This window comes from Salvelinus namaycush, chromosome 37 (assembly GCF_016432855.1).
Source record: "Salvelinus namaycush isolate Seneca chromosome 37, SaNama_1.0, whole genome shotgun sequence".
Lineage (NCBI taxonomy): Eukaryota > Metazoa > Chordata > Actinopteri > Salmoniformes > Salmonidae > Salvelinus > Salvelinus namaycush.
The window spans coordinates 26,478,001-26,609,215 of NC_052343.1; the positions used below are offsets into that span (position 1 = coordinate 26,478,001).

Sequence of the window (131,215 nt, forward strand, 5' to 3'; positions counted from 1 at the left end):
TGAGCTACCTCTCTGTCCTGAGCTACCTCTCTGTCCTGAGCTACCTCTCTGTCCTGAGCTACCTCTCTGTCCTGAGTTGTCTATATTTAGGAGGGGCCTTGGTGAAGGTTCATGGACCATGGTCGGGGGCGAGGGTCGCCACTCAAGGGACGCTAAGGAGGGGGACAAAGACAATGGTGGAGGGGTGTCCTCGTCCTGCGCCGGAGCCGCCACCGCGGACAGATGCCCACCCAGACCCTCCCCTTGAGTTTTAGGGGTGCGCCCGGAGTTCGCACCTTGATGGGGGGGGTTCTGTCACGTTCCTGACCTGTTTTCTGTTGTTTTTGTATGTGTTTAGTTGGTCAGGGCGTGAGTTGGGGTGGGCATTCTATGTTATGTGTTTCTATGTTTAGGTTCATTGGTAATTAGCCTTATATGGTTCTCAATCAGGGACAGGTGTTTGACGTTTCCTCTGATTGAGAACCATATAAAGGTAGGCTGTTCACACTGTTTGTTTGTGGGTGATTGTCTTCCGTTCCGTGTCTGTGTATGTCGCACCACACGGGACTGTTTCGTTTTCGTTCGTGTTTGTAGTCTGTTCCTGTTCGTGCGTTCTTCGTGTTATTATTGTAAGTTCGTAAGTTCAGGTCTGTCTACTTCGTTTATTGTTTTGTAGTTTGTTCAAGTGTTCATAGTGTTTCGTCTGGTTAAATAAATTCAATATGTCATCATACCTCGCTGCGTGTTGGTCCGATCCATGCTCCTCCTCGTCTGAGGAGGAGAACGACTTCGACAGCCGTTACAAAAGATTGCTTATAGAAGTCTGTCTAATGCTGATCTACCCTACTTTAGCCTTTTTAGTAAGTGGATGGATTGGTGTAGTATGCTGACTGGCTTTATCTTGGGCCTCAATGGGATAAGCTTGTCCAGGAGGATAACCTGGAGGGACACTACGGTATTGTGTTGCTTTAAAAAGTTGATAGGTAGCCTAGGAATGAACCAATAACCTGGCAGTGGCAACAGGTTTCTCTGTGGTTCCTCTTATATAAGACTAGTTAGGCCTGAAAAGGTGGCCCCAACATGAACATTTCCAGTCCAGCTAGTTTTACAGGTGCGAGAGAATGTGTTGTGGACGTATGAACTCTGAACAAAGGGAATTGACAGTGAAACTTCAATGTCTTTCGTCACCTGTTGAACACTGAGGATCAAGACAGTGAGGTTTTCAAAGACAGAAAAACATTTAAATAATAGTAAAGGTGTACCATAACTTTAATACAGATATGACGTCAGTCCTGTCCGAGCAGCTCCAGTGCCCAGTGTGTTTGTGCGTTTTCACCGACCCGGTGAGTCTACCGTGCGACCACACCTTCTGCCGCCCCTGCATCAGCGCTCACCTGTTGCAGAGCTTAGTGAAGAGCCAGAGCCGCTGCCCAGAGTGCCGCGGCCCTTTCAGCCAGAAGGATCTCCGGGCTCACCGTGTCTTGACCAATATGGCAGATGCGGCTCGAGAGGAGGAGGAGAGCGGCCTCGCAGCGAGGGGACCAGAGGCACCGCAGGGACGCACTGTAGCCTCAGAGCTGGTGTGTCCAGAGCATGACGAGAAGTTCAAGTTGTTCTGTGAGACAGACCAGAGGTTGGTGTGTGTGATCTGTAGAGATGGAGAAAAGCACCGGGGACACACGTTCACACCTGTGAAAGAGGCAGCAAAGATCAGTAAGGTGTGTAGGTCTATGGCAGCACAGTTCTTTTTAAACCTCATAATTGTACTTATACTGCCGTGTGAACGTCTTAAATGGTAAGAGATGTTTATTATATAACTTTGTTTGCCTGTAGGTTTCCAAGTCTATATATGTTTAATTTCCTCAATCTGTTTAAATGTTCTATACAACAGTAAGTAACTTGATAAAACTTGCAAAATCTCTATCTCTCTCTTAATTTCTCTTAATCTCTTTCTTAATCTCTCTCTTTCAATCTTGCTCTCTTTCTCTCTGTCATAAATATAATCTTTAAATCTGTAAACGCTGTTAAACCCATGCCAAAGTAGGCTACATGCCATGCATTCTCTCAGTCACAAGGAGTGTTGTGGTATGTATCTGTTCGAGAGCTCTGTTGGCTCTCTGGCCAGCATTCAATCAGATGTGCGTTGTAGACAAGGGCATTGTATACCGACAATGCACCTTTTAAAGTCAATTTCCCAGATGTTCACAGAGATCACGTTCACAATAAACGCTGCCGATGTCGCCTCAAGCGGAAAATTATCTTTAGATGTCAAAGGTGGTGCATTGTAGACTATTCTGCTCCTCAAACCAGGCTCTCTGTATGTGTGATAAATAGAAAGGCATAAGCGACATAAGCAGCCACTTAGGGCCCCCAGCCGCTAGTGGTACCCCCAACTAGGGATGTTAACCGTTAAAGCCGCCAAATACATTTGACCAGTCAAGCTTATCGGTCTATAGGTTCATTTGCATCATTTTGTGGAATTAAATTGGCTCATTTGTATTTTCGTTAGTCGTCATGCATTTTATTTATCACACATACAGAGAGCCTAGTTTGAGGAGTGGAATAGCCTACCACCTGTCAGACAGCATGAGAGTAGCTCCTCAAAAATGCCTGTAGGCTACTGGAGTGAAACCTGCTTTTGTCAGCCCCCCCAAAATAACAATTCTATATGTAATCATGTGTTAAAACTTGTGGCGATGATTAAAAAGTAGCCATTTCTATTTCTCAATCTCAACTCGTAAAGCGCGCCTCCCATTCACCATTTGGATGCATAGTCTATAGCCTGCCTACCGTTGACTATCAGCGCATCACCCACCACTTTGCAATGTGAGCTTGAGCCAGTAAAATAGTTTGAAACCTTTTTTTTATCCCTTTTTCTCCCCAATTGGTAGTTACAGTCTTGTCCCATTGCTGCAACTCCCGTACGGACACAGGAGAGGCGAAGATCGAGAGCAGTGCGTCCTCCGAAATACAACCCAGCCGAGCCGCTTCTTGACACAATGCCCGCTTAACCCAGAAGCCAGCCGCACCAATATGTCAGATGATACACTGTACACCTGGCAACCGTGTCAGCGTGCATTGCACCTGGCCCGCCACAGGAGTCGCTAGTGCACGATGGGACAAGGACATCCCTGCCGGCCAAACCCTCCCTTAACCGGGATGACACGGGCCGGCTGCAACAGAGCTTGGACTCGAACCCAGAATCTCTAGTAGCACAGCTAGCACTGCAACACAGTGCCTTAAACCACTGCACCACTCAGGAGGCCTAAAAATTGTTTGAAACCTAAACATTTGAGTAAATAATGAGGCATGTCTTACCTTGCTTCAAAGTATCCTTTGCGAAAATACATCCATAGAAACGTGGAGGCAATTATTTTATAAAGACTTCCTGATGCCATCAACCAGCCTTTCTCTCCTGTTCTATTGGTTTTCATATCAACTTTATTTTGTTGTCCAGAAGCCAAAGGCACAATCCTAGTCATATTAGCAACCCATCCTTGCAGTTGCTATTAGAGTTCCCCTCTTTCTAAGTTTCTAATGGAGATTTTCATTCGCTGTTTAGAACTGTGTTTTCCGCTAATTTCAATTTGTCAAATGTTTAAAAATGACGTTTAATTAGCTGCTTCATTACAGGAGTTGCATGTTCTATAATAGGCTATAGACTTTTTTTTTCATTATACCACCCTATTTCTCACCAATTTCATGAAATCCAATTGCAATCGAATTACGATCTTGTCTCAACTCCCCAACAGGCTCGGGAGAGGCGAAGGTCGAGTCATGCGTCCTCTGAAACATGACCCGCCAAGACGCTCTTCTTAACACCCGCTTGCTTAACCCGGAAGTCAGCTTCACCAATGTGTCAGAGGAAACACTGTTCAACTGACGACCGCAGTCAGCTTGCAGGTGCCCGGCCCGCCACAAGGAGTCGCTAGAGTGCAATGAGCCATGGAAAGCCCCCCTGGCCAAACCCTGGGATCGAACCCCAGGCTGTAGTGATGCCGCAACACTGCGATGCAGTGCCTAACATTCTGACCAGACCGCGCGCACGTGTGCGTCTGAGTGCACCATCGCACATGTTGATTTTGTCCCCCCACACCAGACGCTATCAGGACACACAGGTTGAAATATCAAAACAATTTGGGGACAGGTCAAAAAGAAATAAACATTTATAGCTTGCTGTTGCTAGCTCATTTGTTCTGGGATATAAACATTGGGTTGTTATTTTACCTGAAATGCACAAGGTCCTCTACTCCGACAATTAATCCACAGATAAAACGGTAAACCGAATTATTTTCTAGTAATCTCTTGTCACGCCCTGGGCATAGAGAGGGTTTTAGTCTCTATTTTGGTTAGGCCAGGGTGTGATTAGGGTGGGCATTCTATGTGTTATATTTCTGGCTGGGTCTTCCAGCATGACAACGACCCGAAACACACAGCCAGGGCAACTAAGGAGTGGCTCCGTAAGAAGCATCTCAAGGTCCTGGAGTGGCCTAGTCAGTCTCCAGACCTGAACCCAACGGAAAATCTTTGGAGGGAGCTGAAAGTCTGTATTGCCCAGCGACAGCCCCGAAACCTGAAGGGTCTGGAGAAGGTCTGTATGGAGGAGTGGGCCAAAATCCCTGCTGCAGTGTGTGCAAACCTGGTCAAGAACTACAGGAAACGTATGATCTCTGTAATTGCAAACAAAGGTTTCTGTACCAAATATTAAGTTCTGCTTTTCTGATGTATCAAATACTTATGTCATGCAATAAAATGCAAATTAATTACTTATACAATGTGATTTTCTGGATTTTTGTTTTAGATTCCGTCTCTCACAGTTGAAGTGTACCTATGATAAAAATTACAGACCTCTACATGCTTTTTAAGTAGGAAAACCTGCAAAATCGGCAGTGTTTCAAATACTTGTTCTCCCCACTGTATCTCTGATAGTATTTTCTGTTGGTCACGTCATTTTACTGGTTGGACATTTTCCTACCATTCGTTGACCGGTTAATGAGGGTCAGTTAGTCGGCAGAATACCGACCAGGCATGCAGGGCACGTGCCCAGGGGTCCTGACCTCCAGGGTGCCTCCATTGATATTGTTAGTCACTCTCACTCAGATATCATTAACATGGCATAAGTCACTGTAAAATGTGTAGAATTGCAGGAAATTAGCTTTAAAACGGCAAACATGTATCTCTGCCCCATTGCAAAAGGAGTAGATTACATGACATGTTTTATTTTTAAAAATTGCTTGCTTGGTAGGGGGGCATTTGATTGAATCCTGGTCTCTGTGTTGTTAGAACGTTCTGAGGGGAGCTCTGGGGTTCCTGGTGAAAGAGAACCGTGAAATGGAAGGACAACCAACAGCAGGCCTCTGAGATCATCAAGACCAAGGTGAGGGCATCTCTTTCTCTCTTACTCACACCTACACATAGTACAGAAAACATGCAACACTGCATAGAACATGTAAATTATCAACCCAACCACGCTGATAGATTTAATCTTGCCCGAAACTAACTGAATTGATCTGGCAACTGGAGGGCTGCTGGGTTCACATCCTCAAGACATTCCCTTACCGTTGTGCCTTTGGGCAAGGCCCTTAACACCACAACATACTCTCCATCCAGTGGCGTTGCACTGCAGCTTGACCCTGTGCTCGTCTCAACTGTATGTGTGATGCGTGCTGTCTTGGGGGGGGGGGGGGGGGGGGGGGGGTTGAGAACAGAGCAGAAGACACATTTCTGTTGGCTGTAACTAATGGAAAATAAAGTTGTATTGTATGTGTTATTGTATTGAATAATTTACTAATCTGTGAATGTGACTTTAGTAAAGCTTGAAGAAAGTGGTGTGTCATACAGTCAAACATTTCCATCCCATCACAGGAGGTCTAAAAGCCTGTCGGCTCACATCTCCTCCTGTTTCGAGGAGCTGCACCAGTTCCTGAGGAGGAGGGAGGAGGAGTTGAAGGAGGAGCAGGAGAGGGAAGAGAAGAAAACTGTGGCGGCCATGCTGAAGAATGATTGTGTGATAGAGAACAGGCTGGTGATTGGGAGGGAGATGGAAGTGACTCTGCAGTCTGGTCTGGAGATACCTGAGTCTGACCACTTTCTAGAGGTGAGAGGAGTCTCACAGAGTCTAGTTACTGGTTGTCTTGTGGTCTGCCTTTCATAATTAGTGATTTGATGCGTGTGTGTGTGTATGTGTGTTCACAGTGGTGGAGTGAAAGAGGCCTTCCTGTTATTGAGGGGATGAAGATGAAGGACACAGCCAAACCTAAGTGCAAAAACATTAAATATACACACATGAATACAATGACATGAGCAAATATACAGTACCAGTCAAAAGTTTGGACACACCCTACTCATTCAAGGGTTTTTCTTTATTTTTACTATTTTCTACATTATAGAATAATAGTGTAGACATGAAAACTATGTAATAACATATGGAATCATGTAGTAACCCAAAAAGTGTTAAACAAATCAAAATATATTTTATATTTGAGATTCTTCAAAGTAGCCATCCTTTGCCTTGATTACAGCTTTGCATACTCTTGCCATTCTCTCAACCAGCTTCATGAGGAATGCTTTTCCAACAGTCTTGAAGGAGTTCCCACATATGCTGAGCCCTTGTTGGCTGCTTTTCCTTCACTCTGTGGTCCAACTCATCCCAAACCATCCCAATTAGGTTGAGGTCGAGTGATTGTTTTGTTTAACACTTTTTTGGTCACTACATGATTCCATATGTGTTATTTCATAGTTTTGAAGTCTACACTATAATTCTACAATGTAGAAAATAGTCAAAATAAAGACAAACTTTTTGACAGGTACTGTATGTATAGGCCTTCTGAGAGATATGTTGTGTCTTTTAGACCAATATGGCCACCAGTGTCCCCACGATGAATTATTGCTTTGATAGGAAATGTTTGTTCCAGACAGTCTAACTCCAAAATTGTGAACTTTTTGTGGTGATTTCAACCCTGTCTGTTTCAGGTACAGGTCAAAGGTTAGAGGTCTGTCTGTGACCCCTGACTCTTTCAATCTCGGCCTCTACGAGACTCACTTGCCCTTCTGCATGTGGAAGGAGATGCTAAAGGTTGTCAAACCAGGTGAGAATGAGGACTGACTGGGGAAACCAGGTGAGAGTGAGGACTGACTGGGGAAACCAGGTGAGAGTGAGGACTGACTGGGGAAACCAGGTGAGAGTGAGGACTGACTGCGGAAACCAGCTGAGAGTTAGGACTGACTGGGGAAAACAGGTGAGAGTGAGGACTGACTGGGGAAACCAGGTGAGAGTGAGGACTGACTGGGGAAACCAGGTGAGAGTGAGGACTGACTGCGGAAACCAGGTGAGAGTGAGGACTGACTGGGGAAACCAGGTGAGAATGAGGACTGACTGGGGAAACCAGGTGAGAATGAGGACTGACTGGGGAAACCAGGTGAGAGTGAGGACTGACTGGGGAAACCAGGTGAGAGTGAGGACTGACTGCGGAAACCAGCTGAGAGTTAGGACTGACTGGGGAAACCAGGTGAGACTGAGGACAGACTGGGGAAACCAGGTGAAGGAGAGAACATGGGAAAGTGTGTGTCTCTAACTCCATCTCTCTCTCTGTCTGTTGAACTCTTCCCCTCAGTTCCTGTGCGCCTCACCCTTAGCAGCAGTGATGATTCCTATTTAAAGGTATCAGAGGGTGGGGCCAGTGTCAGGCACGCAGACCAGAAGGGCGGCTTCGGCTTCGGCTTCAAGTACTACCGTGACTACGCCGCCACCACCACCGTCGTCTCCACAGAAACCGTCCAAACAGGGCAGCACTACTGGGAAGTGGAGGTGGGGGGGAAGCTGGACTGGGGGGTGGGGCTGAAGGTGAAGGAAGATTCCGGAAAAGAGTCTGTCCTGTCTCCAGAGAGGGAGATAATGTTGCACCTGAAGCCTGAGAAGGGCCTGGTGTTCAGCCATGATGGTGTGGAGACGCCCCTGATGGCTGCTGGTGGTGACCCAGGTACTCAGGCTGAGGCCCAGGCCGGGCCTCGTAGGGTGGGGCTGTACCTAGACTGTGACAGGGAGAGGGTGTCCTTCTATGATGCAGACAGCATGGTTCTCCTCCACTCCTCATGGTGCAGCTTCATCTCCCCGTGTTCCTTATGCCTCTACCCCGGGCCGTACATGGAGGGCCGCAACACTAACCCACTGACTGTCTGTTCGTTCTGACCCAGCTTGCAACTGGTTGCAATGACGTCTTCATGACATCTTTCATTATGTCATGTCAGGTTTTATTTTATAACCTCATCATGAAAAATTGCTGTAGCTGATTGGCCCTTACAATTTCTATGGTGCATTACATTTCTTGTTGATGTTGGGTATTTGAGGAACTATTTACTAGAGTGATCAAATTATGAATTTTGACTTAATACTTTTCTTAAGGTATATTGTTGACGTTGAAAGCATATTCTGTTAAGACTTGGTTTGTAGTGTCCTTTTTGTAATATTACTATGGTGACGGCAGGGTTATGCTTTGTGGACATAATGTCACTGTACAATATCCAAGAAAAAGGTAATTCATATAAAATATTCCATTGAAAAAAATCAGCACAGTTGGTTGAGAAGGTTTGAATCGTAAACAATTTCACCAGTTGTTTGAAGTTGGTTTTTCAGTCTATTTTCAAATATAAACGTTCACTTAAAACATATTTTATTTAAATGTATACTGTACTAGGCGGAGTCGACTTCTTGCAAATCTAGACAGCCAGTACATCTCTGTTACCAAGCCAGGAACTTAATTGGTTCCTCTCAATGGTGTAGTCATGGCCCTGCCTGATACTAGAACCTTTGTGGGATAGGACTGTTCCTTTTCACTCCATCTGACCTGACCTCGAGCCAAATAACTCGCTCCTCCCTAAATCCACCACTGTCCTACCTTATCAGTGACTGAAACCATTAGGAGCCATGAGTTGTACTGACAGAATGTCAACTTTCTGCACTCCCCCTTGTCTCACTCAGTTAACTTTCCATACACCTAGTTCTTATCCACCCTCCATTGACCTCAACATATACATTCCTTATACATGTACAGTAATCAATTAGTTCTAGTCTGGTAACGTGAATAAGTATATTTCAAAATAGAATCCAACAGTCCCTCCTTTTTGAATAGTAACTCCATACTGTTCAACATGATATAAACTTTGAAATTACTTATCAATTAACAGAAAATAAAACGCGATTAACATTCTCAGTTGATTTGTATGTTTACACCTCCAAGATTTATGGCCTCTGACTTATAATCACACTATGCACACTCTTATTCCCCATCCTATTGTACAACTGATAATGACATTTCAGCTGGAGCTTTTGACTTTCTCCATTTCAGCTGGAGCTTTTGACTTTCTCCATTTCAGCTGGAGCTTTTGACTTTCTCCATTTCAGCTGGAGCTTTTGACTTTCTCCATTTCAGCTGGAGCTTTTGACTTTCTCTTCCTCCTTCGGATTCCTAAGAGAGTGATAGCAAAACACTTGAAAAGCAAAAGAAAACACAAAATATGACAAGTATTAGTAATGCGTTAAGCTATGCATAATCAAATATGGCAAAAGCCAAAGTTTGATAACATGACGATTCCCACTCTCCCTTATCCTGACTCTATACCTTTGGGATACTATTCTGCTGGGGTCGACAAAAATGAAGGCTCTAAACACATCCTCATGCTTGTATCCAGACTTCCCCTGTCAGGCTGTAGGTTACTAGGAAGTATTCCCACTTTGGTACTACTCCACACATCTCCCGGTCTTCTTATCAGTAGGCAGTATACATTCTTGCACCTTTCCTCAGTCTATTGTTAAATCTCCGGACTCACACACAAAGAGCTATTTGAGAATTATGGACCCATTCATACTCAAGTGAACATCATGATGCAAAACACAGAGAATACAATAATATAAACCAGTGAAGCTATCAGACAGTGTTATAGGGCAATAGTTCACAATCTATAGTATTATCTCTATCATATGACTCCTATCTCACCCTTATGGAAACGTTCTGTCTCAGAGACAGTCCCCCTATGTACTTTGCCTCCGGCCACAAATACATTTGCATATAGATCCTTCCATCTAACCCATAACACATGAATCACTACTGCTAGGCCACTTATATAGTTATAAACATACTAAAACATGCTCAAGTCAATTAGTCAGTTTCCTACAATACAAAATATAACATAAAAAAAAGAATATTCTCATTTTTTTTTTTTTTTTTTACCAAGTGGTACATTGTTTGAAGTTGAATCTAAACTTTCACTTATAACATATTTTATTTTAAATATTCACATACTGTACTTCTTCATTAATCAAGCCCATAAAGTCAATACAACAGAACAAGTGAATCATTTGGTATATCATGTTTAATGACAGGTTGTTTGAACAACATTTTGGGTTTCTTTGAACCCTCATACTTCAGATTTCATTACAGTTGTATAATGATGTTCCCCTCACATTGGGAAGAGCAGAAAGCCATTGAAGTTGGTGTGCTTATCGCTATTATCAGCATGGAGGCGCATGTAGACAAGTCCCCCTCATCCAGCTCTAGAGTCATTGCAATGGAAACATAATGATTATACCCATGATTATTGCGCTGATGTGAAAACATTATTCCCAGGTCATTCTTGAACAACTCTGCGCCCAGAAATGCTGTTGAACAGTCATCCATGCCAGAGAATCTGAAGTAGTAGACCCCTTTCACTGGTGCAGTGAAGACACCTGCATCAGAGGAAAAACAGAGAGAGATCAACACTATCAGTCTCTCATAGACACTGGAGCCGCCTGCTAGTGATGTTAGACTCAGTGTCTGTAGCTGTTCCCTATGGACATGTGTGTTCATACAGTTGAAGTCGGAAGTTTACATACACTTAGGTTGGAGTCATTAAAACTCGTTTTTCAACCACTCCACAAATTTCTTGTTAACAAACTATAGTTTTGGCAAGTCGGTTAGGACATCTACTTTGTGTAAAAAAAAAAAAAAATGTAACAGTATAACTTTACGGCGTCCCCTCGCCCTGACACGGGCGCGAACCAGGGACCCTCTGCACACATCAACAACAGTCACCCACGAAGCGTCGTTACCCATCGCTCCACAAAAGCCACGGCCCTTGCAGAGCAAGGTGCAACACTACTTCTAGGTTTCAGAGCAAGTGACGTAACTGATTGAAACGCTAGTAGCGCGTACCCGCTATCTAGCTAGCCATTTCACAGCCTACCTTCAAACTCAGTGCCTCTTTGCTTGACATCATGGGCAAATCAAAAGAAATCAGCCAAGACCTCAGGAAAAAAATAGTAGACCTCCACAAGTCTGGTTCATCCTTGGGAGCAATTTCCAAACGCCTGAAGGTACCACGTTCATCTGTACAAACAATAGTACGCAAGTATTAACACCATGGGAACCACACAGTTGTCATACCGCTCAGGAAGGAGACGCGTTCTGTCTCTTAGAGATGAACGTACTTTGGTGCGAAAAGTGCAAATCCATCCCAGAACAACAGCAAAGGACCTTGTGAAGATGCTGGAGGAAACAGGTACAAAAGTATCTATATCCACAGTAAAACGAGTCCTATATTGACATAACCTGAAAGGCCGCTCAGCAAGGAAGAAGCCACTGCTCCAAAACCGCCATAAAAAAGCCAGACTACAGTTTGCAACTGCACATGGGGACAAAGATCGTACTTTTTGGAGAAATGTCCTCTGGTCTGATGAAACAAAAATAGAACTGTTTGGCCATAATGACCATCGTTATGTCTGGAGGAAAAAGGGGGAGGCTTGCAAGCCGAAGAACACCATCCCAACCGTGAAGCACGGGGGTGGCAGCATCATGTTGTGGGGGTGCTTTGCTGCAGGAGGGACTGGTGCACTTCACAAAATAGATGGCGTCATGAGGAGGGAAATTATGTGGATATATTGAAGCAACATCTCAAGACATCAGTCAGGAAGTTAAAGCTTGGTCGCAAATGGGTCTTCCAAATGGACAATGACCCCAAGCATACAGTGGGCTCCAAAATTACTGGTACCCCTGACTGGCAATGCACAAACAATACTTAAAAAAATATTAACAATATAATTATAGAGATAAACCCAAAATACCAACATGTGAGAAATACTGTACTTTATTAATGTTCCAATGGAACCCACCAAAATCATTCAATTATTTAATACAAGGTTTCATAATTATTGGCACTCCTCATTAGTACTTAGTGCAACCACCTCTGGCAAGGATAACAGCATGGAGTCTTTTCCTGTAATGTTTGACAAGGTTAATGAACACATTTGGAGGGATTTTAGACCATTCCTCTATGCAGATCCTTTCAAGATCCTTCACATTCTTGGGTTTGCGCTTATCAACTGCCCTCTTCCACTCAGCCCACAGGTTTTCAATTGGATTGAGGTCCGGAAACTGAGATGGCCATGGCAGAACATTGATTTTGTTGTCACAGAACCATTTCTGTGTGGATCTTGAGGTATGTTTCGGGTCATTGTCTTGTTGGAAAGTCCACCTACGGCCAAGTCCCAGCCTTCTGGCAGAGGCAACCAGATTGTCAGCCAAAATTGCCTGATACTTGGGTAGAATTCATTATGCCATCAATCTTAACCAGTGCACCTGGACCTCTGGAATCAAAACAGCCCCAAAACATCACTGACCCCCCTTCATATTTCACCGTGGGTATGAGGTGCCTCTCCTTGTATGCATCTCTGTTTCACCGTGGGTATGAGGTGCCTCTCCTTGTATGCATCTCTGTTTTACCGTGAGTATGAGGTGCCTCTCCTTGTATGCATCTCTGTTTCACCGTGGGTATGAGGTACCTCTCCTTGTATGCATCTCTGTTTCACCGTGGGTATGAGGTACCTCTCCTTGTATGCATCTCTGTTTCACCGTGGGTATGAGGTGTCTCTCCTTGTATACATCTCTGTTTCGACGCCAAACATGCCGATGCTGTATCTGACCAAAACGTTCAATTTTGGTCTCATCTGACCAGAGCACCTTCTTCCAATCATAATTTAAATGACGTTTGGCAAACTCCAAGCGCTTGCGTCTGTGTCTTGGGGTCAGAAAGGGCTTTCTTCTGGCAACCCTTCCAAAGAGCCTGTGGATGTGGAGGTGGCATCTGATGATGCTTTTTGAAACCTGGTGACCCCAAGACGCCACCAAGGCCTGCAATTCTTTCACAGTGATTCTTGGGGATTTTGCTGCTTCTCTCACCATCCTCCTCCCTATCCTGGGGGGCAAAATGCATTTGCGTCCTCTACCCGTGAGGTTTTCGACTGTTACATATCTTTTGAATTTTCTAATAATGGCCCTGACAGTGCCCTAATTGCCCTGGCAATCGTTTGTGGATCTTCTTGTAGCCATTGCCAGATTTATGAAGGTCTATGACCATCTGTCTCTTTTGAACTGCTAGTTCTTTTGTTTTCTTCATGGTGTTGGATGACAAAGGGATATTGCATGTGTGTTACCTCATTTTTATACCCTAGTGAAACAGGACGTGATGTAATGGCTCAATATAGTTCCTTAAGACTTAGATAAACTTAAATAAGTGGAATTTAATTCGTGGTTTAATTTTGGTAGATGTTATTTACAATAATCTTTAAGGGTGCCATTAATTGTGAAACCTTGATTTGGAGGACATTGATTTTTAATTAAATCAATACATTATTTTGGTGGGTTCCATTGAAACATTAATAAAGTACAGTATTTCTCACATGTTGGTATTTTGAGTTTATCTCTATAATTATATTGTTTATATTTGTTAAGCATTGTTTGTGCATTGTCAGTCAGGGGTGCCAGTAATTTTGGACCCAACTGTACTTCCAAAGTTGTGGCAAAATGGCTTAAGGACAACAAAGTCAAGGTATTGGAGTGGCCATCAAAAAGCCCTGACCTCAGTCCTATAGAAAATGTGTGGGCAGAACTGAAAAAGCACGTGCGAGCAAGGAGGCCTACAAACCTGACTCAGTTACACCAGCTCTGTCAGGAGGAATGGGCCAAAATTCACCCAACTTATTGTGGGAAGCTTGTGGAAGGCTACCCGAAACGTTTGACCCAAGTTAACCTGTTTGGGCTGCAGGGGCAGTATTGAGTAGCCTGGATAAAAGGTGCCCATTTCAAACGGCCTGGTACTCAATTATTGCTCGTACAATATGCATATTATTATTACTATTGGATAGAAAACACTCTCTAGTTTCTAAAACCGTTTGAATTATATCTGTGAGTAAAACAGAACTCATTTTGCAGCAAACTTCCTGACAGGAAGTGGAAAATCTGAAATCGATGCTCTCTTCTAGGTCCTGCCTATAAATGGGCATGATACGTATTAGTATACATGCACGTCATACACCTTCCCCTGGATGTCAAGAGGCAGTGAGAGAAGAAATGGAGTGTTTATCTTGGTCTGAGATGGAATAAATCCTCTTGGAATGACGTGTCACCCATTTCCTGTTTTCAGGAAGGCGCAAGGAGGAACCGGGGATTGCCTTTTGAAAAGCTGTCGTTATAGGCGACTACTATCTCCGGCTTTGATTTTATTTGATACATGTGACAATATCATCGTAAAGTAAGTTTTTTCAATATAGTTTTATTAGATTTTTGAAATTTATTCGGGACGTTAGGCGTGTTGCGTTGTGTGCCTTTGTTCAGAAAGGAGAGCTTCGCGCCACTTGGCTAGTGCGCTTGCTAATTCAAGAGGGAAAAAGGACGTTCTAAATCCAAACAACGATTGTTCTTGACAAAGGACACCTTGTACAACATTCTGATGGAAGATCAGCAAAAGTAGGACCCATTTTATGATGCTATTTCATATATCTGTCGAACTGTGTACTATTAGTTTTGCGCCCAGGTTTTGGGCACTCGGTCGCCATAACGTAAGCCTTATGTCGTAATGAAGTTATTTTTAGAATTCTAACACGGCGATTGCATTAAGAACTAGCGTATCTATCATTTCCTATACAACATGTATTTTTTAGTTATGTTTATGAATAGCTATTTGGTCAGAATATGTGTGTCAGAAAAAGTGTCAGAAAAAAATCCGGACGTTGTGGGAAAAAGTAGCTACGTTAGCACAATGTATAACCACTGATTTCAGCTCTAAATATGCACATTTTCGAACAAAACATAAGTGTATCTATAACCTGATCTTATAGGACTGTCATCTGATGAAGCATATCAAGGTTAGTCAAAAATTATATATCTTTTACTGGTTTGTTACGATCGCTAACTTTTGCTGCTGGGAAATGGCTTGTGTTTCTTGCTATTGTGGTAAGCTAATATAACGCTATATTGTGTTTTCGCTGTAAAACACTTAATAAATCGGAAATATTGTCTGGAATCACAAGATGCCTGTCTTTCATTTGCTGTACACTATGTATTTTTCAGAAATGTTTTATGATGAGTATTTAGGTATTTGACGTTGGTGTCTGTAATTATTCTGTCTGCTTTCGGTGCAATTTCTGATTGTAGCTGCAATGTAAACTATGATTTATACCTGAAATATGCACATTTTTCGAACAAAACATAGATTTATTGAATAACATGTTATAAGACTGTCATCTGATGAAGTTGTTTGTTGGTTAGTTTGGTTGGTTCTTGGTTAGTTAGGTTGGCTTTGTGCATGCTACCTGTGCTGTGAAAAATGTCTGTCCTTTTTTGTATTTGGTGGTGAGCTAACATAAATATACGTGCTGTTTTCGCTGTAAAACATTTTAAAAATCGGACATGTTGGCTGGATTCACAAGATGTGTACCTTTCATTTGCTGTATTGGACTTGTTAATGTGTGAAAGTTAAATATTTCTAAAAAATATATTCTGAATTTCGCGCCCTGCACTTGAAGTGGCTGTTGTCATATTGTGGCCGGCCTCGGGCTTGCAGCCAGAAGAAGTTAACCTGGACATCCGCCTCATCCCTGTTCTGACCGAACATTTTAAAGTGTTTGCTATCGGCCTTAAGCCAGCACCTAAGGTTTCTTATTACATTCACGGTCCTTCAATTATCGACAACCCTAACCGTACCCCTATTTTTCATGGTCCTTCGAGCCGGATCCAGTAACTGCTACAGCCCAAGGATGCCAGTTAACAGAGAATATCCTCCACAAGATATCCACAAGACAATTACGGGGATGTCTACGAGTCAAGGCACAGACTACCACACACATCCACATACCACTCCTACAAGGGAGAGCAGCTAGAGGGTTTTCTTGAGCACTTGAGACGGGATATACTGCAGTCAAAGTGGCCTTTTTCCCCTTCAACAACTCATCACCGGTCCAAGTCACCACCCAGGCTGATCAGCAGAATAGAGGACAGAGCCTCAGCTTTTTCATTGGTTGCTAATTCACCGGGTTCCCACCTCAGGCTAACCTCGACCAGAGATCGCCAAGATCAGCGTCGAACCGCGGCCAGAGCGCCTCAGGATCAGCATTGAACCTTGACCAGAGATCACCGGGATCAGCGTCAACCTGAGCGTGGATCGCCAGGAACAACCGGAAAGATCTTACTGCATTTACACAGCCATGGTGACGAGATTGATGAGCTCATTGAAGCAGTACGGAAGATGGAAGGTTCCTACAGTCCATGCAACCACAGTCGCCAGTACTTACCTGATGAACACTGCCAGTCCTTCAACAGTTCTCTCCTCTTACAACTGAAATACATCTTAGAGGGGGAGAACAGGGACCTGTGCAACCAAGCTACCCAAGAAGTTGATGACATCATCTCAGAGATCGTCATGCAACAGATACTACACCAGAAGTGCCAGAATGAGGTTCTGTGGCGCCAGTGCGACCAGCTCATTGATTCCAGACGTCAGAAGATGCTCGAGACGCAAATGCCGTTCCACATCAGCTTCAACATTAGCCATGGTCTTGGTGTGGAGATCCAGCCGACAACAACTCCTGTACCTGGGGCTTCTCCTGTCGCCGATGGGGTGGCCTCGCCATCTGCAGTCCGGAGACCCTCATCGAGCTCTGCTGCTGCGGACCTATGGTCTTTAATTCTGAGAGCTTCGTCGAGACCTACGAACGAACCTCCACCATCTGCCGTGCTGAGACCATCATCGAGCTCTGCTGCTGTGGCCCAACCTCCTGATCCGGGGCCCTCACCTGGTCACTCTGCCTGGGGCCCGACCTGTCCAATGGCCACCGCCAGTTGCTGCTTCGTGACTCCAGCAGCCTAAGTATCCATTCCCAGGGTCCTCGTCGATCTCTGCTGCTGCAGCACTGCGGTCTCCAGTCCTGAGACCCTATTCGAGCTCTGCCGCTGTGGCCCTGCGGTCTCCAATATTCATCTTGCCAGGGGTCAATAGGACTCCTGCTCCTCACCTGGAAGTCTTACAGCCCTCACCATTGAGGTACTCCTTTTGCCTGTTCCTGGGCAGAGGGGGCAGCCGTCACCGGATCCACCACTGCATCTTGTTGGTTCCCCTCTTCCAGAACTGCTTCACAGCCTGCACTGGCTCCCACAGGATCATTCTCCCTGGTCTGGTAACTTCAAGCACCTTTGTGACGGGGAGGCCAGGTGCACCAAAAGACAGCCTTCTGTTGGACCAGTCACCCGTCTGGTCTACATTTCTGCTTCTCTGGATGACCACAAGTATTCACGTCATTCCTCTCAGTGACTGTCTGCCCTTGCTGCCCTTTTTTGTCGATTTCAAATCTGTACAACACATTTGGTGGCGGCTGTTAAAACGGCCAGCTTCAGTCAGCTGATTCTATCCATCCTTTATGGTTAGTTCTAGACGGGCAGCTTAGTCTCCTATTCAGAGGACCCCCACTTTTGTTAGTGTCTTATTGGTCAAGGTCATGCCAAATACTTATCACCACATCTCATTCAGCCTTGAATGTGTTGTCAACAAAATTTGTGGTGGGGGGTTGGGTGAGGTAGCCTGGTGGAACAAGTCAGATACATGTATACCGCTCCCCAATAACACAACTACCCTCCTCCCTGGTAACTTTTGACAATTTGACCCCTAATGCTACATGATTGATTTGAGCAAGTTCATTGTGTGTGTGAGAGAGAAAATGTCTCACTTATTTAAATGATGTCCATCACCCATACTTTGGAATCCAGGAGCTAGGTGAATTCCTCTGACATCTCAAGGTATGATGTGTAGGTGTTGGGGATCTCCGAAACACATCCGTAGGTGTGTGATTGGGGGCTTCTCACAAAGTCCTTCTTGGGCTCAACGAAGTGGACGTTAATGGCTGAAGACACAAGGACATCTGCATGACTCTAAGGAGGAGGGAAGTTCCTATAAGAAAGTAAGACAGAATCAGAACAAAGCAACACTAAATTACATTTGCATTTAACCTCCATAGAAGCAATATCAAACAAACACACGCTAGGAGGTGGGCTGCTTAATTATCATTGTTCAACATTGATCTTTCCTGTGAAAAATCAGAGAAATTGCTTTAGGCGATCGGTTGAGCAGTTGCATATGTACTTCTTTAAAAAGTCCATGATCATTTGTTCCCTCTTGATTAAGGTATTGTGTTTAACAGCTGCAGCAACTCTCTTGCTTGTTGGTGTGAGGCTCCCCAGCACCTCGTCCAGCCTGCCATGTTATCCAAGGACCATCACTTTTGCAACAATTTCCCACGAGTTCTTCATGTGCCTTGTCATGGGAATTTTTATTGTGGTCCCACTTGTGCACTTCCTCATTAATGTTTCCCAGTATCCACTTAAGGCATCCTTCAGCACTCCACCATGGTCCTCACCTTTCTCTGTGGTCCCGTTGGGTAGAACCATTTCTATCTAGTCTTGTACAGTAACACTCCCATCTTGAAAGGCAGCATTCAGGTCTTGGGACACATTTCCACTAAAATGTTGATTCTGGGTATTCTTGGTGGGGGTGGGATGGGCCTCTTGGAGTTGAAAATAACATCTCAATGTCAATTGGAAGCATATCATCAAGCAAAGCACTGTCTTCATCATCTATAAAAGCATATCCCACTTGAATTTCTTCGTCCATTGATACTGATGCACCCGGTATTTCATCACTCAAACCTGATATTTCATCCATTGGTTGTGAGTGGGTACCAAGAGGCTCCTTCCTGTCTGTTGCCTGCCTTGACACGTAGACATCTCATCTTCCTGGCCAGGTGAGTGGAGGGAGTGGTAAGCTTGAAGGCCGATGGGATTGTCCTCTGATTCCAGGCTTTCTTTGCGGCGGATGGTAATGTCCCCTGTGCTGATTTCCTCCAATTCTAGGCTTTCGTCGTCAGATGAGGAAACATTGACGATTCTGTTGTACTTAGTTGTGATATTCTTGTCTGTGGAGATAGAGGCAGCTGCCTTGAGAGTTTCATCTGCAGCATGATGCTGTTTTTGCTGGAAAGATATAGTCTTAACATTTTTACTTTTCTGAGGTCGTATTGTTTGACCAATGAAGTAGATGGGTCTAGCTCTTCCTCAGTAAAGTCTTGCATGGTGAATTCAAAATAATTGACATGTCTTAGTTTGCTTTTTCCATTTGAAAATTAAAGAGCCTTACTGACCTCCAACAGCTCTGCCATAGTAACAGTCTTTGGTGCCTTTAATTGTTTTGTCCCACCATCTTTTTTCTCTCTGACTTGGCAGAATGAGCCGACTCCAACTTGTTCCAGCCACCCAACTTGGAAAGAACGTTCTGTTTTCTTAGCGTTGGAGTTTCCACAAAGTTTTGAAGACTTCTCATTACTTTTCTTTCTGTGTTTTAATTTTTCCATAAGCTTCTCTGCAGCTTTGGACACACTGGATCCCTGGAGAGCGGCCACTTCTCTTTTGCCTTACGGCAATACGATCACCAAATCTGGGCACGTATTTTGCGAGTTCGGCATCTGTCATGCCCTGGACGGCACTGCAGTCAGTCTGAAAACAAAGGAGGAAAAGAGTTACAACTTTGAGCAAGTAATTCGATTGGATGGATGAATAAATTAGGATTGAATACATAGATATCTTAATTATAGCAAGAATTCTGAATTGAAACAATAACAAAGCGTCCAGCCCACCTGTTTTGGTAAAAAGCTGAGGAATAGGCCTGGAGAAATGTACCACTTTCAAATTCATACACAGCTATGGATGCAAGGACTGACCATCCATGACATCAAAATTAACGCTTCGAACACACCGACTGTGTTTTTGCGTTTTGATACACCAGAAGTACATTAATTTCCAATGGAATGCTGCGTTTGCCTTGCAACATAGTGTTGCAGAGGCAGTTGCAGTGCGTTCTGTGTGGTGCATACGTTCGATAAATCAAATTATATGCGTTGACTTGACAGAAAGTAGCAAAATGTGAATGTTGGATTTTTGTTGCACACATATCCAGTAACAAAATGTGGGATTACATAATAAAAACCGTTTAATTACATAATTTCTTTACATTTTTTATTCATTTATTTGCCAAGTATATTATTTATTCGATGACATCCACAAATTAATTGTGAGCCTATAATATAATTTCCTCCAAAATGCAGTTTTGGAGTGAAATGCAATAATAAATAGTCAAGATAGCAGAGTAGGCTCTTTCAACAATGAGACCAACGTTGAGGAAGGTGGTCTTGATCGCGCTGTTGGGTCGGGATCAGGCCCGCCGAAAGCGCAGGTCTGTGTGGGTCCAAAGATGGTTAAAGTCCCGAACGCATGCAGGGGAGATCCACCGTCTCATTCAAGAGCTTCGACTGTTTGGAGAGGAATTCCGAAGTTACTTTCGTCTGGACCGAAGCCAGTTCGATCACCTGCTCCAGATGGTTGGAGCCAGGATCGCCCGGATGGATACCAACAACCGGGAGTCCAACAGCCCAGTTGAACGCCTGGCGATTTACTGGAGGGTAAGCTACATTCTAGTACATTTAAAGCCTTTGATACCATAATTGATTGATATTTGATACATTGTTTTTATGTGCAACCTAGCTAGCATAAGGGCTCTCTAGTTAATAGTCCATATTAAAGAATGTTCATTAGGACTATAACTTTTCCCAAAGTTGGTTTATAATCCTTTTTTAATTATGCAATGTTACCAAATGAAAAGAAAGTTGAGGTGCCTTCTGCTCTGATGAAGGTAGGCTAGTCTTCTCCAGGACCCATTGTTGTTCAAGACAGTTACAGTCAATCATTACATTCTTATTGGACTCACATACACTCTGTGGGGTTTTGCAAAGCTTAGCGTGCTAAAATAACTATAAACTAGAAGGATTTTGCATTAATTAAAGTTTAAGCTACTGACTCATGTAAGCCTGACATTTGTCTTTGTTCTCAGGATTAACAGTTCTCATAGCCTAACCATGAGGCCACAGCCTGAAATATGTGTGTGTATGCAACAATGTACAAGAACTTAAGATATGAACAAAAATGTGAAATGTGTGTGTGTTGAGAAGGGCACTGCCCCGTGTGACCGAAACTGTGCTAATCTTAGAGAGGCACATGAGGGGTTTAGAAGAAGGGGGGTGAATCAGGAGAATGCTGACTGTGGTGTACAATAGACAATAACAGGAAATTATACACACGAAGATCATCTCTGCACCCGAAGACAAGTCGTCACATGCGCTAAGGGGCTGGACTAGCTTAAGCGCCAACACCAACGATAGGCCAGTGAGTTTAAACCATGCTGTGCCTCTATTCTAACAGGCCTGTACAGAATCAGGAACTACCTCTGTTGGAGTATAAAAGGGGAAGGGGGTAGGGTGTTGGCCGTCTTCTCTGTTTTCATCCTGCGTGATGTTACAGTGAACCCGTATATACGGAAACTGCATTTGCCATTTATTAACTCTTGAATTAAACAATTATTTTAACCAAGTTCAGGTGTGCTATTGTTCCTATCTCAGTTGAACCTTCGCAGCCTTAACAATTGGTGACCCCGGACGTGATCTGAGGGAACTTCGCTGGACAAGGCGCCAGCCTTTGGCCGAGACTGTCGCCAGACGGGGTCCTCTCACAAAAAGACCGGTCTACTAAAAAAGGTAAGCAGATGCCTATTGTCTAAACTAAAAGTCTGCACATTGGCGTTAACCAAATTTATTTTGTGAGAAAACCTAACTGGTGTAAGTTAATAAATTATCGAACAATATGTTCATTTAATTGAAGTAAGGTTAAAACAAACTACGTATTATTTAATGGCGAATGCATTTTCAGTTGGCCAACAGAATAACAATGGAATGACTGTATGTGTCTGAAGTGAAATTAAAAGCCTGATTGTGTGTATGTATGTGTATAAAGTCAGATTATGAAATGTCTGTTAGACTAGGGAAGTGAGTGAGGACAAACGGCAACATAACCACCGTGAATGGCGGAATATTGGACATAAGACAAGTTCCAATACGGAACGGCAATATGGGTTCACGGATTTTTATGGTTTTACATGGTGTGTTGGAAATAAGACAAGTTCGTCGACTAAGAGATTAAGTGGACGGCAATACAGTCCAGGGAAAGGCAGAAGTATTGGAGATAAGACAAGTCTAGGTGGTCCCTAGACGGCAATACACTGAGTAAGACAAGTTCCCTGTAACAAGTGAACGGCAGAATATTGGAGATAAGACAAGTTGGGTTTATATGCGCATATTACCGAACGGCAATATTTTGGAAATAAGACAAGTTCACTGATTGAATAAGACGTATTGGAAATAAGACAAGTCACACTGTATGAATGTGTTTTCTGTGTATGCAATGAGACAGGCCTATGTGAAATGAAGTGAGGACATATATATATAAATAACGTAACCAGACATACTTAAATAAAAATCAAGAACACATAATACAATTCACATAATACAATTCACTCTAATATAGAATTAACAATAGTCCACTAGATAGTAACAAATAAAAACAAGATTATAAAATACGGAATAAAAAGAGGCGACTATGGCCCAAATAGAAAAGGTGGTGAAGACATTAAAATCAACTCTGGAGGTAAATGGGGGGAAAGATGAAAAAGAATGGAAGAAGAAAGGAGAGAAACTATACCGAGAATGGATAGACGATGGGTCCATCATGGACCCATCCGGACTACCAACGGAGGGAGAACCCGGAAGAATGTTGGATGCCTTAAAGCGGAAAACAATGAAGACAGCGGCCGAGTGGAAACAAGGTGGGGAACCAACAAAAGGGGCAGTAAGGGATGCAATGGAGAAGGCGAAACTCAAAGAAAAAATTGGCCTAGCAATGCTAGACAAATTAAAGAAGATGTGTTATACCGCCCCAGCCGCGCCCACCAACACTCAGGGCCCGTTATACCCTGAACTACCTAAACCAAGTGCTCCCCCACCATACGAACCAGCCACCAGGATGGCCCCCCTACTGGATCTCACTGCGACAGTGAACTATCACAAAAGGCCAGATGACGAGGACACACAATGGGTCCCGATGAACCAAGGAAGAAGGGAGGAAATAGTTGTTCTCCTGGAGTCTGCTAAGGAACTCCAGAAGGGAGTGGCAGAATTGAGTAGGATACAGACATGTAATGACAATGGGAGAGACGGACGTGAACGCAGCATGGAGATAGTGAGTGGCCCCTGTAGTACATCCACGTGGACACTAGGGGGCAGTGAAGGACAGAAAACTTACCAGTTGACTACGGAGCAAAAGAATGAGGAACTGAAACTACGAGAGGAAAGGGAGCAGATAAAAGCTCTACAGGCCAGAATGGCAGCTGAAAAAGAGGAACTAGTGCGGCTACGGTACACACTGGGCAACTTAGACAGGGAACAAAAAAGAAGTGAGAAACATGACACGCCTAAGAAGGCCATGCCTTCCCCCCACGTTATTCAGGTGGGACATGAGAACCAGGCAGAGGAGGTGAGTGAGGGGGAAAGGAACAGGGATGTGTGTACCCGGCAGCCTAAATGTACAGGTGACGATTATGACATAAGACTAGTTAGAGCTTACCGAGGGATTCCTGCATATATATGTAGTGGGGAATGGTGTCCATATTGGGATTTTATGGTAACTAACACTGGGAAGTTCTGGGATTGGAGGAGGGGATATCCATATAGCATTGGGGATCCCACCAAGGTAGACAGGTTCTCCCTAACTTGGGGAGATTTTGGGAAACCTAGAAATCTGTGTAAAGGTGATGAAATCCTACTAACCATTAGATCAATTAGACTCTCTGATGCAGGCACTTACACCCTGGGGCTGGAGAGGACTGGGATGGATACATTGGGTACACTTACCATTGTGGTATCTACAAAACTTGCTCTCCAGACCCATACTTCTACGGGACAGACGAACTCCTCCACCGTGGTGTCCCCCACTCCGGCTGTTGCATCTCCTGAACAAAACCCGGTACAGGTAATTAATATAAAAGACATTTCGGATAGTGATCAATTGGCCACGGAGACAGGCTATGAAGGCAGAGATAACATGTGGTTGGCATACATGCGATACACGGCAAGATCACTGGGTAAACAGAACTGTGTTATATGTGGCTATGCCCGGCCTGTACTGGCCACCCACCCGTTTGCACTGTACTCAGGTGACGGATGGGAGTGTATACTAGAAAGATTCTATTCCGAAAACTCAACCTCTACCCTTTGTCAAACTCTAGCCCTAGTGTTCCCTACAGGTCCACCTAGGAAGGCCCCAATGGGTGTGAAGGCATATGGAGGTAATTACAGCTGCATATCTAATGTGGGGGATGGGGTAAACTATGGACACCTGCCCAGCAGTGACTGTGGGCAGACTCAGAGAACGAATGATACTTGGCCAGGGATGGGACTTAGACTCTGGGGGTGGCTGATGTGTGGTGGATCTGTGGGCCCAAAAGATTCTTGACCCCCACGTTAAAGGGAAATTGGAGTGGTACCTGCGCATTGGCTAGCATAATTGTTCCCCTGACCATTATTGAAGTCACAGCTGAGCAGTTAGTGGGGGGAAAAAGGACAACTATGCCTAAGATTCTGTCCAGACGAAGGCGCAATGCTCCATGGGATGAGGTTACTATACATACTAACATGCTAGGAGTACCGATTGGGGTGCCCCATGAATTCCAGGCTATTGGACGGAATGATGGGTTATGGCATTTATTACCCATCATAGGCCCTGCCATAGTGGATGCTAGACAAACGGCATGGATAAATTACATATATTATAACCAACAACGATTTGTCAATTATACCCGTATAGCTTTAACTGGATTGGCTGAACAATTAGAAGCCACCTCACAAACGGCAAGACAGAATAGATTGGCATTGGACATGCTATTGGCTAACCAGGGTGGGGTATGTAAGATGTTTGGGGAGCAGTGCTGTACCTTCATCCCAAATGACACTAGTCCAGATGGGAGTATTACCAAGGCTCTGACAGGATTGCAACAGCTCTCAGTGGAGATGAGGGGTCTCGCCGGTGTGGAGGAGGGCGGGCTGTTCTCGTGGTTTACTGGTCTGTTTGGTAAGTATACTGCCATGTTGGTTACTGGATTTCTGACCCTAGTAGTCGTGTTTCTTATGCTAATATGTTGCGCTGCTTGCATTTTACCTTGTGCCAAGAAATCCATTGCAGATGCGGCCAAGGCATCTGGCATGATGCCCCTGCTTGCAGCTAGCGGGGAGGATACTGAGGCCAACTACCGCGAACAGATGGGGTTAACTGAGGATTATTAAGGCTGCGAAGGTTCAACTGAGATAGGAACAATAGCACACCTGAACTTGGTTAAAATAATTGTTTAATTCAAGAGTTAATAAATGGCAAATGCAGTTTCCGTATATACGGGTTCACTGTAACATCACGCAGGATGAAAACAGAGAAGACGGCCAACACCCTACCCCCTTCCCCTTTTATACTCCAACAGAGGTAGTTCCTGATTCTGTACAGGCCTGTTAGAATAGAGGCACAGCATGGTTTAAACTCACTGGCCTATCGTTGGTGTTGGCGCTTAAGCTAGTCCAGCCCCTTAGCGCATGTGACGACTTGTCTTCGGGTGCAGAGATGATCTTCGTGTGTATAATTTCCTGTTATTGTCTATTGTACACCACAGTCAGCATTCTCCTGATTCACCCCCCTTCTTCTAAACCCCTCATGTGCCTTTCTAAGATTAGCACAGTTTCGGTCACACGGGGCAGTGCCCTTCTCAACACACACACATTTCACATTTTTGTTCATATCTTAAGTTCTTGTACATTGTTGCATACACACACATATTTCAGGCTGTGGCCTCATGGTTAGGCTATGAGAACTGTTAATCCTGAGAACAAAGACAAATGTCAGGCTTACATGAGTCAGTAGCTTAAACTTTAATTAATGCAAAATCCTTCTAGTTTATAGTTATTTTAGCACGCTAAGCTTTGCAAAACCCCACAACTCTTAGAGAAAAAGGTTCCAAAAGTGTCCTTCTGCTTTCCCCATAGGATAACAATTTTTGGTTCCAGGTATAACCCTTTGGGGAAAAGGTTATACATGGAACCCAATAGGGTTCTACTTGAAACCAAAAGGAGTACTACCTGGAACCAAAAAGGGACCTTCTATGGGGACAGCCGGAGAACCCTTTTAAGTAGATAGTACCATTCTTTCTAAGAGTAGAGTTGGCCTGGGCTACAGTTTATTGATATAATCATAGACTGAATTGTATTGTTTCAAGGCATTGTTAATGATGGTTGATGAGTATTACAATATAATTAGTAGAGCATAATAAACTGTAATGAGGTAGCTATATGAGTAGATAGAATATGTGGGTGGAATTCAAGTTACACACAATATTGATCATTATTTTGAATTATATTTCAGATTCTTGGAGACAGGGGACTCCTACAGGACCATAGGATTCAGCTTCCGAGTTGGACGGTCCACGGTGGCAGGCATTGTCCCCTCTGTGGCACAAGCCATTTGGGACTGTCTGGTTGGTGAATACATGCCTGTCCACAAGGAGGAAGACTGGAGGGCCATCGCTGCCGAGTTCCTGGAGAGGTGGAATTTCCCCAACTGTCTTGGCTCCATTGACGGGAAACATGTAGTAATCCAGGCTCCACCGTGCTCAGGATCGCAATTCTACAACTACAAGGGTACATATTCAGTTGTACTCTTGGCTGTAGTAGATGCCATCTACTGTTTCCGTGTTGTCGATGTTGGTGCTTACGGCAAGGGAAGTGATGGCAGGACCCTCCGGGACTCTGCCTTCGGCCAGGCACTTCAGGTTGGCACCCTGGAGATTCCACCACCTGTATCACTCCCTGGGGCTGAAGACCTAGGACCTGTTCCCCACGTCTTCGTCGGCGACGAGGCCTTCCCTTTAAGACCCAACCTCATGAGGCCCTACGCTGGACGCCAGCTGCCATTGCCAAAGCCTGTAAGGATCTTTAACAAACGACTGTCCAGGGCAAGGTTAGTTGTTGAATGCGCCTTTGGGATTCTGGCAGCCCGGTGGAGAATGTTTCGGAGAGTGCTTGGTCTCAATCCCTCAAATGTCGATGCCTGCGTGAAGGCCACATGTGTTCTCCACAACTACCTGCGGAGGTCATTCCAGGACCCGCTCCGGATGGAGATGGGCACGCCAAATGGTCAACTTCCTGATGTCACCAGGGCAGGTGCCAACAACGCCCCCAGACAGGTACTCCAGGTGAGGGAGAAGCTGACCACCTACTTCTCATTGCCAGCAGGTGAAGTCCCATGGCAGTATGCTGTGGAGTGAAACAGCTCTTTTAAGAGCCCCATAACACAAAGGTTATTTTAAGAACCATCCACCATTGTTCATAAAATTACATTTTTTCCCCAGATTACTTTATGTATCATTGTCTCTCTTCATTTGGAAGCTATATTTCAGATGGGGCCACAGTGTCTCCTGACCCCTCCTGTCTCAGCCTCCAGTATTTATGCTGCAGTAGTTTATGTGTCGGGGGGCTAGGGTCAGTATGTTATATCTGGAGTACTTCTCCTGTCTTATCCGGTGTCCTGTGTGAATTTAAGTATGCTCTCTCTAATTCTCTCTTTCTTTCTCTCTCTCGGAGGAACTGAGCCCTAGGACCATGCCTCAGGAATACCTGGCATGATGACTCCTTGCTGTCCCCAGTCCACCTGGCCGTGCTGCTGCTCCAGTTTCAACTGTTCTGCCTGCGGCTATGGAACCCTGACCTGTTCACCGGACGTGCTAGCTGTCCCAGACCTGCTGTTTTCAACTCTCTAGAGACAGCAGGAGTGGTAAAGATACTCTGAATGATCGGCTATGAAAAGCCAAATGACATTTACTCCTGAGGTGCTGACTTGCTACACCCTCGATAACTACTGTGATTATCATTATTTGACCATGCTGGTCATTTATGAACATTTGAACATCTTGGCCATGTTCTGTTATAATCTCCACCCGGCACAGCCAGAAGAGGACTGGCCACCCCTCATAGCCTGGTTCCTCTCTAGGTTTCTTCCTAGGTTTTGGCCTTTCTAGGGAGTTTTTCCTAGCCACCGTGCTTCTACACCTGCATTGCTTGCTGTTTGGGGTTTTAGGCTGGGTTTCTGTACAGCACTTTGAGATATCAGCTGATGTAAGAAGGGCTATATAAATAAATTTGATTGGATTTGATATTTAAGTGACATTTGGGAGTAAAGACCACACCTTAAACCCTTCCCTCTCCCATTAACGTCAGTATTATACACACCTGGCATGGTACATCAGGTGAGCAGGAGCAGTAATTAAGGTTATACGACACACAGTTAGTATGATAACAAAGGGAAAGGGTAACCTAGGGTCCATACAAATAGTAGTTTACCACCATGTTCACTGGCCTGACAAAATACAGGTGGGAAAAAAAACTAATTAGGAAGAGAATGTGTTTTTACTTTCATCTTGTCTGCAAAGGTGTAGGGAAGAAATAAGCAGATTAAGTCTAAATGAGATATTAATAAACAACTGAAACAACTATGAAAACATTATAATGTAATAAGTATTCAAGTACAGGAAAGAACATGATAGGTATGTGTGTTGTAATTTAAAAAAAAAATACAACTATTGAAAGGTGTGTGTGCGTGTAAAAAAAAAAAAATGAATGTGTAGCCTGTAATCTGTAAGAGAACAACAAGAGCATGTATTTTTGGCACAACTGCAGACCGATACAGGGACTACTCATAAAGCCTAGACGTAGTAGGGGAACTTCAGACATGGACATAAAGAGAGAGAGGGCAGGGCACAGGAGATCTGAGGTACAGAGAGGAGTGGAGGAGAGGTGTGTCTCTCTCTGAAAAAAGAAAATAATATGTAGCCATAACACAGCTAAACAAACAAATGGCCCCTGGACGTCATGGACCAGTCGATGGAACATAACTTCACAAAAAGTTTCAACACCCTGGTTTTCAAGTGGTTTTAAATGAAAGAAATATATTCACCTTCAGTCTCGTAAGAGACCAACAAGAGCATCTGTGAATTCTCTGGTGTATGAGTTTAAATTCGGTCAATTCAGAAATCTATGTAACACTAATAATGAATGCTATCCTAAGACTTTATAAACAAATGACTTTATGAATTGACTGAATTTAAACAGAACTGACGTGTGTGAAAAGAAAGGTACAATGAGGGAGGTCAAAACAACAACCAGACAACTCCTCTTCCTGTCCTTCCTCTCCTCTTCCTGTCCTTCCTGTCCTCTTCCTGTCCTTCCTCTCCTCTTCCTGTCCTTCCTCTCCTCTTCCTGTCCTTCCTCTCCTCTTCCTGTCCTTCCTCTCCTCTTCCTGTCCTTCCTCTCCTCTTCCTGCCCTTCCTGTCCTCTTCCTGTCCTTCCTGTCCTCTTCCTGTCCTTCCTCTCCTCTCCTCTTCCTGTCCTTCCTCTCCTCTTCCTGTCCTTCCTCTCCTCTTCCTGTCCTTCCTCTCCTCTTCCTGTCCTTCCTGTCCTCTTCCTGTCCTTCCTCTCCTCTTCCTGTCCTTCCTCTCCTCTTCCTGTCCTTCCTGTCCTCTTCCTGTCCTTCCTCTCCTCTTCCTGTCCTTCCTCTCCTCTTCCTGTCCTTCCTCTCCTCTTCCTGTCCTTCCTCTCCTCTTCCTGTCCTTCCTCTCCGCTTCCTGTCCTTCCTGTCCTTCCTCTCCTCTTCCTGTCCTTCCTTTCCTCTTCCTGTCCTTCCTCTCCGCTTCCTGTCCTTCCTGTCCTTCCTCTCCTCTTCCTGTCCTTCCTCTCCTCTCCCTGTCCTTCCTCTCCTCTCCCTGTCCTTCCTGTCTTTCCTGTCCTTCCTCTCCTCTTCCTGTCCTTCCTCTCCTCTCCCTGTCCTTCCTCTCCTCTTCCTGTCCTTCCTGTGAGCTGCTCGGCTAAATTGACTCCATCTCTGGAAGGGAAGAGAAAAACACATACAAGCTTAACATAATATGACACCATAAAAGGTGAGATTTATGTTAACTAAATACTGCTTGTATAGTGTAGTTAGAGGCATAAATATTGGAACAGTGCGGTAAAGTTGGTAATACTCGCTGTTTACTCATGGAATTTGTATTTCAGATCAAAAGATGAATATGACAGGCAAATATTTAGACAGCAAACTGTTGTTTTGGGATATTATCTAACCTAGAAACAACAGCTATACATTTGCCTCATATTAATACTTTGATCTGAAATACCAATTAGCCTACATGAGTATACTGTAAAAATGACCTACTTTACTTCACTGTCGCAACACTTATGACACTACCTGTGATGTGGAGAAAAAAAAAACGTACCATTGAACTCAGCTTTGAAAAGCAGCTGATACATTTTAACCTTGACTGCTGCTTTTCTTTGCTGAGGCAGCCTCTTCAGTGTTGGCACCAGGCTCATGGCAAAGAGGGTCTCTTCATCCTCCTTCCTGTGAGCATCAGGTTGGGCTGCATCCCTCTCGACGGCTTGGAGGAGCCTCTGCTGAAATGAATTGAGTGGATCTGGGGGCTGGTACCTCCGATGACGCCTGGTGTGACGTTGTTCCTCTTCGTTTCTCTCTATTTCTCTCCTCGTTTGTCTCCACGGCCACATCCTGTTCAACAAGGTCCTCAGTGGTCACTTCCGTGAGGTTCATAATAATCTCAGGTGGTCCTAGATCCAGAGGTGCTTCCTCCATTTCATCATCTTCCATGGCTGCACCGGTGGTGGTCATACTTGTGGATGATGTAGACGTTGTAGAGGGTCTCGCTGCACCGGTAGTGGTCATACTTGTGGATGATGTAGACGTTGTAGAGGGTCTCGCTGCACCGGTAGTGGTCATACTTGTGGATGATGTAGACGTTGTAGAGGGTCTCGCTGCACCGGTGGTGGTCATACTTGTGGATGATGTAGACGTTGTAGAGGGTCTCGCTGCACCGGTAGTGGTCATACTTGTGGATGATGTAGACGTTGTAGAGGGTCTCGCTGCACCGGTGGTGGTCATACTTGTGGATGATGTAGACGTTGTAGAGGGTCTCGCTGCACCGGTAGTGGTCATACTCGTGGATGATGTAGACGTTGTAGAGGGTCTCGCTGCACCGGTAGTGGTCATACTTGTGGATGATGTAGACGTTGTAGAGGGTCTCGCTGCACCGGTAGTGGTCATACTCGTGGATGATGTAGACGTTGTAGAGGGTCTCGCTGCACCGGTGGTGGTCATACTTGTGGATGATGTAGACGTTGTAGAGGGTCTCGCTGCACCGGTGGTGGTCATACTTGTGGATGATGTAGACGTTGTAGAGGGTCTCGCTGCACCGGTGGAGGTGATGGTCGCACTTGTAGATGACGTTGAGGGTCTTGATGCACCGGTGTTGACAACACTTGTGGATGACGTAGTAGAGCGTCTGGCTGTAAAATTGCCACTCGTTGCCATAGGCATAATAAATGTATCCAGAAAAGAAAGAATGTAGCAGAAGGCTACAAGGCTGCTGGCCTGAAGCTGCTGACCCAGACCTCTTATTCTCTTTCTCTGCCCTTCTCTCTCTCTGATACCTGTCCCTGAGTCCTCTCCACTTCCTCCTACAGTCTTCTTCTACATAGACATGAACATGATAAGCCAAACCATTATCTAGCATAACTATAGTTATTAGATAGATATCATGAACATGTCACCGTGGGAGTAAATGGTACATATAGGGACAGATATAAATTTGTACATCAGACCACAGGAGGAGAAGGCGACACATAGGCGCATAGGACAGCTGGACACACTAATGTTAGAGGGACACATAGTCTGCTGATCCTAATAAGGGCAAACATACCAAAGAGCACACCAAGCTAAACATAAGTACGAAGGCCAAAGACATAGGCCCATAGGATAGATGGACATATATTATTTTTAGGACAAGAAGGGGTCCTGCCACCATTATAACCTAACTGAAAGCAGATATGGGCGTTATTGGGCGTGAACAAGCAGGAAGCTTAAACTAAAAGATAATGGTGGCAGATGGACTGAGGGAAGGAACTTCATTTGCATGTGGGATGGACTCATTTGATGTATGTGTATAAGAACAGAGCCAGTGCTTATGGAAATTGGTCTTTTCCGCGGACTGACACAGCTTCTGATATTTTGTATTAAAAGCCTTTATTGAATTCACAAGTTCTTGTAAGTGTTATATTTGTAATACGATTTTCCACGACAGACTTGGCGAGCTTGCCAGGAGAGACAGGGACCACGGAGTGACGTTCCGGGCTGGTGATAGTTTCTTTGGACAATCTAGCAAACAAGGTGGCCACCCAACTATAAAAAGGTAAACCATAGTTGAAAGTTTGTATAAATTGCTTCAGAGATCCTGTCTCAGCGAGAAGGGCGTCACGTAGGTCTCTCTTTAAATTTCCTAAAAACCCAGTAAATGCTAAGAACTTTTGAATTCAATGAATTGCATGCATGTGTGATTTTGGGGGTTGTCAAAAGTAAACATATATGTGCATGTGTAGGGACTAAGTGAGTAGGGGCTGTGAACCTTGCGGGTGTCGGGCGATTAGCGGAGGGGGCTTGCACTCGTTCTGATCGGACCGTTCGAACGGACCCACGTGTTTGGGTTGGTTGAGGGGAGTTGTTCCGTCTGATTCTGCTTGGCCGGGCTCGACTGTCTCGGGATTTGTTTTGGGATGTGCGTAAACACAGCCCAATCAACCTGAGCGGGCGACTTGAGTCGAGTGTGTGTGATTCGGACTGCCCCTCTCACCAGACCATTCATTTGGGGACCTTGTGTGGCCTGACTGGTGCAGCTGTTTGCGCTCTCTGGCTGAGCTGCCTGGCCCGGTGTGGGGCTGCGGCTGTCTGCCCATACGGTCAAAATAAATAAGTAGTTAGAAAGTCCACGATACCGCCCTTTAAAAAAGAACATTTTAGAAAGGGGTCCGCTTGGGTGGCATAATTCACGGCTAAACGCTCCTGTTAAGAAGAGGGGGACTGAACGGGTGAATAAATAGGGAGCGGAAGAACGCTGACCCGATTTGGCTGGGTTCAACTGCAAAATAAATCCTGCGGATAAAACGCTCCGTCTAGCTAAACGGGGGTCTGTAAATCGGTAGGTCACGCCACGATATTGCTCTAATACGGAATAGAGGCCAGTATTGGGTGGGTGAAGAGGGTATGAAGACAGGCTGACCCGGTTATGCAGTAGTCTCGTCATACCGGAAAAAATCCTATAGAACAGATCTGGCTTATGTTGAGGAAGTGAATTAAGTTTAGTAGAAAGAACTATAGGTCGTTTTAGGTAAAACGAAGGGTATGCGTTAACAAATGAAGCCTGAATGAAAATGTCTCTGTATTGAGAAAATGTATCAGAGCAAGCTAGAATTGTGAAAGAGTGTGTGTGTGTGTGTTTGTGCCAACTGGTCAGGAGAGGAATGCGCAAGCCTCTCTGTGACAGATAACTGAGTGTAATTTGAGAAGGAGAGTGCATTTAACTTACTAAGAAGAGGAACGAAATCGCTAGACATTGGGCAAAAATAAGTTATAAATAAGGATAAAACATTGACGTGATAATTTGTTAAACGACCATTGTAAAAAATACAATAGGTGTTAAAAAGAGGTATTAAACAGGGCACAGATAGTATGTAACGGATGCGAAGTAGGAAAAATATACAGATAAATCAAAATTATACTACGTGGTTAAAATAAATATAGGCTGTCTAGAATAAAGTAACAAAACTGCATGAGAGACACAAATATAAGTCTAGAACACATATTAAAAATATCACGAGCCCTGTAACGAAATAGGAGGAAACAGCAGGCGACCAGGCACTCTGTAGCAGCAGAGGCTGTAATTTAAAAATAGCCTGAAGGACAGAAGAGGTGTAAAAGATACTGAGGCCAGGACAAGAGAGGAGAGCAGGAGAGGCTTGCCTCACTAACAGTAAATTAGGAATTAACCAATAAAGAAAGAAAGTAGAAATAAGAAAGAATAGGCAGTATAAATAAATAAATTAGAAAGAAAAGGTATTAGATAAAATCCTAAACATTAAGTCCAGCTTTTTAGCTGGAAAAACAGAATAAACAAGTGGATAAAATGAACAGAACACCAGTAGAGATCTTAGGGGCGAGACACCGCCTGAGCAAAAAATAAATAATAAAGACTTCTATAAAATAGGAGAAACGCACAAAAAAGCTAAACACCAAATGGCCAGCGGTGGGAACATTGGATGTCACTGTGTGTGAGGAAATGGAGACGCTGATAAAGAACTATACACCGAATGACAAGAAACAGAAAAGGAGGTATAAACGGGAAAGAGAGAATGAAATACTGAAGATGTTCAAAGAAGAAGGAACTGGCCTGTTACAAAGCATGAAGACAGCAAGAGAAATGCTGAAGAAAGATGACAAAGCACAGAAGGGGAAAGAAGAGTGGGTGGCTAACCCCCCACCTTATTCCGATGGGCAATTTCCAATGATAACTGGACACATAGAAATAAAAGGCGAAGTGGAAGTGAAGGAAGAAGAAGAAGAAGCTGGCACGCCTGAGGCAGCATGTGCATCCTCTCACTCAACGGACAGAGACAAGAAAAGGACTGTGAAAAACCCAAGAACAGAAGAAGGTTTCAATTGCTATGAAGGCCTGAGAAAACCCCTGGCTGAAATAGAAATGGCGAAGGATGGAAAGGAGTCATCAAAGCCATGTACAAAAGGAAGAAGGAAGGGAGCAAAAGAAGGAAGGGAAATATACCTTAGGAAAAGCTTGGGACTGTTAGCAGATCTCCAAGAAGAACGGAGTCTTTGTGAGTCAGAAGGACAAGAGGACGATAGCCACAGATACAATAGAATACAAACGGAAGATCAAATATCACGGCTACAGGAGGAATGTAAAGAACTGGGATTAGATATAGGAAGGAGTAGGGAGAGCGAACAGCGAGAGAATAGAGATCCAGTCTGGGATGCACAGGAAGACATGAGAAATGAGTCTGTAGAACACTATCTTAGAGCTCGCAGAAGGGGGTCAGAAAAGAAAGTTGGTTACTATACAGGGCAGTGTCAAATTCTGATAAAAGGCACCCAGGGACACTATACACCATGGGCTACACAGGACCTGGAGGGGTTGGTTGTCCGTCTACCAGATCTACATGAGGGGGCGGGAAAATGGAACGGAACCTTTGAAAAACATACAGTAGGGAAATTGCTGGCGGTGGGTGACATAAGGGCACTACTGGCCAGGGTAACGAGCATGCGTACTATGGGAGAGATGAGGCAGGACGGTGGCATCGATGGCACAGAAGGGGGAGTGATAAATGATGGACTACTGTTCAACAGACACAGACCAGCCATCTGGCGCGCTTTAAGAACAGCATATCCAACAAAATTGGATCCCAAAGGACTGAGAGGTGAAGCTATTGGGGACACAGAAAACCCAGCCACATACCTACATGGGCAGCTGAAAAGATGGAGGATGGAAACAGAACAAGATCCTGAGGGGAACGAATTAATGACAACTATGTTCCGGAGTTCAGTGATAGAAGCCATGCCCCAGCCAGTAAAGAGCAGGCTGGAGGATATGGTGGGACTTACTTCAAAACCTTACAAAGAATTCTGTGACTATGTGATCCAGATGGAACAAGGAAAGGATATTCAGAGGAGACTGACCCAGTTACAGTTGGACGAACTAACCAACAAAGGGAAGAAGAAAGTCCAGGCCGCAGTAACGACCCCTGTGCCAGAGATGGGAACAATGGCTGCTGTCTCCCCAGGAGAGCCACAGCTGCTCAGCCCCAGGCAGTCCCAAATGCCAACCGCACTGCCAGTAGTAAATGTGTACACACAGCCCCCGAATTGAAATGGTGGGAAAAAAACTACAGAAAAATGTACGGTCTGATCAGGGAAAAGGGACCAGGAACCCTCGAGGGCCACCTTGTACCTGTTGGGGATGTGATCAAACAGGACACAACAGACGAGACTGCCCTACACACCCATGGCAGGATCGGACTGAAGGAAATACAAATAGAAGACCACCACCAACAAACAACACCCAAGGGGCTGGCAACCACCTGGTACTGAAAATCAGAATGGTTGGAATCAAGATGATGGATGGCGGGGCAGCCCAAACCAGCCTTCGGGCCCTGTGAACCCATGGTCAGGGCCTAATCAAACATACTAGGGATGCCCAGAGAATCCTACGGGGGAGGGTCAGTTTCCAATAATAACAGCAGGGGCTGACCAAGAACATGCTGCAGGTTCAAATAGAGAAAAGAGGCACACCCATGATGATAGATACTGGAGCCACTTACACTTGTGTGAGTCCAAATTATGCCTCTCATCTCCCTATGTCTGGTAAATATGCCAAAACAATAGGATTCTCGGGAAATACGCAGTTAATTCCAATGACTGCTCCAGTTCGTCTGACGGCTGATGGCAAATCAGCCACAATTCCAATATTGGTATCAGATCAAACACCAATTCATTTATTAGGAAGGGATGCTCTATGTAAAATGGGCATACAAATTAAATGTTCTCCCGATGGAATAATAATAGAAAGAACAGGATTACAATTACCAGTGGTGACTGCAGAAGAGACAGCTAACGTATATTGGTTAGGAGGCATTGAGGCAGATGTAGATAGGACCGTAAGGAAGTGGGGTAAATTCATTCAGGCCCAAATACCTAAAGCAGTTAGAGCAAAATCTGAATATCACTGCACAATGCAATTTGATCCTCATCAGGACCCCTTGCTAGAACAACTCTGGGTTATGGGGGCAAATGGAAGGAAAGCACCAATAATGTCTCAGTATGTGATCATTGGAAAGCAGGGAGCCGCAATGGATGTGATGGATGGAGACGGATCTGAATTTGTGCAAAAATGGTTCAATGTCTCTGACTCTGTCCCTCACATTACATTGCTGGTAAATCAGGGATTTAGATCAAAAGATCTAGGACCGATGATGAAGAAAGCTGGGAAAAAGAGTTGGGATAAAACAGACAATCCATTAATATTCCATTCAAAAGATAAAGCATTTATCAAAATAGTAACCACTACAATGTTGATTGGTGATCCCAGGGAGGTAGAGGTCAGTGCAAGCCAACAGGTAATGTTAGGTGAGGTAATAGGACTGATTAGTCAGAGAAGAACTCAGAGAAGAAATGGAAAAGATCATACCACCAGAGGTATGGTCACAACATGATACAGACGTAGGGTTAGTGAAGTCAGCAAGTCCTGTTAGCATCAAAATAAAACCTGATGCTAAACCTCCTTGGAAAGCCCAGTATCCTACGAAGCCTGAGGCTGAAGAAGGGATAAGATTGACAATTGAAGGACTGATCAGGGCAGGTGTATTGATAGAGATGCCCAGTCGTTGCAATACACCCCTGCTACCTGTTCTTAAGGCCAATGGTAAAAAATGGAGACTGGTTCATGACTTAAGAGCTATAAATGACATTGCTCAGGATTGTCCCGCTGAAGTCCCAAACCCTCACACGCTGTTGACCAATGTTCCCCCTGATGCCAAATACTTTACCGTTATTGACCTATGTGGAGCGTTTTTTTAGTATACCTCTGGCGGAAGAATGTAGGCATTTGTTTGCATTTAGATACAGAGGCAAAACTCTGTCTTACACAAGAATTCCACAGGGATTTAAGCATAGCCCACATTTATTCAATCAAATACTGAGAGCTGATTTGTAAGAATTAATGCTTGATGGCACTCTGATCCAATATGTGGATGACCTGTTGATCTGTGCCTCAACAGTAGAACAGTGCCACTCTGACTCACTAAAAGTACTGCAGCGATTAGCAGAAGGAGGAAAAATGTCTGTCCTTTTTTGTATTTGGTGGTGAGCTAACATAAATATACGTGCTGTTTTCGCTGTAAAACATTAAAAAAATCGGACATGTTGGCTGGATTCACAAGATGTGTACCTTTCATTTGCTGTATTGGACTTGTTAATGTGTGAAAGTTAAATATTTCTAAAAAATATATTTTGAATTTCGCGCCCTGCACTTGAAGTGGCTGTTGTCATATTGTGGCCGGCCTCGGGCTTGCAGCCAGAAGAAGTTAACTAAGGACACCAATTGGAATGCGGACACTCCAGAAAGGGCTACTTATCAAGCAGCTGGAAGTTGGGTGGGAAAAGTATTTGTTCATGATGATTGTAAAAATCAAACTCTAGCACTACCATTAATTGCACCGTATGAAGAACAGACTATGGTAGTGGCAGATTTCTTCTGGGTATGTGGAAGGCAAAGATTAAGGGCAACATTACCAAAAGGATGGACAGGCCTTTGTGCAAGAGTTAGGTTAATTCAACAGATAAGTGGCACTGAATGGGATCCTAGTGATGCTAAGCAACAAAATACTAAAAACAGAGTAAAAAGAGAATATAAGTCTGACCCCAAGGTCTATTTGGATGCAATAGGCCAACCTAGAGGTGTTCCTAATGAGTACAAAGCAAGAGATGAGATTAAATCAGGATTTGAATCAATATTCCTGTGGATAACACCTAATAAAAACTTAGAGTGGATAAATGATTTACTATAATCAACAAAGATTCATTAATTATACTGACTCTGCATTTACAGCTTTAGGAGAACAGGTAGAGGCAACCAGTAAAATGACATGGCAGAATAGACAAGCTCTCAACTGGCTCTTAGCAGAAAAGGGGGGTGTTTGTGTAATGTTTGGAGATGAATGTTGCACCTTTATTCCCAATAATACTGCACCTAATGGATCTTTCTCTATTGCTATGGCAAAACTTAAAGGATTAAGAGCAGAAGTAAAGGCTAATGCTGGGTTTGATGCCCATGTTTGGGATTGGTTGGACCTGACTTTGGGAAAGTGGGGTGCTATGTTTGCTAGAATGGCTATCATGCTGGGAGGGGGCTTACTGGCACTGGGTATTGTGTTTTGTTGTTATTTGCCCTTGGTAAAATCTTTAGTGCTTCATACAACAGTCAAACAAATGTCGGTACAAAGAGTTAATCCTCCTGTGGTAATTAACCCTGTACCTGGAAACCCTGGCCATTATACCAATAAGTATGGAAAGCCTTGCAATGCTGTCGGAGGACCTCTTGACTGTCCCTTTGGTAATCCTAATTGTCTATATGGGGTGACTCCAGGGGGTGGTTATGCTTGCCATGGGTTTTGAAAAAATAAAATAATAAATATAATTATAAAAATAAAAAAATAAAAAAAAGGACTTGGTAAAAAAGGACGTATTCATCATGCTGTTCCTTTGTTCTGTGCTAAGTGTCAAAGAGCGGATTGTCGGATCTGTCAGGATGAGGACTGTGTTCCTATGTAACGATTTTTAATATATCTATAAAGCCAAATGCTTTGTGTTAGTTTATGTTTGTTTGTATCTTTTAGGTATATATATATATATAAATATATGTACATTTGTAACGGCTGTCGTCCTCCTCGTCTGAGGAGGATAAGTTAGAAGGATCGGAGGACCAATGCGCAGCGTGGTAATTGTTCATCTTACTTTAATAAAGGTGAACACTCAAAATACAAAACAACAAAAGTGACAACCGAAACAGTTCTATCTGGTGCAGACACACAAAGACTGAAAACAACCACCCACAAAACCCAACACAAAACAGGCTACCTAAATATGGTTCCCAATCAGAGACAACACAAAACACCTGCCTCTGATTGAGAACCATATCAGGCCAAACACAGAAATAGGAAAACATAGAAATACAAACATAGACTGCCCACCCCAACTCACGCCCTGACCATACTAAATAAAGACAAAACAAAGGAAATAAAGGTCAGAACGTGACAACATTTTTCTTTTAATTCAACTTAGTTTTGCCTTCTAAAAATAGGATCATTTAAAAACAGGTAACAGAGGGAATTCCGGTTACAAGTGTCTACGGACCATGCCCTTAATCGTCTAACAAAGGGTGTTATCTTTTGATATTACTTTGTTAGAGAGGTGTCTGCAAGGGAGGATCGTGTTGAAATGTTTGATTTTAGAATGATGTCGTGTTAATTTTTATTTTTTAAACTGCATGTAGGCTACTTATATTGGTATCATATTCATTGTGTTGTTTTCTTTATTTTACATAACTGGGATAACCTCAGGCAAGGCTACGTACTACATGCTCATTGCTTCTTCACAATATAATGATTGATTATAAGTGTTTTATTTTATACTAGCTAGATCTTTTACTCCTATTTTATGTCATTAGTTGGAGATTTTTGGTCTAGTTGGGTTTTGTAAGTATTTATATGTTTCCAATTGGATCTTTTACTCCTATTTTGTATTAATGATTTGGAGATGTTTGGTCCAGTTGACTTGTATGCTTTATTCACATTTGATAATTTTTTGTTGTCCATCTTTGGTATTACCCTTCACCATCTTGATGTCCTGTTAGTATAGTTTGTGGGACTAATTAGCCCCAGAGGAGGGATTTGTGGGAGTAAATGGTACATATAGGGACAGATATAAATTTGTACATCAGACCACAGGAGGAGAAGGCGACACATAGGCGCATAGGACAGCTGGACACACTAATGTTAGAGGGACACATAGTCTGCTGATCCTAATAAGGGCAAACATACCAAAGAGCACACCAAGCTAAACATAAGTACGAAGGCCAAAGACATAGGCCCATAGGATAGATGGACATATATTATTTTTAGGACAAGAAGGGGTCCTGCCACCATTATAACCTAACTGAAAGCAGATATGGGCGTTATTGGGCGTGAACAAGCAGGAAGCTTAAACTAAAAGATAATGGTGGCAGATGGACTGAGGGAAGGAACTTCATTTGCATGTGGGATGGACTCATTTGATGTATGTGTATAAGAACAGAGCCAGTGCTTATGGAAATTGGTCTTTTCCGCGGACTGACACGGCTTCTGATATTTTGTATTAAAAGCCTTTATTGAATTCACAAGTTCTTGTAAGTGTTATATTTGTAATACGATTTTCCACGACATCACCCACTAACATATACACACAGACACACACGGTTATCTGACCAAATTATCAGGGGTACAGTAGTATCTACCATTTCTATTACTATTTATCTGACATACACACTCACACTCTTTCAAACATGATTATTTGATAAAGTTATCAGGGGTAGTAACTAGCATAATTTATATGACTATTTTTTTCACACACACACACACACCTTATTGGCTAGGTTAGCAAGCTAGGTTAGCTAGCTAGCTAACGTTAACTAGCCACATCTAGCACAAGCTCACTACTAAACTGACCTGGCAATCCTACTATCGTGGACACTTGTCTCCAAGCAGCATTTTTTGTGTTTATGTCCCTGTAGCTGTCAGCAGTTGTGTCAAAAAGACACGGTTTTGAGGATACTGCGAAAATGATTCTCTCCTCCATGTGTCCAACCGCATGCGACCATCTGCAAAAGATACCTGCATCAGTATAGTTGCCTAGCCGCGCAAAATGTTATGCAGCAGTGATGCAATGACACAGTCGGTGTGTTCGAAGTGTTAAACCACCTGATATTCTGATGGGGTGCAACAGTTGAACTAAGCTCATGAGACATAAGTTAGATACTAAAAGAATCAATGGGTATATATATATATACCCATTGATTATTTTAGTATATATATATATATACACTGCTCAAAAAAATAAAGGGAACACTAAAATAACACATCCTAGATCTGAATGAATGAAATATTCTTATTAAATACTTTTTTCTTTACATAGTTGAATGTGCTGACAACAAAATCACACAAAAATTATCAATGGAAATCAAATTTATCAACCCATGGAGGTTTGGATTTGGAGTCACACTCAAAATTAAAGTGGAAAACCACACTACAGGCTGATCCAACTTTGATGTAATGTCCTTAAAACAAGTCAAAATGAGGCTCAGTAGTGTGTGTGGCCTCCACGTGCCTGTATGACCTCCCTACAACGCCTGGGCATGCTCCTGATGAGGTGGCGGATGGTCTCCTGAGGGATCTCCTCCCAGACCTGGACTAAAGCATCCGCCAACTCCTGGACAGTCTGTGGTGCAATGTGGCGTTGGTGGATGGAGCGAGACATGATGTCCCAGATGTGCTCAATTGGATTCAGGTCTGGGGAACGGGCGGGCCAGTCCATAGCATTAATGCCTTCCTCTTGCAGGAACTGCTGACACACTCCAGCCACATGAGGTCTAGCATTGTCTTGCATTAGGAGGAACCCAGGGCCAACCGCACCAGCATATGGTCTCACAAGGGCTCTGAGGATCTCATCTCGGTACCTAATGGCAGTCAGGCTACCTCTGGCGAGCACATGGAGGGCTGTGCGGCCCCCCAAAGAAATGCCACCCCACACCATGACTGACCCACCGCCAAACCGGTCATGCTGGAGGATGTTGCAGGCAGCAGAACGTTCTCCACGGCGTCTCCAGACTCTGTCACGTCTGTCACATGTGCTCAGTGTGAACCTGCTTTCATCTGTGAAGAGCACAGGGCGCCAGTGGCGAATTTGCCAATCTTGGTGTTCTCTGGCAAATGCCAAACGTCCTGCACGGTGTTGGGCTGTAAGCACAACCCCCACCTGTGGACGTCGGGCCCTCATACCACCCTCATGGAGTCTGTTTCTGACCGTTTGAGCAGACACATGCACATTTGTGGCCTGCTGGAGGTCATTTTGCAGGGCTCTGGCAGTGCTCCTCCTGCTCCTCCTTGCACAAAGGCGGAGGTAGCGGTCCTGCTGCTGGGTTGTTGCCCTCCTACGGCCTCCTCCACGTCTCCTGATGTACTGGCCTGTCTCCTGGTAGCGCCTCCATGCTCTGGACACTACGCTGACAGACACAGCAAACCTTCTTGCCACAGCTCGTATTGATGTGCCATCCTGGATGAGCTGCACTACCTGAGCCACTTGTGTGGGTTGTAGACTCTAGAGTACTAGAGTACCACTAGAGTGAAAGCACCGCCAGCATTCAAAAGTGACCAAAACATTAGCCAGGAAGCATAGGAACTGAGAAGTGGTCTGTGGTCACCACCTGCAGAACCACTCCTTTATTGGGGGTGTCTTGCTAATTGCCTATAATTTCCACCTGTTGTCTATTCCATTTGCACAACAGCATGTGACATTTATTGTCAATCAGTGTTGCTTCCTAAGTGGACAGTTTGATTTCACAGAAGTGTGACTGACTTGGAGTTACATTGTGTTGTTTAAGTGTTCCCTTTATTTTTTTGAGCAGTGTATATATTTCATTTATAAGTCCAAAGACGCATGCATGTGTGACAAACTGTGCCCAAACTATCCCACTGCCCACAAACGGCAGAATTATATATCTGTCTCGGCAGCGGCGCTGTCCTTTCAGCACCACAGAATTGATCTGCTATACCAGGGTTTCACAAATTTGGTCCTTGGGTGCACATTTTGTTTTTTGAATGTCGGCTGCTGTCTCAACTCTCCATGGCTAGAACTTGCAGCCTACTTCCTAATTTCGCCATTGTTTAGTTGAGTTTGCTTCTTTTATCATGCATGCGTCTTTAACGTCCTTATAAGTTGGCATCCTACCTTTTATTTGAATGCATTATAAGCCTATATTTATTTGTTGATTTATCTGTCATTGTTTGTATTTACCAAACAGCTGTTACGTGCGCCGATAGGCAGCCTTGCGGTAATATGACAGCCTTTAGTAACTTGAATATCAATTTTATTTTGTGAAGCTCTTTATGGTTAGATTTATGGACAACATTACTCTGTTGCACTTGATTTGTCAAGCTAGAATGTCGTTATGAAGAGACATTTTTCTTTGACGCTTTGAACTGCATTTATTAGTTAATTCGTTTGTTGATGGGCTATTATTTAATTACAACTTTTGGCAATAATAATAGCCTATGAATTCATTGCGTGTATTGTAATATATTATTGAGACAAGCTCATTTACTGCCTTTTTACTCCTTTCAGAATCATGGCTGATATGGCTGACTTTAGAGGTAACATGAGTCTACTCCAGACTTTGTGGATTTGTGTAGCTCTAAGAACGGCGTTCTCCTTAAGTAGACTTCATAACTTAATTACGCATTTTTGTTTACGATGCAAACTAAAGACACTATGTGCAAACTCAAACGTATGCCACATGTATATGAACGGCGCCATTTGCTGGGTAATTTCGATATGACACAATCAAATAGCACCGTGACATGACAATGGTTAATGTTATTGGAAAGTCTATTTTGCTCGATCCTCAACGTACTGTCAACTACATTATGTGTTTACTGATTTGTAAATAAAGAACACAACCATGCACAAAACGCAACTTCACAGTGAACAAGCAAGACATCTAGCTAGCATAGCAGAGTCAGTCAGTCTCACACACACAAACACACGGTCTGCTGCTTACACTGACACTTCTAGAAATTGGAAATCAATTACCTATTTTAATCGATTTCAGATGAGTATTCCATCAGAAGCCTGTTTCTTGCGAAGGGGTGCAGACAATTAATGGAAAAACGCAGATTCCGAGGATTATTAATATTGAGAAAATTAATTAAAACAAACCGAGGGAACGAATAAAACATCTGAGGAAACTGATTAAAAAAAACAGTGTTAATAAAAATAAAAAAATCTGAGGGAATGGATTAAACATTTTTACAAAATCCGAGTGAATTGATAAAAATCTGAGAGAATTGAGAAAAAACGAGGGGAATTGATTAGTCTGGCAGTTTTTTTTTACCGTGACCACTCAGGGGCTCCATATGTTTCCATCTCAACAGTAGTGATTTTGTTTTTATGCTGTTTGACTTTACTTACATAAAGACTGTGGATGGAAACGTGGTTAGTGACAACCCCATTTTTGTTGATGCTTTTTTCTTCCTGTTGAAGTGTGAAGTGAAAGTCAGTCATATAAGCCACTAGACGAAATTCTTTGGTTAAGAGCTCTAACATTACTCAGATTCATATTTAAACTACCAGCAAAAGCAATCTTGACAAAGATAGTCATTCTTTAACTGGCTTAGTCAATTCATTTGAATGGGTTGAGTAACCTAATACTATAGAAATAAAAGTCTAACAAGACAAAACTAGCCAAAATTGCAAATGTAGGCCCGTGTTCTGTTAGTTTGGCTATATATAGCTAGACTATGGGTTAGGGGAAGGGTTAGCTAAAAGGCTTACGGTAGGCTGGGCACATTACATTTTTAACAATGCTTTTTTTCTAATAAAAACTAGATCATTGCATCCGCCGTGGAACCCAGTTTCATAATATTACCATATTTCCCAGCTGCTTGCGTACTGTAGTTTTGAAGTAATCACACAAAAAAAGCAGGCCTTATTTTAGGGCATTTTTCACCCTGTCAGCTCCTATTAGTTATATTTAGCACCGTGGCACCAACTCGCCTTCCGACTGTTACAATGCCTGCTTTGCTGTTGTTGGCAATGAGACCTGCCCACGTTGCTGGTAGTTAAAATGTAAACAACAACAAATTAATCATTGAACTCTGAGGTCGTCCCATAGTTTTTTATAGGGAAATATAGGTATGTATGTCTATTTAAATATCACGCAATGTGTGTATATGTGTATATATCTATTTATATTTTTTCAATTGGACACCATTTTAATAATGAGAATCTCCTCTTTCTAATTATGTAAGGCTGGGCAGTATGACGAGACAGAGGCATTGATGCGAGTAACCAGTCTTGTTCAGTACATTGCAATACATCCGAGTATCTCAAGCACACCGGTAAAAACACTGGAGTTGCAGTAATTAACATTTACCAACAGATGGCATTAAATCAAATCAAACTTTATTTGTCACATGCGCCGAATAAAACAAGTGTAGACCTTACCGTGAAATGCTTACCAAATAAACGAAAGTAAAAAATTATTAAAAGTAACACAATAACATAACAATAACGAGGCTATATACTAGTGATGCATCGATATGACATTTTTGGCTGATACCGATATCCGATACTGATAACAGATATTTACAATTTTAGCGGTGGGTCACTCCAGTGGGTCACTGCATCTCAGTGCAAGAGGTGTCACTACAGTCCCTGGTTCGAATCCAGGCTGTATTACATCCGGCCGTGACTGGGAGTCACATAGTGCTGCGCACAATTGGCCCAGCGTCGTCCGGGCCGTCATTGTAAATAAGAATTTGTTCTTAACTGACTCGCCTAGTTAAATAAAGGTTACACACACACACCACACTGACCAAAACGTTATTTTGTTGGCATTTACGTATGTCCCCATTACCAGTAAAACATCATCTAAACCTATTTCTTTCACTTACTTGTTGTGCTGTTTCGTTGTTCATTTGTTCAGTCGTTTCATTCTCAACCAGGATTTCTATGGAATGCCGTTTGGGTCTTTGCGTGTCAAAAAAGAAATACGTCAAAACATCTGTTTCAGTAGCTATAGTTAGCTAGCAAACTATATTGCTAGGTGACATCATCTAAAATAACCCTAATTTATAAAACAGTTATTATTTGATTAATGGTGACCCATCTATGTGAAGATAGCCACAATAAGGATTAGCCACAATTGTGGACTTTGCGCCTTCAAAATAAAAGTGTGGCTTAATTATACTATTTGTATTCATTTGCATTACTGTCAATGACACACATATTTTGAAGGCAAACCGCAAATTCCACTATTGTGCCTAACCCTTATTGTGGCTAGCTTCACAACATATAACCCGGTGCGGTGGAGCCTCACTAGCCAGATGGCTGTTTATAACGTTAGCTTTGGGCAACAGCAACAGTTGCTGACTAGCTATTTATTTTCATGAACTGAAGTTCAATTTCAATAGGCGAACAACAAGTGGCAACCTAGCTAATACTTACAAGGATTCCAAAATCATTGCTAAGAATAATGAAAATGACTGCAGGTTCTACTGGTCAGTTTTCAGGCTGGTTGTATTGGTGCTAGCTAGGTACCAAGTTAAAGCTAGCTACCCCAGAAGTTGCGGTTGAACAAATTATGCTTTATTACCAACACGGTATTGTAAACACGTGGCCGTTTTTTGCTTGTTTGCAGAGTTTTTTTGCACCGCTTTGACAGTGCTACTGTATCTTTTTTGACACACAAAGACCCAAATGGCATAGTATTGTAATGAAACAGCAGGGGAGTAGGTCTCGAACCCTCAACCTTCTAGTCCGAAGTCCAGCACGCTATCAACTGTTCTCCAAAAGCATGCTCAAGCAGCAGAGTTGATATCCGCGCTTATAAACCCAGGGTCGTTACACTACCTCCTTTCAAATAGCGTGTCCTCGCGACTCAACGTATTATAGGAACGCGCTCACTGGCCAAGCACACGCACTGTCGTGGATGCAAGGTCTGATCACTTCTGACACCAATGTAATGAAACGGCAGGGAGCAGGTCTCGAACCCTCAAACTTCTAGTCCGAAGTCCAGCACGCTATCGACTGTGCCCCAAAAGCATGCTCAAGGGGCAGAGTCGATATCCGCGCTTATAAACCTAGGGTCATTACAGTATGTATGTCGTGAAGCTAATAGCAGTGACGATATTACTGTGTAACTCCGGTAGGGCAACATGTACGTCATATACGTTATATACAGTATATCACAAAAGTGAGTACACCCCTTACATTTTTGTAAATATTTGAGTATATAGCACAGTCAACTTAGTGTATGTAAACTTCTGACTCACTGGAATTGTGATACAGTGAATTATAAGTGAAATAATCTGTCTGTAAATAATTGTTGGAAAAATTGCTTGTGTCATGCACGAAGTAGATGTCCTGACCGACTTGCCAAAACTATAGTTTGTTAACAAGAAATTTGTGGAGTTGTTGAAAAACAAGCTTTAATGACTCCAACCTAAGTGTATGTAAACTTCCGTTTTCAGCTGTACATGTAGGTAGGGATGAAGTGACTATGCATAGATAATAAACAGCGAGTAGTAGCAGTGTCGTCCGGTGGCCATTTGATTAATTGTTCAGCAGTCTTATGGCTTGGGGGTAGAAGCTGTTAAGGAGACTTTTGGTCCTAGACTTAGCGCTCCGGTACCGCTTTCCGTGCGGTAGCAGAGAAAACAGTCTATGACTTGGGTGACTGGAATCTCTGACAATTTTATGGGCTTTCCTCTGACACTGCCTATTATATAGGTCCTGGATTGCAGGAAGCTTGGCCCCAGTGATGTACTGGTCTCCTGAGGGGGAAAAAGTTTTGTCGTGCCCTCTTCACGACTGTCTTGGTGTGTTTGGACCATGGTAGATCGTTGGTGATGTGGACACCAAGGAACTTGAAACTCTCGACCCGCTCCACTACAGCCCCTTTGATGTTAATGGGGGCCTGTTCGGCCTGCCTTTTCCTGTAGTCCACGATCAGCTCCTTTGTCTTGCTCACGTTGAGGGAGAGGTTGTTGTCCTGGCACCACTCTGCCAGTTCTCTGACCTCCTCCCTATAGGCTGTCTCATAGTTGTCGGTGATCAGGCCTACCACTGTTGTGTCGTCAGCAAACTTCATGATGGTGTTGGAGTCGTGTTTGGCCACGCAGTCATGGGTGAACAGGGAGTACAGGAGGGAACTAAGTACACACCCCTGAGGGGCCCCAGTGTTGAGGATCAGCGTGGCAGATGTGTTGTTGCCTACCCTTACAATCTGGGGGCGGCCCGTCAGGAAGTCCAAGATCCAGTTACAGAGGGAGGTGTTTAGTCCCAGGGTCCTTAGCTTAGTGATGAGCTTTGTGGGCACTATGGTGTTGAACGCTGAGCTGTAGTCAATGAACAGCATTCTCACATAGGTGTTCCTTTTGTCCAGGTGGGAAAGGGCAGTGTGGAGTGCGATTGAGATTGCGTCATCTGTGGATCTGTTGAGGCGGTATTTTGAATTGGAGTGGGTCTAGGGTATCCAGGAGGATGCTGTTGATGTGAGCCATGACCAGCCTTTCAAAGCACTTCATGGCTACCGACGTGAGTGCTACGGGGCGGTAATCATTGAGGCAGGTTACCATCGCTTCCTTGGTCACAGGGCTATGGTGGTTTGCTTGGAACATGTAGGTATTACATACTCAGGGAGAGGTTGAAAATGTCAGTGACGACACTTGCCAGTTGGTCCGCGCATGCTTTGAGTACACGTCCTGGTAATCCATCTGGCCCCGTGGCTTTGTGAAGTTGACCTGTTTAAAGGTCTTGCTCACATCGGCTCCCGAGAGCGTTATCACAGTCATCCAGAACAGCTGGTGCTCTCGTGCATGCTTCAGTGTTGCTTGCCTCGAAGTGAGCATAAAAGGCTCGTCTGGTAGGCTTGCGTCACTGGGCAGCTCGCGTCTGGGTTTCCCTTTGTAGTGCGTAATAGTTTTCAAGCCCTGCCACATCCGACGAGCGTCAACCGATGTAGTAGGATTCATTCTTAATCCTGTATTGACGTATTGCTTGTTTGATGGTTAGTTTGAGGGCATAACGAGATTTCTTATAGGCGTCCAGATTAGTATCCCGCTCCTTGAAAGCGGCAGCTCTAGCCTTTAGCTCAATGCGGATGTTGCCTGTAATCGATGGCTTCTGGTTGGGATATATACTGTGGGGACAACGTCGTCGATGCACTTATTGATGAAGCCGATGACGGAGGTGGTATACTCATCAATGCCATTGGATGAATCCCAGAACATATTCAAGTCTGTGCTAGCAAACAGTCCTGTAGCGTAGCATCCGCGTCATCTGACCACTTCTGTATTGAGCGAATCACTGGTACTTCCTGCTTTAGTTTTTGCTTGTATGCAGGAATCAGGAGGATAAAATGATGGTCAGGTTTGCCAAATGGAGGGCAGGGGAGAGCTTTGTATGCATCTCTGTATGTGGAGTAGAGTGGTCTAGAGTTTATTTTCTTCTGGTTGCACGTGACATGCTGGTAAAAATTTGGTTAAACTTATTTAAGTTTGCCTGCATTAAAGTCCCCGGCCACTAGGAGCGTCGCTTCTGGGTGAGCATTTTCTTGTTTGCTTATGGCTTCAAAGAGTTGGTTGAGTGCGGTCTTAGTGCCAGCATTGGTCTGTGGTGGTAAATAGACGACTACAAATAATGTAGATGAGAACTCTCTTGGTAGAGGTCGAGGTCGACCGATTATGATTTTTCAACGTCGATACCGCTACCGATTATTGGAGGACCAAAAAAAGCCGATACCGATTAATCGGCCGATTTAAAAAAAAAATGTAATAATGACAATTACAACAATACTGAATGAACACTTATTTTAACTTAATATAATACATCAATAAAATCAATTTAGCCTCAAATAAATAATGAAACATGTTCAATTTGGTTTAAATAATGCAAAAACAAAGTGTTGGAGAAGAAAGTAAAAGTGCAATATGTGCCATGTAAGAAAGCTAACGTTTAAGTTCCTTGCTCAGAACATGAGAACATATAAAAGCTGGTGGTTCCTTTTAACATGAGTCTTCAATATTCCCAGGTAAGAAGTTTTAGGTTGTAGTTATTATAGGAATTATAGGACTATTTCTCTCTATACCATTTGTATTTCATTAACCATTGACTATTGGATGTTCTTATAGGCACTTTAGTATTGCCAGTGTAACAGTATAGCTTCCATCCCTCTCCTCGCTCCTACCTGGGCTCGAACCAGGAACACAACGACAACAGCCACCCTCGAAGCAGCGTTACCCATGCAGAGCAAGGGGAATAACTACTTCAAGTCTCAGAGCGAGTGAAGTTTGAAACGCTATTAGCGCGCACCCCGCTAACTAGCTAGCCATTTCACATCGGTTACACCAGTCTAATCTCGGGAGTTGATAGGCTTGAAGCACAGCGAAGAGCTTCTGGCAAAACGCAGGAAAGTGCTGTTTGAATGAATGCTTACGAGCCTGCTGCTGCCTACCACCGCTCAGTCAGACTGCTCTATCAAATCATAGACTTAGTTATAACATAATAACACGCAGAAATACGAGCCTTAGGTCATTAATATGGTCGAATCCGGAAACGATCATCTCGAAAACAAGACGTTTATTCTTTCAGTGAAATACGGAACAGTTCAGTATTTTATCTAACGGGTGGCATCCCTAAGTCTAAATATTCCTGTTACATTGCACAACCTTCAATGTTATGTCATAATTACGTAGAATTCTGGCAAATTAGGCGGCCCAAACTGTTGCATATACACTGAATCTGCGTGCAATGAACGCAAGAGAAGTGACACAATTTCACCTGGTTAATATTGCCTGCTAACCTGGATTCCTTTTAGCTAAATATGCAGGTTTAAAAATATATAGTTCTGTGTATTGATTTTAAGAACGGCATTGATGTTTATGGTTAGGTACACATTGGAGCAACGATATGCACCGCATCGATTATATGCAACGCAGGACACGCTAGATAAACTAGTAATATCATCAACCATGTGTAGTTAACTAGTGATTATGATTGATTGATTGATTGTTTTTTATAAGATAAGTTTAATGCTAGCTAGCAACTTACCTTGGCTTCTACTGCATTCGCGTAACAGGCAGGCTCCTCGTGGAGTGCAATGTAATCAGGTGGTTAGAGCGTTGGACTAGTTAACTGTAAGGTTGCAAGATTGAATCCCCCGAGCTGCCAAGGTAAAAATCTGTCGTTCTGCCCCTGAACGAGGCAGTTAAACCACCGTTCCTAGTCCGTCATTGAAAATAAGAATGTGTTCTTAACTGACTTGCCTAGTTAAATAAAGATTAAATAAAGGTGTAAAAAAAAAAATCGGCCAAATCAGTGTCCAAAAATACAGATTTCCGATTGTTATGAAAACTTGAAATCAGCCCTAATTAATCGGCCATTCCGATTAATTCGTCGACCTCTAGTAGATAGTGTGTTCTACAGCTTATCATAAGGTACTCTACCTCAAGTGAGCAATACCTCAAGACTTCTTTAATATTAGACATTGCTCACCAGCTGTTATTGACAAAAAGACACACAACCCCACCCCTCGTCTTACCAGACGTAGCTTCTCTGTTCTGCCGGTGCATTGAATATCCCTCCAGCTCTATATTATCCGTGTTGTCGTTCAGCCACGACTCTTGAAACCTAAGATATTACAGTTCTTAATGTTCTTTTGGTAGGATAATCGTAATCATAGGTCATCAATTTTATTTTCCAATGATTGCATGTTAGCAAGTAGAATTGATGGCAGTAGGAGTTTATTCGCTCTCAAAAGGCAGCCCGATCTGCGTCCTCTTTTCCTCTGTATTTTCTTCACGCAAATTATGTGGATCTGGGCCTGTTCCCGGGAGAGCAGTATATCTTTCTCGTCGGACTCGTTTAAGGAAAAAGCTTCTTCCAGTTTGTGGTGAGTAATCCTAGTTCTGACGTCCAGAAGTTTTTTTCGGTCATAAGAGACAGTAGCAGCAACATTATGTACAAAATAAGTAAAAAAATAAGTTACAAACAACGCAAAAAAAAGAACAAAAGAGCACAATTGCTTACGGGCATGTAAAACGTCACTGTGTCATCTTACACCCATAACATATTCCCTTTTATAAAATAGGACAGGAGCTGTCAATTCACTAACAAAACAAACCTAGTAATAATTTCCAACATGAACAGTTTAGTTTTTTTTCAGGTATAAACTTAACAACACATTTTGATAGTCTCTTCACTTTTTTTGTATGTCTCTGTCTGTCAACAATCCCTAATGGGAAACCTGGTGGCGCTGGACCGGGTTGCTATCCATGCCTTCTGTTGGGGTTTTGCATCACTGCAGGATTGCTTTCCAGGCATCCTTGCCCTCTCGCAGAGCTTTTTTGCAGAGGTTCTTTGCGATTTTGACTGCCGACAGATGCCGACAGACTGCCGACTGCCGACAGATGCCCGCAGCGTGAAAAGACAGGGGGCTTGTCTGCGACGACTGCGTGTTCCCGCACAGGCGTGTCAGCTAACTGTCTAAGGGGAGTATTGATGGGCGAGGGAGCGGTCGCCCTGTGATTCCCTGGTTCTTCGCCCAGTGCCTCAGGCCCCACATGACTTGCTGGGGTTCCGTCCTTTGACATGCGCCCCCTATGACCATCAGGGTTCTGAGTAGGTGCTGGCTCAGCAATCCGAAGGTCAACCCTGTTATGACGGTACAGTGATCCATTCACTTCGACCAAGTAGGAGTGTGGTGAAACTTTTTGTACACAGAATCCGAGTCTCCAGAGGCCCGTCTGGTCCCCTGGTAGTGGCTTCATCCGCACTGTTTCACCCACCCTGAGCTCAGGTAAGTCTTTTGCTGATTTGTCATAGATTAACTTGGAGACCTGTCTTCTGTGACGTAGCTTCACCAGCACGTTTGTCACCACACAGGGCTCCAGGAGAGTGTTGGCTGCTGGCAGATCTGCTTTTAAGTGCCGTGCAATGAGGCGCTGGACCGGGTTGCTATCCATGCCTTCTGTTGGGGTTTTGCATCACTGCAGGATTGCTTTCCAGGCATCCTTGCCCTCTCGCAGAGCTTTTTTGCAGAGGTTCTTTGCGATTTCGACTGCCGACTCCGAATTCCCATTAGCTTTTGGGTGTATTGGCGATTAGGTGACGTGCTCAAATTCCCATTCTGCAGCAAATTTTCGGAACTCAAATCCGGAGAATTGGGGTTCATTATCTGAGATTATCCTATCTGGCTGGCCATAGCGGGCAAACTGAGCCTTGCAGCGTTTGATCGTTGCCTCTGCTGAGAGGTTGGGGAAGGAGGTCATTCTCCCAGAAGTCTGAGTAATGATCAACTACCAGCAGAAGTCTTTGCCACAGTGCTGGAAGAGATCTAGACTTACTATCTGCCAGGGGTGCATCGGTAGCTCATGGGAGATCATCGTATCTCTCTGTTGCTCAATGGCATATTCATTGCAGATTGTGCATTTATTGACATAGTCTTTGATTTCATTTAATTTCACTCTGCATTCTTGGCCAATACAGTGTGTCATGTGCTTGTCTGCAACAGGCCTCACCTCCAATGTGACTTGAGTGCACGTGAGCCAACATCTCAGGGCGCAGAGACCGGGGAATAATAATATTACTCCGTTTTGAACACTGAGTTCCTCTTTGACTGGCCAATATTCTCTGACGGCTAGAGCAGTTTCTTCCTTGCAGCCGGGCCAGCCCATCAGAATCACAGACCTCAATGCCTGGAGGTGCTCGTCCCTGTCTGTGTGCTGTCTGATTTGTATAAGGCACTGGTCCGTAACATTGAGGTAGTCAATCTGGTTGATGTGTTCAACATCCACTTGCTCTGTTTGTAAGCTGCACACTGCGTGTTGTTCATACATGGAGCATGTGTGTGTGTGTGTGTGTGTGTGTGTGTGTGTGTGTGTGTGTGTGTGTGTGTGTGTGTGTGTGTGTGTGTGTGTGTGTGTGTGTGTGTGTGTGTGTGTGTGTGTGTGTACCTGATGCAGTAGCCCTGCTGGGCATGTCACTCACATCTCCGGCCCTGAGGTTGTAGCTTTGTTGAGCGAGTAGCATGCTCTGCAGTTGTTTCAGGGCATTCAGGAGAGTCTTGCTGAATATAGCAATAAGGGGCTTGTGATCTGTCTCTGTGGTAATGTTGTCGCGTCCGTAGTGGTAGTGGTGGAAGCGTTGGCATGCAAACACAATGCTGAGGCACTCCTCTATCTGGGCATAGTTCTGCTCTGTTGGAGTGAGCGCCCTAGAGGCAAATGCCACAGGCTGGCCCTCCTACATGAGGCAACAGCCAAGTCCATACTGTCTCGAGTCACTCTGAATCGTGACAGGTTTTGACACATCTTAGCATTGCAGTACAGGTGTCTGGGTGACCAGTTGTTTTATTTCCCTCACTGCGTCATGTTTTGGGAGCCAATGCCAGATGGCGTCCTTGTCCATGGGCATCCTTAGTGGTGGTAGGAACTTGGCCAGGTAGGTGACGAATCCAACGAAGCGCTGCACTGCCTTCACATCGTGGGGGGGGGGGGGGGGGGGGGGGCATTTCCAAGACAGCCATCACTTTCTCAGGATCCGCCTTCAATCCGGTGGAGGACAAGATGTGCCCATGAAAGCGGACCTCTGGCACTTTGAGCTGAAGCTTTTTTATGCTTAGCCTTAGCTTGACCTGTCTGTATCTGTCCTTCAGGGTCAACAGCTTGGTGTCATGGTCACATTCTGCCTCCCCATAACTGTCCCCACAGCCCACAACGAGGATGTCATCTGCTATAGGTTCCACGCCACTGAGTCCCAACAACAGCTCGTGCTGTTTCCGCTGATACACCTCTGGAGCCACGGAGACCCCAAACAGAAGCTTCAACCACCTCTTCCTGCCCCAGGGTGTCCAAAAGGTAGTCATGTAGCTGCTGGGCTCGTCAAGCCTTTACTGCAGGAAGGCATCTCTGGCGTCCACGAGTGTGAAGACTCTGGCCTTCGGGAGCTTGTAAAGCACATCCTCCAACGTGGGCATAATGTAATGTGAACGTCGCAGAGTCCGGTTGAGGTGTTTTAAAATCAATGCATATCCGTAGCTTGTCTGGTTTCTTTACGACAACCATATTACTTATCCAGTCTTTAGGCTCGGTGACGGATGTGATGTGGCCATCTGCTTCATATTTGTCGAGCTGAGTTTTCGTAGCTGCTTTCATGGCCACTGGTATATTACGGTGTGCACACTGGACAGCCTGGATTGCTGCGTCCAACTCAAAGTAGACTTCGCCGGGAACTGACTCGACCGGTGCGTTGAAGACATCATGGTATTTTCTTAGGAGCGTCTCCTTGCTCAGGGGCCCAGCCTTGAATTGTCTATAATGTTAAGGTCTGCTGGGATGGTGAAGTTATTAAGCCCGAGGTGCTCGCATGTGGACCCTGACAGTAATGGCGGTTGACTAGCCTCAGCTATTTCAAACTCAAGGGTGTATTTCTGGCCACATAAAACACACTGTCACAAACAGGCCTAAAGAGGTCATGAACTGGCCTGAATAGTTTCAGCTTGGTGCTACTCTGTGTGAGTTTGTCTCTGGGCGCAAGCCTCCTTTTGTCTTTAAGGCTCATAACGTTACATGTGGCCCCCGAATCTAGCTGGCATTGCTGTGGTTTATTATTAAGTAGTGACAAACCACTTTTTTCCTTTGGCCCTCACTGCCCCTATGCACTCGCTAGCATATACATCCTCAGTGCTGTTGTTCCCTTCATCTTTACCCTCCTTTCTCTTGCTTTTCATGAGGACCCTCACGAAGTGATTAGCTGTACCATAGGATTTGCATATTTTCCCATAGGCTGGTCAGTGTTCTTTTCCCCATCCATGAGAAATGTCACTATTTGCATGTATTGGGGTTGTCTACTGCAGACTGGGCTGTAGTATTAGCATTAGCCGTGGCAAAGGGGAATTTCTTTACTGGCTGCCTGAATGTAGCATTGACATTGTCCATATGTTGCCTTTCTAGATCCATGGACCTCAGTAAGATATTAGTAAGCTCTGCTGCACGGCATGTCTCCACTGCCAAGTCCAGCATCAGGTCACGTTCTCTCAGCAAATGTCTGCGCGTGCCCTCATAAGCTATACCAAGCACTATCTTCTCTCTGATCAGTTCATCTCTTAAACAGCATGATCATTACACAGTGCTGGGGACAATAAAAGGCCACTCTAAAATGTGCAGTTTTGTCACACAACACAATGCCACAGATGTCTCAAGTTTTGAGGGAGCATGTTGCATGCTGACTGCAGGAATGTCATGGTAATTTCTCTACCATAACGTTGTTTTAGAGAATTTTGCAGTACGTCAAACCGGCTTCATAACCATAGACCACGTCTAACCACCCCAGCCCAGGAAATCCACATCCAGCTTCTTAACCTGCCGGATCGTCTGAGACAAGCCACCCGGACAGCTGATGAAACTGTGGGTTTGCACAACCAAATAATTTCTGCCCAAACTGTCAGAAACCGTCTCAGGGAAGCTCATCTACGTGCTCGTCGTCCTCATCAGGGTCTTGACCTGACTGCAGTTCGGTGTCATAACAGACTTTATTTTTATTTATTTTTTTATTTATTTTTTCACTTCAGTGGGCAAATGCTCACCACTGGCACACTGGAGACGTGTGCTCATCACGGATGAATCCCAGTTTCAACTGTACCAGGCAGATGGTGGACAGCGTGTATGGCGTCGTGTGGGTGAGCGGTTTGCCTATGTCAACGTTGTGAGCAGAGTGCCCCATGGTGGCGGTAGGGTTATGGTGTGGGCAGGCATAAGCTACGGACAACAAACACAATTGCATTTTATCAATGGCAATTTGAATGCACGGAGATACCGTGACGAGATACTGAGGCCCATTGTCGTGCCATTCATCCGTCACCTTCACCTCATGTTTTAGCATAATCATGCACAGCTCCATGCCGCAAGGATCTGTACAAAATCCTGGAAGCTAAAAAGGTCCCAGTTCTTACATGGCCTGCATACTCACCAGACATGTCACCCATTGAGTATGTTTGGGATGCTCTGGATCGACGTGTATGACATTGTCGTGTCTTTGGCATCATTAAACTGAAGACTTAGTTTTTATAAAAGATTCTCTGTAATTAGTATTACGCGATTAAACTGATTAATCATGTAACTGTAATTAACTAGGAAGTCTGGGCACCAAGGAAAATATTCAGATTACAAAGTTATAATTTTCCTAATATAACTTTTCAGATATTTTCATATCTGATCAATAGTCTTCTGATTAATGAATTCTTCTTTACCTCACGTTAGTCTCATTCCAAACGTCGTAAATTGTTGGTTATCTGCACAAACCCAGTCTTCACTATGAGTCATCCATACATCAATTGTCTTAAATAATTTATTTATTAACTAACTAAACAATCACAGAAGTGCACAAACAAACAAAGTAAATATGGTTACAAGAAATGATAGGGGAATGTGCCCTAGTGGGCTAAACTGGCATGGCGGCTTGTTAGACAAAAGGAGAGTGGGGGTCAGCTGAGAAGTCACTACAGAGTTGATAATTATAACAATTGAAATGCTAATCCTTTGCACATGAACGCTCACTCATTCGGGAACAATTGCAATCAATATATATATTTACACTCAGTGTGTCGTCGGGATCTCTGCTGAAAAGTTTGTTTCTGTTGGAGAGTTTGTCCGCCCTTTCTCTCTCTGTCGTGGTTAGAATGGATAGTTCAGAGTGACATTCATTTATGTCGTTATGGATAGATGTTTCGGCGGTTGTCGTTCTTCGCGTTCAATGATACCGAATTCCTAGCTGCAGACTAGTAATTAATATCAAAGACTTGTTCTTATTCTGTCGGTATCGATAGTCTAAGAGTTTAACCACGTGGGATGGTTAAAAGATTCAGCAATCGTCTCAACCCTTGGTCCTCTCTATCGAGATAAGCTGGTCTGCAACCTTTGTCCTCTCGTGATTGAGAGAAAACATGGTCTGTTTAGAAATTCTCAAGGTGGGGGTTTTATTCGGGAGTTGTAGAAAAGGGCCTGTCCCAGGTTGCCCGACCCTAACTGGGCTCATGGGCGGTCCTTTGATTTAGTTAAACTCAAAAGGGAATTGGAGTTTCCTTCATTAAACAGTCCAAAATCACATTACACAATTTTACAAACAGTATCATCCTCACTCATTCATCTTATACAACAATTAGATGTAAACCTCATATCTGAGGCTATTATATAAACAGTGTTATGGTAATGCGGCCGCACCGTCTCTCATGAGTTTTACAAACTTGTACCAAACGGACCAGTTCGTAGCTGGATTCTTCACTGATATTTTATACCTTCTCCGGAACATAAATGTTGTTCGGACCTCAAGTTCTGTGAGGTGGAAGAAATTCCTTTGTTCTCTATGAAACTTCACTCTGTCTCTATACTGTGGCCATGAGGAGATCATCTCCTCCTGAAATGTACGACCTCTCTGACCACAGCAGCCTAGTTGTAGGAGGCAGGGGGAGGGGGATGGGGCTTGCTGTACCCAAAGAGGGCAACGTCATGACAACAGCGTGTTCCAGTTCCCACCAATATTCAGCAACTTGGCACAGCCATTGAAGAGGAGTGAGACAACATTCAACAGGCCACAATCAACAGCCTGATCAACTCTATGTGAAGGAGATGTGTTGTGCTGCATGAGGCAAATAGTGGTCACACCAGATACTGACTTGTTTTCTTTTCCACGCCCCTAAGGTGTCTGTTACCAACATATGCATATATGTATTCCCAGTCATGTGAAATCCATAGATTTTGGCCTAATGAATTTATTTCAAATGAATGATTTCCTTATATGAAATGTAACTCAGAAGAATCTTTGAAATTGTTACATGCTGCGGTTATGTTTTTGTACAGTGTACTTTGAAAAGACTTAAACCAAATGGAAACTGTGTAGTAATGATAATGGACCTACATTCATACAGTTTCTTGACTCTGTCCAGCTCACTAATAATCACCTAAATGAGATCTAGACAGTAAGGGAGCATCGAGAATTCCCAGAATTATGAATAGAGGAATATTTTTTGCTAATTTTGACTTGAGGAATATGACCAATTTTCAGTGCGGCCCTCCGGACTGCGTTGAAGAACGAATGCGGCCCCCGAGGCAAAATTAGTTTGACACCCCAGATCTACATTGTAATAACCAAATAATATCTCTATGATACGTTTAAAAACAACCCTGAATTGGTAGTTGATATAACATTTTTCTACTATAACAATTTATCACACAGATAATGATTGTTGGCATTGCTTGCAAAAACACAGTTACACAATTATCAAGCATCTTGAAATTTTGGTAGCCAAGCTGCGGTCGTTATCTATCATTGCTTAGCTTTAAATCAATGATCAGCTCTGGTTAATTATTTTAACAGGGACCAGCAGGAGAAAGCAGAGTCACCTGTTCCCAGCTGTATGTCCATGAAGAGTGACCAGTCAATAGGAATTCCATTTAACTTCAGTGAGGGAGTCTTTCCTACTGAACAGAGGTGAGAAGTGGTGGGACTTCGACTTGTAGTCATTCACGTGCACAGCTAGGGGTCTACCTGTGCCTGAGCACCTGCCTTTTTGCCCTCCCACTCGCCAAGTGACCATTTAGGTGGTGGTATTTTTAGGGCCTTCCTCTGACACGCTTGGCCCCAGTGATGTACTGGGCCGTTCGCACTACCCTCTGTAGTGCCTTGCGGTCGGAGGCCGAGCAGTTGCCATACCAGGCAGTGATGCATCTAGTCAGGATGCTCTCGATGGTGCAGCTGTAGAACCTTTTGAGGATCTGAGGACCCATGCCAAATCTTTTCAGTCTTCTGAGGGGGAATAGGTTTTGTCGTGCCCGCTTCACGACTGGCATGTTGTGCTTGGACCATGTTAGTTGGTGATGTGGACACCAAGGAACTTGAGGCTCTCAACCTGCTCCACTACAGCCCCGTCGATGAGAATGGGGGTGTGCCCGATCCTGTTTTTCGTGTAGTCCACAATCATCTCCTTTGTCTTGATCACGTTGAGGGAGAGGTTGTTGTCTTGGCACCACACGGCCAGGTCTCTGACCTCCTCCCTATAGGCTGTCTAGTTGTTGTCGGTGATCAGGCCTACCACTGTTGTGTCATCGTCAAATGTAATGATGTTGTTGGATTCGTGCCTGGCCGTGCAGTCATGAGTGAACAGGGAGTACAGGAGGGGGCTGAGCACGCACCCCTGAGGGGCACCTGTGTTAAGGATCAGCGTGGCGGATGTGTTGTTACCTACCCTTACCACCTGGGGTAAGGTTACCTAATGACACAGTAAATATCCCGATAACATCCTGAGAGGATGTCATTAAGAGGTCAACAAGAGGTCAAACAAAGGACACAGAAAAACACATACATCACTTTTTGACAGCAACCGTCTACTATATTCTCTCGTATTGAATCATCAAAACATTTTTAATAATATTGATGTCACAAATGTATGCTTTTTACATTTCTTTATAAAAAAAATATGTATTTGTTACATTTGACTGTGTAAAACCAATACTACTTATTTCTATGAGAATGAGGTGGATATACAGTACTGTATAGCATTTAGCAAAAAAACATAATTATTTGCCTCTCTCAAATGAAACCATCAAGTGATAGATTTTAAACAATTACATGTCTGTCATTGAACAACCCCATGCCCTGATAAGAGAGTGAAAAAACACACCAATCTCTTGCATAATTTCTTTATTAAACAATAAAAGCTGATTTACCAACATTTCCTAAAATGGATATATAGCGTTTAGTAATAAAACTCTCAATCTCATCATGCTCACTCATTATGTTTCTACCTCTACCTGCATGTGGTGCTTAGCAGCAACCTGGGTCTAGCCCTGACATCTGGCCTGAGCTGAAGCGGCTGAGAGACATGGTGGTGAAACAGAGAGTGGAGCTGGGAAACATGGCGGCCAGAGTGACAGCTAATGAGAGCCACGTGGAGGATCACTGGAGAGTGAAAATACAGGTAATGCATTATTTGCAGTACTGAAAAGGATCTAGTTACTATAAATGGATTTGTATCAGATCAAAATCTCTACACATTTTCCTTATAATTCCGGTCCAAGCAGCAGAACTGTCAACCATGGGGGCCAGAGTGACAGCTAGTGAGAGAGAGGTGGAGGGGTTGAAGAGTGAGAAAACAGGTGATATTATTTTTAATTTCAGTGTATGTTTGCAGTGGATTGGATTGCACATGTTTTATTCAGTATGGATTAAAAAGCCTCTCCATGTTATTGCAGGTTTGGAGGCCAGACTGAGTGCCAGTGAGAGGCCAGGTGGAGGAGCTGAAAGGAGAGGTGGAGGAGCTGCAGAAAGAGGTGGTGAACCAGAGAGTGGAACTGAGTCACTAAGACTGAACTGCACTTCCACAAGAACAAGGTGGAGGAGCTGGAGAGAGAAAATGCAGGTAACCTGAGACATCTGTAATTGATGTTATTTGATTACTGTAATTAACAAGTAACTAAGTGGTGTTTTTTCATCAACAGTTTATTTGTATCTTTTTACATCATTCTAGGAATGGAGGCCAGAGTGACAGCCAGTGAGAGCCAGATGGAGGAGCTGAAGACAGAGAATGCACGTACTCTAGAGATAGGAAAATATCAAACTGGTCTCATAGACTAGATGCATCACAGTAAATGTACATCTGGGACACTCAAAGTAGTATATGTTACGTTTGGTATGGTTACATAATATAGAAGGTTTCTTAAGGAAAAAATTAAAGGAGGGTGGTTGGTTGGGGTGAATGGGTAGTTGTATAACTCAAACGTCTAACAACCGAAAGGTTTCGGTTTGAATCCCATCACGGACAATTTTAGCATTTTAGCTAATTAGCAACTTTGCTACTACTTACTACTTTGCAACTACTTTGCATGTTAGCCAAACCTTCCCCTAATCCTAACCTTAACCTTTTTAGCTAATCCTTCCCCTAACCTATCTCCTAACCTTAACCATAAACGTAACCCATAAACCTAAAATGCAAATTAATTACTTAAAAATCATACAATGTGATTTTCTGGATTTTTGTAAGACCTCTACATGCTTTGTAAGTAGGAAAACCTGCAAAATCGGCAGTGTATCAAATACTTGTTCTCCCCACTGTACGTACAGAATAATTCGAAGTGCTCTGAGACCACGTCGGAAAATATCTACAGAATTGTATTTTCATTATTCTCTATCAGATTGAACACTGTATATATTTCCTGTAATTCTAGTCCAAGCAGAACTGTCAGCCATGGGGGCCAGAGTGACAGCCAGTGAGACAGAGGTGGAGGATCTGAAGACAGATAATGCAGGTAATGGAGGCTGTTCAATTGATCCCACTGATTACAACAATTTGGATAATTTGTTTTTTATTCAGTATGGATCAAAAAGTATTTTCATATGATTTTGTCTTTAGAGGATAGAGTGACAGCCAGTTGAAGGAGCTGAATAGAAGATATATATTATATAGCATATTACATTATTACGGCACTCCTGTGTTCAGACAGACCAAAAGTAGCATTCCATGCTGGTTTAGAAAGAACGATGGGATCTTTTTCTGATATTGAAATAGCTCTGGACTGCACTAATGTCACCACAAATACAGCCCTGTTACAGGTACTGCTTACACACCTGTACATGCATTAACTCACATGTCCACATTGGGTAGCTACAGACATCCACCCAGATGTTCCTCTCACCTGTCATTAAACATGATGTAAAATGACTCACCTCTTCTCTTATTTTGATGTTTGTAGATTATAACAGTATAGAGTAGGCTACAGAAAACAACAAAATCAAGACCAGATTGATTGAACTTTATTAGTGTGTGCACTTTCCTTGTATATTCAGGTCATCTGAAGTACATACATGAAATGAATAAATACATGAACACAATAACAAACATGCATAAAAACAAACAAAGTGAGTCAGTATTGAATAGGTGCTAGGTTCATTAACATACAGTAAATATGCAATAAAACAGAAGCAGTCATTGAGCAATGGAAATGATTTGAAGTGAGGAGTGATAAGATCAGCATGTTAGGAGCAGGGAGTTTAGTCTCTGTCTGATATCGATCTCAGCTCAGATCATCTCAATGTCAGCCTCCCTGGCAGGGTTCTTCTTGTGGTACTCCGAGATGCGGCTCTCCATGACCGGACGGAAGTGGCGAACCAGACCCTAAACAAGGAAGAGAAGGGTGGAGTGACGGAGGAGGAGGAGGGAGAGGAGGTCAGGGTGTTACTTCAACAGTTTCTCCAACTCCAATAGTCTCACCTAGCTATCCTTTGATCCCAGTAGTCTTACATGTCTAACCTCTGACCCCAGTAGTCTCACCTGTTCCTAACTAACCTGAACCTAGTAGTCTCACTTGTTTCTATCTAACCTCTGACCCAAGTAGTCACAGGCCATGTAGCCCCGTCCCCCAGCAGTCTCACCTGTACAGGCCATGCAGCTCCGTCCCCCAGAGGTCTCACCTGTACAGGCCATGCAGCCCAATCCCCTAATAGTCTCACCTGTACAGGCCACGTGGCCCTGTCCCCCAGTAGTCTCACCTGTACAGGCCATGCAGCCCCATCCCCTAATAGTCTCACCTGTACAGGCCACGTGGCCCTGTCCCCCAGTAGTCTCACCTGTACAGGCCATGCAGCTCCGTCCCCCAGAGGTCTCACCTGTACAGGCCATGCAGCCCCGTCCCCCAGTAGTCTCACCTGTACAGGCCATGCAGCCCCATCCCCTAATAGTCTCACCTGTACAGGCCACGTGGCCCTGTCCCCCAGTAGTCTCACCTGTACAGGCCATGCAGCCCCATCCCCTAATAGTCTCACCTGTACAGGCCACGTGGCCCTGTCCCCCAGTAGTCTCACCTGTACAGGCCATGCAGCTCCGTCCCCCAGAGGTCTCACCTGTACAGGCCATGCAGCCCCGTCCCCCAGTAGTCTCACCTGTACAGGCCATGCAGCCCCATCCCCTAATAGTCTCACCTGTACAGGCCACGTGGCCCTGTCCCCCAGTAGTCTCACCTGTACAGGCCATGCAGCACCATCCCCCAGTAGTCTCACCTGTACAGGCCATGCAGCCCCGTCCCCCAGTAGTCTCACCTGTACAGGCCATGCAGCCACGTCCCCCAGTAGTCTCACCTGTACAGGCCATGCAGCTCCGTCCCCCAGCAGTCTCACCTGTACAGGCCATGCAGCTCCGTCCTCCAGTAGTCTCACCTGTACAGGCCATGCAGCCCCGTCCCCCAGTAGTCTCACCTGTACAGGCCATGCAGCTCCGTCCCCCAGAGGTCTCACCTGTACAGGCCATGCAGCCCCGTCCCCCAGTAGTCATACCTGTACAGGCCATGCAGCCTCATCCCCTAATAGTCTCACCGGTACAGGCCACGTGGCCCTGTCCCCCAGTAGTCTCACCTGTACAGGCCATGCAGCTCCGTCCCCCAGAGGTCTCACCTGTACAGGCCATGCAGCTCCGTCCCCCAGAGGTCTCACCTGTACAGGCCATGCAGCTCCGTCCCCCAGTAGTCTCACCTGTACAGGCCATGCAGCCTCGTCCCCCAGCAGTGTCACCTGTACAGGCCATGCAGCCTCGTCCCCCAGCAGTCTCACCTGTACAGGCCATGCAGCCTCGTCCCCCAGTAGTCTCACCTGTACAGGCCATGCAGCTCCGTCACCCAGCAGTCTCACCTGTACAGGCCATGCAGCCCCGTCCCCCAGTAGTCTCACCTGTACAGGCCATGCAGCCCCGTCCCCCAGTAGTCTCACCTGTACAGGCCATGCAGCCCCGTCCCCCAGTAGTCTCACCTGTACAGGCAACGTGGCCCCGTCCCCCAGCAGTCTCACCTGTACAGGCCATGCAGCTCCGTCCCCCAGTAGTCTCATCTGTACAGGCCATGCAGCCCCGTCCCCCAGTAGTCTCACCTGTACAGGCCATGCAGCCCCATCCCCCAGTAGTCTCACCTGTACAGGTCACGTGGCCCCGTCCCCCAGTAGTCTCACCTGTACAGGCAATGCGGCTCCGTCCCCTAGTAGTCTCACCTGTACAGGCCACGTGGCACTGTCCCCCAGTCTTCTCACCTGTACAGGCCACGTGGCCCTGTCCCCCAGTAGTCTCACCTGTACAGGCCATGCAGCCCCGTCCCCCAGTAGTCTCACCTGTACAGGCCATGCAGCTCCGTCCCCCAGTAGTCTCACCTGTACAGGCAACGTGGCCCCGTCCCCCAGTAGTCTCACCTGTACAGGCCATGCAGCTCCGTCCCCCAGTAGTCTCACCTGTACAGGCCATGCAGCCCCGTCCCCCAGTAGTCTCACCTGTACAGGCCATGCAGCCCCGTCCCCCAGTAGTCTCACCTGTACAGGCCATGCAGCCCCGTCCCCCAGTAGTCTCACCTGTACAGGCCATGCAGCTCCGTCCCCCAGTAGTCTCACCTGTACAGGCCATGCAGCTCCGTCCCCCAGTAGTCTCACCTGTACAGGCCATGCAGCCCCGTCCCCCAGTAGTCTCACCTGTACAGGCCATGCAGCTCCGTCCCCCAGTAGTCTCACCTGTACAGGCCATGCAGCTCCGTCCCCCAGTAGTCTCACCTGTACAGGCCATGCAGCCCCGTCCCCCAGTAGTCTCACCTGTACAGGCCATGCAGCTCCGTCCCCCAGTAGTCTCACCTGTACAGGCCATGCAGCCCCGTCCCCCAGTAGTCTCACCTGTACAGGCCATGCAGCTCCGTCCCCCAGTAGTCTCACCTGCACAGGCCATGCAGCCCCGTCCCCCAGTAGTCTCACCTGTACAGGCCATGCAGCCCCGTCCCCCAGTAGTCTCACCTGTACAGGCCATGCAGCTCCGTCCCCCAGTAGTCTCACCTGTACAGGCCATGCAGCTCCGTCCCCCAGAGGTCTCACCTGTACAGGCCATGCAGCCCAATCCCCTAATAGTCTCACCTGTACAGGCCACGTGGCCCTGTCCCCCAGTAGTCTCACCTGTACAGGCCATGCAGCCCCATCCCCTAATAGTCTCACCTGTACAGGCCACGTGGCCCTGTCCCCCAGTAGTCTCACCTGTACAGGCCATGCAGCTCCGTCCCCCAGAGGTCTCACCTGTACAGGCCATGCAGCCCCGTCCCCCAGTAGTCTCACCTGTACAGGCCATGCAGCCCCATCCCCTAATAGTCTCACCTGTACAGGCCACGTGGCCCTGTCCCCCAGTAGTCTCACCTGTACAGGCCATGCAGCCCCATCCCCTAATAGTCTCACCTGTACAGGCCACGTGGCCCTGTCCCCCAGTAGTCTCACCTGTACAGGCCATGCAGCACCATCCCCCAGTAGTCTCACCTGTACAGGCCATGCAGCCCCGTCCCCCAGTAGTCTCACCTGTACAGGCCATGCAGCCACGTCCCCCAGTAGTCTCACCTGTACAGGCCATGCAGCTCCGTCCCCCAGCAGTCTCACCTGTACAGGCCATGCAGCTCCGTCCTCCAGTAGTCTCACCTGTACAGGCCATGCAGCCCCGTCCCCCAGTAGTCTCACCTGTACAGGCCATGCAGCTCCGTCCCCCAGAGGTCTCACCTGTACAGGCCATGCAGCCCCGTCCCCCAGTAGTCATACCTGTACAGGCCATGCAGCCTCATCCCCTAATAGTCTCACCGGTACAGGCCACGTGGCCCTGTCCCCCAGTAGTCTCACCTGTACAGGCCATGCAGCTCCGTCCCCCAGAGGTCTCACCTGTACAGGCCATGCAGCTCCGTCCCCCAGAGGTCTCACCTGTACAGGCCATGCAGCTCCGTCCCCCAGTAGTCTCACCTGTACAGGCCATGCAGCCTCGTCCCCCAGCAGTGTCACCTGTACAGGCCATGCAGCCTCGTCCCCCAGCAGTCTCACCTGTACAGGCCATGCAGCCTCGTCCCCCAGTAGTCTCACCTGTACAGGCCATGCAGCTCCGTCACCCAGCAGTCTCACCTGTACAGGCCATGCAGCCCCGTCCCCCAGTAGTCTCACCTGTACAGGCCATGCAGCCCCGTCCCCCAGTAGTCTCACCTGTACAGGCCATGCAGCCCCGTCCCCCAGTAGTCTCACCTGTACAGGCAACGTGGCCCCGTCCCCCAGCAGTCTCACCTGTACAGGCCATGCAGCCCCGTCCCCCAGCAGTCCCACCTGTACAGGCAACGTGGCCTCGTCCCCCAGCAGTCTCACCTGTACAGGCCATGCAGCTCCGTCCCCCAGTAGTCTCATCTGTACAGGCCATGCAGCCCCGTCCCCCAGTAGTCTCACCTGTACAGGCCATGCAGCCCCATCCCCCAGTAGTCTCACCTGTACAGGTCACGTGGCCCCGTCCCCCAGTAGTCTCACCTGTACAGGCAATGCGGCTCCGTCCCCTAGTAGTCTCACCTGTACAGGCCACGTGGCACTGTCCCCCAGTCTTCTCACCTGTACAGGCCACGTGGCCCTGTCCCCCAGTAGTCTCACCTGTACAGGCCATGCAGCCCCGTCCCCCAGTAGTCTCACCTGTACAGGCCATGCAGCTCCGTCCCCCAGTAGTCTCACCTGTACAGGCAACGTGGCCCTGTCCCCCAGTAGTCTCACCTGTACAGGCCATGCAGCTCCGTCCCCCAGTAGTCTCACCTGTACAGGCCATGCAGCCCCGTCCCCCAGTAGTCTCACCTGTACAGGCCATGCAGCCCCGTCCCCCAGTAGTCTCACCTGTACAGGCCATGCAGCCCCGTCCCCCAGTAGTCTCACCTGTACAGGCCATGCAGCTCCGTCCCCCAGTAGTCTCACCTGTACAGGCCATGCAGCTCCGTCCCCCAGTAGTCTCACCTGTACAGGCCATGCAGCCCCGTCCCCCAGTAGTCTCACCTGTACAGGCCATGCAGCTCCGTCCCCCAGTAGTCTCACCTGTACAGGCCATGCAGCCCCGTCCCCCAGTAGTCTCACCTGTACAGGCCATGCAGCTCCGTCCCCCAGTAGTCTCACCTGTACAGGCCATGCAGCCCCGTCCCCCAGTAGTCTCACCTGTACAGGCCATGCAGCTCCGTCCCCCAGTAGTCTCACCTGCACAGGCCATGCAGCCCCGTCCCCCAGTAGTCTCACCTGTACAGGCCATGCAGCCCCGTCCCCCAGTAGTCTCACCTGTACAGGCCATGCAGCCCCGTCCCCCAGTAGTCTCACCTGTACAGGCCATGCAGCCCCGTCCCCCAGTAGTCTCACCTGTACAGGCCATGCAGCTCCGTCCCCCAGTAGTCTCACCTGTACAGGCAACGTGGCCCCGTCCCCCAGCAGTCTCACCTGTACAGGCAACGTGGCCTCGTCCCCCAGTAGTCTCACCTGTACAGGCCATGCAGCTCCGTCCCCCAGTAGTCTCACCTGTACAGGCCATGCAGCCCCGTCCCCCAGTAGTCTCACCTGTACAGGCAATGCGGCTCCGTCCCCCAGTAGTCTCACCTGTACAGGCCATGCAGCTCCGTCCCCCAGTAGTCTCACCTGTACAGGCAATGCGGCTCCGTCCCTCAGTAGTCTCACCTGTACAGGCCATGCAGCTCCGTCCCTCAGTAGTCTCACCTGTACAGGCCATGCAGCTCCGTCCCTCAGTAGTCTCACCTGTACAGGCCATGCAGCTCCGTCCCCCAGGGCACAGATGGTATGGCCCTCGATCTGTTTACTCAGCTCCCAGATCATATCAATCTCTGAGTTGGCCGCGTCGCCACGCACAAACCGCCACATCATCTTATCCATCCAGTCCACTCCTGGTGGGGGGCGCGAGGGTAGAACAAAATAGGGAGAGAGAGAGATGAGATCAACTTATCCACCCAGTCATTTTTGTGGCACTCAGATATCAGATTATCAGAAGTGGGATGGGGTTTTATGTTGGAGCAATAAGCTATGTCGGAGCAAAACCTGTGGACATTCAATTATCAAGACTGAATGTATAGTTCCTTACCTTCCCTGCAGGGGGTGCACTGGCCACAGCTCTCATGTTTATAGAACTCAACCAGACGGGCGATGGCTCTGATTACATCAGTCTGGAGGAATAGATGAAACTATTTGTTTAGTTTGATTTGTCTTAAATATAATGTTCATCAATATAAAGTAAATAGAGTGTGTGAGTGCGTTCTTACAGATTTGTCCATGACGATGACGGCGGCGGTGCCCAGAGCGGACTCTGCGCGGACGAGGTCATCAAAATCCATCATGACATCATCACACACAGAGCGAGGGATAATGGGTGTGGAGGAGCCTCCAGGGATCACTCCCAGTAGGTTGTCCCAGCCGCCCCTCACACCTCCTGAACCAATCAGAGACGAGGGGAGGGTCAGGCGCACAAATATCAGCAGCACCAATAATATACACACTCATACACAAACCCACTCTGGGATACACACACAGTAACACAAATACAGACAGTACTAGAAAACTTGTCACACTAACACTTGCACGAACACACACACCTGCGTGTCTGTCTATGAGTTCTCTGAGAGGAATGGACATCTCTTCCTCTACTGTGCACGGAGTGTTTACGTGACCAGAGATGTTGAACAGCTTTGTCCCAGCATTCCTCTCTCTCCCGAAGCTCGCAAACCACGCTCCACCTCGACGACAGATAGCAGGCGCCACGGCAACCGTCTCCACATTAGCAACTGTTGTTGGGCATCCGAACACCCCTGGAGACCCAAAGACAAGGTGGTACATTGAGAGAAAGTCAATAAGAAGAGCATTTATTTTCACAGTATAATCTACAGAAACTGTCAGAAATGCAATGTACACTTCCCTTACGGAAAAAAACACATGAACCAAGTTAATGTGATAACGTGACAACATGTAAAGCAACATGTGATAACATGAAACTACACATTTTCCACATGTGAAATCATGTGGTTTTTCCGTTAGGGTTTTGGTAGACTATATTATCATTATTTTGGAAGTTTCTTTTTTGGCGAGATTAAGGTCAATCCAAAGGTGGTAGGTAATTTCCTCACCTATGTCAGCGGGGAAGGGTGGTTTGAGTCTGGGTTTCCCCTGCTTGCCCTCCAGGGACTCGATGAGGGCCGTCTCCTCCCCACAGATGTAGGCTCCCGCCCCCCGCATCACAAACACATCAAAGTCGTACCCAGAGCCACACGCGTTCTTGCCTATCAACCCTGCTGCATACGCTTCGTTTATCGCCACCTGGTGGACAGGACAGGACATACTGTAAGTGTGTGTGTGCTCGTTTGTGGAGGAGACAGGAGAGGACAGGACTCCAACCAGTCTAAGCAGGTAGTCTGACCTGTGTATTTGAGGACTCGTTGTAGAACTCTGACCTGTGTATTGGAGGACTCGTTGTAGAACTCTGACCTGTGTATTGGAGGACTCGTTGTAGGACTCTGACCTGTGTATTGGAGGACTCGTTGTAGAACTCTGACCTGTGTATTGGAGGACTCGTTGTAGGACTCTGACCTGTGTGTTGGAGGACTCGTTGTAGAACTCTGACCTGTGTATTGGAGGACTTGTTGTAGGACTCTGACCTGTGTATTGGAAGACTCGTTGTAGGACTTTGACCTGTGTATTGGAGGACTCGTTGTAGGACTCTGACCTGTGTATTGGAGGACTCGTTGTAGAACTCTGACCTGTGTATTGGAGGACTCGTTGTAGAACTCTGACCTGTGTATTGGAGGACTCGTTGTAGAACTCTGACCTGTGTATTGGAGGACTCGTTGTAGGACTCTGACCTGTGTATTGGAGGACTCGTTGTAGGACTCTGACCTGTGTATTGGAGGACTCGTTGTAGAACTCTGACCTGTGTATTGGAGTACTCGTTGTAGGACTCTGACCTGTGTGTTGGAGGACTCGTTGTAGAACTCTGACCTGTGTATTGGAGGACTCGTTGTAGAACTCTGACCTGTGTATTGGAGGACTCGTTGTAGAACTCTGACCTGTGTATTGGAGGACTCGTTGTAGGACTCTGACCTGTGTGTTGGAGGACTCGTTGTAGAACTCTGACCTGTGTATTGGAGGACTCATGGTAGAACTCTGACCTGTGTATTGGAGGACTCGTTGTAGGACTTTGACCTGTGTATTGGAGGACTCGTTGTAGGACTCTGACCTGTGTATTGGAGGACTCGTTGTAGAACTCTGACCTGTGTATTGGAGGACTCGTTGTAGAACTCTGACCTGTGTATTGGAGGACTCGTTGTAGGACTCTGACCTGTGTATTGGAGGACTCGTTGTAGGACTCTGACCTGTGTATTGGAGGACTCGTTGTAGGACTCTGACCTGTGTATTGGAGGACTCGTTGTAGAACTCTGACCTGTGTATTGGATGACTCGTTGTAGAACTCTGACCTGTGTATTGGAGGACTCGTTGTAGGACTCTGACCTGTGTATTGGAGGACTCGTTGTAGGACTCTGACCTGTGTATTGGAGGACTCGTTGTAGGACTCTGACCTGTGTATTGGATGACTCGTTGTAGAACTCTCCTCTGATGTAGATGTAAGCGGCGTGGGCTCCCATGGCCCTCCCAGCCACCAGGCAGCCCTCCACCAGCTTGTGAGGGTCGTGACGCATGATCTCTCTGTCCTTACACGTCCCTGGCTCTCCTTCATCTGCATTCACTACCAGGTACTTAGGTCTGAGATACACAGATACTGTATGTTACACACCAGTGGAGGCTCCTCAGGGGAGGAAGGAGAGGACCATCGTCCTCAGTGAATTTCAGAAAACATTTAAAATGTTGTCCTTTTTAGATACAACTACACTAAATATATTCACCTTACCAAAGAATTGATTAAAACACAATGTTTTGCAATGAAGGTCTACTGTAGCCTCAACAGCACTCTGTATAGTAGAGCCAAAGGCATACCTGGATGACAGCTAGTTTCTGTCATCCTCTGGGCACATTGACTTCAATACAAAACCTAGGAGGCTCGTGGTTCTCACCCCCTTCCATAGACTTACACAGTAATTATGACAACTTCCGGAGGATGTCCTCCAACCTATAAGAGCTCTTGCAGCATGAACTGACATGTTGTCCACCCAATCAAAGGATCAGAGAATTCATCTAGTACTGAAAGCATAAACTACAGCTAGCTAGCACTGCAGTGCATAATATGTGGTGAGTAGTTGACTCAAAGAGAAAGACAATAGTTGAACAGTTTTGAACAAATTAATTTATTCAAAAGTGAATGAAAAGCAAGAGAGAGATAGCTATATATTTTTTTTTTCACTTTTGAGCTAGCCTACTCAAACACCTGGCTCAAACAGAGAGGGATGCTACGTTAGCTAGCTGGCTATGGCTATCCAACACTGGAACTCTTCCAAGTCAAGGTAAGCTTTTGGTTTGATTAATTTACTGCCACTGGGGCCCGCCGATGTAACTACTAAACTCCTTGCTGACTGTACACTGTATTGCATGATTGTAGCGGGTTTACTAACACATTAGTTCTAGTAGCTATATTGACTATTTTGTTATAATATGGTGCCAAACGATGTAGGTGGTGTGTAGCGGTTAGCGGTTATGATATGAAGGTCTGCAAAGCTGTCATCAAGGCAAAGGGTGGCTACTTTGAAGAATCTCAAATATAAAATATATTTTGATTTGTTGAACACTTTTTTGGTTACTACATGATTCCATATGTGTTATTTCATAGTTTTGATGTCTTCACTATTATTCTACAATGTAGAAAATAGTACAAATAAAGAAAAACCCTTGAATGAGTAGGTGTGTCCAAACTTTTGACTGGTACTGTATGTGGCTGCTATGAAAGTGAACTGTGTTTGTGTGTGAACTGTTGGACTAATGATTACACCCTAGATCAGCTAGATGCAGACAAGAGTGTACAAGGCGGTATTGAATGTATCAATGTCTGTCACCTTGATTACTCAAATTTCTCTCGACCTGTTCACCTAGCGTACGTTGTAAACCTTTTATTCATAGGCTAGGTTGTAGCAATCTCATGATGGGTACAGAGAAAATTTGAGTATCAAGTAGTAGCCTAAACCTATCGATGTTACATTGAGCTGGGTGAATGGAATATCAATGACAGTCATCCAATATGCTGTGATAGAAATAAGGCCATGCTCATAAAAAAATGGTACCAACCGCCACTGTTGCACACACACACACACACACACTCACTCACTCACTCACTCACTCACTCACTCACTCACTCACTCACTCACTCACTCACTCACTCACTCACTCACTCACTCACTCACTCACTCTCTTTCTTACCTGCCGTCGCTGGGTTTGTTCATGAAGCCCCACTTCATGCCGGTGGGGAAGCCAGCTCCTCCTCTCCCTCTCAGACCAGACACCTTGACCTCATTCAGGATCCAGTCTGTCCCCTTCAGGAGGATCTCTTTAGTCTTATACCAGTCCCCCCGACGCAGAGCACCCTTCAGACTGGGGACACAATGGGAAATATAGATCCCGTGTTAAATAGACCACTATCACCTAATAATTCCTATGTACCTGATGTATGTATTGTTTTCACATATCATGTATTCTCGGGTATGTTGAGGAAAGGGGACAAGGAGACAAGGACACTTTATGGATGGTGAAGAAGAGGGCAAGAGTACTGTATGTGCATAGATTTGATGGTATCCAGAGTGTGTATGTGCATAGATTTGATGGTATCCAGAGTGTGTATGTGCATAGATTTGATGGTATCCAGAGTGTGTATGTGCATAGATTTGATGGTATCCAGAGTGTGTATGTGCATAGATTTGATGGTATCCAGAGTGTGTATGTGCATAGATTTGATGGTATCCAGAGTGTGTATGTGCATAGATTTGATGGTATCCAGAGTGTGTATGTACACAGTGATATGTGCATAGATTTGATGGTATCCAGAGTGTGTATGTACACAGTGATGTTAAGTTTTGGATGTTACTACCTCCAGTCATGGCGGCCATACAAGTTTGTGAAAATCCGGTCTTGATCACTCAAGGGCCCAAATTTAGTCTTCTTTAGATTCTCCTAGCAACCCAGATAAACACACATACATATAATAATTTATGTAACGATAATAGGCTAGATGGAGGCCTAGGCAGCTGTAGCCTAGTCTCGAAAACAGAAATCGTTTAAACTACACTAGGTGAGAGAAGGCTACCTGTTGCTTTGCTGCGGTGCCGTAGCGCTGGGCCAGATGAGGCGAGACGCACTGCTGCGCCGCGGCCGAGTGCGCACCTGTGCTCCCTAGCATCCGGCGTAGCGTCAGCATCCTGGAACAGAGAACGAAGGGAACTTTGTTTTGGAGCAAACTAGCTAGTCCAGTTAGCCAGCTACAGAGTTATTGCCCTAGTGCTCATTTAACAATCTATACTTGAATAAAGTTGTATGTAAGATATCTTAAGCAGCATATGGCATCTTATTATATGTACAGTTAGCCAAACAAATAAAAAAAGCGCACTTGCTGTTGCTGGTCCAGATAAATTAGCCTAGTTGAGCTAATTTAGCTGCTATTTTGTGCTGCTAAGAATGTTCTAGCTAACTAATCTCCATTCACCTTCCTGCCATTAGATGACCAATGATGTTGATAACCTGAAAGGTTTCTCCTTTGGGTTGTTGCTTCTCTCCTTGACTTGTTCACTGCTGACTCAAAAATGACAAAACACTCACACGTTCAGTTTAGTTAGCAGTACAGTCGGTTGTTGGCCAGGCTAGCTAGTTGGTTTAGCGAACTCAACTAGTGCTGCTAATTGGATTATGACGTTCCGTCTGCCTGCGACAACCCAAAGCCACCGGTGTCGAGGCTGGTTGACATTCCTCCCTGCATCATTGGCAGAAGTGAATCTGGGTACAGTGTGTGAAAGACTGCAGCTGAGAAGTTAGGCCTACTCAGTGCATGCACTTTTGTTGTGAATAATAATCTACTATAATTTAATACTTTTTGTTGTGGGAAATCTATTGCATTGGGAATTTGAATTAGGTATTGGATGAATAAATGCACTAAATAAACGTTCAGAGACCAAATGACAGATCAAAGTTACAACTCATTATCTACAATGTAATACAGTAGGAAACAGGCTGTAGACTAATTAGGCCTACCTAATTAGGACTACATTAGGCCTACCTAGGCTACCATCTATGGATATGGAACCATGCACTAGTGTCAAACAAATAAATAACACAAACAGACAGGGATAGATATCTTTGTTTATTTATTTGTTTTCTTTACATTATCAAACAAATGATGGGAAAATGAATTCATATCTCTGACAGAAGGTCCACTAAAAACGGAAAGACAAAAATGTATCCCTGATAGTGGGGTCTCTATTCAAAACAGACCCCAGATCCCTTCACCAAAGCCAAATAGAACTACATAAAGTTCCATAGAAACACCACGCTTCACAGCTGGCATAATGTTTCCCTCTCATTCACTCACCAAGCTCTCTAAATGCTGGTAGCAACACCCCTCAGCACAAAAAACCTTTCAGCACAATGTGTGTGACTGGCTGGTTTCAATTGATGTACACTACATTGTACATGTTTTACCATACAAATGGATATCTACTATTTCTCGATTTGCTTTTATCCTATTTCCTCATAGTCATGTGGTACAAGGTGTTATATTGGAACCGTACTTTTGAGTGAAAGGTGTCACTACCTCTTCAGACACATGTATGAACATACATAGGCTACATATATACACAGCATATCTCCCCCACAAGTTTGCATAATTACTTAGTGCATTGCTCAAGATTTCCTGAGAATAGTTGCAGCACAAAAACAAAACAAAAGTCCAAGGCAGCTTCACCCCTTTACATAGCAATCTCTTATTATTATTATTATTACACTACGCAGTAGAAAGAATAGACTAATGTTATTATCAAGAATTGAAGGAACAATATATAGATATCTTCTCTTACAATCATAAACGATACTGAGTGACGCCATGGAATGGATAAGGAGGTGAAACAAAAAAACATAAAAGCTCAATATTTTAGTGCAAATAAATCAGAAACAAGGAAAGTTCTTCTACATAGCGTGGAATGGATAGCACACACAGGTCCAGTCTGCTAGAGCTACATAAGCTTCAGGCTAGAGTTACAGCCCTCGTAAATAGTTGTAAATAAAGAACATAACTCACTATCACCTAAAGAGTGACAGACTTTGAAGAAATAGTTGATTATCTGTAAGCAAAGTAGCTTTACTCCTGCAATGGGCCACCCAAGATGGCCGCTGGTCTCCTAGAGACAGGCCCCCTAAGGGCCTATCTGTGACTTATACACACAGCTTTGACAGATTACACAATAACATACAGTACATGTTGAATCAACAACACAGTTCTCTCCCTAAGTGCAGTTGATGCTTATCTCTTTAACTGAAAGTGTGAAACGGCTACGGGTGGTGCGACAGTTGTCTTGTGCTCTAAAGAGAGAGAGAAAGGCTCGGTCTGTCTCTTTTCCCTCTCTCTTTTCTGATCCCTTCTTTCTACCCCGGAGGATGGAATGTGCCAGTATTATTGCAGTACCTTTTCAGGGTGTGATGTGTTGTGCAAAACAAATGCAAAAGGAGAAAGAATAGCCAACAGAGGACCTATCACCCAACATGGCACTGGGTGTACGGGTCTTTGTTAGCCGTCACTTTAAACACAATGCAGTTTCTCTTAAGACTCAAAAGGAAGCAGGTACGAAGCACTTCAACTGTGCCAGAAGGGTACCGAGCCGAGTGGTGTTGCGGGTCACTGTGTCAAACCCAGGGTCAGATCACTGTGGATACCCTGGGTCAGGTCACTGTGGATACCCTGGGTCAGGTCACTGTGGACACCCTGGGTCAGGTCACTGTGGACACCCTGGGTCAGGTCACTGTGGATACCCTGGGTCAGGTCACTGTGGACACCCTGGGTCAGATCACTGTGGATACCCTGGGTCAGGTCACTGTGGACACCCTGGGTCAGGTCACTGTGGACACCCTGGGTCAGGTCACTGTGGACACCCTGGGTCAGGTCACTGTGGATACCCTGGGTCAGGTCACTGTGGATACCCTGGGTCAGGTCACTGTGGATACCCTGGGTCAGGTCACTGTGGATACCCTGGGTCAGGTCACTGTGGACACCCTGGGTCAGGTCACTGTGGATACCCTGGGTCAGGTCACTGTGGATACCCTGGGTCAGGTCACTGTGGACACCCTGGGTCAGGTCACTGTGGACACCCTGGGTCAGGTCACTGTGGACACCCTGGGTCAGGTCACTGTGGATACCCTGGGTCAGGTCACTGTGGATACCCTGGGTCAGGTCACTGTGGACACCCTGGGTCAGGTCACACACACAGTTTCAACTGGAAAGCCACAATAAATAGCAATAAATAAATAAATACAGAGCAATCAAGGGATCAAGGTCTCTCCCTCACTCCTTCCCTCTTGGTCTCTCCTTTTCTCTCGCTCTTTTTACAATCAACAAAAAACGAGGAGTGCATGATCAGAAGACATTCTAAAGAAGGAAACTTTGGAAAGGAATTGTCCCCTGTCGATGTCAAAAAGTAATCGCTAAAGCAACAAACACACCTCTCATTAACAATCATCCAATGACCCTGCAGATGTAGTCTAGTTTTGGTCAGGCATTTTCCACAGAGCACTAGAGCTCCACAGAGAATCTAAACTATGGAAGCAGTCTCCAACCCTTCTAGCACTCTGCAGCGGAGAACCGGGCAAATGAAGACAGGTCTTTTAACCAAACCTTGGCTCTAAAATCCCAGGATACCCTTAGAGCCATCCCACTGGGCACAGACATCAATTCAATGTCTATTCCACGTTGGTTTAATGTAATTTCATTGAAATGACGTGGAACCAACAATGATTCAACCAGTGCGTGCCCATTGGGATCTCAATCTATAGCTCTGGTGCTCCTGTGCTTGATCAAACTGATTGATTAGGAAGAAATAAACTGAAATCTTTGGTATCATCAGTGCCTCATTAAAGGGCATGAAAATCTACTTACAACAGACAGCAAAATAATACGCCTTAAAATAAGAGTGTTACTGTTAGATAATGGCTATCTTCAATAGGAAACCTGTGTGACTTGTTGCCATTGGCAACTAGCGCCACCAATAACCACTAGAGGGTAGTACAGTACACCCAAAGTGAAACAGCAGATTCCACACCTACTACTATACTTACCTAACTTAGCAGGCGTAAAACAAACGCCTGAGTGGGTCGGAAGGAACCGGAAGCTACCGGTTTTCAGGCTTTGTGTCTTCTCTGCTTTTCCACTGAAAACCGGATGATTCCGGTTTCTTACTACCCCGCTGAGAGTGCTAGTATAGTGACAAGAAGAGTGATAGGGTTTATTAGGCCCAGATGGATGTTGTACATACGTTGTTTGAACTTCAATAACATTTGATTGTTATATTACTCTAACAGAACTCTGCTCAAAAATACATGATTTGTTTTATCTTCTTTTTTACATCTGGACACCTCATGTTTCTCAGCTCCTGACTTCAGTTTGCATAGTGCGAGAAAAGAACCCCATATCCCCATCAGCACATCTATGCGCAAAACATTCCCTCAATAAAGCCCCTTTTTATGTACAGCTAATAAGAATAACCACAGCATGAAATAAAATAGAAATAATGGAAAATAGAAATAAAAGACAACTGAAATAAAAACAGAGAGCCATGGAACCAGAATAACAAATCAGAAAACCCGTTTTCCATTATTCTTTTTGTATCGTTTAGTCTTTCTCTATCGTTTAGTCTTTCTCTAAGCGCTTTGTAAGAAGGAGCAGGTCCAGTCACCTGAGTGAGATCCCCATCCATACTGTGGGTGCGACACACACACACACACACACACACACACACACACACACACACACACACACACACACACACACACACACACACACACACACACACACACACACACACACACACACACACACACACTTATGCATATACAAATGCACATGCGCGCACACAAACACATGCACACGCATACAGATCCATGCACGCTCTTCTCTTTCTCTCTTCTCACTCGTCTTCCTCATCCTCCTCTGCCTCCCCCTCCACCCCTCTCACCCCCAGCTCCAGGCCTCTCCACAGCAGACCAGGGTAGGGTAACCTGTGAGGCCCTAGGAGGGCTATAGCTTGCTCCCTGTCAGCCTCCTCCTGGAACACCATTTGACCTCCAGCCCCAGCCTCAGCCCCATCCCCTAGGCCAACCATTCCAACACGGGGGTGGAATACTGAGGCGTGGGGCTGCAGGGCCAGATTCTCCAGCGGGTCGAGTTGGTCTGGAGAATACCCTCTTCCTCCTCCTCTAGCCCTTCTGCCCTCATCCCCGTGGTCAGCCCCAGGTCCGCGCCTCGGCCGTGCCCGGGTACGGACCTCCAGGCAGCTGAGGCCCTTGCGGTGGCGCTGGAGGTGGTCCTCGCGGGCGAAGGCCTTGTGGCAGAGCGGGCACTCGAAGGGGCGTGCCCCACTATGGAGAGACAAGTGGTTCTTCAGGTCGTAGGAATGCAGGAAGCGGGCGGGGCAGTGGGGGCAAGGGTACGGACGCTCCCCTGTGTGTTTACGCATGTGGATCTTCAACTTGTCATTCCTGAGAGAGAAAGGAAAGAGGATAATGGCTCAGCATCATATGTAGAACAATGCTAGCCCTGTAATCTGTTATAGATAAGTGTTAAAACACACAGGTACATACCTGGTGATAATAGTGTTAAAACACACAGGTACATACCTGGTGATAATAGTGTTAAAACACACAGGTACATACCTGGTGATAATAGTGTTAAAACACACAGGTACATACCTGGTGATAATAGTGTTAAAACACACAGGTACATACCTGGTGATAATAGTGTTAAAACACACAGGTACATACCTGGTGATAATAGTGTTAAAACACACAGGTACATACCTGGTGATAATAGTGTTAAAACACACAGGTACATACCTGGTGATAATAGTGTTAAAACACACAGGTACATACCTGGTGATAATAGTGTTAAAACACACAGGTACATACCTGGTGATAATAGTGTTAAAACACACAGGTACATACCTGGTGATAATAGTGTTAAAACACACAGGTACATACCTGGTGATAATAGTGTTAAAACACACAGGTACATACCTGGTGATAATAGTGTTAAAACACACAGGTACATACCTGGTGATAATAGTGTTAAAACACACAGGTACATACCTGGTAAAGCGGACCCCGCAGGTAGAGCACTCGAATGGTTTCTCCCCGGTGTGTGTTCTCATGTGTCTGGGCAGCTTCCCTGCTCCGTGGATGATCTTCTGACAGACAGGACACTGCTGGGGGGTCTGAGACTTCCTCTTCCTACCCCCTCCTCCTGCCCCCGTGGCCACCCCTTGCTCTGCCAGGGGGGCGGAAGTAAAGCTGGCCACCCCACCGTTCCCCACTCCCTCCATCTCCTCCTCGTCTTCTGACAGCCTGTCGTCTGAGAGGGGGAGAGGGGGGTGGGGGGCGAGGAGTCGCTCCTGAGGCCAGTGCACCCCTCCGTTGACTGCTGTACTCCCTCTCCCTGCATCCCTGCCCTGCTTCCTCTCCCCGTTGTGTCCCGTGGTGGGGGGGTGTTCATCCTGCTCAGGGGTGGGGGGTCGGGTGGAGGGATGAGAGTGGGCCCCATCTTGAACAGGTGAGGGGTGTGGAGGAGGAGTGGAGGGGTGCTGGTGTGTGTTGATGTTCGGGCGATGAGGCAGTGGCTGGTGGTGCGATGACTCCACCTTGGTGACTCTCCGTCTGTCTATCTTCCTCCGGGAGCCTTTCTTCATCCCCCTCTCCACCCTTCTCTCCCTCTCCACCTGTACCCTCTCCTCCCCCGTCTCCCACTCCACCTCTCCCGCCGTCTCCCCCAGTATGTCTCTACAGGCATCAACCACACACTGGATCCCCAGTAACTGAGCTCCTCTCAACACGTCTCTCATGCCAGAGCTGCGGATGGTCAGGGTGGCCGTGTAGGCAAACTCCAGCAGGGCATCCAGGGCATCGGGCGCTACACAGTCCAGCTGGCACACACTGAACCCTCCTCCTCCCCCCGCCTCACCCCCTGCCTCGGCCCCCTCCTCCGCCCCAAACAGCCCGCGGAAGTAGAGGCTGACGGCAGCCATGACAGAGCGGTGGGTGGGGTAGCGGGCACCCCGCGAGGTCAGGGTGAGGTCACAGAGTAGCCCCGCCCTGCGCTGGGCGTTAAGGCGGAACAGGATCTCGCTGCTGTGCTCTGGGAAGGGGATCCCGATCAGACCGTCCTCTCCTGGAGACATCGCCACCTGCAGGAGGGAACAGTTGGTTAGAATAACACAGACATTGAAGTTCAGGCTGAATCAAACTAATTCGGTGGCCACAGATGTTTTTTTTACATGGAAATAAAACAAGAATCAGACAAAGTTTTTTTACATTTCTTCTGGTGTGGTGAATGTCAAGCAATGACATCAGAACAATATTGTGTATGCTTTTGATATAGATCACATTTCATGGCTTTGAATACCAGGAAACAAATGCTGACATACCTAGAATACCTCAGTGCATGGACGCGTCCTTTGTCAAGTAAAACTGTGTTAGTTAATGCAGTCACAGTGCAGAGATATTTTGGTTGATACTGTAGCCTTTCATTACTAGCGTGACTTCCACAAGGAGCTCTCCTTCACGTGAGGGACCATATTAAACAAGAGCTTACTGCTACCCCTCCTTCAATCACTCCTCCCTTCCACCTCGAACTTCCACCCTCTCAACCCCAGATTACGACATCAGGAAAAAGTGATTTTGGCAGAGGGGGTGGGAAGGGGGGACAACTGGGAGGATCAGAGGGGGTAGAGGAGAAGGGGGTGCCAGAGAGAGAGAGAGTGAGAGTGTGTGTGTGTGTGTGTGTGTGTGTGTGTGTGTGTGTGTGTGTGTGTGTGTGTGTGTGTGTGTGTGTGTGTGTGTGTGTGTGTGTGTGTGTGTGTGTGTGTGTGTGTGTGTGTGTGTGTGTGTGTGACAGTGCTTGATAGTATTAGCTCCTTGATTAAAAATAGAGAGAGACGAAGGAGAGGAAGAGACAGAAAGAGGAAGGAGAAAGAGACGAGTCAGACTGTACTGGGGACGACGTCCACACACAAGGTGCTAGAGCTTTTGCATATGTCACATCGTCAAAGGAAGATTCAAGTTATATGGATGTATTTCAAGTCAGGATTCTGCTCACTGAGTCTAACCTTAACAGTGAGTGGTATGGTATTTCCTGAAACAAAACTTTTACTTTAGGAAAGTGAAAACAGAGAAGGGTTAATGTTGGGTAAAACAAGACGTGTCTAGAAGTGTTTATGTGAGGATAACAGAAGCTTGTTCTTCTCCTCCCTTCTTTTCAAGACCTCATCACCCACTCCGTGTCCTTCCTTTCACACATGCCCTCCAGGGGAGGTGTATAATGGAGGAAGAGAGTGAGAGAGTGTGAAACAGAGAGATCATTAAGGCCTACAGCGGAAGTTTGTGTCTTACTCCATTTTACTAATCCATAGACTACTTTCTAGGTAGGTTACCAGGTCTATAGAAGTCTATACATCCATATGATGAGGTTTATTTATAACACCCAAGGGCTCTCCTCTCCTGTTCCCCTGGCTCTTACCTAACCCCCTCTCCTGTTCCCCTGGCTCTCACCTAACCCCCTCTCCTGTTCCACAGTACCACTCACACCTGAGCAGACTACATTTTCCACAAACAACACTAACTCCCCCCTCCTCCCCCACCTTTGTCTCCCTTCCATAGCAACCACCAACAGCCCCCTAACCATCCTATAATACTGTCCACATAGCACCCTGGAGGGGCTCTCCTCGACGACAGTACATTATGTTTCACCTGACTAACCTTCTCAAAGACACACCCCATTAAATACACACACACGTTGCGTGTCTCTCTCTTGGCTCCCCGAGTCCCCATTGTTCAGTTTGTGGTCTGTTGATCTTCATGCAATGTCAAAAACACACACACCCCACCCATACAGTCCACACTAACGTTATCGTATCGTCGCTCTTCAACAGAAACCCCAATCCCACCTGTACCAACAGAACCTTACCCAGACTTAACCCTCCCAAACTCAACCCATCAGCTGAGTCTGAACCCAAATGGCACCCCTACCTTTCCTGCCTTCATGGCTGATAGAGGGACCGTCGACTGGAGGCGATGCTGTGTCTGTGTCATGGCATAAGTGTTTTTGTACTTCAGTCTTCCTCGCTCTTACTTGCTTCTTCCTTTCTATATTACAGCCTTCTATTCTCCCTCTCTCTCCTTAAACCTTTAACTCTCGAAGTTCAGAGAAGTTGGGGTTACGCGTTCATCCTTGGGGATGTCTACCTCTTTCTCTCTCTCGCTCGCTCTCTCTCTTCCTGTTTTATGAAAAGAAGGTGTTTGGCGGCGGAGAGAGAGATTGAGAGATACCCCTCCCCCCTTCTCGCCCACGCGCCCCTCTCTAAAATACAGCGGGTCCATTTTCTGAAACGAGCGATCGTAAGTTTCCGAAATACACAACTTCCTGGCCTGCCCCTCCCGACCACAGATCTGACCTCTGACCTTGGCTGATGGACAGGTAGGAGGGATGTTTGTCCATCTGTCTAGACAGGTGGTGGGAACTTGGGTACAATAGTCTAAAGTGGCTTCTTCTCCTCGAAGAAAGAAGAGGAAGGAAGCCATGCGGGACTATTGAGACGCAGCCCGTGGTCTCATCGTTCAGCCATCAGCCACTTACGCACACAATTAACGATCTCTATGCACCTACATTACTGATGAGGGACCTTGAACGAAGCACAAAAATACCCTACAACATTGTCAAATATGTGCAAATTTAGCCAACTCAACCAACATCAAAATTGTCAAAGAAGAAGTAACGTAAGAACCAAAATGATATTGGTGCTGTGAGTCATAACAGACCCAGCCACAGACGTCAAGGTAGGTATTAGATGAAACAACCAACCAACATGCCATATTACAGACGGTCTGTGATGATGATAAAGTCACATTAGAACAACCCATAAGGCAACTCTGACTGACTCTGTGAAGTCTTCTCCAAATGGAAGATTGTTCACTAAAACAACTCTTAACATGTAACATTCTCGGTTTGATGCATCAAGCTATCGATGCTGGCATGGGTTTGTGCCACCGCCGCTCTCAGAGCAGGTAGGAAGTGATTTCAGGGAGATTTGTTTGAGGTGTCTCCTACGCTCGTAAGCACATCTAAAACAACGCCCTGGAAAAAGCTGTAGACGAGGAGGACATCGACGGTGCTGCCAGAAAGGTCAAAATCCCCACCGAAAACACTGTGTGTGTGTGTGTGTGTGTGTGTGTGTGTGTGTGTGTGTGTGTGTGTGTGTGTGTGTGTGTGTGTGTGTGTGTGTGTGTGTGTGTGTGTGTGTGAACCTGTCATGAGGCACAAAACAATAAGCCAATAGAAAAGACGACTGTCCCAGCTGAGACGAGGTTTTGTTTAAGAGAAAACTCAATGTTAACAGAATCCACCTCCTAGAAATCAGAGGAGATAAAAAGAGAGATTAAGTTGGTGAAAAGAGAAAAAGAGGAGGAGTGAGAGATAAAGGCATATGAAGAGCATACTAGTGTTTAGTTTCCGGCGTAAAATTGAAAAAAGCTGTAAGGGGTGGTTTTCCATTCCTCAGAAGGGGGATGTAAGTGTTGTTCGGAAGGGTATACGTGTTGTTCGGAAAAAGGGAAGAGATTCCTGTTAATCGAACTGTGAGTCACTTAATAACGAGACACCCTGAAATACACAATTGCACACAGTTAAAAAGTAGGAATGGTCTTTGTTTGACGGTAAGACATAACGGTAAGACATTTTCTCTTTCTCTGTCTTCTCTCTTTCTCCCCTCGTCCCCTGTCCTTTCTCGCTCTCTCTTAGTCACCCTGTTTCTAGTTTCTAGTTGTTCAGCAGCCCCTGTTCTAACAGTCAGGGACAGACGTCTCTGGCTGCTGATCCCTCTAACATATAGCACTATAGATTACACAGCCACCTAAACATACACTGACGTGTGTTTAATAAACACATTCAATGAGAACAAATCATTTGAAACACAGCTCCTTTTCCCACAAGAATGGAAGGTAAAAACGAAGAAACAACAACCCGGGTGGAAAGTATGTGGAAAAACATGTCAGACTGTTATGTTGAAGAAAACATAACGGCTCACCACTTTACAAAACACTTAGTGGAAATGTGAAAGACATCAGGAAGCAGTGAAGACAAACGAATGTGACAAATCAATATAATAGTAACTAAAACCCATATTAAGAATTATTGTTGAAATATGCTGTACAATTGGTATAAACTGTAGGCTATATTACACTGAAAGACTCACTCCTCATGCTTCAAGTGAATTAAAACCAACAAATTAAACCAAAACTATAACAATGGAACCAGTTGAAAACTGTTTATGCAGTAAATAAGTTAGTTTTATTTTCAAAAAATAAAACACTTTGTCATCCCCTTTTCTTTAATGATTGGTGGCCAACTTATCTCTCCGTTTCAGAGCGGATTCTCAACTCCCACTCCTGTCGACAGTTGACTACCTTTCCTCCCCTCCGACAATACGGCTTCCTCTTCCCTCGCTTTCGTTATGTACGTCACTCACTCTCTAAAAGCTCTTAGAATGGTTCATTGCCCCATTCTAACTCAAAAGGTATTGGATGAATATAGATATTTCTGGACAGGAAATAACAACACTTTAAATGGGGTCCTGATAGAATGAATAAGTAAAAAACTATTGGACCATCAAAATAATGGTTAAACGTATTGTCCTTTTGACTGCAACTTCAACGGAGTTCACCAAGTGAGAGATCAATAGTAGTTGACACAAACAAGACATTAGACTGTTATTACAATTGGTGCTTATTTTCCCTTACAGCCTGTAACTTCTCCCAGTCCACATCAGTTTTATCAGCTCTGCTCGGCTCTGAACGGCTCAGGGGGAAAATATGACTCTATTCACAGAAATGTGTTTAAATGAATTCTGATGTCAGACGCTTTCCGTGTGTGTGTTCATTCATAATATGTTTAAATGCGTGTCACTCGCAGTGTTTTTAGCAAACTTCTAATGCTCTAATGTATTTCACATCCACGTTTCACAGGCCCTAACAATCCACAGCTTACCAGAAATACTGTACAAATGTAAAATGCAATGTAAGTTTAGCTACTTCTTCATTTAGTTTAATTTAGAAAATAACATATTTTTTCCAGGGAAGGCTTAAATAAATTACTATAAAGAAAACAAGGAAACAAAGTTTTTGGAAATAATTACACAATGTACGAACATACACTCAATTTACTAGGATATTTGTAAACAACATTTGTAACCCTGAAAAATGTATTTCAATTGTGTGATAAAATATTATTATTTTTTGTTCTAATACAATAAAACGATTTATGAATTTCTTAATATGTTATAAAGATTATTATGCAAAGCTAAAGAGAGGGGTGGGTGGCAGTGAAATGTATTATTCCATGATGGCTGAATAAACACACACAGCAGACCTACGGAGATGTGTCATTACACACAACATGAAAAATACTCATGGGAGGATAACACACCAGGTCATTTCAGTCCATCAGAACTACACAAACCAAACTAAACGAGAACTCAATTAAACCAAGAATAAGTCTAAATATGTATAATTTACATGAGACAACCAGAACAGCACAGGTGGAACCAAACAAAACACAACACAGCAAGGCCTGAGAGAAGGAAATTAGGAGTCATGAGTCTCTGTTCATACCGTTTCTCCTCCTCCACGTGCTCCTCTTGCTCTCAGTGCTTCTCTATCTCCTTCTCTTTCTCTCATTCTCCTTCTCTCACACACTCGTTTTAGCCTCTCTCCCCTCTTAAACATAGGAGGCTGGGAGAGAGGTGTTGGGTTAGGTGCATCTTCTCAGAGGAGGGGTGAATTAGGGGATGATGAGAAGAGTTCCTGCCTACACAGAACCTTATTCAGCCCAACACAAGTTGGCAACACTCTATGTACCGCCTGTATGTAATGAATTATGAATACATTTACAGACATTCATAAAGCAGCTATAAAGCATTCACAAGATGTCATGAAGGCTTATTGCAAGTATGCATTGTTATTAAATGTGAGACACATCCCCATTCTCCATCTCTTCCTCCATCATCATCTTCATCATTTACAGTATATCTTGACCCTGCACCGTTTCTGAAGTATAATAAAACCCAGACCCTCTCCACTCCCTCCACTGATAACTCTCCCTGAACCGGCTATTTGCATCTTACGAAGAGATATAAAAACAGACCCAGCCAGAGAGAATTTGAATCTTCATTTGAATTCGTTAAAAGGCTGGATAACGAGAATAAAGACAACATTATGGTAATTACCGGTACAGCCATTTCCTCCAAGACGTGGCTAAAGCAATTCTATAAAGATGAAAACTATGTGATTATATAGGGAATAATAATTGCACTCAACCTCAACCATGCAATAAAGACCTGCCAGGATGGAGCACATTCTTTATAGTGGCAAAGTGCATTTGAGTAACAAAAACACACAAATCATATCCAGGAAAAGGTTCCAATCTTACGATCCTTTTGTACCAGCATCCAGCCCCTCTGCTTAGCTAAACTGGGGCAGTGTCTGTGTGTGTGTGTGTGTGTGTGTGTGTGTGTGTGTGTGTGTGTGTGTGTGTGTGTGTGTGTGTGTGTGTGTGTGTGTGTGTGTGTGTGTGTGTGTGTGTGTGTGTGTGTGTGTGTGTGTTGAGGTCTTAGTTCCAAGAACACATTACATTATTCATTTGGCTGGCAGAGCAGTACAGAGCGGAGGCTCTTAACCCAGCCCTCCCACGCCCCACCACACCGAGGACATTTTGCATGTTATCCCAATTTACCGATGGGAATCAAGGGTTTTATTCAGGAGGGACGAACGGTACAGAACCTTCACATAGAAATGTATTGTATAGAGCAGACACGCCTCTCTGCCAAAAACAGGAGTGAGGAGAGAAGAGGGAGAAAAAAAGAGAGAGAAATGTGAGGTTGGAAAGAGGAAAGGGGGTCTGAGATTTGAGGGGAGATCAAGGAGATGAGAAGAACACGGCTGAGGTTTGTTTGACTTCAAAATAGACGTGTTCCTAGAGAACATACCAGGAAAGCAGAGAGTGGGAGAGGAGAGGTGGTAAAAGACTGTCAGACAACGAGTGAGTGAGGGGTGGGGGTAAAAAAAGATGTAAAGATAGGTATAGAATGAGGTAGGGTGGGGGTAAATCTCACAGAGAAGAAATAAGAGAAGAGTTCTGTTACAAAGAGAGGGGAGAGGAGGGGACAGAAAGGCAGAGAGAGGTGAGAGGGAGAGGAACAGTGACGTGAACAGAGGTTAAAGAAACAGAGAGAATGTTAGAAGAGAGAAAGAAAGGGGAAGGGAGCGAGAGACTGTGACAGGAAGTAGCTGCAGTGAGTCCTTGCAGGTGTGTGTGTGTGTCTGCAGATGTCTGAGGGGAGATGTGGTAGCAATCGCTATCATTAGCAATCAGTGAAAGGGAGTTTCACAAAGATGGGGAACACACACACACATGCCTGAGAAAGGATTAATTGTGTGCGTGCGTGTGTCAATGCATATGTGTGTGTGTGTGTGTGTGTGTGTGTGTGTGTGTGTGTGTGTGTGTGTGTGTGTGTGTGTGTGTGTGTGTGTGTGTGTGTGTGTGTATGGGAGGGCTTTACTAGTTCTAACACATGCTGACAAAGTGGTTTCACACCTTCTATCTGTATCTGGTCAGCAGTTTCAGCCAACCCCCAAGACTACATGTGTGAACAGCGGAGTGTGTGAATGAGTGGTCCATTTATGTGCAGAACTTGTGTGAGTTTGTGTGTTTTTACAAACGGGTGAAAAAAGCTTGTGTGTCTTTCAATGTGATAGTGTGTGTGTCTGTGTGCACTTGTGTATTTGATGCACTGTGTGTGTGTCTGCTTGCTGGGTGAAGTTGCCACATCATTAGGGAGGGTCTCGACAGCTGTTCCTCTGTCTTACACATTACCTCCCTTTTCAGAGAATGATGTCGCAAAACACACGCTAGAACGGGGATACACACACACACACACACACACACACACACAGACACAGACACAGACACACAGACAGACAGACAGACAGACACAGACACAGACACAGACACAGACACACACACACACACAGACACAAACCCCTACAAACACACACACACCGATGTCGCAAAACTAACTGATCCTGATCGGCTTCCTCTTCCTCTGCAGTGAGGACTGACAACCACGAGGTGAGATGGAGAGATAAATGGATGACAAAACAGACAGAAAAGTAAAGGAGGAACAACCATGTCAGCTATTAGAAAGAGACCGTATATAACTGATACGGTATATGCCTACAGGAAGAAAGAGAGGGAGACTATATGCGGTAGGGGACAGGGAGAAAGAGAGATATTGATAGCGGTAGGGGACAGGGAGAAAGAGAGATATTGATAGCGGTAGGGGACAGGGAGAAAGAGAGATATTGATAGCGGTAGGGGACAGGGAGAAAGAGAGATATTGATAGCGGTAGGGGACAGGGAGAAAGAGAGATATTGATAGCGGTAGGGGACAGGGAGAAAGAGAGATATTGATAGCGGTAGAGGACAGGGAGAAAGAGAGATATTGATAGCGGTAGGGGACAGGGAGAAAGAGAGATATTGATAGCTGTAGGGGACAGGGAGAAAGAGAGATATTGATAGCGGTAGGGGACAGGGAGAAAGAGAGATATTGATAGCGGTAGGGGACAGGGGACAGGGAGAAAGAGAGATATTGATAGCGGTAGGGGACAGGGAGAAAGAGAGATATTGATAGCGGTAGGGGACAGGGAGAAAGAGAGATATTGATAGCGGTAGGGGACAGGGAGAAAGAGAGATATTGATAGCGGTAGGGGACAGGGAGAAAGAGAGATATTGATAGTGGTAGGGGACAGGGAGAAAGAGAGATATTGATAGTGGTAGGGGACAGGGAGAAAGAGAGATATTGATAGTGGTAGAGGACAGGGAGAAAGAGAGATATTGATAGTGGTAGGGAACAGGGAGAAAGAGAGATATTGATAGTGGTAGAGGACAGGGAGAAAGAAAGATATTGATAGTGGTAGGGAACAGGGAGAAAGAGAGATATTGATAGTGGTAGAGGACAGGGAGAAAGAGAGATATTGATAGTGGTAGGGAACAGGGAGAAAGAGAGATATTGATAGTGGTAGGGGACAGGGAAATGGAAACTAGAGTATAAAAAACAATGACAGTTAGTCTGATATCCTCTCCAGACCATGTCAACATGTGACGGACAGCGTGTGTTTACTTTAACAGTCCCAATCAGAGGTTGTAAAGCTCAAAAGGCGGAACACTTCATTGACATCATCAGGACGATACTGTAGTAGTGTTTTCTGGGCTTTTCAACAGGGGGGAGAGCGGTTGCTTTTACTGTAATTCGTGGCTGAAAGGGTTGATACATAGAATATGCAGTTATTTCAGCTGTCTTTCGAGAAACACAACAGAATGTCTGCCTTACTGTCACTGGTCTGAACACCCACCCATCTCTCGTCCAATTACAGCAGTACAGCACTTTGACAAAAGATTCAAACGTTGACGGGGAAAATTCTACTGGTGCTTAGCGAATTAGAGCTCATCGAATACCGCACTCTCAATGTCTGGAATACTGCCTTCTCATGGTACTGTACTTACAACAGCTACAACATCAAGCTGTCATTTCTCATCAAAATTGATCTAAAAGGTTAGGGGTCATTTTCACAACAAGATACAGGAGATGATTCTCTGCGGTGTGTGTCATTGTCTGGCTTTCCCTGAACCGCTGGCTCACTGTACCTGTTTATGAGCAACACCCCCTCACTATCTACACCAACATTTACACCATCACCAGAAAAACAAATCATCTTCTCTCTCACTACTATTTAACACTCTTTTCATCTTTAAGGGGTGTCTGTCTTTACAGGAAGTAAAGTATTGCCACTTCCTGCTCTTCCATCCCCCCTGGCAGTAGGCGGGTGGTGTGAGCTGGTAGGCTGGCTGCAACACAACAGAAACTGGAGACTGAAAAAGGAGAAACGCCATATGCACTACTTCCTCTAGTGAGACAGATCTACTGGAGGCAAACTAGGCTGTGGGGTACATGAACATTCAGTAAAGTACCTTAGTCAGTGGCACAGCATCTCGACATTATGGTTCAGGCCTACATGAAGTGTATTGGTTCAAATGTTTTTACTGCCCTTATATGGTAATAACCAAACAGAACATGTCCCTGACTCTGACCATTGTGTGTGAATGCAATAATGGATAATATGCAGAAACTCTATGATGACGCTAAGAGAGTAGTCTAAAAGTTCACCGCTTCTAAGAGTGGGAAAATGAGGGAATATGGAAAGGGAGTATGGATGGATGAAGGAGCTGAGCAGATAAAGGAGGACTGAATGGGTGGTGTAGGGGAACAGGGAGAGGTATGAAGGGATGATGGGGGGATGAGAGGAAGATACATTTGATATGAAGGAGTAAAGGTATAGAAGGAAAGGAAGGGAGGGAGGAAGCTCTTAAATCTGCTGATGCTGAGTAAAGAGGGGGACTTTGTCCTCCCCCTCTCTCCCCTTTCTCCCCCTGTCTTGTCCTCCCACTCAGCCTACTGTATGTATCTGAAACTGAAACCCCTATTGTGAACAGGGGGAATTTATATACGGGGCCACATGCCCTAATTCATATACTTACTGGAATTGGGTGACTGCCTGTGTGTGTGTGTGTGTGTGTGTGTGTGTGTGTGTGTGTGTGTGTGTGTGTGTGTGTGTGTGTGTGTCTTATCTTAAACGTTCCTCTTTCCTTTAAAGACCACTCACTGTTGTTACCCCCCCCCACCACCCTACTATAACACACACACACACTGGTCACACTTCTGCACGGCCCCAATCACATGATCTGTCGCTCGCTCGCAAACACACACACACCCACCCACACACTAACTCTAAGTACAGCGTTTGCTAAATGACTTTATGTAAATGTAGCCATTGCTGATCCTTGGATTTGCGTGTTCAAGTGAACTGTATTCCAAACACTGAGTCCAAAACCCTGGCTGAGTATCAGTGAAAGAAGACAGAGTGAGACACAATATACTGTACAGTACACGTCAACTCTGGGGGGTTCCTTCCTGACACATACTGGACTGTACCAAAATCAGTATCTTATGGGGGTGCCCTCATTCAACACATTTGAACATGTATGGAGGTTCACAGATGTTTTTTATGAGAGTGGCCTGCAGCACCCCAGGGCAGCCATGTAAACTAATCTCTAGTTTCTATACCTATAGTAGGACAGGCGCTGTCAACGACTGGGACAATAATACTTTCTTTAGTTCAATGCACTTATTGTGCAACACTCTCAACATTCCACACCCCTTACCTCCAGTCCATAAACTCAGAGGAGGACGGGTCCCTGCTCTCTTCCTCCCTCTCTATTTTCCACTTCTTCCTGTTTCTGTTCTTCTCCAGCAGAGCCAAAAGGTTTCCAGGGATACAAAGCTGAGGGGATGAGATGTTTGGATCGTTAGATGATTTGGATTTGAACAAACTTTATTGATCCCAGAGGACTGACAGATTGACACCAAGATACACATACAGTGCCTTCAGAAAGTATTCAACCCCCTTGACTTTTTCCAAGTTACAGCCTGAATTTAAAATGGATTAAATTGAGATTTTGTGTCACTAATCTACACACAATATCCTAGAATGTCAAAGGGGAATTTAGATTGACATTTTTATAAATTAATAAATGTCTTGAGTCAATAAGTATTCAACCCCTTTGTTATGGCAAGCCAAAATAGGTTCATGAGTACAAATTTGCTTAACAAATCACATAATAAATTGCAGCGACTCACTCTGTGTGCAATAGTAGTGGTTAACATGATATGAATGACCACCCCATCTCTGTACCCCAGACATAGAATTATCTGTAAGGTCCCATAGTCGAGTAGTGAATTTCTAACACATACTGTACAGTGCATTCGGAAAGAATTCAGACTCCTTCACTTTTTCTACATTTTGTTACGTTACAGCCTTATTCTAAAATGGATTAAATATTGTTTTTCCCTCATCAATCTACACACAATACCCCATAATGACAAAGTGAAAAACGTTTTATTTATTATTTTGCTAATTTATTAAAAATTAAAAACAGAAATACCTTATTTACACAAGTACTCAGACCCTTTGCTATAATACTTAAAATTGAGCTCAGGTGCATCCTGTTCAAATGATAATTATTGAGATGTTTCTACAACTTGATTTGTCACCTGTGGTAAATTTAATTGATTGGACATGATTTGGAAAGGCACACACACCTGTTAATATAAGGTCCCACAGTTGACAGTGCATGTCAGAGCAAAAACCAAGCCATGAGGTCGAAGGAATTGTCCGTAGAGCTCCGAGACAGGGTTATGTTGAGGCATAGATCTGGGGAAGGGTACCAAAACATGGATGAAGCATTGAAGATCCCCGAAAACACAGAGTCCTCCATCATTCTTAAATGGAAGAAGTTTGGAACCACCATGACTCTTCCTAGAGCTGGCTGGCCAGACAAACTGAGCAATCGGGGGAGAAGGGCCTTGGTCAGGGAGGTGACCAAGAACCCGATGGTCACTCTGACAGCGCTCCAGAGTTCCTCTGTGAAGATGAGAGAACCTTCCAGAAGGACAACGATCTCTGCAGCACTCCACCAATCAGGCCATTATGGTAGAGTGGCCAGACGAAAGCCACTCCTCAGTAAAAGGCACATGACAGCATGCTTGGAGTTTGCCAAAAAGCACCAAAAGGACTCTCACACCATGAGAAACAAGATTCTCTAGTCTGATGAAACCAAGATTGAAGTCTTTGGCCTGAATGTCAAATGTCACATCTGGAGGAAACCTGGCACCATCCCTACAGTGAAGCATGGTGGTGGCAGAATCATGCTTTGGTGATGTTTTTCGGCGGCAGGGACTGGGAGACTAGTCAGGATTGAGGGAAAGATGAACGGAGCAAAGTACAGAGATCCTTGATGAAAACCTGCTCCAGAGCGCTCAGAACCTCAGACTGGGGCGAAGGTTCACCTTCTAACAGGACAACAACCCTAAACACACAGCCAAGACAATGCAGGAGTGGCTTCGGGACAAGTCTCTGAATGTCCTTGAGTGGCCCAGCCAGAGCCTGGACTTGAACCCGATTGAACATCTCTGGAGAGACCTGAAAATAGCTGTGCAGCGACGCTCCCCATCCAACATGACAGAGCTTGAGAGGATCTGCAGAGAAGAATAGGAGAAACTCCACAAATACAGGTGTGTCAAGCTTGTAGCGTTATATCCATGAAGATTGGTGGTGCTTCAACAAAGTACTGAGTAAAGGGTCTGAATATATATGTAAATGTGATATTTCTAAAAACCTGTTTTGGCTTTGTCGTTATGTGGAATTGTGTGTAGATTGATGAGAGAGAAAATATGTTTTAATCCATTTTAGAATAAGGCTGTAAAGTAACAAAATGTGAAAAAAGTGAAGGGGTCTGAATGCTTTCTGAATGCACTGTATTCAACCACAAAGACCAGGGAGGTTTTCCAATGCCTCGCAAAGCAGGGTGCCGATTGGTAAATGGGTAAAAAATTTTAAAGAGCAGACATTGAATATCCCTTTGAGCATTGTGAAGTTATGAATTACACTTTGGATGGGCTGTCAATACACCCAGTCACTACAAAGATACAGGCGTCCTTCCTAACTCAGTTGCTGGAAAGGAAGGAAACCGCTCAGAGATTTCACCATGAGGCCAGTGGTGACAATAAAACAGAGTTTAATGGCTGTGATAGGAGAAACCAGAGTATTGATCAACAGCATTGTAGTTACTCCACAATACTAACCTAATTGGCAGAGTGAAAATAAGGTAGCCTGTACAGAATGAAAATATTCTGTACAGGCATCCTGTTTGCAACAAGGCACTAAAGTAATACTGCAAAAAATGCGGCAACGCAACTCATGTTTAGGGCAAATCCAACACATTACTGAGTACCATTCTCCATATTTTCAAGTATAATGGTGACTGCATCTTGCTATGAGTATGCTTGTAATCGTTAAGGACTGGGGAGTTGCAGGATAAAACAATTAATGGAATGGAGCTAAGCACAGGTAAAATCCTAGAGGAAAACCTGGTTCCGTCTACTTTCCTCCAGACATTGGGAGATGAATTCCCCTTTCAGCAGCACAATGGTTGAATCTGTGTTTGAAATTCACTGCTCGACTAAGGGACCTTGCAGATAATTGTATGTGTGGGATACAGAGATGAGGCAGTCGTTCAAAAATCATGTTACACTATTATTGCACAGAGAGTGTGTCCATGCAACTTATTATGTGACTTGTTAAGCAAATTTGGACTCCTGGCTTGCCATAACAAAGGGGTTGAATACTTACTGACTCAAGACATTTCAGCTTTTCATTTGTAATTCATTTGTAAAAATGTCAAAAAACATAATTCCACTTTGACATTATAGGGTATTGTCTGCAGATCAGTGACCAAAAAAATCTCAATTTAATCCATTTTAAATTTCAGGCTATTAACACAACAAAATGTGGGAATTTTTCTTCCACTTGGACATCAGAGTATTTTGTTTAGATCATTGACAACAACAAAAAAATAACAATTAAATCCATTTGAATCCCACTTTGATGCAACGAAACTTTGGAACAGTCAAGGGGTTGAATACTTTCTCTAGGCACAGTATACAGTATTTAATATCTGCTACGTGAGAGGCAGAGAGACACAGGGAAGTAAAGGGGCCAAATATTGAGGGAATAAGGTGAAGGAAAAGAGTGAAGGAAGGAAAGGAGAGACAAACAGGAGATCAAAAGATAAAGGAGAAGTGATATAAAGAGTGAATAAAAAGAAAGAAAATGAACAACCTAAACACACAGTGTGTCAGATGACGTGTTAGACATGGTGAGGGCTTCAGGGAGGAGAACAGAGAGAGAAGGTGGGGCGGAGAAAGACCACTTCCCACTTCACCATGCCTCAGAGCAGAAGTGGCCTACACTAACAATGAACAGGGCTGGGAAACAGGCACAGCACACACCTGTGTAGGACCACAGACATCCTCAGACACACTCCACTATCCCATACTCAGTGGCAAGAGCAGAGACTATACCCATTATCTGTCATAATTGAGAAGGTGCATGTAAATGTCATTTGGTGTTTGTGAGTGTGAACATGTGTGTGGATGGGAGAGAGAGGGGCCATGAGAACAGTCCAATCTAGTAAATGACAGGAGTAATTCAGTTACCATGACACCAGAAGGAGAGATGAGAAGAGAGGGAGGGGTAGATCAGTTACCACTAAGCCAAAGACAGTCTACACAGACTTTCCAGGTCTCCCAACTTTCATTTAGTTGCTAATAAGACTGCTTCAATTCAGACAAGTGGCAATTAGGGTTGACAGTGCAGAACAATGTTTCTGCTTCTCACTCTATTCTCTTCCATCTCTCACACTAAATAGTGGAATTATTCACGGAGTTGGGGTTGGTGACAAATCTAATCTGCATCGCAGACGTCAACAATACCTATTTGTCAAGATCACACACGGAAACCCACTGTACAAATATTAGCCTACATACTCTTACAGGGCAAATATATTCCTTATTCCTTCCAAGTGCCCTGAAGTTTAGGTCCAGACCCAACAATGTTTGGAGAACTATTGTGTGAAAAATAAACGTTTCAAACCACCAAATGAATATTGTAGACCAGAAACCCTTCAGTGGATTGGACTAATAACATGGTGCCCACAAAGTGGTAAATCAAACAACAAACTCAGACAGAGGACCAAACCCAAGCCAGTTTGGCAGGTTCAGCAGGTCTGTCTGTACCACAAGAAGGGCGAGTCAGCAACCCACACACCCCCACACAGACACACACACACTACACTAATGCAAAGTCACATGCACACATGACAGCCTCCCACCATCCATAGCCTAAGTTTTATACATTTAAAAGCCCTCATCCATCCAGCATTAATATACATTTCAAGACCTTTACATCAGCAACAGAGCTATAGAATTTAAGATAAAGGATATGTCAAAGTGTGGTGACAACAGCATAGCCTACTGAAAGGGTCTTGGAATAATAGAATTCGTGGCCAAAGTTGCCCTGTGGTAGAGCACATGGCTTGTTGCCTACAGAGACCGGCGATGTGCGTGAGAACAGGTTAGGTTTTGGATGTCAGCCGGTGTTCGCTGCTATAATTAGAAGCCAAGCCTCCAGAAGTGTACCCGTCGACCCTGCTTGTTCACCTGGCCACATCCACACAGGTAGCAACACAAAGCAACTAACCTGAGATCACATACATATTCTCTGCTAATGTAATTTAAATAGAATGCGTTCTTGTGTCAAAATAAGCCTCTAGGAAAAGAGAGCGCGAAAATCATAGGGAGAAATTATTGTCGACACGTCACACGGGAGTTACCGAATACCCATGACGTAGTCCTCCCGTAACCCCGGTTAGGACCGAAGGGGGTGTGTGTGTGTGGGGGGGGGTCAGGGGGGGTTGTTATAGAAAATGGGAAAGACAAGCGTTAAATCCTAACTTTAAGAATTCCATAATATCCCCCAAAAACAGAGAGCGAGTGAGGGAGCGGGTTTACCTGTGCGCCGGTGTCACCTATGTTATCTCGTCGCGTCCCACCTGACCGGCTTCTGTACTTCCTGGATTCACTCCCACCCGCCTCTCTCCCCCCTCGTCGCTCCCCGGGGGTCACCGCTCTCTCCGCACTGTCCAAAATCTCACACCAGTCCCTCTGACGAACCACGTATCGCCCGGGAGTTCTCTGTAATATCCGCCTCTTCTTGTCTCTCTGCCGGCGTTTATACCCCCCTGCCTTGGCTCTCTCTTTGCAGACCGCGGGCTCGCTGGGCTGTTCTACCCCCTCTCTGACTCCGCTGGCCCATTCCAACTCCAGGCAGCTCCTCCTTGAACCAGGAAGCGGCTTGCCCTACTTTACACCCAGCCGCGGATTGGCTCTGGCGGGGCTGGAGAGGGACCGCTGGGGTGGGCAGGGCACAGGGGGTCGGCCACGGTGCGATAGGCCAGCGGCAGTGTCTGTCGTAGCGAGGTGGGAGGGAAGGAGGGCCGAGGTGGGCATGTTGTTATAGAGACTCCCGGGGCAGGTTGAAGGTCTGTGAGGGATCACAGCGGGGCTAAGAGGTTAGCACAGAGAGAGAGAGAATCGTTGGAGGGCATATGCGTGTGCCAGCTGCAGCGGACATTTCTACTTGAAATAGATCGCCTTATTTAAACTCGCTATTTATGGTGCTCGTGCTGTTTAACTGCCTCTGTCTGGCTGTTACTGTACATATTTCTCTCTCTCTTTCCCGTCTCTCTCCATCTCTCTCTATGCGCGCCTAAAGCATTTCATTTGCAAATGAAGCCATGGCGACCAAGACAAGAGGTGACCATAGAGACAGAGAAACCAGCAGGTGCACATACAGTAGATATTGTAGGCTACTACTCAGCCTCAGTCACAAGTCACATCCCCTGCCCCTACCGACAGCTATGACAAAGCAGCAGTCTCATGGTGGCATGCTGAGTGTTAAAATAACTACAATCTCCTTATAATAACTCCTAGAGACTTCTCCCCAAATTCTGAGAAGACTAGAAGCAGTACAGGCTACAGTAGCTGGGGGACACCCACTATACTGAAACAGCTGGGGGACTTTCATGTAAGAATAATATCTCACTGTGTGTGTGTGTGTGTGTGTGTGTGTGTGTGTGTGTGTGTGTGTGTGTGTGTGTGTGTGTGTGTGTGTGTGTGTGTGTGTGTGTGTGTGTGTGTGTGTGTGTGTGTGTGTGTTTGATCTTGTGATATATTGAAGGCAATTCAAAATCCAATTTTTGGTAAAGAGGACATTTTCTACTGTAAGTGATTCACTGTTTCCAGTGTAGAGGGAGTCTGAGGTGTGTATGACAACACAGGGCTGATGCAAGAATCTTGAGACACTAGAGAGAGAATGAGGTTAGCGTCACACACACGGCGCACACACCCCTCCCCTCGTAACAAACTACACACACATCAGCTTCCTGTTTGAAGTGGTAACTACACAGCAGAAGGAATCACCTTATCCTTTCTAAGTTTTGCATCTTGCGCTCTTTGCTCCTGCATACACCCCCCCCCCCCCCCCCCCCCCCTTCTCTCAAACACCTCCCCTGTGTGTGAGAGAGATGGCAGATTTGGAAGTGATGGGAAGTCTAAATATAACATCTTGTGGTTTACCCACCCAGCCCATCCAGCCCACCTTCCCCTTGCCGCCCCCTAACCTTAAATCTGTGCTCAATCTGCGGTCTGGCTACCTATCTGGCTGCTGTTGTGTGTGACGTGTGTGTTACTGCAATTCACACTACCCAATGGGCAAAAACTGGTTGAAACGTTGTTTCCACGTCATTTCAACGTGGAAAACTAATTGGCTTAGCAAAAAATCATCAACGTAAAGGCATTTTCAATTTTTTCATCCAGTTTATAACCTAAATCCAATGACATGATGATTTTTTTTGTTGATTTCACATTGAATTCACGTTAGTTGACAACTCAACCAAATGTAAATCAATATTAGAAGTTGAACTGACGTCTGTGCACAGTGGGTAACCTTGTTGTTCACCTACAAAGTTAAAATATTGTTTTATTTTCCCCCAAAATCTCACTGAATTCAATTTCATTGAGCAAAGAATCAAATTAAGGATTTCCTTGCAGTTCAAATGCACTGACAGTAGTGGAACTAATGCACACCCTCACACAGTTGGTCCAGTAGTCAAGAGGAGTGTGTGACCCACCTGGGTGTGCTGAATCCAAGCCTACCCTTATAGACTTAATAACCTGTTACATGATGGAGGATCAGAGTTTCCACTGTCACCTCACTCTCTGCGGGGAGACACACACACACTGCAAATACACACACAATCCTTAACACACTGAAATATATACTGACTAAATAATTGCAATCCATTTCTCTTTCTGTCCATGTCCTGCAAGCCTTAGGTGATCTAAGACATTTCTGTGATTCCAGTGCCGAGGCCCCAGAATAGGACTTCCCCGCAGGTCCTCTAGTTCAGAGCCAGAGTGACAGGCAGCAATTACAGTCCTATTTATTCTCTACTAATCCTGTGGTCTGACACTGCTGTTAACCTCTTACATGCTGCTACACACTCCACATCTTTCCACATATACAACATCTCTTCACATCTCTCCACGTATACAACATCTCTTCACATCTCTCAAAATATACATCTATCCAAATATACAACATCTCTCCACATCTCTCCAAATATACAACATCTCTTCACATCTCTCAAAATATACATCTCTTCAAATATGCAACATCTCTCCACATATACAACATCTCTTGACATCTCTCTACATATACAACATCTCTTCACATCTCTCCACATATACAACATCTCTCCACATATACAACATCTCTCCACATATACAACATCTCTTCACATCTCTCTACATATACAACATCTCTTCACATCTCTCCAAATATACATCTCTCCACATATACAACATATCTTCACATCTCTTCACATCTCTCCACATATACAACATCTCTTCACATCTCTCCACATATACAACATATCTTCACATCTTTCCACATATACAACATCTCTTCACATCTCTCCACATATACAACATCTCTTCACATCTCTCCACATATACAACATATCTTCACATCTCTCCACATATACAACATCTCTTCACATCTCTCCACATATACAACATCTCTTCACATCTCTCTACATATACAACATCTCTTCACATCTCTCCACATATACAACATCTCTTCACATCTCTCCACATATACAACATCTCTTCACATCTCTCCACATATACAACATCTCTTCACATCTCTCTACATATACAACATCTCTTCACATCTCTCCAAATATACATCTCTCCACATATACAACATCTCTTCACATCTCTCTACATATACAACATCTCTTCACATCTCTCCACATATACAACATCTCTCCACATATACAACATCTCTCCACATATACAACATCTCTTCACATCTCTCCACATATACAACATCTCTTCACATCTCTCCACATATACAACATCTCTTCACATCTCTCCACATATACAACATGTCTCCACATCTCTCCAAATATACATCTCTCCACATCTCTCCAAATATACAACATCTCTCCACATTTCTCCACATATATCTCCACAGCTCTCTTATCTCATCTCAATTTAAGGGCCTGTCAGACCTCACCATGGTGAAGGTAATATAAGGTGTAACATTAACTATGTGGCTATCCTAAGCTGCTACCTTTTCCTGGAATGCAGACAGGAGTCTGGTTTAGGTGCTGAGCCCCATCTAGTGGTCAATGTGTAGATGACAGCTTGGTACTTACAAGCGTTCACTGCTTAATGTGTCTGAAGGGTAGGCCTACATCTCTCACAAGAGTATAGCTATACAGTCTCTTGTTATAGGTTTAAAGTATATAGATCTTTAATCTCTAGATTTAAATCCAAAGGTATGAACAAAGTTTTTTTGTATTCTGTATATAGTATTTGCTGTCTGCTAAGTAAACGTCTGAGAATAGCCTCAGAGTCCCTTTAGAATAGAGTAGAATGTACACAGTAAGTCTCTATACATCCCTCTAACAATCATGCATCCCTCCAAAGATCATGATTTGTTCCCTTCAGTACAATATTTAATTTCAGGCCTTAATGCAAATCACTCTGAGTGTAAATCCAACATTCTAATGCCTCACAATCCTCCAAAGGTGAAAAATAAATCAATCACCGCCAAACACAACATAGTGTGGAAATGAGACTCTTGAACCCCCTTGAACACAGATTAGATGGAGTGAGGGAGAGATAGTCAGGAGGGTCAGGCTGTGTATTAGACATGGTATAATCCTTCCCTGTGCAGGAGGATATTGATTTAGTTAAGAGCCGAGAGCAACAGTGATCCCAGCGTTCCCATCCACAGGCGTCACCTTGGATATGAGTCTGCTTCACCTCTGGAGGTGTTCAGGATTACCGGGCAGGACACACAAACACACATATACACACACGCGCACAAGCACACATACACACACACACTCTCTCTCTCTATTCTCAATGACACCAAAGACAAAACTGACTTTCTAAATGTGCTTTATTCTAGCTATCATCAAAAACATTCTTACTGTCACCATCATCATGGTCATCCTCATCATAATCAATAACATCATCATCAATAACATCATCATCAATAACATCATCATCAATAACATCATCATCATCATCATCAATAACATCATCATGGTTATCCTCATCATCATCAATAACATCATCATCAACAACTATCATTTCATTGATTTTGCTCAAAAGCTAAAGCTGTGATCACAAATAAAACATTTGGTCCTTAAATATAATCTAGGCAACATGGTATCAAGGGTTGAAAGAGGAATGCTCTGTTGCTACCCAGAGAAAACATCAAACAGCACTAGACATGACACCAGGACAAGGGAGGGAAGAAAGGAGGGAGGGATGGATGGAGGGAATGATAGAGAGAGATGGAGAGATACAGTAGAGAGAGGGAAAAGTCAGAGATGGAGAGAGGTAGAGAGCATCTGTGAATGTCTCTGGAACAGTAGTTAACTACAAAAGCTCTGTGAAAGATGAAAGAAGGATCAGACAGACAGAGATGAAAAACAGGATGAAAGCAGACAGGAGCCAGAGGAGGTGAGGAACGAGGGAAAGGGAGGGAATAGAGAGAGGCATGCATTTACAGGAAGCTAGGCAGAACAAATAAACCCACATCCACAGTTTACGAGGGAGCAGTATTAAGTGTTGCACCAAAAAACACAATTCAGTTCCAGAAGTTGTGTGAACATATTGGACCGAAGCTAAACACCACACAACTTAGACAACAAAACTACAAGTGGATCAATCGCTCCTATAGTTACTGATCAATATGATGATTAACTTTACAGTGATTAGTAATCTCATACTATGATTAATCATATAATGACAAAATATTACACTTTGGTGAAGAGCGAGAGGCAAAAGGGAGGTGGAGCTGGAAATCAGGAGGTGCCTATCTTATTGGTCGCTTTAGAATTGGCCAACTAACCCTCCTCCAATCAGCAGCAAGATGCAACAAACCCATTGCTATCTTTGTCGTCATCGTCCTGGTCTTTTCTGACAGCTGTATCGTCCCTCCCACTGTGTGCTGCCATTATCTTTCCACTTCATCTCTCTTGCTTGCTCCAACAATCACTGACACAGATATGTATCTATATGTTTGGACTTCAAATAAAAACTGTGATTCTACTCTAGCCTGCCCTAGTCACCAGAGCCATAAATATACAGAGTCTGCCGAACTCGGTTTGAATCTAGAATTTTGGCATGCCATGTTGGCAACAACAGTTAAAACCTAGTCGCAAGTCATGGACTGTTTGGAGGATAGTTTGTTGAACTCAAATCTGCAGTACCCTATTCCCTACAGTGTGCTACTTTAATTGGGGCATGGGGTGTTTTGTGACACAACCTACACAGTATATCTGGCCCGAAAAGTCCATCCTCCAATCAGATCATTTCCTCCAGGACCATCACATGTTGGCAGGCAGTTTTTCTCTCAGTCCCTATTAGTCTTTCCCTGTCTGAGCCAGCTACGGGTCCTTATTGCCCCCCTTGGGGGAGGCGGATGGGGCAGAGGTGGCTGGGGGGAAAGAGGTTTGAGGGAGGGAGGTGGCTGGGCCTGGGACCAACTGAGTGGGTGGGAGGGTGGTAGTGGAGGTTTGGACAGGTGTTACGGCTGTGGTCAGCTTTGGAGCATGACTGGTGTAAGGGGTACAGGTAGGTGTGGGGACAGGACCTAAAGGTTGGCTCTGTTTTGGGGTATGGGTTGATGCAGGTTTGGGGGTGGAGGATTGTTTTGGGGTATGGATAGGTACAGGTGGGATTGTGGGGGTAACAGAACATTTAGAAGTGGGTTTTGGGGCAGGTGTTTGGACTAGGGTTTGGGCTGCTGGGGTCTGTTTTGGGGTGTGGGCTGAGCCTTTTGTTGGGGCTTGAATTGCAGCATCGGAGGCGATGGGTACAGGAGTAAGAGAATGCTTAGATGTGGGTGTTGGGGTTTGGGTGGAGGTTTGAACAGGGGCTATATGTGGGGTATGTTTGGCAGTATGGGTAGGGGGAGGTTTGGGGGTTGGAGTTGAGGTTGGGGCCTGAGTTTTAGAACTGGTAGGTGTTGGGGTTAGAGTTTGGCTTTGCATAAGGGCAGGTGAAGGGATAGAGATAGGAGTGGGAGCTTTACTGGAAGAAGGGGTGGGAATCAAGGTTGAGGTTGGAGCTAGGGTGGGAGTGGAGGCTGGGGTGGGAGTGGAGGCTGGGGTGGGAGTGGAGGCTGGGGTGGGGGTGGAGGCTGGGGTGGGGGTGGAGGTTGGGGTGGGAGTGGAGGCTGGGGTGGGAGTGGAGGCTGGGGTGGGGGTTGCAGTTAGGGTTTGGCTTTGAGTGGGAACAGGAGTAGAAATAGGAGTAGGGGGACGATTGGAGGGTTGAGAGAGGGTAGGGGTAGGGGTACGAGTCTGGATAGGGGTAAAGGCTTTAGAGGGGGTAGGGGTGGGCCCAGATAGAGGGTAAGGGGAGGGGGGTGTAGGGGAGGGCTTGATTAGGGGGCTCTGAAGAAGAGTGGGAGAGGAAGGTAGGGAAGAGGAGGGGGGAGAGGGGGACGTGAGAGAGGACTTGCGCCCATGGGTTTGTGGAAGTGAGAGAGGGGCACTGACAGAGAAGGGAGGGGGAGTGGAGGAAGGAGAGGGGGAAGAAGAGCGAGGGGGAGGTGTAGGGATGGGTTTGGACCGAGGGGCTGAGGTGAGGGGGAAAGAGGTGGTTACAGAGAAGGGAGGGGGAGTGGAGGAGGGAGAGGGGGAAGAAGAGCACGGGGGAGGTGTAGGGATGGGTTTGGAGCGAGAAGTTAAGGAGAGTGGAGTAGTTCCGAAAGAGGGAGGGATGGAGCAGGGAGGAGGAGAGGAGGAACGAAATGGGGGTGTAGGGGTGGGTTTGGGGCGAGTGGTCAGTGGCAGTGTTGGGATGAGGGAGAAAGGAGTGGGAGCAGGGGAGGGGGTGGCAGAGGAGAGAGAGCTTTGTTTGGGGGAGGAAGTGTAGGAGGCCAGGGGAGAAGCTGATGTGGGTGTGGCTGCAGGTACAGCGACGGGATGTGTGTGTGTGGCTGTGTGTGTGTGTGCAGGGCAGTGTGTAGAGACAGGATCAGGGAGGGGCTGTATAGAGCCCAGGTTCTGTGCTTGTATCTGTGCATTGAAGGGGGGCATCTGTAACCGTTGTGCTGGGACTTGTACTGGTAGGGGAGTAGTCAACACCCCCACACTGCCACCCCTGGCTAGCTGCGTCCCAGCCAGGAATGAGGCTGGCAGCAGGTTACCTCCAGAGGCCTTCCGCTGGAGAGGGGGGTGAGGCTGCATGCTTGCCCAGGATCGATGAGGCAGGGTGGGCTGCGAAGCGGAGAGGAGCCTGGCCTCCTGGGTGAGCCTCCCAAGTGCAGGCAGGCCCTGGTTGCTGTTGCCTCCGTGACGAAATAGCGCCTCCTTGGCCCCATGCTGGCCAGCCATGGAACTGCAAGTGTCTGACATGACACTGGTGGCTGCAGTTGGATTCACGTGGTAGAACAGATGGGGTGTGGTGGCCCCTCCTACCTTGGGGATTCCTGGGGTTCCACCCATCACTGAAGAGTGTTCCGGGTGGAGGCGGACACTGTAGTGCAGGGTCTTTCCTAATTGGACCGACGTGGAGACAGAGGAGGCCGGTGTGGGTGGGGTTTGAGCAACAGGGGGTGATATCACACCTCCCGGGGGGGCCATGGGGAAGGGTGAGGGGGATGGGAAGGCAGGAAACCCCCCTCTAGGGGACAACCCCCCCATCCCTCCTACCCCCATCATCCCAATGAGGGAACTCACAGAGGGGCGCAGGGGCTGCAGGACAGGGGGCCGCGGGGGGGAGAGGGGGAAGGAGACGGAGGGCGATGGAGAGATGGAGGGGAGGAATATAGCGCCCCCTAGCGCATGTTGCTGCTGTAGCTGATGTTGAAGCTGCTGTTGCTGCTGCTGCTGGTGCATGAGGGCGATGGCCACGTTAGTCGTAGCGGCCGCCGTCTGGAGCGGAGCGTGGATCAGTGGAGCCCAGATCAGTGGGTGGGGCCTAGGGGAGACCGTACCACTTCCTCCCGTGGCACCTCCCCTTCCTGCAGCGGCAGCAGCGATGGCCTCCTGCATGGCTGGCATGCTGTCGTGTTTAACGATCTGCTGAACCAGCATGCTGTCACAGGAGCCCAGCCCCCCCATGCCTAGCCCCACCCCCCCTCCTCCTTGACCCCCACGCCCCAAACCGCTGCCCCCCGCCATGGAACTCGCCTGGGACGGCTTTCTCATCAGGATAGAGTTCTTCCTACCTGCAGAGGAGAACAAAGAAGAGAGAAGAGATTAGAATGAAACGATCAAAACAGAAACAAACTGATTGGGCGGATGGTTACTGTTCCTGTCTGACACAAATGGTGGAAAACAAGAGCAAGAAGAAAGTGGTAGAAACTAAAGTGAGGATCCAACAACACAGTTGTAACGAGGCTGACAGGGCTGAGTGGCTGATTTAAAGATCACAAACAGAACCAGGTATCTGCTCTAGCAGCTCTCCACGTTTTTCTAGCAGTTTCTCAATTCAATTCAATTCAAAGGGCTTTATTGGCATGGGAAATATATTTTAACAGTAGATAATAAACAAAAGTGAAATAAACAATACAAATCAACAGTAAACATTACACTCACTAAAGTTCCAAAAGAATAAAGACATTTCAAATGTCATATTATGTGCAAATAGTTAAAGTATAAAATGGAAAATAGTTTCTCTCTCCTTTAACCTGCCTTGAAGGGCTTCTGCAACAGAAAGGTCATTTACAAAGCGCTTTAGAAATAAAATCTGAATTGATTAAAAAAATGCTATTCACTGGCAAGATCTCTGCACAAAGCGCTATAGAAATTAAACTGAATTGAAAACTGAAAGTCATTGCAAGTAATGGACCGATTGGCAGGTGCTTGAGCCAATCGGGAGAGGATTAGTACCGATGCGGTCCAACCGGTCGACGGCCACCGTCTCGAAGGCCCGCCTCATCATGGGGTGTTCCTCCAGGACCTCGTTGAAGCTGTCCACACTGAGGGAGTAGAGACGACAGTACGTATCCGCTCTGACGCTCGCCGTCCTCCGGCCCCGAGTCAACAGACAGATCTCTGAGAGAGAGAGAGTGAGAGAGAGAGAGGGAGATGGACAGAGAGAGAGGAGGAAGGGCAGGTGTGGATAAACAGGGAGAAGGGAAGAGGGGTGAGAGAGAGAGAGAGAGGGAGATGGACAGAGAGAGAGGAGGAAGGGCAGGTGTGGATAAAGAGGGAGAAGGGAAGAGGGGTGAGAGAGAGAGAGAGAGGGAGATGGACAGAGAGAGAGGAGGAAGGGCAGGTGTGGATAAAGAGGGAGAAGGGAAGAGGGGTGAGAGAGAGAGAGAGAGGGAGATGGACAGAGAGAGAGGAGGAAGGGCAGGTGTGGATAAAGAGGGAGAAGGGAAGAGGGGTGAGAGAGAGAGAGAGAGGGAGATGGACAGAGAGAGAGGAGGAAGGGCAGGTGTGGATAAAGAGGGAGAAGGGAAGAGGGGTGAGAGAGAGAGAGAGAGGGAGATGGACAGAGAGAGAGGAGGAAGGGCAGGTGTGGATAAAGAGGGAGAAGGGAAGAGGGGTGAGAGAGTGGAAAAAATAAGAATTGTTGAAGAAATTGTGAAATTGAAGAACTGATTAATCTAACTCACAACCACACCTTTCCCCTTCCACTTCCCTTTTTCCTCACACTGTCCTTACCCTCACACCTCCCTCCCCCTTCTCCCTCCTCTCCTCACCCCCAAAGTAGGACCCGTCACTGAGTTTGGTCTCCCTGTTTCCGCGGGTGAGTATGCCGACTCGTCCGTGTTGAATGAAGTACATCTTGCGTCCCACTGTGCCCTCACGGATGATGAAGTCATTGGGCTGGAACACCTCGAAGCGAAGCTTGGTCAGCACTGCCGTCACAAAGTTAGGGTCCGCGTTAGCAAACAGCGGCATGTGAGCCACTAGGCTACGGCAGTTAAAGCTAACTATCGCCTGAGAGGGGGAGAAAGAGAGGGGGAGGGAGGGGGGAGGAGTTGGGAAGTGAGTTAGAATGCACAAGAACTGAATTGTATCAGTATGTTTTAATTTTCTTTAATGTAAAATGTGCTTGAGGCCGTTTGAATCAACTGATTTGAGCATTTTTTTTTTTTTTACGCTATAGCTAGCTTTCGTAACTTGTAACAGTGTGTGTGCGTGTGTGCCTGCATCCGTGGCTCGTGCGTGTGTCACGCCCTGACCTTAGATATCTCTGTTTTCTATATATTTTGGTTAGGTCAGGGTGTGACTAGGGTGGGTACTCGTGTTGTATGTCTAGGGTTTTGTATGTCTAGGGTTTTCTATGTCTAGGGGTTTTGTACTTCTATGTTGGCCTGATATGGTTCCCAATCAGAGACAGCTGTTTATCGTTGTCTCTGATTGGGGATCATATTTAGGCAGCCCTGTTTCCCACTTTCTGTTGTGTGATCTTGTCTATGTGTAGTTGCCTGTCAGCACTCGTTTGTATAGCTTCACGTTTTGTTGTTTTGTTAGTTTGTTCAGTGTTTCATTCTTTAATAAATAAGAATGTACGCATACCACGCTGCGCCTTGGTCCGATCCTTATAACGAACGTGACAGCGTGCGTGTGTGTGTGTGTGTGTGTGTGTGTGTGTGTGTGTGCGTGCCTCGTGTGTGTGTGCGTGCCTCGTGTGTGTGTGTGTGTGCGTGCCTTGTGTGTGTGCGTGCCTCGTGCGTGTGTGTGTGCGTGCCTCGTGTGTGTGTGTGTGTGCGTGCCTCGTGCGTGTGTGTGTCTTGTATGTGTGTATGTGTGCGTGCCTCGTGTGTGTGTGTGTGTGTGTGTGTGTGCGTGCCTCGTGCGTGTGTGTGTGCGTGCCTCGTGTGTGCGTGTGTTACCTCCTTTAGTGGTTCGCTGAGTTCACCCAGTATGTTCTCCTCGTCAAACATCTTGCCCTGGAAGCGATGCTCGTAGTACTCATGAATCCTCTGACGGACATCTGCAGGGAGCTTATGGAACGACATGTACTGCTCCACCTGCTTATACTGGAACACAACGTCAATACAATGTCAATACACCGGGAATACAACGATACAACGTCAATACAACGTCAATACAACGTCGATACAGCGTCAATACTAAGTCAATACTAAGTCAATACAACGTTAATACAACGTTAATACAGTGTTAATACAGCGTCAATACAAAGTCAATACAAAGTCAATACAAAGTCAATACAACATTAATACAACGTTAATACAGTGTTAATACATTGTTAATACAACGTTAATATAACGTTAATACAGCGTTAATACAACATTAATACAGTGTTAATACAACGTTAATAGTGTTAATACAACGTTAATACATTGTTAATACAACGTTGATACAACATTAATACAACGTTAATACAGCGTTAATAAAAGCACACATACACACACTATACTGCTTCACTACAGTATAATACACACTATACTGCTTCACTACAGTATAATACACACTATACTGCTTCACTACAGTATAATACACACTTGACTGGAGGAGCAGGAAGATTGTTTATGAGTGGAGTATGGTTCCTTTACCGTCTCCTGCCTTTGAGGAGTCATCAAATTAATTTGATGAATGGTAGGATAGAGAGAATAAGGGACAGAGGAATGAAGAGAGAGAGATGGAGGGAGGGAGGGATAGAGAGGGTCCTAATCTCTTACTTTCTCCTGGTACTGTCGTCGTGAGGAGTCCAGGGACTGTATGAGAGCGGTGGCATGGCCGATGAACATGGCATAGCAGGTGGCACCAATGATCATACTGAGCATGGTGAGCCACACGTCTGTCATGCCCTCTGGAGCCTGGGCACCGTAGCCAATACACAACATGTGGCTCATCGCCTTGAACAGGGCATAGGAGTACTGGATCCCCCACGTACCATTCTGGATGGAGAGAGAGATGGAGAGAGAGCCCACATGTTATTCTGGATGGAGAGAGAGATGGAGAGAGAGCCCACATGTCATTCTACAGAGGGAGTCCGAGAGGAAGAGGGAGAGGGAGAAGAAGGTGGAAGAGAGGGAGGGAGGGATGAGTGGTACAACACTAGTTAAGGTAATAGCTACAACCTAGGCTAAAACTGTGGCTGTAAAGTGCTGGGTAGAGTTGCTCATTGCTTTTCCACTTCCTGCTGTGTAAAACAGACTACTAACAGGCAAAAAGCTAGAGGAAAATAATAATAATAATAATAATAAAATGGCTCTAAAATATGTTATAAAGCCAGTCTGTGTTAGCCAATCATGCAATGAAGCATATTTAGTGTGTGTGTGACTGTGTTATGATTGCTTGTGTGTGTGTGTGTGTGTGAGGCCAATTACATCCTGTTCTGTTAAATGGTCCGGCGGGTGGCGCATGGCTTTCTCTGGGGGAAAACACTCAAAATCAGCTGGCCTAGCAACAGTCACCCCGGCAACCACTGAGGAAACACTGCCGAGACGGGAGTCAGCGAAACAGCCATGTGTGTGTGTGTGTGTGTGTGTGTGTGTGTGTGTGTGTGTGTGTGTGTGTGTGTGTTCATCTACTCCATATGTAGGATGTTTAAGTTGGGAGATGTTTATTTGTGTTGATATTCCCTTTTATTCCAACCAGACATGATGCTACATGAACCAATAAACTAACACAGAGAGCAAACAACGTCCGACACGAGGATACACTCACACACTCTCTCTCTCTCTGTCTACACACACACTCTCTCTCTCTCTGTCTACACACACACTCTCTCTCTCTCTGTCTACACACACACTCTCTCTCTCTGTCTACACACACACACACTCTCTCTCTCTGTCTACACACACACTCTCTCTCTCTCTGTCTACACACACACACACACTCTCTCTCTCTCACTCTCTCTGTCTACACACACACTCTCTCGCTCTCTGGCTACACACACAATCGGTCCACTACCCCGTAATCAGTTCACACACAAACACAATATCAATAATGTCACACACTGTGCACACAAGCCCTCCATTTGTGAGCGGGTCAACATTTCTCTCCATGTCTCAGTACCCATGTAACAAACTCACCACCTTGTTGTTCTTGGAGACCCAAAAGACAGACAGACAGACAGACAGACAGACAGACAGACAGACAGACAGACAGACAGACAGACAGACAGACAGACAGACAGACAGACAGACAGACAGACAGACTGGAAGACAGACTGGAAGACAGTCAGACAGACAGACAGTCACAGATAGACAAACAGTCACAGGCAGTCAGACAGACAGGAAGACAGACAGGAAGACAGATAAACAGACAGACACAGACAGACAGACAGACAGACAGACAGACAGACAGACAGACAGACAGACAGTGTAACTCACCACCATGTTATTCTTGGAGACCCAGCAGTCCAGGGGGAAGTCCTGCAGCATGGGAACCAGGAACTGTAGACATCCGTCCCAGTGGCACAGCAGCAGCATCATGCCTATCAGGTTGACTATCCTCACCATGGCACTGGCCAGGTCATAGGTCATATGGAAGATCTGGAGGGGGAGAGTGTGACATCACTTTAGTTTTTTGACGTCTTGCGCGGGCACCTTTTATGATAGTTGCCCCCCTAGCGGTCTCTCTTTCCCCTATACTACGCTGACCTCTCCTTTCCCCCTCTCAGCCTCTGCCTCTCTCACCTCCCTCTCTCCTCTCACCTCCCTCTCTCCTCTCACCTCTCTCTCTCCTCTCACCTCCCTCTCTCCCTCCTCTCTGGCATGTTCCACTGACTGCCCTCTAACCTCTCTCTGGAGGATGTAACCAGTGAGTTGTGACAGTGGTAGTAAGTCTCTCTTTCCCTCCCTCCCCTCTTTCTCTACCTCCTCTCCCCATCTTCCCAGCCTCTCACCTCCTCCCACTGGTGGATGTAGCGTATGAGTCGTGACAGGCGCAGCAGGCGTAGCAGGCTGAGGATCTTGGTGAAGCGTACGATGCGGAGGGCCCTGGCCGTCCTGTAAACCTCTGAGTCCAGCCGGGCCTCCAAGTCCACCATCAGGAAGATGTAGTCCACAGGGATGGACGACACAAAGTCCACCGCAAACCAGCTCTTTAGGTAGCGCTGACGGATAGCCCTGTGGTAGCATAGCATAATATAAAAGTCATTTCTATGGTCTCACAGTTAGCTTAGCATTCTGGTATTATTCCTATGGTCTCACAGTTAGCTTAGCACTGCATAGAACAACAGTTGATATTTATATGGTCTCACAGTTAGCTTAGCATAGCATAGACCAACATTGATTCCTATGGCCCCAGCAGTTATGATACTTCAGAAGAAATAACAAACAACTCCATTTATTCCAATTCTGGAAGAACACCACATAGGGAAGCATTGCCTCCAGCTCTGTGTCACCTTCACACACACACACACACACACACACACACACACACACACACACACACACACACACACACACACACACACACACACACACACACACACACACACACACACACACACACACACACACACACACACACACACTGACTTGGGGTCTAGCAGTATCTCGGTGCTGTCCTCCTTGACGATACCGGTCCTGAAGTTGAGGACCAGGTCAACCAGGAAGAGAGTATCAGAGACCACGTTGAAGATGATCCAGGGAGGAGTGTTCTCATCCTTAAAGAAGGTGATTCCTACTGGCAGGATGATCAGGTTCCCCATCATCAAACACAACATGATCAGATCCCAGTAGAACCTGGGAGAGGAGGGGAGGGGAGAGGTGGAGAGAGGGCGGTTCCCCATCATCAAACACAACATGATTAGATCCCAGTAGAACCTGGGAGAGGAGAGGAGGGGAGAGGGGGAGAGAGGGCGGTTCCCCATCATCAAACACAACATGATCAGATCCCAGTAGAACCTGGGAGAGGAGAGGAGGGGAGAGGGGGAGAGAGGGCGGTTCCCCATCATCAAACACAACATGATCAGATCCCAGTAGAACCTGGGAGAGGAGAGGAGGGGAGAGGGGGAGAGAGAGGTTTCCTATCATCAGACACAACATGATCAGATCCCAGTAGAACCTGGGAGAGGAGAGGAGGGGAGAGAGGGAGAGAGAGGTTTCCTATCATCAAACACAACATGATCGGATCCCAGTAAAACCTGGGAGAGGAGGGGAGGGGAGAGAGGGAGAGAGAAGGGTTCCCTATCATCAGACACAACATGATCAGATCCCAGTAGAACCTGGGAGAGGGGAGAGGGGGAGAGGGGGAGAGAGAGGTTTCCTATCATCAAACACAACATGATCGGATCCCAGTAGAACCTGGGAGAGGAGAGGAGGGGAGAGAGGGAGAGAGAGGTTTCCTATCATCAATACCAATGACATATCCCAATTGAACTCATTCCCTGTACTATATTTTTCACCAAATATCACACTCCTCTCTTTCTCTTTCTCTTTTCTGTGGGACTCCAGTTCTGGGATCATTAATGGAATGACAACTCTCACACACACACACCCGTCTCTCAGACAGTCTAGTTCCAGAGCCAGCGGTGGGTTTATAACCGTGATATTGAATAAAAGGATTAATAGAGAAACACTCTGGACAACTGCTGTGGGCGATCATGACGTCATCCTGACCTTGGAATATAGAGGTATGAGTTAGAAGGGAACAAATGAATAACATCACGTCCACATCACACTGTGGTAAACACACACACTAGAGGACACTACTATCTCACCCCCTAAACACTGCTCCCGCTAGTCTGGCAGAAGACACCACTATCTCACCCCCTACACACTGCTCCCGCTAGTCTGGCAGAAGACACCACTATCTCACCCCCTACACACTGCTCCAGCTAGTCTGGCAGAAGACACCACTATCTCACCCCCTACACACTGCTCAGGCTAGTCTGGCAGAAGACACCACTATCTCACCCCCCTACACACTGCTCCCGCTAGTCTGGCAGAAGACACCACTATCTCACCCCCCTACACACTGCTCCAGCTAGTCTGGCAGAAGACACCACTATCTCACCCCCTACACACTGCTCCGGCTAGTCTGGCAGAAGATACCACTATCTCACCCCCTACACACTGCTCCAGCTAGTCTGGCAGAAGACACCACTATCTCACCCCCTACACACTGCTCCCGCTAGTCTGGCAGAAGACCACTATCTCACCCCCTACACACTGCTCCCGCTAGTCTGGCAGAAGACACCACTATCTCAACCCCTACACATTGCTCCGGCTAGTCTGGCAGAAGACACCACTATCTCACCCCCTACACACTGCTCCGGGCTAGTCTGGCAGAAGACACCACTATCTCACCCCCTACACACTGCTCCGGCTAGTCTGGCAGAAGACACCACTATCTCACCCCCTACACACTGCTCCCGCTAGTCTGGCAGAAGACACCACTATCTCACCCCCTACACACTGCTCCGGGCTAGTCTGGCAGAAGACACCACTATCTCACCCCCTACACACTGCTCCCGCTAGTCTGGCAGAAGACACCACTATCTCACCCCCTACACACTGCTCCAGCTAGTCTGGCAGAAGACACCACTATCTCACCCCCGACACACTGCTCAGGCTAGTCTGGCAGAAGACACCACTATCTCACCCCCCTACACACTGCTCCCGCTAGTCTGGCAGAAGACACCACTATCTCACCCCCCTACACACTGCTCCAGCTAGTCTGGCAGAAGACACCACTATCTCACCCCCTACACACTGCTCCGGCTAGTCTGGCAGAAGATACCACTATCTCACCCCCTACACACTGCTCCAGCTAGTCTGGCAGAAGACACCACTATCTCACCCCCTACACACTGCTCCCGCTAGTCTGGCAGAAGACCACTATCTCACCCCCTACACACTGCTCCCGCTAGTCTGGCAGAAGACACCACTATCTCAACCCCTACACATTGCTCCGGCTAGTCTGGCAGAAGACACCACTATCTCACCCCCTACACACTGCTCCGGGCTAGTCTGGCAGAAGACACCACTATCTCACCCCCTACACACTGCTCCGGCTAGTCTGGCAGAAGACACCACTATCTCACCCCCTACACACTGCTCCCGCTAGTCTGGCAGAAGACACCACTATCTCACCCCCTACACACTGCTCCGGGCTAGTCTGGCAGAAGACACCACTATCTCACCCCCTACACACTGCTCCAGCTAGTCTGGCAGAAGACACCACTATCTCACCACCCTACACACTGCTCCAGCTAGTCTGGCAGAAGACACCACTATCTCACCCCCTACACACTGCTCAGGCTAGTCTGGCAGAAGACACCACTATCTCACCCCCTACACACTGCTCCGGCTAGTCTGGCAAAAGACACCACTATCTCACCCCCTACACACTACTCCCGCTAGTCTGGCAGAAGACACCACTATCTCACCCCCTACACACTGCTAAGGCTAGTCTGGCAGAAGACACTACTATCTCACCCCCCTACACACTGCTCCGGCTAGTCTGGCAGAAGACACTACTATCTCACCCCCTACACACTGCTCCGGCTAGTCTGGCAGAAGACACCACTATCTCACCCCCTACACACTGCTCCCGCTAGTCTGGCAGAAGACACCACTATCTCACCCCCTACACACTGCTCCGGCTAGTCTGGCAGAAGACACCACTATCTCACCCCCTACACACTGCTCAGGCTAGTCTGGCAGAAGACACCACTATCTCACCCCCTACACACTGCTCCAGCTAGTCTGGCAGAAGACACCACTATCTCACCCCCTACACACTGCTCCGCTAGTCTGGCAGAAGACACCACTATCTCACCCCCTACACACTGCAACAGGCTAGTCTGGCAGAAGACACCACTATCTCACCCCCTACACACTGCTCAGGCTAGTCTGGCAGAAGACACCACTATCTCACCCCCTACACACTGCTCAGGCTAGTCTGGCAGAAGACACCACTATCTCACCCCCTACACACTGCTCCAGCTAGTCTGGCAGAAGACACCACTATCTCACCCCCTACACACTGCTCCGGCTAGTCTGGCAGAAGACACCACTATCTCACCCCCTACACACTGCTCCCGCTAGTCTGGCAGAAGACACCACTATCTCACCCCCTACACACTGCTCCAGCTAGTCTGGCAGAAGATACCACTATCTCACCCCCGACACACTGCTCAGGCTAGTCTGGCAGAAGACACAACTATCTCACCCCCTACACACTGCTCCCGCTAGTCTGGCAGAAGACACCACTATCTCACCCCCTACACACTGCTCCCGCTAGTCTGGCAGAAGACACCACTATCTCACCCCCTACACACTGCTCCCGCTAGTCTGGCAGAAGACACCACTATCTCACCCCCTACACACTGCTCCAGCTAGTCTGGCAGAAGACACCACTATCTCACCCCCTACACACTGCTCAGGCTAGTCTGGCAGAAGACACCACTATCTCACCCCCCTACACACTGCTCCCGCTAGTCTGGCAGAAGACACCACTATCTCACCCCCTACACACTGCTCCAGCTAGTCTGGCAGAAGACACCACTATCTCACCCCCTACACACTGCTCCGGCTAGTCTGGCAGAAGATACCACTATCTCACCCCCTACACACTGCTCCAGCTAGTCTGGCAGAAGACACCACTATCTCACCCCCTACACACTGCTCCCGCTAGTCTGGCAGAAGACACACTATCTCACCCCCTACACACTGCTCCCGCTAGTCTGGCAGAAGACACCACTATCTCACCCCCTACACACTGCTCTGGCTAGTCTGGCAGAAGACACCACTATCTCACCCCCTACACACTGCTCCGGCTAGTCTGGCAGAAGACACCACTATCTCACCCCCTACACACTGCTCCGGCTAGTCTGGCAGAAGACACCACTATCTCACCCCCTACACACTGCTCCGCTAGTCTGGCAGAAGACACCACTATCTCACCCCCTACACACTGCTCCAGCTAGTCTGGCAGAAGACACCACTATCTCACCCCCTACACACTGCTCCCGCTAGTCTGGCAGAAGACACCACTATCTCACCCCCTACACACTGCTCCCGCTAGTCTGGCAGAAGACACCACTATCTCACCCCCTACACACTGCTCCAGCTAGTCTGGCAGAAGACACCACTATCTCACCCCCGACACACTGCTCAGGCTAGTCTGGCAGAAGACACCACTATCTCACCCCCCTACACACTGCTCCCGCTAGTCTGGCAGAAGACACCACTATCTCACCCCCCTACACACTGCTCCAGCTAGTCTGGCAGAAGACACCACTATCTCACCCCCTACACACTGCTCCGGCTAGTCTGGCAGAAGATACCACTATCTCACCCCCTACACACTGCTCCAGCTAGTCTGGCAGAAGACACCACTATCTCACCCCCTACACACTGCTCCCGCTAGTCTGGCAGAAGACACACTATCTCACCCCCTACACACTGCTCCCGCTAGTCTGGCAGAAGACACCACTATCTCAACCCCTACACATTGCTCCGGCTAGTCTGGCAGAAGACACCACTATCTCACCCCCTACACACTGCTCTGGGCTAGTCTGGCAGAAGACACCACTATCTCACCCCCTACACACTGCTCCGGCTAGTCTGGCAGAAGACACCACTATCTCACCCCCTACACACTGCTCCCGCTAGTCTGGCAGAAGACACCACTATCTCACCCCCTACACACTGCTCCGGCTAGTCTGGCAGAAGACACCACTATCTCACCCCCTACACACTGCTCCAGCTAGTCTGGCAGAAGACACCACTATCTCACCACCCTACACACTGCTCCAGCTAGTCTGGCAGAAGACACCACTATCTCACCCCCTACACACTGCTCAGGCTAGTCTGGCAGAAGACACCACTATCTCACCCCCTACACACTGCTCCCACTAGTCTGGCAGAAGACACCACTATCTCACCCCCTACACACTGCTCCCGCTAGTCTGGCAGAAGACACCACTATCTCAACCCCTACACATTGCTCCGGCTAGTCTGGCAGAAGACACCACTATCTCACCCCCTACACACTGCTCCGGGCTAGTCTGGCAGAAGACACCACTATCTCACCCCCTACACACTGCTCCGGCTAGTCTGGCAGAAGACACCACTATCTCACCCCCTACACACTGCTCCCGCTAGTCTGGCAGAAGACACCACTATCTCACCCCCTACACACTGCTCCGGGCTAGTCTGGCAGAAGACACCACTATCTCACCCCCTACACACTGCTCCAGCTAGTCTGGCAGAAGACACCACTATCTCACCACCCTACACACTGCTCCAGCTAGTCTGGCAGAAGACACCACTATCTCACCCCCTACACACTGCTCAGGCTAGTCTGGCAGAAGACACCACTATCTCACCCCCTACACACTGCTCCGGCTAGTCTGGCAAAAGACACCACTATCTCACCCCCTACACACTACTCCCGCTAGTCTGGCAGAAGACACCACTATCTCACCCCCTACACACTGCTAAGGCTAGTCTGGCAGAAGACACTACTATCTCACCCCCCTACACACTGCTCCGGCTAGTCTGGCAGAAGATACCACTATCTCACCCCCGACACACTGCTCAGGCTAGTCTGGCAGAAGACACAACTATCTCACCCCCTACACACTGCTCCCGCTAGTCTGGCAGAAGACACCACTATCTCACCCCCTACACACTGCTCCCGCTAGTCTGGCAGAAGACACCACTATCTCACCCCCTACACACTGCTCCCGCTAGTCTGGCAGAAGACACCACTATCTCACCCCCTACACACTGCTCCAGCTAGTCTGGCAGAAGACACCACTATCTCACCCCCTACACACTGCTCAGGCTAGTCTGGCAGAAGACACCACTATCTCACCCCCTACACACTGCTCCGGCTAGTCTGGCAGAAGACACCTACTATCTCACCACCCTACACACTGCTCCCGCTAGTCTGGCAGAAGACACCACTATCTCACCCCCTACACACTGCTCCGGCTAGTCTGGCAGAAGACACCACTATCTCACCCCCTACACACTGCTCAGGCTAGTCTGGCAGAAGACACCACTATCTCACCCCCTACACACTGCTCCCGCTAGTCTGGCAGAAGACACTACTATCTCACCCCCTACACACTGCTCCAGCTAGTCTGGCAGAAGACACCACTATCTCACCCCCTACACACTGCTCAGGCTAGTCTGGCAGAAGACACCACTATCTCACCCCCTACACACTGCTCCGGCTAGTCTGGCAGAAGACACCACTATCTCACCCCCTACACACTGCTCCAGCTAGTCTGGCAGAAGACACCACTATCTCACCCCCTACACACTGCTCCGGCTAGTCTGGCAGAAGACACCACTATCTCACCCCCTACACACTGCTCCCGCTAGTCTGGCAGAAGACACCACTATCTCACCCCCTACACACTGCTCCAGCTAGTCTGGCAGAAGACACCACTATCTCACCCCCTACACACTGCTCAGGCTAGTCTGGCAGAAGACACCACTATCTCACCCCCTACACACTGCTCCGCTAGTCTGGCAGAAGACACCACTATCTCACCCCCTACACACTGCTCCGCTAGTCTGGCAGAAGACACCACTATCTCACCCCCTACACACTGCTCCCGCTAGTCTGGCAGAAGACACTACTATCTCACCCCCCTACACACTGCTCCAGCTAGTCTGGCAGAAGACACCACTATCTCACCCCCTACACACTGCTCAGGCTAGTCTGGCAGAAGACACCACTATCTCACCCCCTACACACTGCTCTGGCTAGTCTGGCAGAAGACACCACTATCTCACCCCCTACACACTGCTCCAGCTAGTCTGGCAGAAGACACCACTATCTCACCCCCTACACACTGCTCCAGCTAGTCTGGCAGAAGACACCACTATCTCACCCCCTACACACTGCTCCGGCTAGTCTGGCAGAAGACACCACTATCTCACCCCCTACACACTGCTCCGCTAGTCTGGCAGAAGACACCACTATCTCACCCCCTACACACTGCTCCAGCTAGTCTGGCAGAAGACACCACTATCTCACCCCCTACACACTGCTCAGGCTAGTCCTGGCAGAAGACACCACTATCTCACCCCCTACACACTGCTCCCGCTAGTCTGGCAGAAGACACCACTATCTCACCCCCTACACACTGCTCCAGCTAGTCTGGCAGAAGACACCACTATCTCACCCCCTACACACTGCTCCAGCTAGTCTGGCAGAAGACACCACTATCTCACCCCCTACACACTGCTCCGGCTAGTCTGGCAGAAGACACCACTATCTCACCCCCTACACACTGCTCCGGCTAGTCTGGCAGAAGACACCACTATCTCACCCCCTACACACTGCTCCCGCTAGTCTGGCAGAAGACACCACTATCTCACCCCCTACACACTGCTCCGGCTAGTCTGGCAGAAGACACCACTATCTCACCCCCTACACACTGCTCCGGCTAGTCTGGCAGAAGACACCACTATCTCACCCCCTACACACTGCTCCGCTAGTCTGGCAGAAGACACCACTATCTCACCCCCTACACACTGCTCCCGCTAGTCTGGCAGAAGACACCACTATCTCACCCCCTACACACTGCTCCAGGCTAGTCTGGCAGAAGACACCACTATCTCACCCCCTACACACTGCTCCGGCTAGTCTGGCAGAAGACACCACTATCTCACCCCCTACACACTGCTCCGGCTAGTCTGGCAGAAGACACTACTATCTCACCAACCCTACACACTGCTCCCGCTAGTCTGGCAGAAGACACCACTATCTCACCCCCTACACACTGCTCCGGCTAGTCTGGCAGAAGACACCACTATCTCACCCCCTACACACTGCTCAGGCTAGTCTGGCAGAAGACACCACTATCTCACCCCCTACACACTGCTCCCGCTAGTCTGGCAGAAGACACTACTATCTCACCCCCCTACACACTGCTCCAGCTAGTCTGGCAGAAGACACCACTATCTCACCCCCTACACACTGCTCAGGCTAGTCTGACAGAAGACACCACTATCTCACCCCCTACACACTGCTCTGGCTAGTCTGGCAGAAGACACCACTATCTCACCCCCTACACACTGCTCCAGCTAGTCTGGCAGAAGATACCACTATCTCAAACCCTACACACTGCTCCGGCTAGTCTGGCAGAAGACACCACTATCTCACCCCCTACACACTGCTCCCGCTAGTCTGGCAGAAGACACCACTATCTCACCCCCTACACACTGCTCCAGCTAGTCTGGCAGAAGATACCACTATCTCACCCCCGACACACTGCTCAGGCTAGTCTGGCAGAAGACACCACTATCTCACCCCCTACACACTGCTCCCGCTAGTCTGGCAGAAGACACCACTATCTCACCCCCTACACACTGCTCCCGCTAGTCTGGCAGAAGACACCACTATCTCACCCCCTACACACTGCTCCCGCTAGTCTGGCAGAAGACACTACTATCTCACCCCCCTACACACTGCTCCAGCTAGTCTGGCAGAAGACACCACTATCTCACCCCCTACACACTGCTCAGGCTAGTCTGACAGAAGACACCACTATCTCACCCCCTACACACTGCTCTGGCTAGTCTGGCAGAAGACACCACTATCTCACCCCCTACACACTGCTCCAGCTAGTCTGGCAGAAGACACCACTATCTCACCCCCTACACACTGCTCCAGCTAGTCTGGCAGAAGACACCACTATCTCACCCCCTACACACTGCTCCGGCTAGTCTGGCAGAAGACACCACTATCTCACCCCCTACACACTGCTCCGCTAGTCTGGCAGAAGACACCACTATCTCACCCCCTACACACTGCTCCAGCTAGTCTGGCAGAAGACACCACTATCTCACCCCCTACACACTGCTCCAGCTAGTCTGGCAGAAGACACCACTATCTCACCCCCTACACACTGCTCCAGGCTAGTCTGGCAGAAGACACCACTATCTCACCCCCTACACACTGCTCCGCTAGTCTGGCAGAAGACACCACTATCTCACCCCCTACACACTGCTCCAGCTAGTCTGGCAGAAGACACCACTATCTCACCCCCTACACACTGCTCCAGCTAGTCTGGCAGAAGACACCACTATCTCACCCCCTACACACTGCTCCAGGCTAGTCTGGCAGAAGACACCACTATCTCACCCCCTACACACTGCTCCAGCTAGTCTGGCAGAAGACACCACTATCTCACCCCCTACACACTGCTCAGGCTAGTCTGGCAGAAGACACCACTATCTCACCCCCTACACACTGCTCCCGCTAGTCTGGCAGAAGACACCACTATCTCACCCCCTACACACTGCTCCAGCTAGTCTGGCAGAAGACACCACTATCTCACCCCCTACACACTGCTCCCGCTAGTCTGGCAGAAGACACCACTATCTCACCCCCTACACACTGCTCCAGCTAGTCTGGCAGAAGACACCACTATCTCACCCCCTACACACTGCTCAGGCTAGTCTGGCAGAAGACACCACTATCTCACCCCCTACACACTGCTCCAGCTAGTCTGGCAGAAGACACCACTATCTCACCCCCTACACACTGCTCCAGCTAGTCTGGCAGAAGACACCACTATCTCACCCCCTACACACTGCTCCGGCTAGTCTGGCAGAAGACACCACTATCTCACCCCCTACACACTGCTCCAGCTAGTCTGGCAGAAGACACCACTATCTCACCCCCTACACACTGCTCCCGCTAGTCTGGCAGAAGACACCACTATCTCACCCCCTACACACTGCTCCCGCTAGTCTGGCAGAAGACACCACTATCTCACCCCCTACACACTGCTCCGGCTAGTCTGGCAGAAGACACCACTATCTCACCCCCTACACACTGCTCCGGCTAGTCTGGCAGAAGACACCACTATCTCACCCCCTACACACTGCTCCAGGCTAGTCTGGCAGAAGACACCACTATCTCACCCCCTACACACTGCTCCGGCTAGTCTGGCAGAAGACACCACTATCTCACCCCCTACACACTGCTCCGGCTAGTCTGGCAGAAGACACCACTATCTCACCCCCTACACACTGCTCCGGCTAGTCTGGCAGAAGACACCACTATCTCACCCCCTACACACTGCTCCGGCTAGTCTGGCAGAAGACACCACTATCTCACCCCCTACACACTGCTCCAGCTAGTCTGGCAGAAGACACCACTATCTCACCCCCTACACACTGCTCAGGCTAGTCTGGCAGAAGACACCACTATCTCACCCCCTACACACTGCTCCGGCTAGTCTGGCAGAAGACACCACTATCTCACCCCCTACACACTGCTCCAGCTAGTCTGGCAGAAGACACCACTATCTCACCCCCTACACACTGCTCCGGCTAGTCTGGCAGAAGACACCACTATCTCACCCCCTACACACTGCTCCAGGCTAGTCTGGCAGAAGACACCACTATCTCACCCCCTACACACTGCTCCCGCTAGTCTGGCAGAAGACACCACTATCTCACCCCCTACACACTGCTCCAGCTAGTCTGGCAGAAGACACCACTATCTCACCCCCTACACACTGCTCCGGCTAGTCTGGCAGAAGACACCACTATCTCACCCCCTACACACTGCTCCGGCTAGTCTGGCAGAAGACACCACTATCTCACCCCCTACACACTGCTCCGGCTAGTCTGGCAGAAGACACCACTATCTCACCCCCTACACACTGCTCCCGCTAGTCTGGCAGAAGACACCACTATCTCACCCCCTACACACTGCTCCGGCTAGTCTGGCAGAAGACACCACTATCTCACCCCCTACACACTGCTCCAGCTAGTCTGGCAGAAGACACCACTATCTCACCCCCTACACACTGCTCCAGCTAGTCTGGCAGAAGACACCACTATCTCACCCCCTACACACTGCTCAGGCTAGTCTGGCAGAAGACACCACTATCTCACCCCCTACACACTGCTCCGCTAGTCTGGCAGAAGACACCACTATCTCACCCCCTACACACTGCTCAGGCTAGTCTGGCAGAAGACACCACTATCTCACCCCCTACACACTGCTCCGGCTAGTCTGGCAGAAGACACCACTATCTCACCCCCTACACACTGCTCAGGCTAGTCTGGCAGAAGACACCACTATCTCACCCCCTACACACTGCTCCGGCTAGTCTGGCAGAAGACACCACTATCTCACCCCCTACACACTGCTCCGGCTAGTCTGGCAGAAGACACCACTATCTCACCCCCTACACACTGCTCCCGCTAGTCTGGCAGAAGACACCACTATCTCACCCCCTACACACTGCTCAGGCTAGTCTGGCAGAAGACACCACTATCTCACCCCCTACACACTGCTCCAGGCTAGTCTGGCAGAAGACACCACTATCTCACCCCCTACACACTGCTCCCGCTAGTCTGGCAGAAGACACTACTATCTCACCCCCTACACACTGCTCCAGCTAGTCTGGCAGAAGACACCACTATCTCACCCCCTACACACTGCTCAGGCTAGTCTGGCAGAAGACACCACTATCTCACCCCCTACACACTGCTCTGGCTAGTCTGGCAGAAGACACCACTATCTCACCCCCTACACACTGCTCCAGCTAGTCTGGCAGAAGATCACCACTATCTCACCCCTACACACTGCTCCGGCTAGTCTGGCAGAAGACACCACTATCTCACCCCCTACACACTGCTCCCGCTAGTCTGGCAGAAGACACCACTATCTCACCCCCTACACACTGCTCCAGCTAGTCTGGCAGAAGACACCACTATCTCACCCCCTACACACTGCTCAGGCTAGTCTGGCAGAAGACACAACTATCTCACCCCCTACACACTGCTCCCGCTAGTCTGGCAGAAGACACCACTATCTCACCCCCTACACACTGCTCCCGCTAGTCTGGCAGAAGACACCACTATCTCACCCCCTACACACTGCTCCAGCTAGTCTGGCAGAAGACACCACTATCTCACCCCCTACACACTGCTCCAGGCTAGTCTGGCAGAAGACACCACTATCTCACCCCCTACACACTGCTCAGGCTAGTCTGGCAGAAGACACCACTATCTCACCCCCTACACACTGCTCCGCTAGTCTGGCAGAAGACACCACTATCTCACCCCCTACACACTGCTCCAGCTAGTCTGGCAGAAGACACCACTATCTCACCCCCTACACACTGCTCCAGGCTAGTCTGGCAGAAGACACCACTATCTCACCCCCTACACACTGCTCCAGGCTAGTCTGGCAGAAGACACCACTATCTCACCCCCTACACACTGCTCCGGCTAGTCTGGCAGAAGACACCACTATCTCACCCCCTACACACTGCTCCGCTAGTCTGGCAGAAGACACCACTATCTCACCCCCTACACACTGCTCCAGCTAGTCTGGCAGAAGACACCACTATCTCACCCCCTACACACTGCTCCGGCTAGTCTGGCAGAAGACACCACTATCTCACCCCCTACACACTGCTCCGGCTAGTCTGGCAGAAGACACCACTATCTCACCCCCTACACACTGCTCCGGCTAGTCTGGCAGAAGACACCACTATCTCACCCCCTACACACTGCTCCAGGCTAGTCTGGCAGAAGACACCACTATCTCACCCCCTACACACTGCTCCAGGCTAGTCTGGCAGAAGACACCACTATCTCACCCCTACACACTGCTCAGGCTAGTCTGGCAGAAGACACCACTATCTCACCCCCTACACACTGCTCCAGCTAGTCTGGCAGAAGACACCACTATCTCACCCCCTACACACTGCTCCGGCTAGTCTGGCAGAAGACACCACTATCTCACCCCCTACACACTGCTCCAGCTAGTCTGGCAGAAGACACCACTATCTCACCCCCTACACACTGCTCCAGGCTAGTCTGGCAGAAGACACCACTATCTCACCCCCTACACACTGCTCCAGCTAGTCTGGCAGAAGACACCACTATCTCACCCCCTACACACTGCTCCGCTAGTCTGGCAGAAGACACCACTATCTCACCCCCTACACACTGCTCCAGCTAGTCTGGCAGAAGACACCACTATCTCACCCCCTACACACTGCTCCGGCTAGTCTGGCAGAAGACACCACTATCTCACCCCCTACACACTGCTCAGGCTAGTCTGGCAGAAGACACCACTATCTCACCCCCTACACACTGCTCCAGCTAGTCTGGCAGAAGACACCACTATCTCACCCCCTACACACTGCTCCGGCTAGTCTGGCAGAAGACACCACTATCTCACCCCCTACACACTGCTCCAGGCTAGTCTGGCAGAAGACACCACTATCTCACCCCCTACACACTGCTCCAGCTAGTCTGGCAGAAGACACCACTATCTCACCCCCTACACACTGCTCCGGCTAGTCTGGCAGAAGACACCACTATCTCACCCCCTACACACTGCTCCGGCTAGTCTGGCAGAAGACACCACTATCTCACCCCCTACACACTGCTCCGGCTAGTCTGGCAGAAGACACCACTATCTCACCCCCTACACACTGCTCAGGCTAGTCTGGCAGAAGACACACTACTATCTCACCCCCTACACACTGCTCAGGCTAGTCTGGCAGAAGACACCACTATCTCAACCCCCTACCACACTGCTCCCGGCTAGTCTGGCAGAAGACACCACTATCTCACCCCCTACGACACTTGCTTCCCACTAGGTCTGGCAGAAGGACACTACTATCTCACCCCCTACACACTGCTCCGGGCTAGCTCGGCAGAAGGACACCACTATCTCACCCCCTACACCACTTGCTCAGGCTAGTCTGGCAGAAGACATCCACTATCTCACCCCCTACACACTGCTCCAGGCTAGTCTGGCAGAAGACACCCACTAATCTCACCCCCTACACACTGCTCAGGCTTAGTCCTTTTTTTTTTTTTGCAGAAGACACCAACTAATCTCACCCCCTTACACCACTGCTCCAGCTAGTCTGGCAGAAGACACCACTATCTCACCCCCCTTACACACCCCTGCTCCAGCTTAGTCTGGCGAAGATTGGAGAACAGCGCTGTAGTGTAATAATATAGAGAAACACAGTATTGGAGAACAGCTGTAGTGTAATAATCTAGAGTAACACAGATTGGAGAACAGCGCTGTAGTGTAATAATCTAGAGTAACACAGTATTGGAGAACATGCTGTAGTGTTAAATCTAGAGTAACACAGTATTGGAGAACGGCTGTAGTGTAATAATCTAGAGTAACACAGTATTGGAGAACAGTGCTGTAGTGTATATATAGCGTAACACGGTATTGGAGAACAGTGCTGTAGTGTAATAATCTAGAACACAGTATTGGGAGACAGTGCTGTAGTGTAATAATCTAGAGTAACACAGTATTGGAGAACAGCGCTGTAGTGTGATATCTAGAGTAACACAGTATTGGAGAACAGGCTGTAGTGTATAATCTAGAGTAACACAGTATTGGAGAACAGGCTGTAGTGTAATAATCTAGAGTAACACAGTATTGGAGAACAGTGCTGTAGTGTAATAATCTACAGTAACACAGTATTGGAGAACAGTGCTTTAGTGTAATAATCTAGAGTAACACAGTATTGGAGAACAGTGCGTAGTGTAATAATCTACAGTAAACACAGTTTGGAGAACAGCGCTGTAGTGTAATAATCTATAACACAGTATTGGAGAACAGTGCTGTAGTGTAATAATTAGATTAAAACATTATTGGAGAACAGTGCTGTAGTGTAATAATCTAGAGTAACACAGTATTGGAGAACATGCTGTAGTGTAATAATCTAGGTAAACACGTATTGGAGAACAGTGCTGTAGTGTAATAATCTACAGTAACACAGTATTGGAGAACAGTGCTGTAGTTGTAATAATCTAGATGTACACAGTATTGGAGAACAGCGCTGTAGTGTAATAATCTAGAGTAACACAGTATTGGAGAACAGTGCTGTAGTGTATATCTAGAGTAACACAGTATGGAGAACAGTGCTGAGTGTATAATCTAGAGTAACACAGTATTGGAAAACAGTGCTGTAGTGTAATAATCTAGAGTAACACAGTTAGGAGAACAGTGCTGTAGTGTAATAATCTAGAGTAACACAGTATTGGAGAACAGGCTGTAGTGTAATAATCTAGAGTAACACAGTATTGGAGAACAGTGCTGTAGTGTAATATTCTGAGTAACAGTATTGGAGAACAGTGCTGTAGTGTAATAATCTAGAGTAACACAGTATTGGAGAACAGTGCTGTAGTGTATAATCTAGCAGTAACACAGTATTGGAGAACAGTGCTGTATTGTAATAATCTACGTACACAGTATTGGAGAACAGTGCTGTAGTGTATAAATCTGTAACACAGTATTGGAGAACAGGCTGTAGTGTATATCTAGAGTAACACAGTATTGGAGAACAGTCTGTAGTGTAATAATCTAGCAGTAACACAGTATTAAACAGTGCTGTAGTGTATATTAGAGTAAACAGTATGGAGAACAGTGCTGTAGTGTAATCTAGATACACAGTATTGGAGAACAGTGCTGTAGTGTATAATCTAGAGTAACACAGTATTGGAGAACAGTGCTGTATGTGTATAATCTAGCAGTACACCAGTATTGGAGAACAGGCTGTAGTGTAATATCTCAGAGTAACACAGTATTGGAGAAACAGGCTGTAGTGTAATAATCTAGAGTAACACAGTATTGGAAACATGCTGTAGTGTAATAATCTAGAGTAACACAGTATTGGAGAACAGTGCTGTAGTTTAATAATCTAGAGTACCACAGTATTGGAGAACAGCGCTGTAGTTGTAATAATCTAGAGTAACACAGTATTGAGAACAGTGCTGTAGTGTAATAATCTAGCAGTAACAGTATTGGAGAACAGTGCTGTAGTGTAATAATCTAACAGTAACACAGTATTGGAGAACAGTGCTGTAGTGTAATAATCTAGAGTAACACAGTATTGGAGAACAGTGCTGTAGTGTAATAATCTAGAGTAAAACAGTATTGGAGAACAGTGCTGTAGTGTAATAATCTAGAGTAACACAGTATTGGAGAACAGCGCTGTAGTGTAATAATCTAGCAGTAACACAGTATTGGAGAACAGTGCTGTAGTGTAATAATCTAGCAACACAGATGGGAGAACAGTGCTTAGTGTAATAATCTAGCAGTAACACAGTATTGGAGAACAGCCTGTAGTGTAATAATCTAGAGTAACACAGTATTGGAGAACAGTGCTGTAGTGTTAATATCTAGCAGTAACACGTATTGGAGAACAGTGCTGTGTGTAATAATCTAGATTAACACAGTATTGGAGAACAGGCTGTAGTGTAATAATCTAGCAGTAACACAGTATTGGAGAACAGTGCTGTAGTGTATAATTAGAGATACAGTATTGGAGAACAGTGCTGTAGTGTAATATCTACAGTAACACAGTATTGGAGAACAGCTGTAGTGTAATATCTAGAGTACACAGTATTGGAGAACAGTCTGTAGTGTAATAATCTAGAGAACAGTATTGGAGAACAGTGCTGTAGTGTAATAATCTAGAGTAAAACAGTATTGGAGAACAGTGCTGTAGTGTAATAATCTAGAGTAACACAGTATTGGAGAACAGTGCTGTAGTGTCTAATAATCTAGAGTAACACAGTATTGGGAAACAGGCTGTAGTGTAATAATCTAAAGTAACACAGTATTGGAGAACAGCGCTGAGTGTAATAATCTAGAGTAAACGTATTGGAGAACAGGCTGTAGTGTAATAATCTAGAGTAACACAGTATTAGGAACAGTGCTGTAGTGTAATAATCTAGAGTAACACACGTATTGGAGAACAGTGCTGTAGTGTAATAATCTAGAGTAACACAGTATTGGAGAACAGTGCTGTAGTGTAATAATTAGAGTAAACAGTATTGGAGAACAGTGCTGTAGTGTAATAATCTAGCAGTAACACAGTATTGAGAACATGCGCTGTAGTGTAATAATCTAGAGTAACACAGTATTGGAGCAGGCTGTAGTGTAATAATCTAGCAGTAACACAGTATTGAGAACAGTGCTGTATGTAATAATCTAGAGTAACACAGTATTGGAGAACAGCGCTGTAGTGTTAATAATCTAGAGTAACACAGTATTGGAGAACAGGCTGTAGGTGAATATCTAACAGTAACACAGTATTGGAGAACGTGCTGTAGTGTATAACTAGAGTAACACAGTATTGGAGAACAGGTGTGTAGTGTAAATAACTAGAGTAACACAGTATTGGAGAACAGTGCTGTAGTGTATAATCTGAGTAACACAGTATTGGAGAACAGTGCTGTAGTGTTATATCTAGAGTAACACAGTATTGAGAACAGTGCGTATGTAATAATCTAGCAGTAACACAGTATTGGAGAACAGTGCTGTAGTGTAATATCTCGAGTAACACAGTATTGGAGAACAGTGCTGTAGTGTAATATCTAGCAGTAACACAGTATTGAGAACAGGCTGTAGTGTAATAATCTAGAGTAAAAACAGTATTGGAGAACAGTGCTGTAGTGATATATCTAGAGTAACACAGTATTGAGACAAAGCGCTGTAGTGTAATAATCTGAGTAACACAGTATTGGAGAACAGTGCTGTAGTGTAATAATCTAGTAACACAGTATTG

At 46.3% G+C, this 131,215-nt stretch overlaps 4 protein-coding genes and 1 pseudogene across 4 annotated transcripts; 2 read left to right on the plus strand and 3 right to left on the minus strand.

The window, feature by feature from the left end:
• The first annotated feature begins 1,259 nt into the window (after positions 1 to 1,259).
• Positions 1,260 to 8,167, plus strand: LOC120030933 (annotated as a pseudogene).
• Positions 8,168 to 25,664: 17,497 nt separating this feature from the next.
• On the plus strand, positions 25,665 to 27,916 carry LOC120031531 (protein ALP1-like; the record flags this gene model as incomplete). Its single annotated transcript, XM_038977322.1, has 3 exons — positions 25,665 to 25,886; positions 26,673 to 27,501; positions 27,890 to 27,916. Coding segments are annotated over exons 2-3 (732 nt in total), but the record flags the coding sequence as incomplete, so codon positions are not given.
• Positions 27,917 to 63,642: 35,726 nt separating this feature from the next.
• LOC120030934 (NADH dehydrogenase [ubiquinone] flavoprotein 1, mitochondrial-like) lies at positions 63,643 to 74,742 on the minus strand. The gene is made up of 10 exons (XM_038976437.1): positions 74,632 to 74,742; positions 74,416 to 74,498; positions 73,752 to 73,922; positions 71,966 to 72,149; positions 70,520 to 70,709; positions 69,992 to 70,204; positions 69,662 to 69,828; positions 69,484 to 69,565; positions 69,144 to 69,289; positions 63,643 to 63,738 (listed from the first exon to the last, which is right to left on the minus strand). The coding sequence occupies exons 1-10, from the start codon at positions 74,740 to 74,742 to the stop codon at positions 63,643 to 63,645; spliced, it is 1,443 nt and encodes a 480-aa protein (XP_038832365.1).
• A 2,463-nt stretch (positions 74,743 to 77,205) lies between these two features.
• LOC120030935 (zinc finger and BTB domain-containing protein 7B-like) lies at positions 77,206 to 98,205 on the minus strand. Its single transcript, XM_038976439.1, has 5 exons — positions 98,141 to 98,205; positions 92,896 to 93,014; positions 80,664 to 81,754; positions 79,535 to 80,057; positions 77,206 to 77,772 (listed from the first exon to the last, which is right to left on the minus strand). Exons 3-5 carry the CDS (start codon positions 81,746 to 81,748, stop codon positions 77,206 to 77,208), a joined length of 2,175 nt encoding a protein of 724 aa, XP_038832367.1. The 5' UTR covers positions 81,749 to 81,754; positions 92,896 to 93,014; positions 98,141 to 98,205.
• A 6,601-nt stretch (positions 98,206 to 104,806) lies between these two features.
• On the minus strand, positions 104,807 to 114,442 carry LOC120030936 (potassium/sodium hyperpolarization-activated cyclic nucleotide-gated channel 3-like). The gene is made up of 11 exons (XM_038976440.1): positions 113,199 to 114,442; positions 112,562 to 112,784; positions 112,047 to 112,208; positions 110,388 to 110,606; positions 109,578 to 109,724; positions 108,438 to 108,678; positions 107,620 to 107,784; positions 106,570 to 106,955; positions 105,933 to 106,479; positions 105,280 to 105,359; positions 104,807 to 105,001 (listed from the first exon to the last, which is right to left on the minus strand). Exons 1-11 carry the CDS (start codon positions 113,627 to 113,629, stop codon positions 104,807 to 104,809), a joined length of 2,796 nt encoding a protein of 931 aa, XP_038832368.1. The 5' UTR covers positions 113,630 to 114,442.
• Between the last annotated feature and the right edge of the window lie 16,773 nt (positions 114,443 to 131,215).

Bases quoted from the DNA above. Each gene is read 5' to 3' on its own strand.
- LOC120030935 (XM_038976439.1), bottom strand. From the start codon at position 81,748: ATGTCTCCAGGAGAGGACGGTCTGATCGGGATCCCCTTCCCAGAGCAC. The intron at 80,058-80,663 runs GTATGTACCTGT...TTTCTCTCTCAG, and splicing joins TGCGGGGTCCGCTTTACCAG to GAATGACAAGTTGAAGATCC. The intron at 77,773-79,534 runs GTGAGAGGGGTG...GACCTGACCCAG, and splicing joins GGAGAGGCCTGGAGCTGGGG to GGTGTCCACAGTGACCTGAC.
- LOC120030934 (XM_038976437.1), bottom strand. From the start codon at position 74,742: ATGCTGACGCTACGCCGGATGCTAGGGAGCACAGGTGCGCACTCGGCC. The intron at 69,829-69,991 runs GTGTGTGTGTTC...TGATTGGTTCAG, and splicing joins ACTCATAGACAGACACGCAG to GAGGTGTGAGGGGCGGCTGG. The intron at 63,739-69,143 runs GTGAGACTACTG...TTCCTTGTTTAG, and splicing joins GAGCTGCATGGCCTGTACAG to GGTCTGGTTCGCCACTTCCG.
- LOC120030936 (XM_038976440.1), bottom strand. From the start codon at position 113,629: ATGTTGTGTTTGATGATGGGGAACCGCCCTCTCTCCCCCTCTCCCCTC. The intron at 105,360-105,932 runs GTAACCTGCTGC...CCCTCACCTCAG, and splicing joins CCAGCGGAAGGCCTCTGGAG to CCCCTCGGTCCAAACCCATC. The intron at 105,002-105,279 runs GTCAGTGCCCCT...TCCCACTCAAAG, and splicing joins CCACTCCCCCTCCCTTCTCT to CCAAACCCTAACTGCAACCC.